Raw genomic sequence first — 144179 nt, forward strand, 5'->3', positions numbered from 1 at the left:
ACGCTGTGTTGGCATCATAGCCCTTATGGAATCACCTTTCTCTACCACACAGAGAAATTACATTTCTCCTGATCTCAAAGGAAATTGCTATCCTTTTCTTGATAATGTAAATAAAAATACTTCTTGAACATTTTCTTTCTACACGTTTTACTCCCCCTATATTTTTTTGAAAGTAGATATTGAAAAGTGATTAGTAAATTGAATGATTAAGGAGCAATAAAAAATCACTCAAAACATTCACATTTTAAATTTCCAGAATTAATAACTAGTTCAAAATGATTTCCCAGGCCTGTAGACTTGTATTTTAACTTCCTCTCAAATGAATGGCTGTCTCAGAACTCTGTTCGGAACTAGGTCTTTCCATTAGGTCAGAGGGCAACACCATGCAGCTCACGGAAAGCCAGTGCTTTGCGAATGATGTCAGAAGCCTTCGGGGGAGCCTGAAGTCTGAGGGGCTTCATTCTTCCCAGTCAAACTCAAGGCTCCCAGACAGTCACCACTCAAGAGAAAAGGGAACAAAACATCTGTCTCTAATTTCAGTGTGCTCCTCGATCCCCAAGAGTAATTGCCTGTAACTCCTCTTGAGGCTTGTCTGCCAGAGTTGGTGAAAATTCACGCTTAAGGTCCAAGCTGCTGGTTTGCTTAGTCTGCTGGAAAAGTATGTTAAACCCAGCTCACCCAGGGAGGTTGGGTGGGGCGCCTTGGCCCCATCATGCTTTCCCTTTGCCTTTGATGTTATTTGCCCTGGAACTCTTCACCTCTGCATTTATGGTTAACGACAGGCTGGATGGACCACTTCTCTTGTAGCTGTGTTATTGGAGTCAGCCAAGGTCAGCAGGACTCTTGCATGCTTTTAACTAAAGGGTTTTTAAATGTTTTCTTCTGCTTTCCTGTATTTCAGTTTTAGTCACTTCTGCTGTACTTTTCTATCTTTCCACTCTGCTTCTCCCGTGTTGTCTAATTTCAGAAGGAATCTGCCTTTCATTAGTGAGCAATGGAATTGAAACAATAGATAACTTCTGGAATTTTTATTTACAAATGTGAATGAAATGGACAAAAATGAATCGATTTCAGTTCCTTGAAATAGAATATATTTGTTGTGCAAGAACAAGCGCAATGTGGGAGGTGAACAAAACACTGGGTGGCTTGACTAACTTTCTATTTTCTAGAGAAATTATTTCTGGGAGTGAAGAACAGTTTTGTCTTTAGGCTTATTTATTTATTTTATTTAACATGTACTTAAATAGAACTTCCTAGTGCCAGGCTTTAAGGACTTATAAGTATGAACTCATTTAATCCTAATAATCCTATGATAGTATAACTATTAATTGTAACCACATTTTATAAGGGATTAAAAAAAAATGAGGCACAGAGAAACTGACTTCCTAACTTTGCACAGCTGGCAAGTGGCAGGACTGAGATTCAACTCCAGGTGGTTCCCTGCTCCAAAGTCCACGCTCTTCCTTTTCTGTAAAATTGAACCCCTACCTTGTTACCTATAGGTACGCTCTGCTTGTAGAAATTAATAGGGAAGGAAGAAAGGAAGGGAGAAGGGGAATGAGAGGGAAAAGGAGGGGAGAGAAAGGGAGGGAGGGAGGGGGGAGACAGAGGAGGGACAGAGGGAGAAAGAGAATCATAAATGACAATGAGCAGTCACTTTCATCATTATCTTCACAAGCTGCGTCTATTTAATTTGATAGCATACATTTAAAGTATGTACCATTTGAAAATGCTTCCAGTGTAATCTTATCTTTGCTGCAAAGTGTATACCTGTACTTGAAAGCAGGAAATACTGCATTAACATCTGAATTTGCTTTAAATCAATCATTTTAATTTGCTGAGTAGACACTGATTGTAGGAGAATAAAGAGGTTATTTCATCATATTTTTCAGGATATTCAGAAACTTCTCAATAACTGGCTAAGGAAAATCAGAAGAAAGTTTTCAGTTTCTACCATGTTCCTAAAAATTGTATTCTGTTTTCAAATGTAGACTCAATAACTGAGTTTTAACTTTTGCAAAAATGGGTTAAATAGATATTAGAGAGATGCTCTACGGGCATGTGTGTTTTCTCGGCAAATCCAGCTATCCCATAACGTAATAAATATGAAATTTATTATGAAATTGGAGATGTGTTTTAACTGTGTGTGTTGTGGAGGCAGCAGTCTGGAGGTGATGTCAGGATGCACATGAAAAAAGGCTGCAGAAGAGAAGCTGGAACGGGGAGACCCAAAGAATGATTGTGTGTGAAGCGACTTGAGTAAATATAAGACAGGAGGAGACGAAAGTATTTATGTAACAAAGCTAATGATTCAAAGTGTCATACCCAAACATTCATTTAGTTGACTGAATTTTCTTCCTAATAAATTAATTTGATAAGTTTAACCAGCGATACTTTGAGGTATCAGGTAACGGAACGCGCTGGCCTTTCAGACCTGCATGAACACGATGCGCTAGCCCTGCTCAGAATGGCACATCGCCATTTGTTTCGTTAGTGCTTGGACACATTATTTCTTTATGGTGGTTTAGACTTTGTTTCTTGGCTCCACTAAGAGTATCCTGATGCAGTTCTCTCTTATATAAATACTCTTCCCCACAATTTCTGCTTTGTTTTAGTTACTGTCCGTGTTCCGATAATTCTTACCACGTGGAGAAAAACATTTCAATACTTTATTTAGATAATGGAGGCCCTTATTTTGTTCTTTCTTTTGATGGAGCTCAAAATAAGAAAGTGATAATATTTCAAAAATGGTTTTATATTAAAGAAAAATGTGTTCCATATCCACCTCAAAAGTGAAAAAAAACTGATCAGGTTTTTGACTACCTATGATTTGATTCTTCCTCTAATGCTTCCTCAGTTACTTAGGTCATTAGACTGCAAACTCCATGAGGCACAGATTTTATTTAATGAGTTTTGTTCAGCGACATATCTCCAGTGTCTAGAAGTATAGGCACACAATATGTTCTCAAAAGTATTGTGAATAAACATATAAAATAACATTCTGAAATACAATCTAAATGAAAAACTAACAAATTTCAAACAAAAAATATTTAAAGGGATTAATCCCAATGAATTAAGAAATTGTTCTTTATTTTTATAGGGCTGCGTAAACATGATTTCTTAGAAAGGTTTTTCTTCACAGAGGTTTTGCTTTTGCTTGTTTAGAAGTTCTCATGAAAATCAGCTGCTCTGATAATTTTTAATCATTGGTAAAAATACAGAAGCTTGCAAATCCTGGTAGCTATTCACAAAAGGCTAAATAAAAAACACAAACTTCTCCATTACAGAATGTACACTGTGAACATTTCTTTCTATTAAATATTTGAGTAGTATTTCTTTTTTTTTTTTTTTTTTGGTGAGGAAGATTAGCCCTGAGCTAACATCTGTGCTCATCTTCCTCTATTTTGTATATGAGACGCCGCCATAGCATGGCTTGATGAGCAGTGTGTAGGTCTACACCCGGGATTCGAACCTGTGAACCTCGGGCCTCAGAAGCGGAGTGTGCCAACTTAACCACTATGTCACAGGGCCAGCCCTTGAGTAGTATTTCTTAATTTTAAACTGTTCTTTTTATAAAAATCACAATTTTCTTAAACTTGCTGATTTTAAAGTTCTAGTGTTCCTCAATCTAAAATTTGTTCTATAGACGGAGACTTCTCTTCTAACCAAAACTGCATAGAAGACTCCTCATGAATCTGACATCATATCTCATATATACCTTTAAATTTTGTTTTAATCTTTAACTTTCCTTTTCAGGCTGGATCTCTAGATAAGCTCTACTCCTACTGTCATCTCTTTGCACCAACTTGTCTTCCCTCTCATCGATATCTATGTTAGTTGGGCAGAGTAGTTTTGGATAATCTAGTGAAGTTTCTGTTTTCTGTTGGAAGATCCCAAAGCTCCTGCTCTCCTGGTTTAGAAGCTCTTTTTTGAAATACCACAAACTAGCCAAGGCAGGGCAGTGACCGTAATGGATGGAGAGTTACCTTGAAATGGGCTCTCCGAAGGAGGCAAGATAATGAGAGTGGAGGTCATGGGACTGATGATGGCAGGACTCTGATTTTCTGCTGTCACCCTGTCCTGTTCATTTTTACACATCTCCCACTCTTCTGACTCATTTGTGGGGTTTGTTCTGTTGCTTTTTCTAGTTCTCTCTTTCTCCATTCTCAACCACCAAAGAAACATACCGAATTCACACTACCTTAGACAACGCTTTTCAGGTAATTTTTTCATGTTAAAGGGATCATTTGCTTCAGTAGGTAATTCAGAGTTGACAATAAATATGCTTTAAGAAATGACTACCAAATGATTTATCTGTTTGCCTATCTTTGCTACCTGAAATAACGTGCATTTTATCACATGGTGTTTGCTCTTGTTCACAGTGAACTAAGAATTAAAATTAATTCTCTTTACTCTATATTACTTATTATTTCCTTGGGAAATATATGGATCCAGGAATTTCTGCAAGACTGAATCAAGACATCACTTTTAAAGAGGAAGGAAGAATGGAGCAGGAGATGGTCTGTTTTGGCTGAACATTGGGCTTCCTCTTTGTGGGAGGCAGGTCAGTGAGCCCACAGGTCAGGTCAAGCCCCTTTCCTGGAATATTTAAGCCTCCTAAATATTCTTTACATGGATAAACCTCTCTCACCAGGGTAGATATTTTTGAAATATTTTCAAATCAAAACATTGGTTATGCTAGTCAAAAAAGCTTTTTAACGGTTTTGGGGATACAGAAATAATATTTTGAGTTCTCTGGTTTATATCCCAAATCATGTATATATATATATTTTTTTTTGTGAGGAAGGTTAGCCCTGAGCTAACATCTGTTGCCAATCCCCCTCTTTTTGCTTTGGAAGACTGGCCCTGGGCTAACATCGTGCCCATCTTCGTCTACTTTATACAGGATGCCGCCACAGCATGGCTTGATAAGTGGTGTGGAGGTCTGCGCCCAGGATCTGAACCTGGGAACCCCAGGCCGCCGAAGCAGAGTGCATGAACTTAACCACTACACCACTGGTCCAGCCCCCCAAATCATATTTTTTGACTCCCTTAGATTTTTTTTCTAGCTTAACAATCCTCCAATATAAGTATCAATAATAAAACATTATTTCTCAGGTTTTTTTAAAAAAAGAAAAGTTTTCTTTTTAAAACTAGGTTTTCGAAATATTTCATCCCACTAACTGGTTAATACTTGTAGTCACAGTCTGAATTATCTAAATGCTTTTACTCTGTCAAGTCACTAGGGATCACGAAATAAACCTACAATTTGAAAAAATGTGACCACGGCAATTTTCTCCACAATTTTTTGCTGCTGTGAATTCTTAGCACTGATTATATACTTGAGAAAGAGAGCTAGGTTACTTATTTTTTTCTAAGTTGTTCCTTACAAAACATCAACTCTCATTTTCTGTTGAAGTTTAAATTTTCAACATGTCTAGTTCTCCTTTTCCTAACCTCTGAAAAAAGGAGAAAAATGGTTTGGTAATTACCATTTCCCCTAAAAGAATAATTGAATTACTCTAAGTGGTGTGTGTGTGTGTCTGTGTAGAAAGAGAGAGAGAGATAATGAGAGAGAAATAAAATTAAAGATGATGACTCATGTTCTTGTATTTCACTCAAACTCGCTTCCCCTCTTTACATCATGTCCCTCATCATGACTGTTTTGACATTCAATTTTTATGTTCTGTGGCATATAACCAATTTCAGGCTATAACCACTCCTCTGGGAACTCGGTAACCACACAAAGTTTTAGAAACTTGTGTCAGAAAGAGCTCCCAACATCTGCAGCAAATTGGTTTTCTGTGGGTTTTTTTGTTTATTTTATTTATATTCAATAAAAATACTACCAATATGGGGGCCGGCCCGGTGGCGCAAGCGGTTAAGTGCGCGCGCTCCGCTGCGGCAGCCCGGGGTTCGCTGGTTCGGATCCCGGGCGCGCACCGACACACTGCTTGGCAAGCCATGCTGTGGCGGCGTCCCATATAAAGTGGAGGAAGATGGGCACAGATGTTAGCCCAGGGCCGTCTTCCTCAGCAAAAAAAAAAAAAAAAGAGGAGGATTGGCGGATGTTAGCACAGGGCTGATCTCCTCACAAAAAAAAAAAAAAAATACTACCAATATGGTCGTTTGTTAAGAGATGTAAAAAATTTTCTAACATATGTAACAGTTTATGGTATTAATAAATATTTAATATTATAAGGAATTTCTTCCTACACAATCGAGAGAAGATCCTGTTTCTTTGTGCTTATATCAATTGGAAAGCAATTTTCTTCCTTAGTTTCCTCCAGATGGGGAGAAGACACCACTGCCCTCATCAAGTTCCTGGATATAACACACCTGCAGCACTCAATAATGGCATTGGTGTTGTTATTGTGATAATGTGTTATCATGATCATTGTTAGTGTTATGGTCTTACTCCTCAGGCTAACAATACCTGGCTCCTTCCATAGCCTTCCCTTCGTAGTTATTCTTTATTCTTTTGGTGTCTCGAGCTGACTGTTGGAATGGGTTTTACCAAATATTAACTTCCATAAACATGTTGGAAGAAGAAAGAGTGGAGAGGAAGAGGGCACTGTGAATACAGTGAGATTCTCCCCAAGCCTAGGGCTCCCCAGAAATTACCCTTCTGGTCCTGCTCCTGTGTTCTCATTATTATTGATGCGTTTACTCCTAAGGCTAATCTGTAATGGCCTGGACTTCTGATAGACTCTGTGGGCAAACTCTGCTGTAAGTAAACGGACAGCAATTATCTGGCCAATGACAGCAGTGACAGCCAGTCTGATCATTGGTTTAAAATTTACAGTCTTTTGTTTAATTACCTAAGTAAGGGAAAAGATGCCTTTTAAGACCAAATTGCATTTATGTAAGGCTAAGTTGATTAATCTTTAAATTTTAAATTAATCTTTAATTTCTTTAACTTCTAATTTGGATCTTTAAATGTGGAAATTTCCGAAGAATTGAGACTACAGCTTAGAATTAGAAATGAGAGGAAGTAAAATCTTGCAGCACAGGAAATACACACATATTTTTCTTCTTTATCCAGGTATTGATTAGAGAGCCTCAAAGCCTCGTTTAATACTCATTTCCCGACCCTGTCTTATATTTGCCAGTTTCCATATGGAAAAATAATTGCTAATTATTCATTTTTCAGTTTTTCATTTAATGGAAACTCTTTTCATTATTTATTAGGCCTAGTAATAATTGTAATGACTTTGATTAAGTTTTTTGGATAATTAAAGTTTTGTATTTATATTTCTAGTCTTTATGTTTTTTCATTATAGTACATATTTCTTTAAATTTTTCCCAAACCACATGTGGAATTTTGGAATCAAGTAGTATTGAATCATCTCATCATTCTTAGGTGGAATGTATTCAATTTTGATTTGATGCTCGTTGCTCATTTTGACTAACCACTTGAACTTTTCTTTAAGTTGATGGCCTTAGAAGTATAAGCACAGAGAAGAAGGATTTAAATGCCAAATCTGTTGCATGACCAGAACGGTAACATGTAGGGAGTGCTAGGCTTGGGGAGAATCGCACTGCATACTCAGGGCCCTCTTCCTCTCTACTCTTTCTCCCAACATGTTTATGGAGGTTAAAACCTGGTAAAACCAATACCAGTGGTGACCATGAGATATCTGAAAGAATCACTGTTAGGAGGAGCGTGTGGAAAGAGCCAGACATTGTTGTCCACTGTGTCAGGCAAGCAACCTTCCTGCTGTATCTATTAAAAAATTGTAACCTTGAACAATTCACTTCTCTCTAAGACTTCCTTTCCTCAGCTGCAAGATGAGACTATGGACTGGAGGGACCCTAGGGCTCCTTCCAAGGCTGACATTCCTAGGACTAACTCAGCTCAGATTATCACCCCTCATGTGTTCTCCCATAATCACTCAGGGCTTCAGTTGCTTCATCCCCATAAAAGTGAAATTTACCGAAATGTGAGGACATGGTTATTTTTCTCATGCTAAAGATCACTCTGATAAAGAGCACAATTTAAGGGCCTGTTGCTTTCATCAATATCCAAAAAAACTCTTGAAACATGGCTTTACAATAATCTAGTCTGAGTACTAGTGTAAAGCAATTTTTTCCCTACCATGTTATTGGTGTACATCATGGTTCCCTGTAAAGGGAAATTCTAACAGATGGTCATTAGTGACAAAAAAGGGTATAATTGTTTTCTTCCACAGACTTTTTTTTTAGATGAAACAGGTCTATTTTAGAGTACAGTTTATAGATAATACCAAAGTGTAGGCTTTGCAGAGAGAAAGCAGTTTGCTTGCTGTTATTTTCATACGGAAGAGCCAAGAGTGATCTGCAATGCTAAATGGCACTCAACTTCAAAGAACTCGGTTAAGCCCATCACAGTTTCCTGATAATAAAGGTAAATGCACTATAGCCTCCCCTTCTTCCTCCACACCAGCATCATCATCAGTATCATCCATGATTAAAATGAGGGAGATAGCATTGTGCTAACTGTGGATCACAGTATCTTGCTCACATGAAAAATATCAACCCTGTTGAAAGTTTCAGAGTGATGACCTGGTGGCTTTAAAAATTATTATAATTTTTTTATGGAAATGAGGTGGTGGGCCGGCCCGGTGGCTTAGTGGTTAAGAGCACGCGCTCCGCTGCTGGCAGCCCGGGTTCGGATCCCACGCGCACACCGACGGCCCGCTTCTCCAGCCATGCTGAGGCAGCGTCCCACATACAGCAACTAGAAGGATGTGCAACTGTGACATACAACTATCTACTGGGGCTTTGGGGGAAACAAAGGAGGAGGACTGGCAATAGATGTTAGCTCAGAGCCGGTCTGCCTCAGCAAAAAGAGGAGGATTAGCACGGATGTTAGCTCAGGGCTGATCTTCCTCACAAAAAAATAAATAAATAAATAAAATTAAAAAAAAGAAAGAAAGAAACCAAAGTTCTATTTTTGGCTTTTCAGCCACTGACTCATAGTATTAATTTGAACCAGTAACCAACTTTCGTCTCTTAACGAAGCCTATCCACACAAGAGGCTCAGTTAGCAGACGAAAGTGAGAAAATGCTTCAGTTTCCCTATTTGAATGTTGGAGAGCTGCTGAGCTCACTTATATAAATGTTTTTCTCTGAGCTCCCTAGAAGACAGGAACTTTACAAATATTTAGTATTATTGTTACACCTTAGGTGCAAAGAGACAGGACAATTATGAGACTCCCACATTTAAGTAAGAAATAACCTATTTCAGAGGACCCTAGTCCATACCAAGCGACTTTGCATTGGCTTGTTACTGTCCCTTGGGCTTTTTTTTAAAGTCCCCCCCCCCTGCTTTCAGTTGATGGATGTGGAAATATAAATAAACCCTCCAGGAGGGCTGAGAGGTGAGGAAGCTCCGCATGGGTGCAGTCACACAGTGTATCAGAAGGGGTGAGGAGGCAAAATAAACATGACGTTTACAATTCCAGATTGAAGTGGTGAGAAAATGATTCATTTTAAGAATGAGTAATTTGGTCGAATGTTCTGAACTTAAATAAGACCTCACTGAATCTCCAGTTTTGTCTGTTCTGTTTCTTCTTTGGATCCATGTGGAGGAAAGAAACCTAAAAAAAATGTGATTGTAACTGGCAGTGTAGAATCTCTCAGTTTATTTCAAGTGGAGTCTTACACCATTAATTCACCTGTTTCTTTGCAAGTTCTCCAACAGGCTCTTTCTCCAAGGTTTGAATGGAACTACGTTCTCGAATGATGTTCTTGGAATGCATACAAGGGTTATTTTTGGATGGTGGAATTTCAGGTGAATTTTTTAGTTTGCTTTCTTATTCATACTTTCCTGCCTTTGCTGATGTTTTTTCTTTAAATAAGGAGCAAGTATCATTTTTACAAAAATAATATTTAAAAAAAATATATGAAACCCCTTACCACTGATTTGATTTTCCTCTCTGCCATATACTCCGAGTTTTTAATAGACCTATGCTTTCTTCCTGCTTTTCTTGAAGATTTAAGACAAGCAGTTGTACAGTAATTAACGTCCAAATTAGGAAACTGAGTCCTCTATGCAGTTGAGTGGGGAGCTGGTGTCGATCTAGAGACCCCAGGCACTTAACGGAGCACACTTAGATAAAATGTTCTCTTTTGTCTTCATTCACTGGGGTAATTCAAGCCAAAGTAGAATGAGTCTCTTGAGTATGAATTATGCTAATAATGTTCATGTTTGTTGACCTAATCTCAAGATGATTATATTAGTTTTAATATTTCTTAAGCACTTACGGTGTTTTAGATTCAATGCCAGTCACAGACAAACAAAAGACAATAACTTCACACTCGACTCATCTTTCTTAATGAAAGAATAAAAACCATTTAAGACCTTCTCTTTTGTGTGTTCATGTGTGGTCTTCTTTTCTATTTTTTTCTCAATTCCAATGCAGAGCAGAACATTCAATCATATCTGGGGGCCAAGCTTTCTGCCCGCAGTCCAAATTTGTTAAGAGAATGCTTCCAGAAAGATCTGGAAATGCATCTCTTCACTGTTCCTACAAGTATTTATTAAGCACCTATTGCCTGCTGGTCCATATTCTAGGCAATGGGGTTAGAATGAGAAGTGGTTGCTGGAGAGAAAACAAGCATTAGACAGACTGATGAGTAGGGGTGCTATCATGAGGTCTGGACAGAACATTCCACTGCACCACCCTGGAGGGGTCAATGCAATCTGGCTGAAGTTCGGGAAAGAGGATCAGAAAATACTTCGAAGAACAGTGGGGAGAAAAGGCAAACGTGGTGGAGTGAGCAATCTGAAAAGGCAGTGATGGGAACCGCAGGGCTCTCTTCTGAGGAATCTAGAAGTCATTTTCATCTGTCTAGAGGGCAGTGGGTGCATGAGATGAGAGTGATGGAAGGTGAAGCTACAATGGGCAACGGGGGTCAGATTCTAGATGTGAATTTGGGATTTCCATGATGAACCCCAGGAAACAGATGCAGCCATGTGTTCCAGGCTGCTCTATGCTAGGAATAAAAGTAGGGTCATGAAACTAGAAGATTACCTTGATCACTCTGGAGTAGTTTAACTGCCCTGCAATCCCTGTGCAATGTGGTGAGTGTGCCTCACATCATGCCAAGACTCACTCCTCTTGGCCTCCATGTCCGCCATGTTGTTCCTCTTTTTGGCTGGAGCCAGCGGCAGAAGCCAAGTCTCTGGTGCTTGTAGAAGCTCAGTGCTAAGGTTGCAATTCTCAGGCTACTGCAGTTGATGCTACTGCCTCGATGGCTGCCCAGGGGGCCCGGTGGCTGCTTGCTGGTAGTTCATACTCTCAATGCCTCAGTCCTTTTAAGGCTAGGCTCCTTTATTTCTTGCCTTGTCCCAAGGATTCAGCCTCACTCTTCTCTGATGCTGGCATCTTGTCGTTGGCTAAACCTGTAGACCTCCATCCCCTCTCTCCTTGGGATAAGGCCTTTCTCAGGGACAACTGCTTGAACTCCCTGGTAAGCAGATCCACTTGAAGGCTGCCTTCCAGACATGGTCAAATATGCCCGAATCCTTTGGAGAACACAGTTTTGATGCATGATGGGACTTTAGAAAAATTATAGGAAGAGAAATGGGAATTAAAAACAGAAGCAAGAAAAAAACAGGCTGAAATATGACTTGAAGAGAGAGAAGTATAGCACGCTTGTGTGGGTCCTCTAAATGCAGAGTAAAGAGCTCATATTTGTAGTATTCTTCTTACCCATATTTTTTCATCTTATATCTTGTTTGTTTTTCTACTTTGTATTGTTTGTATTTTTGTAAGCCATCTTAGAACTTTTTTTGAAACATGGCAGAGTATAAATAAACGAATAAATAAAGCAAGAAGGTAATTTACAGTTGCCACATTGGGGAATTAGCAGGCCCAAGACAGGAGTGATGTGGTCGAAGGTCTAGACAAAAATGCTTTTTAATAAACATGACTATGGCCAGAACTTGAAATAGCAGGAAAAGAGGATTTCAAATTAAAATCTAACTCCCAAATGATCCTTCAACCCTGACCTACTCTGCTGATGGCAAAGTAGTTGGGAAGAATTCGTCCCCTCCAAACCAAACCAAAATCAGGCGGAGGGCAAGCACCGGGCGGGGCGCTGACTCCTGCCGTGGGGAACAAGACTTCCCAGACTGGGGCCCCGTGCCTGGGACATGCGCTGGAGGAGGTGACCCGTGTCCCTCCCTGGTTGAGGGGTATCGCTGGGTGTAGTGCCTCCGGAAAATCAATTGCAACGGATAGAGAGGTGTTAATGTTACCCTGGACGGGACTTTCTCTCGCTTTCCCTCCACCGGACCCGGGATTACGCCTTTTGATCGCTCAACTCCTCCCCTCCCCGGCTAGGCTGAACTTGCCCTCTCTCATCAATTTCTCATTCTTTCCCCAGGGATCCCTCCCAGTTCCCCAACAAGTGCCAAGCACTCCCGGCACTAGCACCTCCCTCCCCCTTTTCTCGGCTTCTTCCTCTCCCTCCCTCTCTCCCCAGGACGCCCCTCGCTGCGCTCTCCACCGATCCCAGACCTGGGGGACCAAGTCGGGGGCGCGGGGCGGCAGGTGGATCGGCGGCCAGGGCGGGAGCCCGGCCAGGGCCTGGCGGGCCGCCCGGAGCGGGGAGGGCGCGCGGCGCGGCCCCTCCCGGCGGGCGGAGGGCGGAGGGCGGGCGGAGGGCCGAGGGGCGGGCCCAGGCCCTCCGCGGCTCCCCGTGCCTCGCGGCGCGGCCAGTCGGCGGGAGCCCAGGTGCGGGGCGGCAGCGCCCGAGGATGCGCGCCTGGCCGCTGCTCCTGCTGTGGGGGCTGCTCGGCGGCGCGGCGGCGGGGGGCGCGGGCCGGCCCTTCGCGCACCGCACCCTGCTGGACCCCGACGGCGAGTACTGGCTGAGCTGGGGCCCGCGGGGCGGCCGGCTCGCCTTCCGCCTCGAGGTGCGCACCGCCGGCTACGTGGGCTTCGGCTTCTCGCCCACCGGGGCCATGGCCGCGGCCGACATCGTCGTGGGCGGGGTGGCCCACGGCCGGCCCTACCTGCAGGTAAGCGCGTGCCCCCCCGAGCCCGTCCCCACCCCGGGAGGCGCGGGTGCAGGGTCCCCGGCGCCCCCGCGCTCTCCGGCCGGGGCTGGACGCTGTCGCCCGGCAGCCCCGGCCCCGCGCGCTCCCCTGCGCCGTCGGCTCCTGCACCGCGGGGCCCACGGCGCCCGCGCCCCGCTCCCCACCTCCGCTACCGGCTCCGAGTTGTCGCCCTGGGCAGCTGAGCACGGGTGACCGACCCCGGGCAGTTTTCGGTCTTTGAACACTTTCCTGTCCCCGGCGCCCCATTCATAGACCCCCACGTACACACCTGTCATGCATCCGCCTGCATCCCTGGATGGGAAAGCAGAGGGACCCCGGCTTTGCAGCCCTAACAGGACGGCTCTCAGGTTTGGAGGGCAAGAGAGCCGTCGCACTTTGCTGGCTTGCTGTCTAGGGTCGAGGATCTCAGAATTTCCCAAATCACAACGATTTTGGAGCCCCCAGGCGCGGGACTGGTGGCAGCTACCTCACCGGAGAAATGAAGGAAGGGTCCCCAAGAATCGGTTAGGAACTCTGCTGTTCCGAGAGCCGCTTAGGAAGCCGCATTTGGAGACCTGCAAAACCTAGTCCCCAGGCAAAATCCCCTAGGAAGGCGCCAAACGTTTCCCTTACTTTAGCAGCCAACAAAGTTAATTTGACAGCTGCCGAGGTGCTTTGAAAGAACCAGAGATGTTGCCTGTCCATAGATGTCTTTATGAACAGGAAAAAAAAGAATTGTGAGATGACCAGAATGATAAGGTATGATAAGGCTTTTTGTACATCTTTGTTTCTTTGATCTTGACCAGCATTTGGACACGTTTCCCCGATGACATAACATCTTGGTAAATACATTCTCTTTGTTACTTATCCAAGTTCATTCAAAATGCTGCCCTTTGCTAAAAGTCTCTTGATGCAGATGAAGTTGTTGTCCTAGTTGCTCTGGCACTGTGTTAAGGCTTTGATGATATTAAAATCAATGTACCCGATGGATTTCAAAGTCCATTTCTTGGTAATTTTATTCCTGACTTCTAAATTTGATTTCCACAACGTTCTGACTGAGACGTTGTCAAATCTGAACGCTAATTCTGCCACAGAGCTATTAACTTTGGCTGGAAACAAAGAAAATAACAGCAATAAAAACTTCAAAACCACCCTGTTGTGTATTTTTTCATAAACTAATCTGTTCCTCCCAAAATAAGTACTCTACAACTCCAATAAAATAAAGTTTTATGAGGATTGCACTCTGTTGAAGTCATTGATGTATAAATTTTCTCCTGCTGCAGCATCTCAGACGTTAAATTTATAAACCAAGACTTGGATCCTAAACACAGGCCTCCCTAACTGAATAATTTAACTCTTTTGTGATATGAAGTAGACAATACCTTATTTAAATACTTATTTGAGCCAAGTCGTTTTGTTTTTTTAGAGTGGGGAGGGTAATATGGCCCCTTAGCTATCTGTATGTTTTGTTGAAGTGAGCATGGGAAATCATACTATGGTAATATCATAAAGCAGGGTATACTTTCAAAGATAACTTGATATTGTTTTTACCAAAGAGTAGCATTTCTAGAAAGCCCACCCAATTTGGAATGAAATGAAAAGCCAAGACTGGAATCCTGTTTCGTCATGCAGTAAGGGGTTCACCGTAAACACAGACTGTTAAACTACAGAGTGTCTTCACACTGCTGGTGGTTCTTCATAAAGACTGCGTAAGAATTAAGTGCTCTTTAGATTGATTTTGAACCATAGAACTTTTCTTAAAGTAATTAGTGAATACATACAGCTGTGAAATAAACCTTAGAAATGGACACTTTCCCAATATATTGAATGAGAAAGAAATAGGATTTTCCCCTCCATTTTTATTCCTCAGGAAATACAATCCTTATTTTCATATATAAAGATATTCATTTTCTTGGTTGGCTGACACCTTTTACTATTCCATTTCTTTATACATCCTACTCATTTTAGGCCATATAAAATACAATAGAATTATGCTACTCAGTTAAGTGGAAAGACAATTTATTAAAAACCTCTTTAGGGGCCGGCCTGGTGGTGTAGTGGTTAAGATCCCATGTTCCGCTTCGGCGGCCCGGGGTTTGCGTGTTCGGATCCTGGGTGTGGACCTATGGACTGCTTATCAAGCCGTGCTGTGGCAGGCGTCCCACATATCAAGTAGAGGAACATGGGCACGGATGTTAGCCCAGGGCCAATCTTCCTCAGCAAAAAGAGGAGGATTGGCAACAGATGTTAGCTTAGGGCTAATCTTCCTCACCCCCCAAAAAAAACAAACCAAAAAACACCTCTTTAATAAAATTAAAGACACCAAAGACTAAAAATACAAAGAAATGTCAGTTCCAGCTGGGTCATCCAGGCTAGGTGATTCCATTTTCCAACACTTGAAATTGAATCTTCTCCCTAGAAACTATTTATTTGAGATTCTTCCTTCAGTAGTGTGATAAGGCTGTTGTCAGCATCTATACCAAAAGGTAAATAGGGTTCTTCATCCTAGCATATGTGATTCCATTAGTAGACTTTGGATTTCGTGTAATTTTACTCCCAGGGAGTACAAACTGTACATGAAACAATGAAACAAAAAGCATTGGCTTCTGGGGCATCAATGTACGTGCAGTGACCACTGGGCCGCAGATAGTGGGAAATGGCATCAAGCTGGATGATATTAACCTACATTGACATCCCAGTCACCTCCCCTTCTGGATTTTTTCCATATATTTCATCTTTTCTTGTTTAATTTTTAAAAACTTGACCTTTAGATATTTTTTATTCTTTCATTATTCTTTTATTTTTCTGATTATCTTAAACTCTTCTTTTCAATAGGATGTGAACTCCCACATAACTATATAAGAATAAAGCCCAACCAACCAGGTGGAGAATTGTTGCTAAATAGATGTCACCAACCCAAATGCCTGTGGAGGTCAGGCCATAAATTTAAGAGTGACAGGGCTTGAGTGGAACAGGCAGGATGTAATGCAGCAGAGAACCGAGGCGGGTGAGGACATCAGAGGTTTTGTGAGCGAACTACTGTTATGAGGGAATGTAAATCAAGTATTGCCAGATCTTCTGTTTGTTTTGTTTTGAGAGAAGACAGAAATTTAGACTTTGTGTGTGTGTAAGTAAAATCTTCTGATTACTAAATAGTGGCCGCAGTTCAAGCTTGTACAAAGCACCACCTACATACGCAAGTTCAATTGAGATATATCCCGTGGATGGCTGAATCTGGGACCAAGAAGAAAAAAGCTAAGGTTAATACAGAATCAACCCAAATTAAAAAAATCTATGAAAGGCAGAGAGGCAGGTCCCATTTATTTTCAGGTCATGTTTATTCTGTGCCAAGAAGATTCCGTCCAGTGTCAGTGGCTTAACACAGTGAGAACACTTAGTTTGCTCACAAATCTGCAATTTGAGCAGGGCTTAGTGGGGACAGATCTTCTCTGCTCCACTTGGTGTCAGCTCCAGGGTGGGTGACTGGAATCGTCTGAAGGCTTGCTTGCTCGCATGTCTGCCTGGTAGTTGATGTTGGCTATTGGCTGGGACTCAGCTGGTACTGTGGTGGGAACGTGGGCCCTCCGTGTAACTGTTCGTCCTCCCTGCAGCAGAGTGGCTGGGTCCCAAGAGTGAACAACCGGAGAGGCCCAGGTGGAAACTGTATAGCTTTTTATAACTTAGCCTTTGAGTCACGTAGTGTGTCTTCTGCCATAGTCACGGTCCCACTGGATTTAAGAGGGAACACAGACTTCACCTCAACATGACATTGTAAGGAGGTGACATGGGAATGGAATATATTAGGGCGGCCATCTTTGGAAAATCCATTCTACCACAGCCATCCTCACTGACTAACCACAGTTGTCCTCCTACCACCACTTTTGAGAACCTGCCTACAAACATCTTGACATCTCTTGACACTGCTGAGACTGGGAGGCAATCTTTACTTATTCATCTTCTTTCCTTTTCCTCACTCGCACTCTCTATCACACACACACACACACACACACACACACACACACACACTCACTCACAAGAAGTTAGTGAACAGTTGATAATTTCTCCACTGTCCCCCATTCCATACTCCCTCCACCTCTCCCTACCCCCCACCATCAGAAAAAGTGTTCTGAACTTCCGCAACCCATATTGGCAGCTGGATGCCATCACGAATTCAGGGTTAGACCCAATGAGACTACCTCCAGAGGGCAGTGTGACATTTGCTTGTAGGCTTGCGGAGGGAAAGATCAGATTTTGGTTTCCTTGTCTCAAGGCAACAGACTTACTGTACCCAGAGAGAGGAGACATTGTGGAAATTTACCCTGCCCATTTTGTAACCCTTGGCCTTGTCTGCAGATAGTTCCTCAAATGGTGTATGACCAGAATAGGAAAGAAAAGAGAGCAACATGGTTGCGAAGTGAAGCCTGTTTCAGTGTAATCTATTAGATTAATTGTTCTGGAGCAGCTTTCACTTGGGGAAATGTTACCCCTGGGGTGTGGCTGGGGTCAGTTTCTACGCTGTCTTTCCCGGAATGGCCAGAGGTGGGGATGGGATGCGGTCTTTCCTTTTGCATTGGCTTTTGAAAACCTCACTATTTTGTCTCAATGAATTAACTCAGCTCCCACTTCCCTGATGGATTCGTGTCCTTTCCTTGTACTTTGCCCCTTTTTGACACTGAGCAATCCCACCCCCACCCGAGCCACTGAGCAACTGTGAGTCCCCATTTGAGACAAGTAATCCCGGTTGATGAATGCCCAGTTTGTGTGGGTTAGAGAAGAGAGCAGCATTGTGGGATGTGCCTGTAGAATTTGCACAAAAATTGAGTCCCTCTTCCTCTGGGGGTATAAATCGCTAGTGAATGGGGGCTGAAACATATGTCATCATTTGTTACAGCCTTGCTTGTTGGCTGTCTCTAAAACTGAAGGCTTTCTGTGATGAGAAGTCTTCAGCAGCAGGGTAATTGCTGCTGGGCGCTCGCTGAGGAAGTGCTTGGAACTCATTTGAAATCACAGAAAACAGCGAGCATTCTTTGTGGTTAACGATGTGCTTCTTTTAAGTGCACCCCAGCCAACGGCAACAAAGAAATGTTTGGAAAGCAAATTGAAAGCTGTAAGGGAAAGATGAAGAGAGTGTGCAACCCTGACACAGTTCAGCTGGGGCTTTGTTAAGAGATATTTATAAGTCTTCGGATTAGCCGCCACCCCGCTCCCCAGCCTGATCTCCAGATGACGAAGGGACCTCTCCAAGCTTCGTGCTTTGTGTATTAGTAATTCCGACACATGCGGCAGTGTAATGTGCAAACACACGATGATGCTCTTCAGCTGTGTGGTTCTCCCTGGCAAAGCAGATGATTTCATAATGCCAGCCCGAGGAAAGGGGCAGACCTGAGAGCCAAGGGAACAATGCACCTGAGCTGACCAACAAAGTTCAAGGCTTCAGGCAACCAATGGCATATTTGTGGATTCTTGGAAGGAGAGGCAAGAGTCCACTTCAAAGAAAGTGAACCGTGATTTATTGATTCATCATTTGTAATAGAGCCTGTGAAAATAAAGTTGCTGGCAAAAGGGGTGAATTCATTATACATCATCATATTTTTGGAAATGTTTGATCCATATTTTTAAAAAACTGTGCATATTGATGCCTCACAATTCTGTTTATTGTAACTTTTAAAAAATAACTAGTACAGAACTTTTAAACAGAAAAATATTTCTCTGGGAAGCTTCTTCCAAATCTGTGTCTTTTTAATTTGTTAAATTCTGGAGTAGACTGAAGGAAAAAAAAGCTGCTCATAAGACCAGCGTACAGCAGATAAACAGAGAATTCTGCAAAAATGATTTTGAATGAGTAATTTTTGTTAACTGTAAAATTGGGATTATATATCTGAGTGCTATACAATAATGTATAGACCAAATTTAATTTGTTATTGAGGTCTTTCTTATTCATATAATGTAGCCCCAAAATTATGAGAAAAATCTTTAAACAACGTTTGCTTCTACAGGTTAAATATTGATTTTTTGGGTATTTATTTGCTGCTCTTAAGAGCTCAGAGTTCGATTGATTCCCCTCAAATTTTCCAACCACCCCCGACCCCCCTGCCCCGAAATTTTACAGGTGAGCAACTGAGCCTTAAGTACCTAGTAAATGGCTTGTTGGAGGCTAGACAGATCAACAGCCTGGATGATTCATTTCCTCTGAGTCCCTCCCTGTTCAGTGTACTTTCTTTCCTGCAAGCAAGCAGTAGCTCACGTAAAAACGTATTCCAATTTTCTTCCTCAATAGTGAAAGAACACGTATAATAAAATACATTTTTAAAGAGATTGATAAAATGATAGTATTTCTTTTACTACTTTTGTTCCACTATAAATATAGATATGCATTTCTGTGGTACGATTTTTCATTGATTGAGTTCTTAATATATGCCATACATCATGATAAGTCCTTAAAGTGTGTTATCTCATGTAATTTTCACCATAGCCCTCTGAGGTCACTATCTTATTTCTCCCACTTTGTAGATGTATAAACTTGAGGCTCGAGGTCACACAGCGTGGGAATCATTTATGACTCTCACATGACTGTTTCAGTAAAGTGCTCACCTATGGGCAGAGAATGTTGGAATGTTCGTTCACTCATTCAGCCAATATTTATTGACAGTTTATTGAGCAGTTCTAGATGCTGGGCACATGGCATTGAGTGAAATGAAATCAGTGATATCATGGAGCTCATATTTTTTGGGGGGGTAAAAAATAGATGAATAAGCAAGAAAAATATCAGAAAGTGATGTGCTCTGCAGAGAATTAAAATAGAGTGAGGTGATGGGGCAGCTGTGTGGCTATTTCAGATTAGGATGCTTATAATCAAAACATGAAGGAAAACAAGTTGTAAAGGTTGTCTTTTGAGATTAACCGTAGTGTTTATAATTCCAAATATTATCTACCATGAAGAAGATTATCTAGCCTGGGCTTCAAAGAACTGTGTAGACCTTGAATATAGGAAACTGCCTACCAGGAGGAAATATAATTAATGTTTTTTCAAATGTGTCTGAACCACATGAGCTCTCCTTTCTATTTCTGTGGCATCGTTACACAGATGTTTAGTAAGCTCGACTAGAGTCTTTCAAACTTTGATCTAGAGACTTGGTGCTTTTATAGAAGTTGCGTTGTTAATACTAGGTGTGAATGTTTTTCTCTTCTTCTCTGTGTTCTTACTCACCTTCAATAACGTTAGAGAGCTAAAAACTTTGAGAAGCGAGGTCAACAAAACCACATGTGTCTGGGGAAGATTTCCATCTTTCTGAGAATTTTCAAACTAAATCTCAGTTTCTTAGACAAAACTAAATTGCTGCCTTTTTTTTCCCCTGCAGAGTTCATGCGCTGAAACTCACTCGTACACAGAAACTCGCACAGAAACTCGCGGTAGATGAAACTGTGTAGAGGTTAGGCCTCCTGCTACTTTGGACATCCAGATCCCTTTGGACAGAGCCAAGATGGGGGATTCATGTTATGGCAGACTGTAGTCCAGTAATGAGCAGGCAGAGCTAACAGAGAACTGAGAACTGGGAAAGGTACTTGCTGTGTCAGAAGTTCCCAAACTTGTCTGCACATTAGAACCACTTGGGGGTCTTTTAAAATTTCCGGTGTCTCTACCTCTTGCATACCAATTAAATCACAACCTTTGAGAGATGGACACAGGCATTAATATATTTTAAATTTTTCCAGGTGATCTAATGTGCAGACAAGTTCAGGAACTACTGACCTTATGTGGTCAGGCTCTTTGATAGGAATCAGGTGACTCCTTTGTGGTCAACTTACAGCTTGGAAGATTCCAGGTATAGGGCATGGGGATGCAAAGCAGGATTCCATACAAAGCAATTCACAGTGACCATTTGATGTTTGAAGCAGGGGCTAGTATGTGCTTGGATATTTAAGATTATTCTGTAAAATTGAAAAATAAAGTGGGTTTGCCTAGAATGGAAACCCTTTTGAGGTGAGTTTAATGAATATATTGTTAATTCTAAGTATTTTTCTCAAATTTATGTGCTGAAAAAGAGCAGCAATGGAAGAACTGTGGGTAGTGGTGTGTTTCAAAATATGCAGAACCAGAAATCTCTCTCCTTCTCGTAGCCCTCTATCATTTCTACACACCTTTTGTCAGTTGGTACTCTCTGCTGTATTTCTAAGCAACAGGAACATCTGCCCACACAGAGTCTAAAATTTATTAGTTGGATATGGTCACAGAGCATCAAAGGAACATTAATAAATGAAAGTCCCAGATAATTCTCAGCCCGTATTTAAGCCAAAGGAAGTGTTCTGCTCTAAAATCTTTTGTTAGAGTTAACGGTAACAAAATAGACTCCCTTTGTATTTAGAAAATTTCTCAAGCGTCTTTCCAGTTATGTAAATAGATGTTCCCTTCCCTCCCCCATTCTCCAAGGTTACTAATAAGCAGTGAAATGCCCTAAAGCTATCGTTGCCCAGGGGAAAAGGAGGAAAAGTAGCAGGAGTGATGGGTAATTACTGTTTTATTAGGGTATGGGTGGGACATTTACAAGTCAATGACTGTGCCACTGCTGCCACATCTTCCGGAGGTACCAGGGACAATTCCATGTGCTTGGCAGGTCCTCGGGAAATACCTGCTGAAGAGCTGCTGAGCAGTTAAAAGCAGGCAGCCCTGGTATGAATCCCAGCACTGCTTGCTCCGTAGTCGTGTTCGTTGTGTGGCCCTTGGCCAACTCCTCTCTAAGTGACAGTTTCCTTATGAAGAAGGGAATCATGAAATCTAATGCAGGGGGTTTTGTGAGGATTAAATGAAATAGGCATGTAACGCTCTTAGCAGAGTATGTGGCACATTGAAAGTTCTCAATAAATACCAGATATTACTATAGCGAATCAAACACTTGGTGGAATGTCAGAATTGTCAGAAGATTACATGGAGACAAATATCCCAGCTTTTCAACTTGGGGAAAAGACGGCTGCTAAATGTATAGGTGGGGGAGATTGATAGCAATTTTTGAGAAAATTCAAGGACAAACATTAAGCAATTGGCTTGGGAACATGTTGCAATCATTAATGCCTGGAGGCCAGCATGGTTTCAATAAACACAGATTATACTGACAAGACTGCGTGTTCTTGTGCATTTGATTTTCTGGACCTGTAGTTGGGATATTAAATAAATGGTCCATCTAAATGATAGTAAGGTAATTAGCAGGTTTCTCATGATCTCTTTGTAGAAGATGAACTAATAAAGTTGATTTAGTTATAATCGTAAATATTTAAACATCCATACTCAAAACATGACTGGCTATATTAGGCTACAGAATGAGGACTCAAAAGATAGTGATATATTAAAATAATGAAAGGAAACTAAAAGTTAAAAATTCACTGAGAATACAAATAAAGTTAAAACACTTGGTTAAAAAATTAGTTGTGTAAAATTGGAGGTAATTGGAATTCATATGAAAAAAGTCTAAGGATTATTTCACTTTAAGCTCAAAAGATGTGCCTGCTGAACACACAGATGCAGTATTAGCCCGTAAACTCGACTGTTTACATTGAGGGAAGTCATACTGACATAGTACTCTGTGCTGGGCCGATCACACCAGACAGTACCTTCTAGAATAAAATTTTTAAAGTATGTGTGGGTGAACTGGAGCATTCTAAAGGAGGATTACAAAGATAGTGGAAATGTCTGGAAATCGGGGTACCTGAGTACTAGGAAACAGCTGACAATATTTTGCCTGGAGAAAGGACGATTAGAAAAGACATGATCATTGTCTTTGAAAAAGTGGACAGTCTTCCTCAGAAAATATGGATTCAATGCTAATTATTAGGCTCCAGAAGGAAGAAAAAAAGACCCAATTCATATACATTAAAGAGCAGAAGATTTTAGCTTAGTATAAGAAATATATTTCTGACAATCAGAGGTATTAAAACGGAATGAGTTGCTTGTGAGGTTGTAAGTTCATGAGCTCTGTCACTGGAGGTATTAAATACTGTGTCATCATCTCTTAAAAAATATTTTTGAGAGAAATCTTTTGATGGAAGCTAGGATTAGGTATCCTTCAGGTTGTCTTCCAGCTTGAGTGTGATGCTGAAAATAGCTTTACTCCACATTTACCTTTTAGATTATTCAAGAAATTAGTAGAAGGGAAGACATTAACAACTATGAAACTGTCTATAGTGTTTTTTAACCTGCTTGAAGAAGTTCTCCTGTCTCTGTGGATAGGTGTGCACTGAACCATTGCAATGGTGATAGGAATATTTCATTTCTTTCCCTATTATATATTTCAGTATATTTGAATTGTGTCTAGTGGATACATATTAATTTTGCAATCTGAAAAAAAGAAAGAAAAAGAATGTTTAGTGATTCGTATATACCCAAGAGAAGAATTTGGAGGGCTTCAAAAGCAAGCTGAGTGTAAAGTTGGTGAGTTTCTGAAACTTGGTTGGTGCATTGTGTTGATCTAAGAACAGTCTACATATTCTCCGACTCCCGACCTTCCCACCTGATGTGTAGATAGGCATCAGACCAACCTGCTGCTTTCCCAGATGCGCAGTCTCAATAAAGGGCACCTCCTGGTAACTCCTCTCAAAAATTAGCAGTCCTCCTTGTTTCCTCTCCTTCTTTCACCCCACATGTAAAACCCTTCTTTAGGTTCTGTGGACCCTGCTTTCAGTCCTCATCTAAGACCTGCTCACTTCCCTTCACTTTTACCACCACCACTCAAGCTCGACCCCTGGGACCACTGCATGACTCCTGTCTTCTGACTTCCACTCATTCTTCTTTCTTCTCTTTGTTCTCTACACGGTAGCCACAATAATATACACACACACGCACACACGTATATATATATTTTTCATGTCAATCAGAATATGTCACCTGCTGCTTAAAGCTCAAATGACTTTTATATAAGCTTAGTATTAAATTCGAACTCCCTACACTGACCTAGAAGGCATCACAATGTCTGGGCCTCATCTGATCCCTCTCGACCCCATTTACCCATCCTGGGCATGATAGTTCAGCCACACTGGCTTTTATTTGCTTTATCAAACTGGATAAATCTGTCCCCCACTTCAGGGTGTTCCCAATAGCTTCTCTCTTCCTGGAATCTACTTCCTCTACACTTTTCGTGGCTGGCTCCTAATTGTAGTTTATCTCTCAGAGTAAGTATCGTTGCCTCAGTGGTAACTTTTCTGATCACTCAGCCTGAAGGCTTTCCAATCCCTCTCTATAATCTCTGTTATTTTATTTTATTTTTTTTGTTTTGCTGAGGAAGATTCGCCCTAAGCTAACATCCATTGCCAATCGTCCTCTTTTTGTACGTGAGCTGCCACCACAGCATGGCCACTGACAGATGAGTGGTGTAGGTCCGTGCCCGGGAACCGAACCCGGGCTGTCGAAGCAGAGGGCACTGAACTTAACCACCAGGCCGCCAGGGCTGGCCCTGTTTTATTTTTCTATAAGCACTTATTATCTAAACATTTTTGGTCATATTATTTAAATTTTTTAAAAAATTGGTCCCCCCCACTAGACCATAAGTTTCATTATAGTAGGGACTTTGTCTACTATCCTGTACAATCACGTGCCCTCAGCCCTACAACAGGGGCTGGGGAATAGTAGTCACTCAATAAAATATGTGTTGGCAGAAAGGAGAGGAAGAAGGGAGGGAGGGAGGGAGGGAGGGAGGAAGGAACCAGCTTTCTCCTCAAAATTCATTCCTTGCATAAACTGTTCATGGACAGTTAAGAGAAGTCATCTAAAAATTAACACGATAGGGTCAGATGAAGGTAAAATAACACCCTATTTCAATGGTAAGATCTGAAATTATTTTTTCCACTGAAGTTTATTGTTAGAGATAAAGACTCAAAATTTTAATTTTATACTGTATCTCTGATAATTCTATAATTATAGGAAAGTATTAAATTACATGAAAACTAAAATGAGATGATTGGCTGTGGGAGAAAATTCAGGATGTGTATTTTCAGAAGGTGGCATTTAAAGAACAGATTGCTCATATGGGCCCCTCATTGGAACACAAGCTAACTGAGCTCATATTTTGGCTTTCTGGTAGCTATCTAACAGATTCCTTATTAGACCAAGAGAGTTTCAGTTTCATCTGAAGTGGTCTCTAAAAGGCAAGCCCCTTCTGTTTTGACATTCTGCTCAAATTTCTAAGATTAGTGAAGAAATAACTTATTAAAATCAGCTTATACTGCAAGCTGAAGATTATGTTTATATAGTTTGTTTATACAGTTTTATGATTTTTTAGGATCAAAGATTCTCTTTAACAGAAAAGTATTTATTATCATATTCAATATTATTAAACCACCATAACACTTATTATAGAAATTGATATCACAAACAGGAATGTTTGAAGTAACGAGGCTTTTGAGATTTTGCAAAGGAAGAAAAACTACAAGCACCTGTTGAGGAAAATCAGGACAGATGGTAACATTTTTCTCAAGCCTCCCTCCGCAGCTGTGCTTACGTTCAGTTCTGCAGGCTGAACTGGGGTTTATTCAAATCTTTTATTACACCCGTAAGAGTTTTCACTCATCCTCTTTAACACAGCACCAGTCAAAGCTCTTTTCTGTTGCAGAAATTTTATTCAAGAGAGAAAAAAAAAGGCTGACAATGAGTAAGAACCAATTTAACATCTGTGTAATCATGTTTTTTAAGAAGAGGTCGTAGCAATCTGGTGTATTATCAAAGCGAGCCTTTTGGGTGTGTTATCTTAGTTTGAAAGTGGCAGTCAGTACCCGCCCTATCATGCTAGATGACAAATGCCAGCTTCTGTTGATGCCGGCCCGCTTAACTGTTGTCGCACAGCATTGGGAAACCTCAAAGATAGACTTCACAATTTTTTTCAAAGCCTGAAGTGTTCCAAAGGAAAGATATCCTGTGAGAACATGTTTCAGGAGTAATATTTTTATGACACAACTGCAGATTAACTTTATTGCTGGAGTCTAATCATCAACTCAGATTGCCAAGGGTAACAGACAATATTTTAACTTTGAAAAATATAAACAAGCTAAATACGTGATTCACGTAATAATCCACAATAAAAACAAAAAATAATACCTCAGTGACAATTCATGTTGAAGCTGATCTTATGCAGATATCTGAGTTAGAATATGATTGAAATCCACATAAAGCCATTTATCTAGGGTGACATTATTTCACTTGTTACTTTACAGAACATTCAAACTGAATAAGCACAGAGGATTTCTGCCTATCAGTTTTTATATTTACATAATTAAAACATCTACATATTTTTATTCTTAAACTCTTACAATATCTCTCGGAATCATGATTCTCTGAATCCTCCTCAACCCTCTTCCCCTCATAAGGTCCATTTTTAATGATACTTTATTGGAGCCTACTTTCATCGGTATTTTAGATTTGTAATATATACAATGTGTTAATACACACATCATGCAATTAGATTTTTTAACGGCTGTGACATCAGACCATGACAGTGAGAGTGTGCTGTGGTCAATGGTATAATATTGACACCATTAAGACTGTGTTCGAGTATAGTCCGTGTATTTTCTTAGTACAGGCTGGAGGAAGACAGAAGGTGCTGCTGGGGAATGTTTTGCTCCCACCAAATTAAACTATTCCTATACCACAGACATGTGAATATCGGATGATGGTTCTTGGGTTCTTTTCTTTTCTTTTCAAAATTACCCCCTTATTTAGATTTAGCAAAAGAATGCTAAATCCTTAGGAGGAGGCTCCTTTTAAAATTACGTATAGTTAATAAGCATCTGCAATATGCAAGTCACTCTGTTAAGGCAGTGAAGATGTAAATTCACATTAGAAAACATTCTGAAACATGCTTTCTCTCTCTCAGATCTGTTTTCTTTCCCCTTATTTCTTTAAAAAAGGTAGGAAATGCCCTCCTAGCGTAAAAAGATTTCAAAGAGCTGTTGCATGCATAAACTCTTTTTTCTAAATGCTGATGTCAGTTTCATAAGATTTATGTCCATTTAGGGGCGAAAGGTCATAGCAATGCTCCCAGATTTCAGTGCCAGATGTGTCTGCATGGCAGATCATGCAGACCCAAACTCATTCTGCTTAAACACATTCCACACCAGATCTTAACCATGTGTAAATACAATTGAGAGCAATTGGGAAAATAATCTGTTGTCTCCTTCTTTTTGTTCTATTTACAATGTAAACAACTATTAAAGGTACAAATTTATAACTGGATTAAGAAGATTAGCTTTCTATTTCTAGGCAATTACCACATGGTTGAGAAGATAATGCTATCTAGAGTATGTTGCATGCTACATGGGATTCAAAGAGGAATGATCACTTCCAGTTGGAATCATCAAAGAGAACTTTATTAGAGAGATAGAAGCATGAGTGTTGAAGAGAAGGAGGTGTTTCAGTGGGTGGAGTTAGTGGAGAGGAGATCTCAGTGGGGTGAAGGGAGCAGGGGAGATGGAAAGGAAGAATGTGAACAAAAGCAAAAAACTCAAAAAAGGCTGAGTATTTGAGAGGAACAATAAATAGGTAATAGAGATCATGTGGTGAGATTAATGATAGACACCCTGGGAAAACCAGGTTAGGCTAAATTTTAGAGAAACTCGAATCTAAATTATAGAACTTTGTACTGTATACTGTTAAATGAAATGTAATGACCCGTTGAGAGTGATTTTTAAGGAAACCTTGACAGAAATCTGCAAGCGATAGAGTCTGAACTGAGATAGGAGAAGTTGTAATGAAGTAGAAGTAAAAGGTGTGTTATTTTTTTTCAAAGGAGGGCCTGATCAGAGCAAGGTTGTCTGTGGAGGTGTGAGGAATAGACGAAGAAGTTGAAGAAGACTGTGGTTTTGAATTAGGGTGGCTGGGAGAATGGGAGTGTAATGAAAAAATCAGGAAAAGTAGTCTTACAGATAAAGGGTGAATACAAGTTTGGATATATTGCATTTGAAATGATAATAAGACTTCCAGGTGAAGTTATCCAATGGATTTCTGGATATATGATACTGAATAAAAGTGATGACTGGAAACTCTTGGAGTAGATGAGATTCCCAAAGGATGAAATATGAGGACAGAGGAGTATAATGTCAAGGACAGAAATTTGATGTCCATAGTTAGGGAATGGGAATAACAGAGAAACTGCCGGAGATGGACTGTCAACAGTGGGGCCTTCTGGAAGGGGGGAGTGTAGACCTCCTCGCCTTGTTCCCAGGACTTACTTGTTCCCAAACTTAGGGAGAAAGAATTCAGTCTTTCATCATTAAGTATGATGTTAGCTGCAGGTTTTTTACAGATGCCCTTTTTAAGGTTGAGGACATACCCTTCTATTGCTAGTTTGCTGAGAGATTTTGCTGTGAATGAATGAATGTTTCAAATGGTTTTTCTGCATTTATTGAGATGATAAAATGATTTTTCTTTTTCAGATTTTTGATGTGATAAATTTCATGGATAGATTTTCTAATGTTGAACCGACTCTGCATGGTCACGATATATTATCTTTTTTGTAATCACTGGGTTCTATTTGCTATTTTTAAGAAAAGTTGCATCTAGGCACATAAAAGGTATTGATCTGTAAGTTTTTTTGGTAATGTTTTTGATTTTGGTATCAGGGTAATGCTGGCATCAAAAAATGAGTTGGGAAGTGCTCCCTGATCTTTTATCTTCTGGAAGAGTTTGTGAAGAATTGATATTACCTCTTCTTTAAATATTTGGTAAAATTCCAAGTGAAAGCACCTTGGCTTAGAATTTTCTTTGTAGGAAGGTTTTTACTCATGGGTAGATTATAGGGCTATTCAGAGTATCTGTTTTCCTGAATAACTTGTGCTGGTTTGGGTTTTTCAAGGACTTTTCTTGTTTCTCAGCTCAATTATCCAAGTTTTTTACATCAAGGTGTGATGATATTGTTAATCTTTCAGTGTCTGTAGGATCTATTATAGTTCTCTTCCACTTCATTTACATCTGTTTGTTTTCTACTTGTCCTATCTGCTCTGTTTTATATTTTTCTTTTTCTCCTTTCTTTTAGCTTGAGTATATTTTATGATTTCATAAAGTAGGTATTATTTAGGATAGAAAGAAGGCAAGATGTGAGCTCTCATGTATCATAACTGAAATTCTCCTAATAAAGTGAGATGTATGACCAGAAGGTGAGGGTGGGGAAATGTTGGCATCTTGTATGGGTAAGGTTTAGAATATTTGTCTTGGGAGGTCACCTGAGAAAACGGCAAGAGATTAACAAGTGGATTTCCAAGCATTAATAAGGGCCCAACTGAAGTAAACATGTAACTAACAATACTATTTGGATAGCTAAGGTATACTATGATCAAATCTGAAGATAATATCTCAAAATACGGCCTAAAATTGGAAAAAGTGAAAAAAATTGTAATGGTATCAAGTGGCAATCAGGATATTTCACATTTCAATTTTAATTTTAATAAAATCCATTCATGTTTTCCCTCAATAAGGTTGAAGATATCAGCTTCTTTTAGATGATCACATTTTTCCAGAACTTGGACATAATTGGCAGCCATCTTTTCTAAATATTGAACACTCAGGTTTTCACAGGACAGATGAGCTTACGGGATTTTCAATAAGACCTGAGTGAAGTTTCTCCCATTTTCTCATAGCTAAGTTATCCGAAACGCTGGAAGAAGGTGGCATAGCTGGAAGGAATTGTATTGGTGAATGAAAATAGAACAAATGGAAAATTGGCAAGCCAGCTGGAGATTTTGTGGGACTAATGGTTTTGGAAACATATTTGTGAGACTAGGATAATTATTCTACTCTTTGAACTGATTACATTTTGTATTGTATTCTTTTTGTTTACAAAAACTGTGATTGCTTGAATCCTATAAGGAAATGTGAGCTCAGTGTAAAAGCATGCTTAGTTTGTCTAAATCCCTCGTTGCCCATAGGCATTGTTATTTCATTAGCATATTGAAAATCTATGTGATCAAAAGAACAAGATCATAGGAATATTTCATTTAAATTGTTTTCACAGTTACAACAGGTTCTCAGAATAAATTTTTTGACAAACCTCAACTTTAGAAGTAGAAAAAGTAACATTTTATGTTAAAAAAACAACAAAAAAACTCTTGATATAGATATTTTCTGTAGGCAGAAAAATATAAATTAATCTATACTTTTCCAGCAGTGACCACTATGGTGTAGAACAGTGAAGAAGGATACAGACTGGAGTCAGATTGTCTGGGTGTGAATACTGGCTTTACTACTTACCAGCTGTGTGATCCTGGGCAAGATGCTTAACTACTCTGTGTGCTTCATTGTCTTCATCTATGATATAGGAAAATAATTTTATCTTATAGATTTGATATGAAGCTTAAATGAGTTACATGTACATGTATTAACACATGTGTAATACATGCTTAAACTGGGCCTGGTGCATAGTAGGTACTCAATAAGTTGCAGTTGCGAGTGAAAAAAAGGATAGTTAGGCTATGTGCATCACCAATAATGTGGAATTTGAACAATATCTAGATCTGGTACCCTGGATGTCAGATTTACACACACTTGATAACTACCTTAAAAAAGTACTAGGAATAAAAATGCCAAATGCCATCCATTTGAGTGTGACATTTACAGACAATTTAAGGTTTTTCCCTATATACTGTATTTTCTTTGCCAAGGATAGCAATCATTTTTTCAAATGTAATTTTAATGTTAGTAAAAAGAATTATGTTTCAGCATGTATATTCTAAACTTTTTGTGATTTTTTTAAAAATAAAATATCATTATGTACTGAAAAACCAGCTTAATTAAGGCAAATTCTGTGTCTTCTATAAGTGATGAAAATTAACACCATGAGTTTTATAACTCTCAACATGGCAAGCTAATGGTAAAAAGCATAGGGAAATAATTTGGTTAAAAACAAACTATATTGCAAAAGAGGGAAAGAAATTAGCATTGAATGGGCACTAACCATAGTAGGTAGTTTTTTCCTCCCAGCTACTGTTTCATATTTATCTTTCAAAATCCATAAAATAGATATATATTATCCCCATTTTACTAATGTTAGAATGAAAGTTCACAGGGTTTGACCTCAATAATTCTTCAAGGCTATTTATGTGTAGGGCTGGGAATCAGGTCCTGGCCATTTGATTTCAAAGCCTATGCCCTTGTCACTGCATCTGTCTGCCTCCCAGAAGTGATCTGTATGCCACTGAACAAGTTTAGTACAGAAATTATAGCTGATCCATAAAAACAAAACTTCCTCAGTTTTTCTTTTTTTTTTTATAATTTTATTTATTTTCCCCCTAAAGCCCCAGTAGATAGTTGTACGTCATAGCTGCACATCCTTCTAATTGCTGTACGTGGGACACAACCTCAGCATGGCCGGAGAAGCGGTGCGTCGGTGCTCGCCCAGGATCCGAACCCGGGCTGCTAGCAGCGGAGCGCGTGCTCTTAACCGCTAAGCCACGGGGCGGCCCCTCCCCAGTTTTTCAATGTCTTCTAATTCAACTAGTTTCCTTACTTTCCATATTTTTCCATTGCATTTCATTTTAATAAGCATATGCCATTAAAGCACATACTAAACCAACCTATAACCTCAGGGTGGGGCTCTCTGCGTTTTGGAGTGAAGGGAAGCTCCTCCTGGTGTAATAGCGGAAAATGTGCCGACCTTGGGGTTGGTTCTGACTTTGTCACAAACCAGTTATTTCACTTTGGGGCAGGCCATTTCAGAGTGTTGCAGTTCCTTTTCTCGTTTGTATAATGAAGGAAAAGTCCTCAGTGATCTCGAATGTTTGTTCATTCTATCTCTTTTGATGCTCTACAGTATTGTAAACTCTCACTACATTTTCCTGAAGGGCCAGAAGTTTAAATATGGACCAGTTTCCTAGAGAACTCATTACTTAGTGGGGATACTCCAGCTCCTTGAAAATTCCCAGGACTTCAAAAATGACTACAGAGACAGGATTTTGTAATAAGCAAACCCAGAATCAATTTTTTAAGGTCCTATAAATGCTCCATCTAAATTCTTTTCACTCTGACTTTAGGATATCTTGATTTTTCTTTTCCATATTTCCCACAGGATTATTTTACAAATGCAAACAGAGAGTTGAAAAAAGACTCTCAGCAAGATTACCACCTAGAATATGCCATGGAAAATAGTACACACACAGTCATTGAATTTACCAGAGAGCTGCACACGTGTGACGAGAACGACAGGACTCTAACGGTAGGGAGCCTGCGAGGGAGTGCGTGCACCAACAAATTATACGTTTATGGTTGTGAGACACTTTCCAGGGTAAAAGGAACAAATATTTAAAAATAACCTTTGACAACAAAGTCACATAGTCTGTTTTGGAATTGTTTTGAATTCTTTTTAGAAGCCACAAGAAAATCTAAGACTATAAATTTCAATAAAGGCAATTTTTGTGTGAATCTAAAGTTTTGAAGAGCTGTTTAAAGTGTGTATGATTTTATCTATAAATCATTTCCAGCTTCTTCTCTATAAAGTTTGAAAATAGACAATAGATAAAGGTTGAAAGAAAGGTATTACACAAGAGGGAATAGCGATACTGAATATTAGGATATAATTCATCTGATTTGGAACTGATTCATTTTTGTAAATTTCTAAAATCAAGATGAATAGTAGACTGATTAAAATTGCCTATTGACATGTTATACAAGATTTCTTATTGTCAGACTTCATGCAAAAATTAATATCTTTATGCATATGCAAATTAAATATTTAGAAGGTATATAATTCACGTGGTACTTTGGAAGTTTGCATGTATTTCTTGGATCAATTTCATTTTGTATAGAACAATAAAATTATCTTTTTTATTTGGTAACTCAAAGCTTTAAAATCGGGAGTGTGAAAATCTGAAGCAGTTTTGATTAACATTCAGCATAAAGAGTAAAAGAGAAAGAAAAAAACACATGCAAAGACATGAATCACTTTTTATGTCATATACGGGGCAAATATACTTTTATGGAATAGTAATTATAGTAATTTGACTTATTAAGAAAGAATATAGCTTTTAAAATAAATAGCTCTGGCTTTATTATTTATTTTCACGGTTCTTGTTACAAAGATCTGGCAAAGACACCTTTATCTGCGGGAGGACTGAACAATTTCTTTATACCCCAGCAAACCACCCCATCCTCCACGCCCCCTTTGGGCAATCTCTTTTGGTTGCTCAATGGAAACCAATTTCACCTGACAGTACTAGGATACCCCAGTTCCTTAGAAATTCCCAGGATTCATAAAATGACTATAGATAGAGTTTAGGATAATAAACAAACCCAGAATCAGAAATTTCTCCTATATTTGCACTTTCTGTGAATTCATACATGTGACTGGGCTCGCACCTGTGAAAAATGTTTTGTGAAAGTAAAAGTCCTGACCTGGAACTTAATTTTAAAATTAGAATTTATTTATTTATTTTCTAAAGATAGAATTATTTATTTATTTTCCCTAAAATGTTCTATGATGTTAAAACAGGTTTTAATTTTCCAGAATCCCTGCTGCTTAACAAGAGTTTGTGCTTGGCAACTTGTAGCTGCTGGTTTGGAGTTTTAGCATGGCAATGATTTACTGCTGCCGTGGGTGTGAAGGCGTAACCACTAAGTCGATTGTCCTTCGCTCTATTTTTGGAACACATGATCTTGAGTGCTGAGAGAGATGATTTCTTCCAAAAAGAAACCCATCTATTTGGATACTTAATGACTTAATCAGATTCACACAATTAATGTTAGAGACCGTATTGAGAACTCCAAATGTCATTCTCCTTTCTTCACTTCTTTATCCTGCTTTAAATAGAGTTCTTTACACTCAGCTCAGTGGTAAGGAAAGCGCTCTCCTGAGACATAATCGTGCCCATGTCTGGTCACCAGGAGAGCACCATGAGGGTGATCTGGGCCTACCACCACGAAGACGTGGGAGAAGCTGGTCCCAAGTACCACGACTCCAACCGTGGCACCAAGAGTCTGCGGTTATTGAATCCTGAGAAACCCGATGTGTTGTCTGCAACCACTCCATACTTTGACCTGGTAAACCAGGACGTGAGTGTTTTCAGGTTTTATTATTGTGGAGGTGGGCTAATTGGAAGTGTGTAAGAGTTTTTCCTTAGATTATTGTATATAATAGCATATCAACAGCATATGACTTTGTGTTCTCCTCCCCTTTTTATTAAGACAGGTCCCCATCCCAAACAAAGGTACGACATATTGGTGCCAAATGTTTAAGATTCCTGTGTTCCAGGAAAAGCATCACGTCGTAAAGGTATGTGTTTCACTCACAAACTAAACTTAGTTTTAACTGAGGAGAAATTGTTGTTCTTAAAATGAAAATGATAAAAAAAAAGCATCAAAATGATTTTAAATTATATAAAAGTTATTTAAAGAACAAAGAACTGGCTTATCTGACTCACTCTGTCTTAAGAGTCACGGAATTTAGAGAGAAACTTTGGATTGGAGCTAGTATTTTGGGTTTTGTCTCCTAATTTTACATGTTAAAGGTAAACATTTGGGGATGCATTTCAACACCCTTAGTTACTTCTTAGGCAACGCTTGTACAATTGAAATTGCTATAATTGCAGTTTAAAATAATATATTTACATGTTGATAAATTATACCCAGGAAGGTTGCATTCCCCACCAATTTTGTTTGAGAATATCTGCTTCATTGAAAATACTGGATATTGTCATAAAAATATTTGTTACAGTATTTTTTTGAAAATAGGAAACCAAGAAAATTAGTGAGGGGCCGTCCCGGTGGCACAGTGGTTAAGTGCGAGCACTCTGCTGTGGTGGCCTCGGGTTCGGATCCCTGGCGAACACCAACCCACCACTAGTCAAGCCATGCTGTGGCAGCGTCCCATATAAAGCGGAGGAAGATGGGCACAGATGTTAGCCCAGGGCCAGTCTTCCTCACCAAAAAGAGGAGGATTGGTGACAAATGTTAGCTCAGGGCTGATCTTCCTCACAAAAAGAAAAAAAAAAGAAAGAAAATTAGTGAATTTCTACAGAAATAAAAAATACGGAATTGGGTAATAAATAAGCCCAATTTGCTTGACATAATTTCCTCCCACTCCCCTGGGGATAGGTCTCTCAAAACTTTTGCATTGAACCAGTATTTAAAAAAACTTACAGGTTCTTGGCTCTGGGCTAGGAATTGTCTGGCACTTCCACAGAGGCCGAAAGGGTGATCAATGCTTGCAAAGAACCTGCAGTGGGATTGTAGGTGACATGACCAAGACACAAGAAAGAGTACGATAGAATTAAATAGTGCGAATGAAATACTGTGAACATCCAGAAGGCCAGAGTTTGCCGACTTTTTGTCAGCCTCCAGACTGTGTAATGAAGCCGTGTGGATATGAGAAATGAGAGAACTTCTAGATTCTGGAATCTAGAGGGAAATATGTGGGTTCGAATCGCAGGTCGACTCTTTAATTAACTCTGCACTCTCAGGTAAGTTGCTCTGGGGTAACGCTGTAAAAGGTGGGCAGTAATAACACTTTCCCTACCGACCTCAAAGCATTTTGGCAGAGATGGAAACACTGAATACATTCTATAAAATGCCTTAAATTTGTTAATTTCTAGTATATTTCTCCAGTAGCACAGATCTGCCTTTTGTTTACAGAATGATTGGTAGCTACTTAGAGGGGCAAGAGGAGCAGGTTGAGTGAATGCTGATTGAGTTCATAAGTAGTCCTAAATATTTGTGGAATATTTTTGCAATCAGAAGACTTACCCACAACATGGTCCGGGGTGACTCACTTACCTCTGTACAATGTTATTTTCTATTTCTTGCATATGAAAGGGGAATGCAAATTCTAGTCTTACATGCTTAATTCAGTGCCTAAGTCCTTCCCTTACACCAATGAAAAGACTTTCTCAGCAAAAAGAATGTTCTATTTATGTATACTGTGTGGCATATATTACTGTGTGTCATTTGCAATAAGTTTAATTGGAACCTAGGTTAAGGGACAAATGTAAAACTATAGGTTCGGAAAGGAAAACAGATGTTTCACAAAATAGTTCCTTGATTTGTTTTTCAGCAATCGTTAATTGCTAGGATGTGAAGTCCTTAACCACTTACATTAATGCATTTTTATTCGTTATTATTAATGCTACTAATTCAGTTGAATGAAATAAAGACAATGGTCAACACTTAAAGGAGGGCAGTTTATGTTCTGACCCTCTGTTTAGGACATTTGCTTGGTACCTCCGCTAAGAATTCTTAGCCAGCTTTCCCATCACAAGCACATCATAGTAATACTCAGGTATGGGAGCATCTATTATCCAAGGGTGTGCTTAGAAGTAAGTACCTTTGGGTTCACATTGCTCACTTCACTAGGTATCAAGAGGGATCTCAATGACTTGAAAGGCTTTGGGACATTTTTTGCAATGATTGGAGGTCTATAGAAGGAGGAAAGTTCTTTACGCTGAGCGAGTGGGGATTCGAGGGAGGGGCTGCAGGTCAGAGAGAGGTGCCTGTACAAGCTTTTCTTGTTGTGGGGGCAGAGCATTGGTGGCTAGAATTTAAAATTCTATTATTGTTTAAGAATGCCACTTATAGGATAGATTCCTGAGCTTGTTGCTAAACCCCAAGATATTTTAAAGTTCATTAAGTATTATGAAACATTTAACTCAAAAGTGAACTCAACTAGGATAATGTAAAATGAAAACAAAAAGAAAACTCTACTGGGAAAATAAATTCAAAATATTTAGGTTGTATACGTTTTGAGACTGTCTTTCAAAAACAGTTTTAATTTGCAGTTTATGCTGGTTTACAATAAAATTTTAATAAATTTCTGAAGTAGAATTCATAGATCTAGAACTTACCTCAAGAAATTGTCTAATTTCCATTCTCTTTTCTAATTTAATTAGATGATTAATTATCTATCTAGATAAAATCATCTAAATTAATTAGATGATTTCTAATAATTTAAGAAAAGTGTATCTTCTTTTCTTAGAATCAAAGACTGTTGAAAAGCCATCAGCTACGTGCTTCTCTTTATTCCTTATTTTATGTCCTACAAATCACTATATCAAAAAGCCTCAGTCCTTCTCTGATACAGACAAAAAGCACTTTCTCAGAAAAAAGAATATAGCTTTTATATTATGTGCTGTGTCATTTGCAGTGAGTTTTAAGAACATATTGATTACAGTAGTTTTGTGAGAAATCAATTTCGTTGTCTGGTCTCTATTTCAAACAAAGAAAAAGGTTGTAATTGTAGTTTAAACATTGATAGTACTGCCCAACATACGTGTAGTAGTTGTTATGTAGTTGTTACTGAGCAGAAAAATAAAATATATCAGTGTGTTGATCATGAATATATTTAATGGGAATGACTGAAATTCAAAATATTAATTACACTTTCAATTTAAATTTTAATCACGTAATAAAAATTATTTATTACTGAAAGTTTGAAATAATAAGGTAAATAATTTCTAAAATTATAAAATGACGAAGATAATTTTGTCTGCAGGAAAGATGGAATTAGTGGTGGTTCCAATTCACTTGTGATTCTATTTTATTGATTTGTATTTTGATTCTTGCAAAATATGCTTAAAATTATGACTTGGAAATGTTTGTGTAGTCAGATGATGGATATGCAGATTGTACAAAAGAAAATTCTTGGTAATTTGTATTAAAACCATACTTCTCGTATGAGATCATCTCTGTCTCTCTCTTGAGACCCACTGTCTAGCCCATCTGTCCATATTTAAGCATGACCCTATTTAAGCTTTGCCAAATATGTGGCTTGACCCTAAGTTGAAAATTTTTTAGAGCAAGTGATTCTCTCTACTCTCTTTAATCAATAGTTAATGTCATTATCACAACATAGAGTAATGATTGGATATACTCTGCTGGAAGCTGGGGTTATCAATTACTTTTATCACACTGCTTTTTTTTGAGGAGCTTTTATTGTCAGAAAATTCTTCTCGTAGATAAACAAAACTCCTAATTCATCTGTTTAAATGTGATGTGTCTTAGTCAATTTAATAAATAGTTGGAGATGGCCTATTATGTTAAGGAGGAAAAAAGAAACACAGGCAGGTTGAATCATCACCCTTGGTCGTCTCCTCTTAAAGGACCAGCTTCCTCACAGGGAGGCAGTGAGCCTTGTGGCCTGGTAGGTGGGTTCTGGGCTCTGATGGGCCAGATTTGAATCCTTTCTTTCCATTATTAGTCCTTTAACCGTGAGAAAGTAATTAGTCACCCACAGCTCAGTTTTATCATTTAAATGGGAATGGTGCCTTCCTTATGGGATTGTTTAGACTGAAGATTAAATAGCACTGTTTTTTTTTTTTTTTCAAATTTCTTTAGCACTTAGCACAGTATCTGACACAGAAAACTCTTAATAAACCCAGCTATTATGATCAGGCCATTTTCTTTCAATGTTGCTCTCTGGATGAATTTTCACTGAAGACTACCATGTGGTGAGGAGGCCCAGGAAGGGATGGCATCATGCTCAAGTTTGACAATTGCTGAGTTTTAAGAGGGGATTACTTTTACTAGTTGTGTGGTTTTGGGAAAATTATTTGCTGTCCTGTACCTCGGTCTCTTCATTTGGAAAATGGGCATGATAGTTCTCACCTAATAGGGTTATTATGACTATTAAGTGAGTCAAAGGAGTTTAATATTTGTAAAGTATTTAGAACAGTGCCTGGCACATGGCGTTGTTAAATAAAGTAACTAAAAATTGTGTAGATCCCTAGCACAATATACAGTTGCTAATCTGTTGATCATCTTGTTAGGTTTCTGGGTTGCTGAGGGATCCCAAACCAGCCAACCCTTTCTAGACAGTGAGAATTTCAAATAAGACCTAGATTGTCACTCGTTTCATTTCGGGAGGCCACCTTGACAACTGTGTGCTGTGGAGAAATGTGCAGTTGAGGTGAACGGAAGAGCGTCATCATTCTCTCTTCATCAGTAGACACAGGAAGGAAAGTGCTGTGCTTTATGTTAACTACTGAAGGGAACATCTTTCTTGGAATGAAATTAGATGCTACTGTTCTTTTTTGTTGGTGGCATTCATAAATCTGAACAATTTAATTTGGGGAATGTTTCCTAGGACAAGAAAATCTAAGTGTAATTGACATTGAATAACTGTGAAATGACCTTGAAGCCAGAAGACTGTAGAGCCATGAAATAGTCATTCAAAAATTGGTTTTCCTCTACCATTCATGTAGCATGAACGTTTGACTTTATATGCTCTGTTAAATGGACAGTGTTGACTAATTTCCTTGTTGTGTTTATTCCTTCTGTTTTTTAAAGAAAAGATACCGTCAAATGGAGAACTTGAGCATTAACGCGTTCTGAAATGTCAAGTGTGATAGAGGGTTTCTATTTCCGAAAATGTGTAAGACTTCAGGGTTAAATTTAGTAAGTTGTGGGAATTCTCAGTGTCAAACTACATGATTTGACAACTATTAGAATTCTCTCTTCTCTGTCAGTATATCTTCTTCCTTTTCTTTTTCCTGAAATGATATTTCAAAATATATTTTAACTGAAGTGAGTTTTTTCCCCTAATGGAAATAGCATTTTGGCTTGTCATCAGGATGCATTTCCACAGACTCTGCGCTTTAGTTTTCATTCTTTTCTGTTTCACCTTATTGTGTGGCAGACTAGGAGGTGTTTGCTACTGACTGTGGACTGAATGCTTGTCTGTATTTTCACCCATCTCCACCCCAAATCTGTAGAACTTTTTTTGGCTGGTCGATGTTTCCCTTTTCTCTTTTACTAATTTAACCATATTTCCTAAAGGCAAATCTTTGGATCTTTAGATAGACCTATTTAGTATGTTGAAAGAAATTAACTTTCAGAGAATGCCTTCTGTGAAAATACTTTCCATTCCTTTTAAATGCTTTGCAACACTACATTTGGTTATTAAATCTATAATTCCAATGCATTACCACTAGCATCTGTGGATTTTGTCACCGACTGACAAAATGGATGATTCTTGATCTTCTAGAAAAAATTATGCTGTCAAATCATAAGAATCCTTTTTTTTTGGGAATTTATCATCTGAAGTTTATAAATACCAAGATAGTTCTACCCTTATATCCAAGTATACCTGAAGTTCCATATGTCTTTTATCTATTAGAGAAGAGATGAAAATAGTTGGGCATTTACTGTGGCTGAAACTATAATTTTGGACAGAAAAAAAGTTGGTAGGAACTCTGCCGTTAACAATAATGAGTTGACTCAAATTAGCACATTTTAAAGATTGCCAACTTAGATTGCTCAGTGTTGCAAAGTTCTTTCTAGATCCTCTTGGGTTACATCTGCTTCACGGAGACATTGGTGATTGTCTAGCTACATGGGTGTTCTCGAGAGCCTCTTGAGAGTGCAAGGTAACTGAATCCACTTTGAAAGCATGTCTTTTCATGGAAGTGATTTATTGCTAACTCTGTCACTAATTAGCTTTCTGACCCTAGAGAAAGTACTTAACCTCACCCTGGTCCTCAAATTCCTTGTCTGTAAGATAAAGGGATTGGACCAGATGATTTCAATTGGCTCTTTTTACTTCTAAATATCTATGACTTGCTAAAAACTAAAAGTGAAGTCTGTGCTGGGGTTTGGATGCCCTGGGGTCTGAGTTCCGAGAAGGCTTGATTCTCACTGCCCCCAGGCGTGCCAGGGTGACAAAGCTCAGGACCCCACTGCCTCCCTTGAAGTTGAAAGGCCCCCTTCTTTAGTTCCTAGGGCACGGGCTCTCTTAGCATATATTCTGAGGCTTAGGTTTTAATCTGTAAATGAGGGTAATAATACTTGTCTCAAATGATCACTGTCATTGTCAAGTGAGAGAACATCTGTAGAGTTCTGGTGTGTTTGGCATATCTTAGCTCAATAAGTACTAGCTATATTCCCAATTTATGTTGGTTTTCAGGTACCTCTAAATCTTGAAAATAATCTAAATGAGATAAATCTAAATAAATAAAGAAAGAAATCTTGGAAATAATGTCATTTTAAAATAAGAATAGAAATTAAGAGTGCCAGGATAAGCACGGCTTGTAGGCTGGTACAGGGCACAGGATGGGCCCTGCAGGAAGGTGGGGTTTGTGTTCTAACTCTGCTTTTCAATAGTTCAGTGACCGTGGGCAAACTATGCTCTCAAAGTTTCCTACTTGTGAAGTAGGAAAAATCATTTCCAGTGGCGATGAAATGAATACCAGTGAAAACACCTGTTGCATAATAGGATCGTAATGGCTTGTTTTCTTCTCTTGGTGGGGGTTATAGAGATGGACGCCTAAAACTTCATCCAGTGTTTTCTCATACTTCAAGTCAGGGCCACACTGAAACCACGGTAGGCAGTAAGTCTATTTTATTTTGAAGAAAAGATTCCCTGGGAATTAGATTTCATAGCTTGCTTCCATTATTCTAAACCAAATGAAATTTAAGCTAATTTCCTCCTGTTCTTGTCTAAGTGAGGATGAAAACCGGCTGGTGACTATCCTCTGGGAAATATTCCTTCACATTCTTAGGTAACCCATTAGTCTTCCATTCTGTGGCCTTAAGTAATGCCATTTTCAACAGACATTAAAAGATATTCATTTTTCTTTGTTATTTTTCTACTGCCTAACTCTCCCCCCGACCTAGTACGTCTTTTTTAAGTAGTTCAAAAAGTTGGATGACAAACTTGAAAAACATTAGCGCATTTTTTTGATAATTATTGGATATAAAATTGGTAAATAATTTAACAGCACTTTTATTAAAAGAGTACTAAGATATTTATGTTGGATTCTAGATGTTGATGGCACAATAGGATTAAGAAGTATGGTAATATTAAGATATGAATGACTTTTACTTACATACAGGGAAGTATGTAGGTAAAATACCTATTTTTTGCTACTTTAAACACATTATTTTGTTAGATTTTCACAGCCTCCCACAAGGTAAGCTAAATTACCACCACTTTCCAGATGAACACACCGAGGCATGGCATGCGTAAGTAACTTGTTTAACATTACACAAATTCTGTGAAGCAGAGTCAAGTTTGAACACAGATCTTCCGAGCAAAACTAGTGGACCTTCCTCTATACAATTCTGCTAGCCCAGGCCTTATGATTTTTCTAGATGATATATGCTACAATGAAAAATAATTTGTGTAAGAGAAGTCTGGTAGCTTATATCTAGCTACTGGCCCTTCAAATAAGCTTCTCAGAACCCAGGCTACTTTTGGGTCCTACAGGATCAGTGCATAGACTGAAGGCTACATGAGCAGATCCCACTAGAACCTTCCAGACATATCAGTTCAAAGACCCTGGGAATTGACTTAGACCTAGTGGGATGGCATTTGAGTACACAAAGGACTGCTGTTTTCACTCTTGGGGGTTGGAAATGCTCATCAACAAGGCATGACACATGGAAAGTTTCATTTGTGATTTAGGAAGTCATTTAAATAAGATGAGAGTTAAGATGATTAGGTGAAAGATTATGCATATGGCTGCAAAACAGCACAGAATGTTAAATCTTAGAGATGATGTTAGGGAGAAAGGAACTGGAAATAATTTCAGTGGAAAGAGGTAGTCCTGCTAATCTTATTGGACACATCTTGTAACAAGGATCCTTGGAAACTAGCCCATAGCCTTCTGTTTAAGCTGAGTTAACAACCCTCTTGGAGTTAAGTGAAAATAATGGTCATAAGCTATTTTATTCCCCTTCACTATAATGGTCTTATAAAAAGGGACTTGTGAGAAGAAATACTAACATTTTCATTGAGAAGTTAAATTTATGGCAAAAGGCCTAGAGAAAAGTACTGTAAAAACAAGAAGAGCTATGTTGTTGGAGAGAGAACTAGAAGTGTTGGCATCTTGGAGTGGCCTGAGAACAGACTGACAGTGGGGGTTCTAATCCTACACTGACCATCAGTCAGCTGAAGATTAGTGTGGCTGCCCCACAGTGCTCTTCAAGAGACTGAGTTCATGTCAGTAATACGGTTCAAAGACTATGAATCTCTGTTACTGAGTGGTTGTTCTATGTGGTCTTTAACCCTTAAAATTCTATGACTTTAGTATTGGAATTGACAAAACTGTAAATTTATAAAATAAATTTATAAATTTGATAAATTTATAACATTTAGAAAAAAGCTGTACTAAAAGTTTATCCTAAAAAATTATGAAAGGAATGAAGATAATTTTTCTTCTGTTCCCATGACATATAACATGCCAATTTTATTTTGATGTGTGTTTTCAATGTAAAAAATTGTATCCTTGGGGGCTGGCCCAGTGGCGCAGGGGTTAAGTGCGTGTGGTCCACTTTGGCGGCCCGGGGTTCGCAGGTTTGGATCCCGGGCGTGCACTGACGCACCACTTGTCAAGCCATGCTGTGATGGCGTCCCATGTAGAGTAGAGGAAGATGGGCACGGATGTTAGCCCAGGGCTAACATTCCAATCTTCCTCAACAAAAAGAGGAGGATTGGCATCGGATATTAGCTCAGGGCTAATCTTTCTCACCAAAAAAAAAAAAAGAAAAAGAAAAATTGTATACTTATCAAAACAGAGTGACATCCACTATTTCCTGTTTGATGCAACAATGAAATTTTTTATGGTTTTTATGAATGGAGCTTTTAGTAATTAGCAGAAAAAATTATATATGTAGTAGAAACTCACCTTAAATAAATGAGATATTTACTATTGAAGTTTATAACACTTACAAATCAAAGGATAGTTTTATACAACCCTCATCAAATTGTGAAAGGCTGCACAGTTGTATTCTTTAAATTATCAAGCCTCTCTTGGTGCATTTAAAATGAATGTATTTCTACATCAAAAATTCAGATATGTAAGAGTTTAATAATATATCTATTTTATGAAGAAAAATATTACACTCACATATCAAAATGTTATGGTTGAGTCTTGCTTCACTGAGTCATTGTATTTTTCTTGATTCACAACCTAGGGTTCACATTAGAATCATCCGAATAGAATCTTTAGGGATGGAGTCCAGACCCTTATGTTGATGGTGGTTACTGCTGTCATTTGAAAAGGTTCCCCAAGTGATCTTGTTACAGACTCCTTGGTTGAGAATGACTGTTTTATATTTATTCCAATTTCCCAGGAGACTGTATTTAAGTTATATTTTATAGCACCTAATAAAATGCCCTTCATATCAAGTAGCATCAATACTTTTTTTATAGTAATACACTGTTTTATTCAACAAATATTATAAAAATTGAACCCACATGGAGCATCTACTATCGAAATACACTGTTGGCTATTTGCACATGAAGAAGATTTAAGCAGTTTATGGTTTTGAGAGAGCTTATTCCTTCATGCATTGCATATTTCTGTGTGGAAATGGAGAGGCAAAAACACCAGCTGTTTCCTGGAACCACAGCTGACTCTCATTATAAAATTTCAACATGGACTAATTCAGATATAAGGGATACTTTCTTCTGGGAAGGGAAAAAGATTTATGTTCTAGTGAAATATATACATTGACGTTAACTCTATACATCAACGTTTGTAATGTAATGGACCCATTCTAGAAATTTTATACTGAAGGCCACCTTGCTGACTTTAAATGCATTCCATTTCCAATAAAGAGAGATTTTTTCATCACTGAAAACTCACTGAATTGCTCTATGTGGAATTTTAGATATTAAGTGAAGGCAAGACCATGTAAATAACTGTTAGTAAGTTTGTAAATGCTGCCCACAGCCTCTCAGCCTTTAGCTTGGCATGAGGAAGTCCTGAGAATATAGGAAGGGCACTTTGTGGTGTGTTTCAGAAATCAGATGTGTACTTAATGCACTGTGTGTCTTAATCAGCTGGAAACATCCCTGCACACTCCCCTCTAAATCCCAGAGGAATCAAGGGGTATCTAGTGACTGCCTGCTTTGGACAGTGCTCAGTGCTCTGTCTTTTGTCAGATACGTATAAGGCAGTGTAAGACACAGCCCTTCACCCCAAAGACCTCCCAGTCTAGATGAGGAGAAGAGATTCGCACAAGAATAATAGAGAAACCCTAAAGCTGGCAAGCAATCATTGGTGTCAAACTGCGTATTTGACAGTGAAGACAACAAGAAAAGAGGAGCAGTGAAGTTTGAGCACAGTCCCGTAGCATATGGAAAGAATAATTTGGGGAAGTTACATCTGGATGCATCCTATGTAGATAGGGACGTGTGGTAAGGACGGCTGGGAGGCAACCTCTGTTTATGTGCTTAAGCACCAAAATGAAATTAGATGATAAGACAACATTTATGGAGAGCACTGTGTATTTTGTGGCTTATCAACCCTCATGAAAAACCCTAGGAAGTAGGTAGTATTACTGTCCTCATTTTACAGATGCGGAAATGGAGGCCGAGAGGTTAAGTAACTTGCCCACTGCTGACAATTTTCCTCTTTGTATACTTTCCCTGAGGGAGATAGTATATTTTAAAACTAAATATGTATGCGAACTTTTGCTGGTTTAGCCTCAAAACATGACTTAGAGGTCTGTGGAAAACAGCATTCGTTGACTAAAAACTAGGACTCTTGCTTCAGTGTTAAAGCTCTGCAGTATTACACATGGGTCTGTGCGGAAGCTCCATCTGGTCCCACATGTGGAAAACAATACTTGATGCTACAAGCAACATCTGCCTGTGCTAGAGCCAGCTAGCAGCTGCTGGCTCCACTTAAATCCATAGTCTAGTTATGTCAGATTAGAATGCAGAATCCCTGCTGTCCCTTGTTGTCAGGGCAACTGCATTTTTTGATAGGAGAATGCCTTCACCGTACCAAAGCCCCTAGTGTGAAATATTGAAAGGGACTGTGGGCTGTGGCCTTTAGTACCTAAATGGGGTCACTGATTTTATCTTGAATGGTACCATTGTGCAGCTTTACCCCAGACATGAACTTACCAGTTTTACTTAATGTTAAAACTCTGGCAAGTTGCGTCATACTCTCCAAAACAGAAATCAAGGCTACCTCCTAATCGTACACACATGCACATAACCATTTAGTTCTTTAGAGAAAAGCTGCAGGCAGTTCCTCGGAAGAGAGTGAGGGCCTTTCAGTTCCTGTGGACGTGAAGGGGACCTCCCTAGAGCTATGGTCCATGGAGAGTGACTTGACGTTTGAGTTGTTGGATGTCCATTCCCATTGTCACCGTCAGTCGTGTTTTCCTGATAGTTTAAATGTATAAAATGCGTGTGGGCTTCTTTAAAGAAGAGGTGTACATCATTTAGCTTTCCATTTTATTGAATCATGGGCCTAATAAAGATCTCAAGAGATAATTTATTTATTGCACAAGATTTAAATAAAAATATTGCTTTAAAACCACCCTTCAAAGATGTATGTTTCTCGTCATTATTAAAATTTTCCATCGGCTTTCTAAAATCATCTTTATGAATGAAATAGGGTATTTTCTCCATAATAGCTGATTTTAACTTTATGACTTCAAGGCAAAATTAGTCCTTTTGGATGGAAGCTCAACACACATTCTTCATGACAGCAATCAACACCATGGCCTGTTGTTGCATACGCCCCTTAGCTTTGCTCTTACCTTTCATTATGTTGGTATCAGTATATACCCATATGTAAAATGGACATAACAATTCCTGTCTTCTCAAGATTACTCTGAAAGTGCTTTAAAAATACTGAATTTTGGAAAACAAATATTTGTCGATTGCTCTTTATGTACCAGGCACTATGCTTTACTTACAACTTATGCCATTTGGCAGATGAGGAAATTGAGGCTCAGAAAAATTAGATGTCTTTTCTAATGGCGCAAAGTATTTAGTATCATGAAACATCACTCACTTAATCTAGCAGTGGGAAGTTGCACAATTTATTTAACTTGTATGAACCTAAGTTTGGAGGGCCCTGTCTTTCCGGTCACTTACAGCTGATTTCAGATCCTGGCTCTCCTCTTTACCACTTACATGACCTCAGGCAACTTATGGGACTTCTCTGAATCTCAGTTTCCTAGTTAGCAAAATGGGGATACCGCGTAGTCACAAGATTACTGTGAAAATTATTTGAAAATGTTTATAAAGCACCTGAGACATGATAGATATGAAACACTGTCCTTCCATAGTAATGTGTTTTTTACTCTGACACTCTAAACTTTCTGTTTGCTTTGGTCAACGTTTTATTTCCTGGTTGCAGAAAATGAAGTCTAGTGAAAAAAACTGTCTTTTCCATCCAGTTAATTAACTGAAACCGGGATTCAAAGTTGGGTCCTAAATCCCAAATTGCTGTTACTTGTCTGTATCTTTCTTTCAATATGTGAAATATAAAACAATTTCAAGGTAAAAAATATACCCAAGATTTATATCCCTTTCTACTCTGTCATCTTTTATAATCTTTAATAATCTATAATGAAAGAGTTTTTGGAGCTTGTGCAAAAGCTAAATTACATAGACATAATTATCCAGTAATTTAGAGCAGTTGCAAAACTCATTTTGCTTTCATTGACTTTTCTGAGACATTAAAAGAGAGACAACATTGAAATATATTTGTGTATATCCAACTGGATTTCATAGGGAATAGTTCCTTTGAAACTTGAAATTCACTATTTCTCCTATCTTTGCTTTTTATTTCTATATTCACCTTTAAGACAAAGTTTAGCTCTTTTAAGAACTAGCCTGCCAGATGCATCTTGTGTTTTTTTTTTTAATTGATGTTTTAATAGTTTTTAACATTGTGAAATTTTGGGTTGTACATTTTTGTTTGTCCATCACCATATATATGACTCCCTTCACCCCTTGTGCCCACCCCCCACCCCCATTGCCCCTGGTAACCGCAATACGGTTTTCTCTGTCCATGTGTTGGTTTATATTCCACATGTGAGTGAGATCATACAGTGTTTGTCTTTCTCTTTCTGGTTTACTTCACTTAACATAATACCCTCGAGGCCCATCCATGTTGTTGCAAATGGGACGATTTTGTCTTTTTTTATGGCAGAGTAGTATTCCATTGTATATATATACCACATTTTCTTGATCCAGTCGTCAATTGAGGGACAGACACTTAGGTTGCTTCCACTTCTTGGCTATGGTGAATAATGCTGCAATGAACATAGGGGTAATGCATCTTGTTTTTTATGTAAGGCAGGCTCTAATTGCAAGAAGTAGTAAGATCCACAATGGAATTAAATTTACAAGGTTAGAGAACTAAGTTCTTTTTTCAATGATAAACAGGAAATGTCATTACTCTGAGTAATATCTTCCACTCATATAGCAAATAAAATTTTCTGGCAGATTGTTGGTTCAGTCACATTATTTCAAAGTATATTTATTCCAAGTGCTAAAAGATGTTTTATGGAATAATTCATTTCTTTAGCTTGAGTTAATAATCATATGAAGTTTAATGTTATATGATGTGCTCTGGACTGGCCTTTCACAGTCTTGAAAAGAGATCATAACTGTTAAATTTTTATTCCTCCTTGTTTGGCAGAGGAAGGAATTTGTTCTGTACACTGTTTCTCAAGAGAACGCTTTAGTTTTTTCTCCTTTTTTGTATGATGCCTGTGTCTACCTGCACTGATTTGACATAATATTTGAAAACTGCATTTAATTAAATGACTTGATGTTCTTATTTTTATTTTAATTTAAACGCTGCGAATTAAAAAAAAAATTCTAATGTGTGTTTATTTCATTTTCAATGTAATATGTACTTGTTACAACAAGAAAAAAAGTGGAAAGTGTATAAAATAAATAATGGTGGTGTTCCCCTTCCTCCAAATTCCGTTTGCCTGAGGTAACCAATGTTAACAGGTCTATTTGTATCCTTCTTAACTTTATGCTCGAGAAAATGTTTATAGAGGCCGGCCCAGTGGCGTAGTGGTTAAGTTCAACGTGCTCTGCTTCGGTGGCCTGGGTTTGCAGGTTCGGATCCCGGGTGCAGACCTACACCACTCACCAGCCATGCTGTGGCAGTGTCCCACGTGCAAAATAGAGGAAGACTGGCACAGATGTTAGCTCAGAGTGAATCTTCCTCACACACAAAAAAAGAAAGAAAACATTTATAAAGTTATATAAGATTTTGAGTTAATCTCTTTTTTTTAAACAAAATTAGAATCAGTATATATATTACATTGAAATTTGCTTTTTCAAATTACGACCCTTGTCATTACAGGTTAAAATATAATAATACATCCATTTTCACATTTACATAATTTAATGCCATATTATGCATTAACCACAATTTTTGCAGCCATCCCCTATTGATGCACATTTGAGGTGATTTAATATTTTTGCTGCTGTAAACAATGCTTCCATAAATGTTCTTGTAAGTATATCCTTATTAATTAGTGTTTTAATTTCTGCAGACTAGATTCCTAAATGCGTTGAGTAAAGGTTACATTCATTCCAAATTTTAATATACTTGTCAGATAGTTTCTAAAATCCACTTACTAGCACATGTGCGTATTTCCTCATTCCCTCTCAAGTACTGGATATTTCAGTCTTTTAGATGTATTGCCTAGCGATGGATGAAAACTTGCTTTGACTTGCTTTTCTCAGACTGCCAATGAGACTAAAGCTCTTTTTATTCACATTTCCTCTTCAGTGAATTTGCTGTTCAAATCTTTACCAATTCCTTTTTTTAAAATCCTTTTATTGAATTACACGCGTAAAAGTGCAGAAGCACTAGTGTACAACTCGTTGGATTTTCGTATGGTGAGCTGACTTATGGAATCAGAGTCAAGATCAAGAAATCAGAACATTGCCAGGCCCCCAGAAGTGGCTCCCGGCACCCCTCCAGGTGCTATCATCTCCAGACATATCCACTATTCTGACTTTGAACACTATGTATTAATTTGCCTGCTTTGGACTTTATGTGGAGAGAATCAGACAGTAGTGCTTTTTTGTGTGGGTTCTTTTGCTCAACACAGTGTCTGAGTAAGCCATGCTATTGCATGTAGAAACCCATATGGACCAAACCACCCCAAATGCAAAGGCTTTAAATAAATACACCTCTCTTGTAGTTTATGGATCAGCCTAGGGCTCTTCTGTTTCTTGTTTTGGTGACTCTTAAGTCTATACCCAGCTTGGGTTGGGTAGGCGGTTCTTTAATGTTGGCTGGGCTCTTTCATGGTTGGAAGTCAGCTCTTTGTAGGCTGGTATAGGAGCCTGGGCTGGTATCTTGTTCTCCAGATGTCTAGACTGAGCTTGTTCAAAAGACGGTGGCAAGGTTCCAAAAGAGAGAGTAGAAACTGTAAGGCCACGTAACTGGTCTTGGGATTGGCACACCATTACTCTTGTCCCCCAAAACAGTTATAGCCTGGATACAGGACAGTTTTGAAAGTGTATAGCAGTTCTAGTTGCTCCATACCCTCATGAATACTTGGTATTATCAATACTTTTCATGTTAGCCATTCTAGAGGGAGTATAGTGGTATTACATGGTGTTATTTTTCGTGGCTTTGTTGAGGTACAACTGATTATAAATTGCACATATTTAAAGTGTATAATTTGATAAGTTCTGATCTATGTGTACACCTGTGAAATCATCATCACAATAAAAATAGTAAGCAGGGCCAACCCCATGGCTTAGCAGTTAAGTGTGCACACTCCGCTACTGGCGGCCTGGGTTCGGATCCCGGGCCCACACCGACGCACCGCTTCTCCAGCCATGCTGAGGCCGCGTCCCACATACAGCAACTAGAAGGATGTGCAACTATGACATACAACTATCTACTGGGGGTCTGGGGGGAAAAAAAAGGAGGAGGATTGACAATAGATGTTAGCTCAGAGCTGGTCTTCCTCAGCAAAACAAAGAGGAGGATTAGCATGGATGTTAGCTCAGGGCTGATCTTCCTCAAAAAAATAAATAAATAAATAAATAAATAAATAAATAAAAAATAAAATAAAAATAGTAAGCATATCCCTCAAATTTCATCATGGTCCTTTGTAAACTCTTTCTTCCACTCCTTCCCTCCCTCTATTCCCAGGCAACCATATATCTGCTTCCTGTCACTATAGATTAGTTTTCTAGAATTTTGTATAATAGAATCCCAGTATATGTATTTTTTTGGTCTGCTTTCTTTTACTCAGTGTAAGTGTTTGAAATTTATCCATGTTGTTGCATGTGTGTGTGTTTTAATAGTTCATTCTTTTTACTGTTGAGTGGCATTCCATTGTGTGGATATAACACAATTTGTTTATCCATTCACTTGATGGATATTTGTGTTGTTTCCATTTTGGGGCTATTATAAATAAAGCTGCTATGAACATTTGTATACAACTCTTTGTATGAAGGTGTTCTTTCTTTTCTCTTGGATGTATGCCTACGAGTGGAATGACTGGGTCACATGGTATGCAGTATGTTTAACATTTTAAAAAACTGCTAAACTGTTTCCAATTAGTTGCATCATTTTATAGTCTCAGCAACAATGTGCGAATTGTTGTGCTCTGTGTCTTCACCAACACTTGGAATAGTCATCTTTTAAAATTCTAGCCGTTCTAATACTTATTTCTCATTGTCATCTCAATTTGTATTTCCCTAATGACCAAGGTTGTTGAACATCTTTTCTTTTCTTTTCTTTTCTTTTTGTTTTGTGAGGAAGATCAGCTCTGAGCTAACATCTGTGCCAATCCTCCTCTTTTTGCTGAGGAAGACCGGCCCTGAGCTAACATCTATTGCCAGTCCTCCTCCTTTTTTTCCCTTTTTCTCCCCAAAGCCCCAGTAGATAGTTGTATGACATAGTTGCACATCCATCTAGTTGCTGTATGTGGGACACTGCCTCAGCATGGCCGGACAAGCGGTGCCTTGGTGCGTGCCCGGGATCCGAACCCCGGGCCGCCAGTAGCTGAGCGCGCGCACTTAACTGCTAAGCCATGGGGCCGGCCCCCTTGAACATCTTTTCACGTGCTTATTTGCTATTGGTATATCTTCTTTGGTGAAGTGCCTCTTCAAATCTTTATCCGTTTTTAAAATTGGATGTTTGTTTTCTTATTATTGAGTCTTGAGTAGTCTTTAATATTCTGAATATAATTTGTTTATCACACATGTGATTTGCAAATATGTTGTCTTAATCTATAGTCTGTCTTTTCACTCACTGAAAATTGTTTTTGAAGAACAGAAGTTCTTAATTTTGCTAAAGTCTATTCTATTTCTTTTTCTTTTATGGATTACACTTTTGGTGTTGTAACTAGGAAATTTTTGCCACACCCAAGGTCATGAATATTTTCTTATTTAACTTCTCTTAGCAATATTTTTGGTTTTTAGTGTAGAAGTCTTGCATAGCTTTTGTCAGATTTATTCCTAAGTATTTAATATTTTTGATGTTATTTTAAATGGCATTTACCTCTAAATTTCATTTTCTGATTATTTATTACCAATATGTAGAAATAATTTTTATATATGGATCTTGTATCCCTCAAATGTGCTAAACTCACCTATTAGTTCTAGCAGCGTTGTAGATTCAACTGGACTTTCTACGTGGATCATCTTGTCATCTGAGAAGAAAGTTTTACTTCTTCCTTTCTGATCTGATGCCTTTCCTTTCTTTCTTTTCAAATTTTTTCCTTATTGTACTGTGTGGAACCCCCAGTCTAATGATGTATAGAGATGATGAGAGGGGACTCCTTGCTTGTTCCCTACCTAAGGGAGACAGTATTCAGTCTTTTATCATCAGGTGTGCTGTGAGTTCTAGGTTTTGCCATCACTCTTCTCTTATGGTGACTCCAATTGTATGTATAGTAGGCTGCTTCTAGTTGTCCCATAGCTCACTGAAACTTCATTTCTTTCAGTCTGTTTTTTAACTTTGAATAGTTTTATTGCTCTGTCTTCAAGCTTGCCAATCTTTTCTTCTTCATTGTCTACTCTGCTCTTAATACTGTACACTGTCCCTCTCATCTTAGACATTATAATTTTAATCTCTAAAAGTTAGATTTGAGTATTTTAAAAATATCTCCATGTCTCTACTTAACATGTTCAATCTTTTTTTTTTTTTTTGAGGAAGATTAGCCCTGAGCTAACATCTGATGCCAATCCTCCTCTTTTTGCTGAGGAAGATTGGCCCTGGGCTAACATCTGTGCCCATCTTCCTCTATTTTATATGGGACGCCGCCACAGCATAGCTTGACAAGCGGTGCATCGGTCCACGCCCAGGATCCAAACCTTTGAACTTCGGGCTGCGGCAGCAGAGCACGAGCACTTCACCACTACGCCACCAGGCCGGCCCCTTACCATGTTCAATCTTTGCTCTATCCTCTGGAACATATAGAATATATGGAATGCCGTTATAATATCTGCTTTAACGTCCTTGTCTATTGCTTCTGTCATTTGCATGATTTCTGGGTTAGATTGATTTGACTTTTGTCATTATGGGTTTTATTTTCCTAATTCTTTGTATAACTAGTAATTTTTGGTTGGATGCCAGATATTTTTAATTTACCTTACCAGATGCTGGATATGTTTGTATTCCCATAAATACTCTTGAGCTTTGTTCTGGGGTGTAGTTAAATTACTTGCAATCAGACCTTTGGGACTTTATTTTTAAGCTTTGTTAGATGCTAATTTTACCCACTGCAAGGCAAAATGCTTCTGAGTGCTTTACCTAATGCTCTGTGAATTATAAGATTTTCCACTCTGTTGGGAAAAGGCCCTATTCTCCGCACTGTGATATTTCTGACATTGTTTCTTCTAATCCTTTAGAGTGGTTTTTACCTGGTTGTGGGTAGGATTTTTTAGGGTGATTTTTACCTGCACGAGAGGATAGTACTCAGTAAGGTGCATGTGGCAGACCTTCTGCGGATGTCCTGAGTTCTCTCTCTGTGCATCTATCTCCTCTCCCTTATTTTTTTCCATGAACTAAAACCTGCTTGGCCTCCCTGGACTCCCAATTCTATCTATTCAACTCAGGGACAATGCCAGGTTCTGCCTGGGTTTCCCCTTCCTCTGAAAAAGCCTGGAAGCTCTCCAGGCAGAAAGCTGAGGAATCATAGGACTCACTTCATTTGTTTCTCGTTTCTCAGAGGTCACTCTCTTTTTCGCCTGGTGTCCAGTGTCTTGAGATGCTGCTCAACACCATTGCTCATTAAGGAAGTGCAAATTAAAACTGCACTGGGATACCACTCCACACCTATATGAATAACTACAATTAAAGGATTGGTGAGATGTGAGGTATCTGGAACTCTAATACACTGCTGATGGAAGTATAAAGTGGTACCACTACTTTGAAAAACTATTTGGTAGTTTCTTAAATACTTAAATATACAATACTACACATTCCAACTATTCCACTGCTAGATATATATCCAAGAGTAATGAAAGCATATGTCCATACAAAGACTTTAAAAGAGTGTTCATAGCAGCTTTATTTGTAATAGCTAAGAAATGGAAACAACCCAAATATCTATTAATAGGTGAATGGACAAACATATTGTGCTAAATACTACTCAGCAAGTAAAAAGAATGAACTAATGATACATAAAAGCAACATGGATTAATCTGAAAATAATTATGCTGAATGAAAGGAGTCAGACAAAACAGTGTACATATAATATGATTCCATTTTTTATAAAATTCTAGAAAATGAAAGTAATCTATAGTGACACGAAGCTCTTCAGTGGTTTCCTGGTGATGAAGTTGGAGCAAGGAGGGAAGACAAGGAGAGATTGCCAAGGGGCATGAGGAAACTTTTGGGGATAATAGGTATATTGATTATCTCAACTGTAGCAGTGGTTTTATGAGTATGTCCATATGTCAAAACTTATCAGATTTTCTACTGAAATATGTGCAATTTAGTGTATTTCAATTATACTTTAATAAAAGTGAAAAACAATGTCACCCTGGAGAAGTCTGAGGTCAGAATATTTTCACATTCAGTAATTCTTCCTTAAATTGTTTTTAATATGTCATTTAACTCATCCGTAGAGTTCCAAATTTCAATTGCTACATCATTTTTTAGTTCTAGAAATTCTATTTTGTTCTTTTTCAAATCTGCAGAGTTAGCCTTGACTCAGTTCTGGCTCATCTTTCCAAGTCCATTTTTTATTGTTTTTAAACATTTAAATGTAATGAATAACATTTTAAGATAAAATATACATGGTTATATTCTATTTTATGTCTGATAATTCCAATCACTCAAGTCTTTGGGAATGTAAATATGTGTGGATAGTCTCTTGTTGCTCCAAGAGTTGCCTCAACTTTGCCAGGTTCACCTAGTCCGTGGGAATCACAGGGCTCTGGACTGAGGATGCTTTCCTCCAGGAAGCGTTGTGTTTGCTTTTGCCAGAAACCAGGGAATACAACCCTTGAAGGGTCTTTTATTTTCTTGGTTTGGAATTTTCCCAACCATACCGGGCTATAAATTCAAATCCTCCTCTCAGGTGTGGGTGGAGCTATGTTTACACATCTCCAGGGGAGAAGATTGTTAGTATTTTTGTCTACCCATGTCTCAGTCAGCTTGGGCTGCCACAACAAAATGACTCGTAAACTGGGACACAGCAGCAATTTGTTCTCACAGTTCTAGAGGCCAGGAAGTCCAAGATCAAGGTACCAGCAAGGTGGTGTCATTCTGAGGCCTCTTCTTTTGGCTTGTAGGTGGCTACCATGTCACTGTGTGCCCATGTGACCTCTTTCTTGTGTGAGCATGGAAAGCGAGAGCAAGCTCTCTGGTGTCTTTCTTATAAAGGTGTTAATTCCATCGTGAAGGCCCCACCCCCATGACCTCATCCAATCCTAATTACCTCCCAAAGGCCCCATCTTCAAGTGCCTAGGTTAGGAATCAACCTAGGAATTTGGGAAAGACATAAACATTTAGTCCATAATAACCCAGAATTTTGGCAGGGACAGACAGGTTTTTTCATTGGCTGCCTTTGCTAGCAGCTAGATTTTTCTAGTCTACCATTTCACTGGAGTTGTATCAACTTGGAGGGTCCAGGTTCCGTGTTCAAATGAATGGTGTGGGGGAAGAGGTGTGTCCAGTTCAGTCTCCCCCATCGTTCAGTTAGCCTTTCCTGTGACCATTATTCCTGGAGACTCTAGGATCATAGGATGGACGTATGTTCTCAGGGGAGCCTTAGTTTCTGTTTTTGTTTATCACTTTGATTTCAATTTTATATATATATATATTACTCTGGGAAATTTCCCCCTAATTTCTTGAGCTTATCAATACGTTTGAAGGCATGTTTATTTTAAGTTTTGAGAATCCAGATGTTTTCCAAGTGAGGGGTATTCAGAACATCTAGCTATCCTACTGAAAGCTCATGTTCTGATGGATGCAACTCAATTTTGCCAGATTCAGGGCTGGGAAGGCTAGAGTGCTGTGACCAAAGGCACAGAGACCAGACATTCCTGGTAATGTTTGGGGGTCTTGTGACAGGATCAGAGAGAGCATGGATAGGAGGCCAAAAAGTGAGTTTCTCTTGAGGCCAAGTGGAACTATTGGGTTTTGGCTGAAGGAATGGCATGATTCGTTGTAGAGACTTTAGGGTACAGTTTAGAGCCAGGAGTTTAGCCTGGACATGTTAGGAGAGTGTATGTGAGAGGAGAAAGCAACCTCAACTGAGAAAGTGGCCTTGGACATAAGAAGAGAATGCACACAAGGATTGTTGTGGAGGGAGAAGTTGAAACACTTGGCAACTCATTTGATGTTCAGGGTTAGGACTTCAGTAAAAATCTGCAAGAAGTGATGGTTCATGGGGGAAAGCAGATAACAAGTTCTCTTTTGGAACCTTATGCTGATTCCATTTATCATATCTTTTTTCGGTTTCTTCTTTCAACTGCCAAGAAAGCAGATTAGCTGCATTTCTGAAACTGCACATTTCTCTTTGAATATGAATACCTGTGCAGCCTGTAAACTACGAATTTAGATTGAGTGTGGTTTTTGTCTGACAGAGAGTAATATGGAATCAATCACTCATGCTTTTTATATGTTTCCTTCATAAGCAGATCCACTTTTAATGTAATTTCTGTGACTACAGGTCTGAGAATATTTGCCCTCTGATAAAAAGTATTGATTGCAAACATTATTTTAGGTTTAATTTAAAGGAGATGGCTGACACATTTAGGAAAAAAGGCAGATCAGGCCTAAGATGAACAACTCTTGAGTTTGTCCTTGCGACTCATCCTGATATACGAGTTTGGCAATCCAGGTCATCGTTGAGTACTTAGTGGGAACATAGAAATGTGCTGGGTTAAGTGGGATTATTCATCAAATATGTAGGGCAAAGCAAAAATGACAAAATGCTAATTAATTCCAGGTGGTTGGTCTGTGAATGATGTTGTATTATTTTCTCTCTATATAAAATGCTCAAATTAAATCAAAAGCAGGCAAACTAACAACCTCGAAGATTGATAAGACATTTGCTTTGCTTTGCAGAAACCTACATCTAGAGATTTATTTATTCAAATAGCTGGAAGGCAGCAGGAGACGTAAGGGCTTTGAGAAGGTGAATTCAGTGTGAACCTGTTTACTAAGCGAAGCAAAGGCTTCGTGGAAGAGAGGTTGTCCACCTAGAGTGGAGATGCGCCCACAGACCAGCGTTCATCTTAGCCAGAGCCCAAGACACAGTTCAGCTTGTTGTTTTCCCTTTCTATTGGGATTGCCCTATAAACAGGGACTTCTTTTCATGGAGGCCTCATGTTTAAACACACAGAGAATAAGAGAAATAGAGAGAGAGGAGCCAGAATTACAAAAGCCATCCACTGGTATTCATTTATTTAACTTTCCTGAAGTGTAAAAGTCTGTATCTCTTAATTGTAATAGTGGTTAATCACAAATTCTGTGACAAGTCAAGCATAGTCTTTTTCATTTTTTTTTATCATCCTTTTTCCAACCAGAGGGCAAAACTCCATCAAATAAATCCAATGGCTCTTTGAAACAGTATATAATAGGAAAGTACAAGATGCTTTTGAGCCGTATTCCTTATTCCATAGATCTCCCTTCACACCCCCACTGTAGCCTGTGCACATAGCTAAGGGGGACAAGCAGTCACCCAGAGAGTGGGACTTGAGCCACTTGGCCCTGGGCGCACTTTCAAGTCTACGTGAGGTTGTTCAGCTTACTTAACTGTACCTCAATTTCCTTGTCTGTAAAACGAAGACGGTGACATCTGTCTCTGGAGTATATGAAGATTAAATGAAATTAAATGTGTAATGTGCTTGGCACATGTAAATACTCACAAATAGTAGCAATTATTGATCCCGTAGCACCTATATGTTTTTTATGGGACTCATCTTTTTACCAGACCATGGAATCTAAGTCCCTGACATTGTGCTGTGCTCATCCTTCGATCTTTAAACCTGGGCACAGTTCCTGACTGTGGTGCTCAAGGAGGGTTTGTTGGATGAATGACTCAAATCTAGACTCAAGTCAGTGATGGTAAGTTGTAAACAATGTTCAGAAAATCTCTTATCCCTGGGACAGATGAATTTTGAATGTGTGGTACTGTGGATTGTGTGTCTAATTTAAGGGCTGAACTGAACAGTTCTGCTGTGCTACTTGTAGACTTCATAGAATGGGCCAAAATTCAATAAAGTAAATTATGATTTGATAATTTACCAGTTCTAAAGCAACATTATTTTTTATCCTAGAGAAAAACACTTAACATCAGTTTTTCTTTTCATTACAGGATAAAACAGAATATACTTTACATTTAAATTTAGTTTAAATTTAAAGAGCAATGAATTCTAGACCTCTGGTTAAAAGCAAACGCAGAACTCTGCATGAGGTGGTGTTATTAATTCGTGTTGCCTACAATTAGATCTAATCTTTAAAGTATGCCTGAAGGAATAAAAAGTGCCATTGAATGATTATTTCCCTACTCCTAGAAGAAAAACAACATGGCCCATTTATTAAATTTCTCCGGGAAATACAATTCTCAAATTATGATGAATAAATGCTAAAGTAATATACTTTATTTAAAACTTCCAAAATCACTATGATAAATTATATATAAACACAAGTAATAGAAGTTTCAGGATGTGAAAACAAGTTTTAAAATCTGCAGAATTAAATTGGTTATTTTTATATGTAAGTTTTATTGGACTAAATGAAAAACTAGGTTTTTTCCTTTCCCCTAATTTGGGGCTGTGGTGTTTTATCATGAGGATCATCTGTTAGTAATTGAGTTCTGTCCTTTCATGGATGGAATTATTGGGCCTTTAAGCCATAAAAAAACCCCACACACAACAACAAAAAAAGCAGACTAGCAACTGTAACTTCAAAGGAGACCAAACAGCAAAAAAAAATCCAGAGAGACACAAACTGATATAGAACCGAGGAAAGGTCTTGGTGCCTTTGCTGGTGCCTCCCAGCAGGAACTGTGCCTGCTCAGGAGTGAAGCTACACGTAGTGACATCTGCCATTGAGCTGTGAAGTCTTGACAGCAGGTTTGGGGAGGAAAACTTTTTTATTCTAAAGGCTTAAAAACTTGGAGGATATCATTGGGTTTTCAGAGGAACAATATGTTGTTCTGGAAACCTAACTCAAATCCATGCTGGCCAATTATTACTCTAAATAACAAATTTTAAATTAAAAAAATTATGGGAGGAAATAGGTAACGTTGCATTGATTCAAGATTAGGGAAATAAACATGTTTGAAGATTTTTGGGGACTCCATATTATATAATTAAGTATAATAGCATAGCGTAAATGTGTATGTAATATTATATATAATATATATGTAACATATGTAATATTATGTATATATATAGTATATCTATCTGTGATCGATTATGGCTGAGAAATATGAGAACTAACGTTTGATGACTGCTTTGTACATAGCATGCACTATGTGGGGGTTTCCAGTATCTCGTGTAATTCTCACCATCACCTTGTAAGGTAGGAATAGAGCCTCATACAGCTAATCAACTTGTCAGGGGTCATTCAGCTAGTAAGTGATGAAACCAGAATTTTAAAAATATATTATAAAATTCATATTTGTTCACTGTAAAAATTCAAATACAGAAAGCCATAAAGTGAAGAGCAAAAAACTCTTAGCTTCTACCACTCAAGTTCCACTTCCCATAAGCCATCATTCATATTTTCTGAAATTTTCTATACATGTGTGGTCATATACCTTTATGTCTTTTTTTTTTTATATTTTCATCTCTCTCTCTTTATGTATCTATAGTTTTTCTTGTTTTTATTTTTAGACTCTAATCAGATTACACTATATATTTTGATACTTGCTTTTTACATTTAGCAGTATGTCTTGGAAAATGTTTCACTTCAGTAGGTATAGATCTATCTTATTCTTTTATGACTGTGTGGTAGTCCGTTGTCTGAATTTAATATAATTTAATAAACAATGTTAAATTATTTCCAGTTTTATGCTATTATGTACTTTCTCTCTGTATTAGTCTGCTTGGGCTGCCGTAACAAAATGCCATAGACTGGGTGGCTTAAACAACAGACATTTATTTCTCACAGTTCTGGAGGTTGGGAAGTCCAAAATCAAGATGCCAGCAAGGTGGGTTTCATTCTGAAGCCCCTTCTTTTGGCTTGTAGATGGCTGTGTTCTCACTGTGTTCTCATTAGAGGTAGAGAGAGAGAGAGATCCAGCACTCGCTTATCTCTTCTGGTAAGGACTCTAACCCTACTGGATCAGGGCCTTACCCTTATGACCTCATTTAACCTTAATTACCTCCATAAGGCCCCATCTCCAAATGTAGTCACTTTGGGGATTAGGGCTTCAACATATGAATTTGGGGGGATACAACATTCAGTCCAGAACACTCTCCAACGTTGCCTAGTAACAAACTTTTAATATGTTACTGGTCTGATAGGTGAGAGAGTTTGTTGTTTTTATTTCCATCCACGTAATTATGAATGACTTTTAACACCTTTTTCTCTGTTTGTAACCACTTTGTCTCTTTGCTATGAACTTTTCATTCATGTATTTTGCCCATTTTCACTATTGGGCTTTTTTGTTTGCTTTAGCAGAGCTTTTTTATAGTAAGGGAATTAGCCCTTTTCGTGACATAAATGTTGCAAAAATTTTCTTCATCATTTTGGTAATTTAATGTTTACTTATCTTTGTTCAGCTGAGTGTTGCTTCCAGTTCTTTCCTCTGTTAATCTTTAGTTCACTTCTCCAGGATAAGAGGATGGGGTATATTAAATAAAGTTGGAGAGTCCATGCATTTTGTTGCACAGTTCTGTCTCCCCTGTCATTCTCTGATGTGGAACTGTGTTCCTATAAGATGTTCCCCATTCCTGCAGTTTTTATCCTCCATAAAACATGTTGGTCCACGTGTGTCTCTTTACCCTGCATGGGAATTGGCAGAAACCCAGATATACTTACACCTTTGACCTATGTATAGTTGCACTGAAGAACATGTGTTAACCAATAAAACTGTTGGAAAAGTTCTCTGAACCATTTTTCTGCAGTATGAAACAGCAAAATCATATCTACTGTATATGAGCTGTATGTACTTTCCATTCCATGAAGCGCCAGCATTTGAAATACAGGTTAACCTAAAAAAATAGTTCAATTTATCATTTAAAAACAGCTCACATTTATAAGGATGTAAGCAATAGCATGTCACAGAATAACTAGCAATATCTAGTCTTGATGTTATATTTTCTTAATTACAACACACACAAATAATAAAGGCTTTGAAGAAGTCTGCTCCATGTAATGAATTGTCAGCAAGTGATGAAACAATGGGTTGCTGCTCCAACTAAGGAGAAAAAAATTCACGTATGAAATAATTGCATTCAATAAAAAATGATATATGTGCTAAGTTGTACAGAACTGACTATAGTTTTCGACTGCTTACTACAAATTATTATCTGCTAGACACATTTTCTCCTTTACTTTTTATAATGGATTAACAGTGGATTTGTAGTTTCATTTTATAAATAAGAAAACTGAGTTTCAGTAGGGTTAAGTCATTTGCCTCAGGTCACAGAGCTAGTAAGTGCCAGACGTTGGATTCCAAACTAAGTCTTTGGCGTCAAGGTACCACATAGTACTGCCTCCTGAAAGAAGTTCAGAGAAACAAGGCAAATGTGAGCCAAAATAATCAGAGAAGACATCCAGGGAAAACAAAACCTGGGCTTTCAAGAATGAGTAGGATTTTAATAAGCAAAGTTGAATACGGGGGACTTATTGGATGGAGAAACTGTGTGAATGAAATCTCAGAAGTAAGAATGAATGTGGTGTCTAAAGCGGAGGGATCCCTGTGACTGGGAATCCACGCATGTGGAACTGTGTAGGTAACATGCAGCAACGACAGAGGCCCTGAATATCAGGGAAAGAAATGAGGATGTGATCAGCTACAGGATGGGTGATGTGGAACCACTGAATATTATCAGTTAGATTAACCAGGTGAAAAGTGTGGATCTGGGAAGATTGTTTGGCTGGGGTATGGAGTCTTGTCCGGAAAGCAGGCCCTTGAACATCCAAGAAGATAAATAGGTGGCTGTTGGTATAACCCAGGTAGGACGGCTAGGAGGTGTGGACTAGGATGATTGCTGTGGCTGGAAAGTAACATGAAGGACATTTGGAAGATGAGAAATATGAAACAGGATGAGTCATGTTGCTTTGGCATGTTCTAAATACTCAGTGTTCTCAGGAAAAAATTCAGTTTTCAAATACGTGATAGAAGCAGAGACTCAGCTATTAGTTATTTTGGGAACTCTTTTTTGTTTTTTTCAGAAGCCTGAATTAACAAAGCTTCTAACTTAATCCAGATTTGGGTAGTCATCTCCGTTTTCTTTGTTTGTCTAAAGAGGGGAAAGAAACAAATAAAGAGTGACTGAGAAAACAATTGTCGTTGACAATTACCATCAGCATCAAAGCCATTTTTATTTCAACTGAGTGTTGCTTGGGTTTATTTCAGGCAGTCCCTTCGTCCAGAGGTTTATGATGTTTGAAGAGCTGCGACTTCATTTTGAGCTTTGCCCTTAATATTGTGTTGTCTTTATCCTTAGGCTGTTTTCCCTTTTGGTAGAAAAATGGCAGCTCAACCTCCTGAAGTAGCACTTTTTCTTTCATGTCTTAGGGAAGGGAGAGGACAGCTCTTCTGTCAACCACCATGTAAAAGTCCCTGTGATTTGACCAGTTGAAGTTCATGTCAAGGGTGGGATCACATAGATGGGTTTAGGCTGCTCCAGGAAGGCAGGAATTATTCTTAGCCAAATGGTGTGGCTAAGCAACTCAAGATCCTGGTAGGAATGTCTTCTGGAGGAATCGATGCTGGAAGGCAACCAAAAATTATCATTCCCTGGCCTTGGCTTCTCTACCATTCAAGAATATGAACTGTATGACCGTCAGATTTATGTTTGATGCATCTTCGTTTTCTCTGTTGGCATCTAACAAAGAGCATAGAGTAGGTAGATATAGGTGGGCTGTATTTCTTTTAGTTGATTAGCTGAGGGCACGCGTGCAGGCATAAATGAATGAATGGAGGACATCTCTTTGAGAGAGAAGATTTTTAGAGAAAAATTGTAAGGAAAATTTATATTCAGAACTATATATAAACACACATAAGATGTGTCCTTAGGGCTAAGTTTCTTTTGGAGAAAGGAGAGAGGTCATATTTCAGAAAAAGACCTCTGTAGAGAAAATACAGCTCCATCTTATACATACTAATTTGAAAATCAAATCCTAAATAAATTGACGTGGCACACATAAATATATATGTCATATGATTACGTATTTTTTAGTAAAACATTTGACCATGGCAATATTTTTTGCCTGAATTTTTGTAACATACAAGTCTTAAAATTAGATTTCGAAATACTGGAATTTGTAAATGGATTACTTGTGTAGATTTGCTTGTTATCTATGTGAGCACAATGTTAAAAATGTATTGAAAAACCCAGAACCCAACTTATAATAATAATACTCACATCATTCTTTGAGTACCTACAAGGTGTCTGTTGCTTTATATGTGATGGCCATTTAATTCTCAAGTAATCTTATAAGTCAACTTCATTATCACTGATTTACTGACAAGGGAACTGAGATTTGGAGAGAAGTTAAGCAACTAGGAAACAGAGAAAATGATGGAGAAGATTCAAACCCAAGACAATGTGATCCAAAAAACGCTCTTCCGTTATGCTACTTGTCTTAGGTTGGGTTCCCAGATGCAGTTCCTTGAGACAAGGATTTGTGTGCAAGTGTTTGGTTAAGGAAGCGTCAGGAGCAAACACCAGGGGGGAAAGTATGGCTAGGGAAGGGGAAGAAGCAAAGCAAGCCCATGATTGCGTTGTAGTTCTCCCTTCAACCTAATCCCATTGTCTTAGTCTGTCAGACTGCAATAACAAAATACCGTAGACTGGCTGGCTTATAAACAGCAGAAATTTATTTCTTGCAGTTCTGGAGTCTGGGAAGTCCAAGATCAAGGCACTAACAGATTTGGTGTCTGCTGAGGATTGCTTTTCTGGTGAGGCTGGTCTTCTCACTGTACCCTCACATGGTGGAAGGGGTGAGGGATCTCTCTGGGGTCTCTTCTATAAGGGCACTAATCCCATTCATCAGGGGTCTTCCCTCTATGGCCCCACCTTCTAATATCATCACCTTGGTGTTTAGGATTTCAATATATGAATTTTGGGGGACACAAATATTCAGTCCATAGCACCCGTGGAGAACATAAAATGTGTTCAGAGTTTGTCCCATCTGACACTAGATGGCTGGACATTCATACTCCCTTACCTTTCCCCTGCCCTAGAGGAATGTACATTTTCTGATGCTTCTTGCTCTCTGCAAAGTGAGCCCAAGATCAGGCCTTTGAGGAAAATCACAGGTGCAAGTGATTAGAAATAAGGCATCCAGAACCTGGGTGATGGGTACATGGAAAAGGTTAAAGGGACTGAAATGACCTTGGTGGAGCACTGACACTGTCCTGTCTCTACCCTGCCAATAAAGAATGACTATATCAGTGGATGTTAGGACCACCGACTCCTGATCCAGGCACCAGAGGTCAAATCTGAGCTCTGACACTTGGGCAGATTTCTTAATTTTACGTGTTTTATTTTCTGCATCTGTAAAATGTGTGATAGTTCTATCACTTAAGCTCATAAGGTTGTTTTGAGAATTAAATGACTATATATATACATGTATATGTTTAGTCTGTATATAGACTAGACTAGAGTGTTAGAGCCTGATGGAAAGGAAGAGCTAGTGTGATGTGACTTGCTCAAGGTCATGTCACACAGCTGGTTAGTGGCATAGCCAAGAAGTAAACTTGGTCTCCTGACCTCCAGGTCTTTCCACTACTGCTTACTGGCCATATAGGTGTTAATTTAAAATTTCTTATGGTAGTTACGGGATCTCTAGTTTGGGTATCTCAGTTAACTGAAAATTAATATATATGTTAATATAGGGCCAGAAGCTACCTTAGAGTTCATGAATAATCCATTAAAAATTCAAAGAACAGTATATTCACTAAGCGTGCTATGTTATAATCTTTCTTAAAGGTAATTTTCTGTTTTGTTTTGTTTGCTTTTGTTTTCTTGAGGTGTTTGGCAAAAGAATCTAATTAATTCACATTCAGAAATAAATGACTGTAAATCATAACATTTTACTCTCTCAAGGGTACTTACATATTCATCAAGTAAAACAGACTTAATACTAAATACCTATGTGGAATTTCAGGAATCAGTAAGCAAGGGAGAGAGACATTTGTGTGTATTACAGGGGGTGATTTTTTTTCCCGTATTGCTTTTCAAGGGCATTTATTGAAGTAATTTTGTTATTAACTTACCCAGATCTCATTAAGAATACTAAATAAAATGAAAGAGTAAAACAAAAGCAAAGTAGTTTTATGTGGCAAGGTTCCTAAGAAAAAAAAAAAGATAATTTCAGATAGCACATACACAAATACACACACATAATCAATATGTGTGTGTTGGGTTGATAATTATAGTATGATGGGTTGATAATTATAGTTACTTCTGTTTGGTTATTAATCAGGACTCTTGGTTGCAAATAACAGAAACCCAACTTGAACTGGCTTAGGAAGTAGAAAGGAACGTATTGACTCATGAAATCAGAGGAAAGCTTGACTAAATAAGCCACAGAATGGCCGAGATGCAGCTGGTTTCAGGGACAGCTTAAGTTAGGTGATCAAATCCTGCCAAGACTGTTTCATCTTGTCCTTGGAACTTTTCTGGGTGTTGACTTCATTGTATCTCACTACACACTGGCTTCTTCCACAGTCCCCAGCTTCCAAAGAACTCCAGATGGGTTCTTTTTCATAGTTTGAAAATCCCAAGAAAAGGTCGATGGGTTGGACACCCATCCCTGAACTGGTCAACTGTGGGTGGCAGGGCATGGTCATGCCTGAAGGTGGTAGTTCCCGTGAGAATTCAGGATTGCAGTAGGGGGAGAATTATTTCCCAGAAGTCTCCTCTCCCTCAGTTCTTCCTTTTTCTTCCTTCCTTTTCTTCATCTCTGTCCCCCTTCACCATCACTTCCTGGCATTTAGCTGCCAAGTCCATTCAGGCTCTGGCTTCTTGACACGCCATCAGCAAGTCCCGCTTTGCTTTGAACCCTGACCTTTTGAAGAATGGATTACCTACGGGACAATGATACCATTCTCTTGCTCAATTAGGTTGCTTCATAAGTCAGATATATTGTTGTGCTAAAAAAGCTTTTCCCATTAGGGAAGAGGATAAAGAGAGGGGGAGAGAGAGAGAGAGAGGCAGATACCCCTGTCCCACCACAGTCACATGGACGTATCCGCATGATCTTATAATCACCTAGCGACACTGCTGGTTCCGGCTGAAACGTTCTCATAGGCGGCATCGCTTTATGAGCCAGCTGCCCTTTGGATAACCTTTGTCAGAGGTGGTTTGCTGGCTTTTGTAGGGACGGCAACCTGTGCCTCGAGTGGGTATGTAAAGCAGGATGCCGGGAACAAGAATGGGCAGGAAGAAAAGTGATGGGAGTTTACACAATTTCCAGCTCATTACAGATTCCGCCCATCACCTTTCTCCTTTTGTTTTAATTGTTAATTTATTGAATTGCAAGTTGTTTTTGGAGAGCTACGTTCCACTCATGTTTCAACAGGCCACATCTTGAATGGGTAGACCTGGAAGAAGAAGTATAGGAAAAGGGCTCATAAGGAGCCCTAATAACCTCCTTTTTTCTTACACTGAGCTCACTGCACTTAGACAAATCAAGAAGAGTGCTTTCTCCCCACTTTTTTCCTACCCCTCCAAATAAAAACTAAAGCAAGATACACATACATTTAGCTATAGATAATGACACTTATTTAACATCAATCGTGTTGGGGGGAAACAATGTATATTTGTGATATATTTGTGATGTCATGAACAAGTGCAGGGACAATCATGACCTGGGTATAAATGTACAAATCTGAAAATTGTTAGTTTGTCATAAAAAAGAATTGAGAGTAGGAGATGTATTAGTTACCAGGGCTGCCATAATAAATGACCACAGCTGGGTAGCTTGAAAGAGCAGAAGTTTGTTTTCTCACAGTTCTGGAAGCCAGAAGTCTAAAATCAAGGCATTGGCAGGGCCATGCTCCCTCCGGAGGCTCTAGGGAAGAATCCTTCCTTGGCTCTTCCAGCTGCTGATGGTTTCTGGCATTGTTGGCTTATGGCAGCTTGACTCCAGTCTCTGCCTCCGTCTTCACATGGTCATCTTCTCTGTGTGTGCGTGTCTGAGTCTGAATCTCCCTCTCCTTTCTCTTTTATAAAGACACTAGTCATTGGATTTAGGACCCACCCTAAGCCAGTGTAACCTCATCTTAACCAATTATACCTGCAGAGATCCTATTTCCAAATAAGGTCACATTCTGATGTTCTACGGGAACATGAATTTTGGAGGGACGCTATTCAACAGTACAGGGGAATTAAGCAAAAAAAAAATATGTTTCTTTCACCAAGTGTTGTCATTTGGGTAATTGATATTTGGAGGTTACAAAAGCATGTGGATTCTTAAGTTTGCCAATGCTCAGTGGCTTTCTGGAGAAGTCCTTTTGGAACTGAATCTATTTCACAGTAGGAACTGGTGAAAGAAGACCAGCAGGTGGGCACAGTTTTGTCAAGGACCCCCTACCTTCACTGTAGAAAGATTACATACATTTCCCCTAAGATTTTCCTACCTGCTGTTCTCATATAGTGCCTTGGTTCTAAGTTCTAAGGAATTCTGAGACACTTAGGAGATTTTTGGCCTATCTTCATCTTATTCCAAGTGAGATTCTTTGGATCATTTCATTACTTTATATAATTTTTATATACTTTTTATTTTTACTGGCTATGTAGAGTGGGTTGCTGATGTTTAAGATTTTTCAATTATGTTGTGTCCTTTGCATAAAATTCCATCCCCAACTCTGCCCTCATGCAGTTATAGAGTGGACAGAAATTCTTTTCTCTCTTACCAAAATAATTGAGTCATTTGCTGAGAGCCGATTGGGTGGTATGCATGGATTCTTGAAAGTTTGCAATGGAAGCAAAGTGCTCTGATTCCCTGGAACTTATACCCTGCACTGAACAGATTATGCCCGTCCATAGCCAGGAAACAGAATGCAGAGCAAAACAAAGAAAGATTAATGCATGGAGGCAAAAGTGTGAATCATGAGTTTTGAGGTCTTTTATGAATGGTTGTGAAATTATCTTCAGTCTCCCAAGTGGAGGATCAACAGGCTTGATCCACAGTATGAGCATCTGGGGAGTAAGTAGTTCAAGTGGCCTCCTGGGAAAAAGTGCTGGTTGAGCGACTAGAAATGTGTGAAAGAACAAAAAGAGCAGGAAAGGGGGACAGAACGAGAGCTTCAGAGGGAGTGCAGTGCAGGGTGGTGATGAGTACAGGGTGGGGCAGTGGGATTGGGTTGCTAAAGTGGAATGCGGGGTAGGTTGCTGGAGTTGAGACAGTCGAGAAATTAGGAGGCAATGAATTTGATGACTCAGCCTCGTTGATGTTGGCTTCATGGAAAGGGTAGCATTCACTTCATTTCCATTTGATAAATAGTTATTAAGCAGTCTGTGTGTTGCAGCGACTATGCTAGATATATTTGACCCGGATGAAGAGGACAAGAGAAGATGATGGGGTCATGAGGAACGGTGTAAATATTTGGGGCTTTTCAGTTTCCAGATTCAGTTTTATGGTCGAGGTTCATCTCCACTTTGGTTTTGCCTGTGCTTAGCAGCTCTTTTCTTTCTTCTTCTCTTTTTACTCCCAACTCCTCTCCAGAGGGCCCCAAAGTTCTAGTTACTTGAACTAACTGAAGGTACTGTTTTATTCTTTAAAATCCTTCAGGTTGAAGTCTTCCCCTCTCTTTTTCGTCTGTGTTTTGGTTCCTGGCTGTTCCTTTAATATGAGGCTAACAGATAGCCCATGGCTGCCAGGCAATGGCATCAATTGCATCTGAAGGTGGGAGTACAGGCCTATCCCCTGTTCTGTGTCTGTAAATCCCGCTGATGTGCAAGAACACAGTGACCAATAACACAGCTTCACATGTCATCAGGCCTCTGTGTCACTGCCACCCACTTCCATATGCACTGCTTTATATTCCTTTTAATTTATTTCTTTGGCCATCAAATAGCCAGCCTAAAATAAAAATTAAATTAAACGTTTATTCCAGTCTCAGAAATACCAATGTATCTATATTTATACTTTATGTTGCCATGCTCTTCTTTGAGAATTTCTATAATTTTCATATTTTTTTGAATAGAGGCAACTCTTGGCATTCCATTTTGATTGTGATAATAACATGACATCTGTGAAGTAACCGAAATAGGAAATCCTTTTTAAGTGCTGCCCCCTATAGCACTAGTTTGTTACAGCCTCATTTGTCTCAGAAATACTTTAAATACAGAAATGTGTAACTCCACCATTGTTTCATACGATGCAGTGATGCAAAAGGAAAAGTCTTTTTCCCGCGGGCAGGTTCCTAGTACGTTAGAAAGAGCAGTGTGTAATGCTTGCTTTCAGCCAACAGCAGGCTGTGTGATGGAGCACTTGAGTGCCTCACTCTCCTTTCTCCGACGTGCTCTCCAGGCTCTGCCTCAGCCTTCCTCAGGCTCAGGAAGAGTATCGCAACAGGGTGCCACACACAGGTGCTGTGACTGCTTCAGCTGTTTGCGGAACAGCTGGAGGAGGCGCAAGATAAGGAGCGGCCGTCATTTGGGGACTGGGAGCCCTGTACGGGCATCACTGGGCTCTGTAAGCGTGGCAGGGAGCTTGTGGGAGATCCTATCCCATGTTGGGCACCACGAGCCAATGGCCCTGACCCACTCTGATCCAAGTGCTCCCATCCCCTGGAACACACACCCTGCACTAAACAGGTTATACCCATCCGTACGACTATTCTTGATGTCTCATTTAATTATTCCCCTGGGTCATCGTAAAATTCCCTCTCCAGAAATTCTCCTATTCTTCAGGTGTTTCATAACCCATATTTTTTCCTCCATATTAGGGGCTCCTTAATTCAGTAGTTATCCTTACATATAATTCTTTCTCTCTTTGTCCCTCTCCTATCTCACATCCTTTCTATTTTGCCAAGGGCTTTGCTTCTTCCGAGCCTTCCTATATTTTCCTATGATCAATACCTAGGTTCGCATGTGGAAAGTTTCTTTGTTGGTTCATGAGTGTGTTTTTCCTAAGAAAATCCTTATTTTTTAGTCTATACCCTCAATTTGTAATCTGGTGATTGGGTTACAGTTTAATTTTCCTTGAAGCCCTCGCTAGGATTCAAGGAGAGACCTTGTTATTTGCCCTCCTTAGGAGAGAGCACATTTAGAGACCACGGGTCTGTGTCCTCTCCCTAGATGCCAAGGGGCACTTGGACTGGGTGGCAAGAGGACAGGAGAGCCCCAGCTTAAGGCTCCCAGTCTGGCACTGCTCCTCCCATGGCAGTGTCATGTGGTGGTTCTTGGTAAAGGCTCCAGAAGCGCCTCCTGGCCTCGGCTCCGCGGTGTTGCCATCCCCATTGCTGACGGCTGTTGGCACCTTGCCCACGTGAAGCCTTCATCCTCCTGCTCACTGGCAGCCACGTCCAGGGGCCTTGGTGCTTCTCCATCATATCTTCCTCCAGTCACATGCTGCCCTTAGAAGAGTTCTGACCTTGGGGTGGTACTAGCCTAGTTTCAAATCCCCGTCTGCTGCTTCCTAACCATGGTACTTTGGGCTGGTTGCCTAATCCTCTGAGCCTCAGTTTCTCATCTGTAAAATGGAGACAGTAACATTTCCCTTATAAATTTGTTGTAAATATTAAATGAAGTATGTCAAATGACTAATATAGTAGCTGGCAGAGAGTAGGTGCCAAATAAAAGACAGATGTTACTACTATTGTTCCCAGAATGCGTTAGTAGCTTGGCAGCTTGGTGTTGGTTTCAGCACTTCCTATATCTGTTAAAAAAACACTTCTTAGGGGCCGGCCCCGTGGCTTAGCGGTCAAGTGCGAGCATTTCACTGCTGGCGGCACAGGTTCGGATCCCAGGCACCCACCGATGCACCGCTTCTCCGGCCGTGCTGAGTCGGCGTCCCACATACAGCAACTAGAAGGATGTGCAACTATGACATACAACTATGTACTGGGGCTTTGGGGGAAAAATGAATAAATAAATAAAATTATTAAAAAAAAAAAAACACTTCTTAAAAGCTTCTCTTAAGTTTATTTGAAGCTCCTTAAAGGCAGGAGCCACCCAGCCTCACATACTCCGTACCCACTCTCTCTTAGTTCCGTCTTGCTAGGCCTCAATGAAGCCACTAGTTTGCAACTGCCTTGGCAAGAGCCAGCTCTCATTTGCCCTAAAGGCTCCTTCCCAGGACCCACCTTGTAGAGCTCAGCACAACCTACAAGTTCTGCCTGCACTTAGAAGGCACTTAGCAAAAGCCTCACACATGCCTGAATATTTGCCTGTGGCCGGATTAGCAGTGCCCTGTCCCCTTGGAATACTGAGTGCCCAAATAAGTCAGGTCTTGCAAGAAAGCTCAAACTAGATGTGAAAACTAAAATCTAATTGAAATTCTGCCCTTCTGTGTAATTGTTGTATATTATGCAACCAAGCTTGAACAATCACTGTCATTTTCAAGCAAAATAGAAAATAGTTTCTGCCTTCAGGGTGCAAGATCTTTTAGAGATGAGAAAAGTGCAAACAAAGCCATGGGCAGTATCATTTCTGTGACTGGGATGTTAAAAATATTCATGTGACTTGGGTGTGGCATGACTCACTGCAACACGAAAGAGAGCTGGATTTAAAAACTCAACCCCTGGCTGCCCATTCAGAGCTCTACCTACTACACATTGTTTCTCTCTTTGGCTGCTTAGATTTTCCTATTAAAAAAAAAAAAAGGAAACCTATGTAGAAAATCAAAATGGAAAGCCTTAGGAGGAAAGAGCTGAAAACACTTCATCTTTATATCTGTGTGAAGCAGAGAGCAAGCAGGGGTTCAAAATGTGCTGCCTGCATTTGAGGAGTTAGGGCTAAAAGCAGAGGTGTTGATGAGCTCAACTCTTGGAAATTTATGGGCACATCAGTGCTTCTTTGACAGATGAACGGAAGATTCAAAGAACCCTGTGACTGATGGCAATGCCTGTAGCCCAGCTAGGCTAAGTATCTGGCTCGTGCGTTTCCTCTGGCTGTAAGCCTCCCTGGGATGTTAGGATGTCTTAGCTCATTCTGAGTTCCTGGCCTGATGGGGGCAGTGTCATGAAGGGAACCTTACAGAAGGGACACTGGAAGGAGCATGCTCACATGGGTGGTGCTTTCAATACTGGGACCGACTCCACGGCTCATTCCATTTTCACTGGTTTCTGGTTTCCCTCTCCTAATTGGAGCAGTGTCACAGGAGCACATCGCTACAATGTTTTTTTTCCTCTCCTATATTCTTTTTTTTTTTTTAAAGATTTTATTTATTTATTTTCCCCCCAAAGCCCCAGTAGATAGTTGTATGTCACAGCTGCACATCCTTCCAGTCGCTGCACGTGGGACGCGGCCTCAGCATGGCCGGAGAAGCGGCGCGTTGGTGCGCGCCCGGATCCGAACCCGGGCCGCCAGCAGCGGAGCGCACGCACCCAACCGCTAAGCCACGGGGCCGGCCCCTCTCCTATATTCTAATAGTAAAATTCTTATTAGAATTTGATTTTAATCAATAAAATAAAAATATCCATTATTGAGCCCTACTTTATGCCCAGCACCGTGCTCAGCACCATATAGACGGAGAGAAGATAGATAGATAGATGATAGATAGGTAGATAGATAGATAGATAGTGATAGATAGATAAATAGATAGATGACAGATAGATGATAGATAGGTAGATAGATAGATAGTGATAGATAGATAGATAGATAGTGATAGATAGATAGATAGTGATAGGTAGATAGATAGATAGATGACAGATAGATGAATGAGACATCGTCTATCACCTGGTGGGTAAAGATAATATTTTGAGGTGGAAGAGAGGGAGATGAGGGAGTTATGCCTATAGCCTTGATTGTTTTTTTCTATGTGAAAACAAGGGAGGAGGGGAAGGGCGGGGCCCAGCCTGGAAGAAAGCACGCACGTCTAGAAACGGCCGCTGTGCCGAATGCTGAGGGAAACAAAAGTGAGTTAAAAAAACAAGCAATGGATTAGTAAAGTCCTGTGGTTCCTGGAATAAATGGTTATCTCGTCTTCACTGCTACCATTGTTGTCGTCGTCGTCATCATCGTCATCTCCAGGACAAATTATCCTTGAACCCCATACCCTTCGAGTAATTGAGAAAACTGTTGCTTTGAAACACTGATCATCGTTTATGCTAGTTTCACGCTTACGGTTGGATGTTGTAGGGTGGTTTACTTATCACACCCTCCCTGTTGTTTGTGCCTGTTTAGGTTGAGCCAGTGATACAGAGAGGCCACGAGAGTCTGGTCCATCACATCCTGCTCTATCAGTGTGGCAGCAGCTTTAACGACAGCGTTCTGGACTACGGCCACGAGTGCTACCACCCTAACATGCCCGATGCGTTCCTCACCTGTGAGACCGTCATTTTCGCCTGGGCCATTGGTGGAGAGGTGGGGCTCACGATGACTGAGATGTGACGCTATTTATTAATTGATCATGTTTTTCCCCTGTGAGTCTAACACTTATAAGTAAAGCTCTATACACTATTTTTGATATGAGGGTGGCTTGTTTTTCTTTCCATTGGAAGTAATTCTTTCCTTAAGCCATTTTATCAACTACAGATTAATGGAGTTCTGGACTGTTGAAATATCTTTCAGAACGGTTGGTTTCTGAGTGGAGTAGAACTTGCGGTGACTTTCATAGGACACTGTCTCAGGGAATTCTCCTCCTTTAGGGTTTTTCCTATCCACCTCATGTTGGATTATCCCTCGGCACTCCGTTAGATCCTCACTATGTGCTCCTGGAAGTCCATTATGACAACCCGACATATAAGGAAGGTGAGTTTATTCTTCATATATTCTACCTATGATTTTTAAAAAGTTTTGCAACTCCTGTCATTGATAGAGTTAAAAGAAAATAGCATCCAATGTTAGAAAAAATTAACTTATATATTTGTCATCCAAGTTAGGATACTTTTTAGAGTGAAAGAGGGTACTGTTAATAATTCCACTGGAACAACAGTCATTAACTAACACTGAACCAATGGACACATGTGGTCACTAATCTGAACAAGCCATTTGTATACTACTTACCAGGAAGTAGAATAATAGACTGTTTCCCTTTGTAATGTAAATTAGTCCCCAATACGTGGTGCTTATGAAACATTTTCTATCTTATTGCACATATGAAAAACTACCATTCATCACCCTAGAAAATATTAAGCATTTTGTTATGTGATAGGCAAACCATAAATATACCCAAGAAATATTTATGCAGTGACACTGTGTAATATGATATTGAAATGAAGAGGGGGTATTTACATTTGACGTCTGAATTTACTTATGTAATATTCCAAAACCAAAAAATTGAAAGATTCACTATGAAATTATCAACCAAAGCAACTAAGAGTTATTTTTTACATTGATTGGTGCAATTATTCAGCAAATACTGAGCACCAGCTGGGTCTGTGCTTAATGATATAATGTGAGTGAAAAACAGACACTGTCCCCACCCCCGTGGAAATTATAGTGTAGCGGGAAAGAGAAACATTAAAATAATCACGCCAATTAATAAGATTACATATATGCTAATCGATCCAAAGGGTCCATTTGGTAGTCACAGGTAGGTAAGTTGCCGCTGCTGAAGGGAGTCAATTCATTTCAAAGTTAGTGGAACAGATTTATGAAGTGTTTGGGACTCATACTCTCCGTCCTTATGTCAACTGTGTCACAGCAACGAATGTGTCTTATTCATCTTTCATCCCTACAATGCCTAATGCAGGGCTGTGCACATAATAGATTCTCAGTAAGTTTTTGTTTATTGAATGTTTGTTGAATCATTAAAAGATAATGACGAACTATAAAGAAAGTTAATCATTAACAGTTTACTCCATCAGCAGATGGTTTCTAGACTAAGAGACTTTCACCGCTATGGAAATGTTATTGAACTTCGCCTCAAAACGATATAAAATAAAACTTTTGTTGAGTTATTCTGTATTCTAATGAATGACGTTAGAATTTTCATCCTGTCTTCCTGTTAGATAATTGTGGAATATTTCAGCTGGACAGCACAGACATTTCTCCCGTGGTTTGCTGTGTGTGTTGAAAATGGTTGCAGACAATGTGGCGACTTGTCTTTTGATTCCTGTTTGTGAAGCTGAGTGTTGTCTTCCATTAATCTTTGCTTGTGTTTCTTTCTCTTGTGAGATTTTAAGGAAAATTAATGAACCCATTTCAACTGAATATGGAGAACATTTTTTTTTTTAAGAACTCAAACTCATTTTAATTATATGTCCTTGTTCCAGGCTTAATCGATAATTCTGGACTGAGGTTATTTCACACGACAGATATAAGGAAGTACGACGCCGGAGTGATTGAGGCTGGCCTCTGGGTGAGCCTCTTCCATACCATCCCTCCAGGGATGCCCGAATTCCGGTCCGAGGGTCACTGCACCCTGGAATGCCTGGACGAGGTATGCTGCATCTGAGTCTATGAGCTGCTGTTTACAGATTCATCAATGCTCTTAGAGAACTAGGTTTGGAAAATTCCATGCTTGTTTAGTTTCATCTTTTTCTTATTGTCGTGCTGTAAAACCATTATTTCTAGTGTTAGCAAGATCTTTGGCTGCTTTATTAAATCTTGAGGGCAACAGGAGTAGAGTTCTGAAGACGAGAGTAACTTCCAGGGTGATTTCCTTCTGGCTTCTCCCTCCTTTGTTTCAGATTGGACACTTTATTTTATCTTTTACAATTTCTACCTTTGTTTGTCTAGTCTTTTTTTCCTTTCTCTACTTAGCTTTTTATCCATATTTTTTCCATTATTCATTTTCAATTTTTTTTCTCTTTTTCTCTGCCTTATAGTTTCCTTCCCTTCTTTAGCCAAAGAGCAAGAATAACTAAGATAAAAATACATATTTGAAGGGCTGGCCTGGTGGCATAGTGGTTAAGTTCACTTACTCCACTTGGGCAGCCTGGGGTTAGCAGGTTTGGATCCCAGGCACGGACCTACACACCACTCATCAAGCCATGCTTTGGTGGCATCCCACATATAGAAAGTAGAGGAATATTGGCACAGATGTTAGCTCAGGGACAATCTTCCTCAAGCAAAAAGAGAGGAAGATTGGAAATGGATATTAGCTCAGGGCCAATCTTCCTCCCCCCCGCAAAAAAAATCATGTTGGATAAGAGAAAACCATATATAAGTATTTAATAATGGCTGCTTCCATTTATAGCTCTTTTTTCTTGAATGAAAGTATTTCAACATGAATCATCTTCTTTATGAATTATAAGATATTTTTAGACAGTATGCCAGACGGGTGACGTGGAAAGATTCTGCTCTTCTGAGTTATTTAGACGTGATTCAAATTGCCCTGACATCATTCACTAGCTGTAGGACCATGGGCAATTCACTTAGTTCCGCTCTCCCCCTGCGGTTTTCTTATCTGGAAAAGTGGAAATAATTTCTCCTTTAAAAACTTTGACTTGCAGGTTACTAACATACTGGAATCTCTTTGTCAGGAGCTTTGACTGCCTCCTTACCTCCTAAAAGAAGGAAATAGATAACATTTAGGAGTGGTCCAGTAGGTCCTCAATAAATCTTAGCTCTCTTTCTTTTCTCCCGGCAAATGTTGCTTCACGAGGATAACACTACAAGGAATAAGTCACGATAAATCCAAATTCAAAATGTTTGGTGGCTCAGGCATTCACTTAAATTGCATTAGCTTTTCTTCTCAGCTGTCCCTCCAAGTCTGTTTTTATGCGAACTGTCTGAACACGTGCTTGTTTGGGTTAATTAGGTCTTTGTCTGTGTCCCCCGAAGGCTCTGGAAGCCGAAAAGCCGAGTGGAATCCATGTGTTTGCTGTCCTTCTGCATGCTCACCTGGCTGGCAGAGGCATCAGGCTGCGTCATTTTCGCAAAGGGGAGGAAATGAGATTACTCGCTTATGATGACGATTTTGACTTCAATTTCCAGGAGTTTCAGTATCTAAAGGAAGAACAAACAATCTTACCAGTATGAATGTTTTGTTCTTTTTCAATGAATATTATGAAAGTGGTGAGACATCTATCTGCTAAAATTAGCAACGTTTCTACTGGCAAAATGAATTGCTTGTCGTATACGTAGTCTTTAAACCACCCACCACAGTGTTGAACAACGCAGGTGGAATGTATTTGATCTGTTTTCCAAAATCAAAGCTCATTTTTCTTATGATTCCCCGGGGGCAATTCAAGTTGTTGACTTAAAAAGAAAATAAAAACTTGGGTTCTGAGCACTAAATATTGCTCTTTTTTTTAATTGACTCCCCAGTTAACAAAACTTTGGATTGCAATTCTAGTAATGGTAAAATCAGAGGTTTCCTCATACCATAGGATATTTTTTGGTAGTTTCATTTCAGTAAAAATGAACATAAAGATAATTCTTTCATTTGACAAAGGTATTCAGACATAGCTAATTATACCATGCTATGTAATCCAGTTTGCAACAATACTTGGTTCATGATGGAGGGACACAGAAGAGAATCTTGTGCCTTATAATAATGAAGGATTTAAAAAAAACTTTATGATGCTTTGTTTTGTCAAATTTTTTATTCCATAGGCATCAAGCTCCATAGTTATACAATTTCCTACCTTTATGCCTTTCTTAAAAGTCAGATTCTTATACTGTTTAAGAAATGAGAGTAATAGCAATATCTTTTCTACGTGAGAAATCCCTTGATACACCCCGAGAGTAGAAAAATGAAGATTGAGAAGTAGTGATCTTGTCAAGATTTGAAGGACTACACTCTCTTTTATTACGTTGTCTTGTCTTGGGGCTTTCCAACCAGTCTTATTGTGTTATCTCGGAGCTCCCCACCTGGTGTGCCATGAGCAGGTATGCGTGTGCTGAGATGCTGAGACAGGGGCTCTCTGAGGAGTGGAGCAGGGAGAGCGAGTCTGGGGGCTAGCACCCAGAGCTAGCTGCCTCTGGTCCATGAATAGCCGCTCATTTACCTGAGTGGGAGCCATAAAAAAATGTTTTCTGCGTGTACTGAATTGTTCAAAAGGTTGGAAAACACTAGAACAATAAATTACTATTACTTTGCCTCACAGTTCTGTTATAAGGAAATAGACATGACTAAAGACCTTTGGGGAAAATAATGTAAATGAAGAGGCGATCACAATAACTAACCTCTACGGCTGACATTTATGAAGTGTTTAATCTGTTCTAAGAACTAAGTGTGTATGTCATTTAATTTCCTCACAACAGCTGTGCAAAATAAGTGCTATTTTTATCATTATTTTTTAGGTGAACAAACTGTGCCCAGATGATTCATTTCCTTACCAAAGGTCATACAGCTAGGGCATGGTGGAGTCTGGCCTGAGAGCCTTAGTTGTTTGTTTGCTTATTATACTAGCAATCCTAGAATTAAACAGATCAAAGATCTTCTCCTGAATCAAATTACTTAATACACCCATTCATATAGCAAATTAACCTGTTGGCCTGCAAATGTGTTAGCTAAATAAAACAGCATAAAACTCCAATCTGAAAGCTTTTACTTTTATGTTTCAGGGAGATAATCTAATTACTGAGTGTCGCTACAACACAAAAGATAGAGGCCGGATGACGTGGGTAAGAAAATTTTTATTATTTTTAAAATTCATTTGTGGAAAGGGAGGAATAAACTTTGATTTTAGAAGAAAAAAAGTAAAAAGCATTCCCATTTGGAAGCAAAACTCCTGAACATCTTGAGCATGAAATATTATAAAACTGAAATCAGAGCTGTTTTAGAATTTTATCAGATTAAGTAATGATACTATGGTAATATTTGCAGTGTAATTTATTGACTCCTTCATGAAAAGCTTTCTTTAGTCTTTTAATTTTTTCTCACCAAATATTATTAATAAAAGACCTGTGGTCACTAATGTCCATCTACATGTGTCCGGACTTAGATGAATCAAGACTTCAAAAGGAAGAATGAATTGCATGACCAGAGGGCTTCTGACCCAAAGAGAAATCTGGTCCCAACAGCTTTTCTGGGGAGTTCTGCCAAACATTCAGGAAATAGATCATTCGTGCCTGACTCTTCTCTTCTACGGAACACAAAAAGAGGGAACGCCTCCCGTCAGCTCAGTTTACGAAGTTAACATAATCTTAATACTAAAACTTGATAAGAGCATGTGAGAGAGGTCAACAGCATGCCCTCGGTGGAACTATCTTTGACAAAGTATTGACAAACCAAAGCTTGCATTAAGTAAACATGTAATGTTAGGACCAATTTGGGTTTAGCCAAGGAATATAAAATTGGTTTAACTTAGAAAATATATTAATGCCATTCTTCAACCAAGAGATTGAAGGAATAAGATATATGATCACCTCAATAGAAGCAGAAAAAGCATTTATAAAATTTAAGTCAGTCATGGGGAAAAAAAGGACATTTAGCAAACCAGGAAGAGGAGAGAATTGCCTTCACTGGGTAAAGATTGGCTATGAAAAATTGATAGCAAATATCTAACTAAATGAAATATTAGAGGTATTTCTTTAAAATCAAGAAGAATAGGATATTTATTATCATTGTTTCTACTCAACATTGTACTGGAAAAGAAAAAAAAGAGATATAAGGATCAGAAAGGAAGAAACAAAGAAGTAAAGCACATTATTCACAGATACTGTAATTTACTACATCAAAAACTTCCTAAAAATTGATAATATCTAAAATTAGTTGTCTTTTAGTATACAAGAAACTATCTCAAGAAAACGAAATTTAAAATTATAAGTTCTACAGAAATAAAATCTAACATTAGATGTGTTTAATCTCAATGGAAAAATTATTAGTCTTTATTGCAAGACATTAAAGAACACCTAAAGAAATTAAGAGATACTATGTTCATGGGTAATAAGGCTCAGTAAAATAATCTTTCAATTTAAATTGGTCTATAAATTTGATATAATTCCAGTAAAAAAAGTCAGAGAGATTTTCAGATTTAGGATTTTAGTATCCTAACTAAGAAATCATGCCTGGCTATAGCCACAGAGATTTTCTCCTATTTTTTAACTGTTCTAAAAATTTTACAGTTTTAGCTTTTATGTGGAGCAAATTGATTCTAAAATCTACATAGAAGAGCAAAGGGTTAATAATAGGCAAAACACTACAAAAAAGAACAAGATGGGAAACAAGCTACTGGATATGAAGTCTTATTTTAAAGCTATGATGGTGAATAGTATGTTTTGGGTCCAGACTTCGAACAGTGGAACAGAATAGTGAGCCAAGAAACAGACCCACAAAACCTCCATTTGTGGAGGACTTGTTTTTAGGGTAGACATGGCATTCAGAGAAGTGGGAAAGGATAGACTTTTCATTAAAGAATACTGGCACAATTGGCTATCTGGATAACAAAAATAAAATGGTGTCTTTATCTCACAATATACAAAGAAAATCAATTCCAGGTAGATTACGTATTTAAATGTGAAGAGCAAAATTTTAAAACCATTAGGAGAAAAATGTATGAATACATCTTTATGACTTTGGGGTAGGTAAGAACTTCTGAAATAATATATAAGAAGTACAAACTATAAATTAAAAGAATGATGAATTTGACTACCTTAAAGATTTTGGTTACCAAAAAACACTATTAAGTAAGTGAAAAAACAAGTTTTAAACTAAAAAAAAAAAAAAATTTGCAATGCATAGATTAGAAAAGCATTAGTATCCAGCATATAAAAGAAATTCCATAAATCAGTAACATAAGATAAACATACAATAGAAAAAGAGCAAAAGAAAAAAACATTTCACAGAAATATAAGCCCAGATAAATAATAAACAGATAAAGGATGCTCTATTTCATTTGAAGCAAACCAAATTAATGCACATGTAAACCAGAATGAGATATTTTATACCCACGAGTTTGGCAATATTTAAAATTGCAATTCCAATGTACTAACACTGGAACCCTCTACACTGCTGAAGGTAAATTTATAAAACCACTTTGGGGAAAAACATGGCATTATCTAGTAAAGTTGGAGATTCATATATGCCCTACCCAGTTCTATTCCTGTGTAGATTTCACCTTGACGTTATTTTTGCAAAGTGTTCCGGGAGAGAAATATATAAAATATTCATAGTAACGTATAACAACACAGGAACAAAAAACTGGTTACAGCTCAACTACTTATCAAAAGGAGAACAAATAAATGCATTATAATATGTCCATATAATATATGAGTGATATATAGTTATGAAAATTAATGAACTAAAGCCACATATATTAACATGAATGTAGCTGAAGAAAATAATGTTGATTGAAAAGAACGAGTTTACATCAGACTAAATGTAGTATGATATCATTTATCTAAGGTTCAAGAACATACAAAATATAGATAAGCAATATATTGTCTAAGGAAACATACATCAATAAACTGAATTTAAAGTGTGATGAAAAGCAATAGAATGAAAATATTAAGACAATTGTCATCTTTGGTTAGGATGGGAAAGAGGAGAATTGAAGACGAGCACAGAGTGTAGTCAATACACTGGTGTTGGCTTTATTTTTCTCATGCCTTATATATAATTTTGTTTGCATGAAATATTTTATTATAGACATAATAAATTATTATTTTAGTGCATATTTTGGTGCTCTGCCTGGATACCCTCCCTCTTCAGGGCCAACACAGCTAAACCCCAGCCACTGAAAATATCGGATGATGAGAACTCACAACTGTGTCCCTCATTGGGCACAGCCCTTGGTATCTGGGAATGCCTCACTTAAAGTTGCACCCTCTCCAGTGGGGTGACCAGCAGCCCATGACTGGTCAATATGAGGATACAAAGGCCCAGCTCCCTTCCTAAAATTTGGTATAACTCTGAAGAGCCATCCAACTCAGGGATAAATTAAATATGATATTTACTGAGGTGACAGTTGTAACCTCATTTGTAGATCAGCCTTTCCCTTGGCCCAATCGTGAAGAGCAAGACATTATGTTTTGCAATTTGTAAAATCATTGCATATTAGCCACTACACTAATTTATAACTATGAACAATACTGCTGTTTTTCACCTTCATTTTTTAAAAATTTATTTTTATTTTTTTATTGAGGTAACTTGGTTTATAACATTATATAAATTTCAGGTGTACATCATTCTATTTCGATTTCTGTGTAGATTACATCATGTTCACTGCCCAAAGACTAATTACCATCCATCACTGTACACATGTGCCCAGTCACCCCTTTCACCCTCCTCCCTCCTCACCTTCATTTTTGAAGGACAGATGATTTGCTGGATACAGAATTCTTAGTTAATTTCTTTTTCCCCACAGCACTTGAATATGTAATTCCAATATCTTTTTGTTACTTCCATCATTTATGATGAGATGTCAGCTGTCAATTGTATTATTGTTCCCCGTATGTGACGTGTCATTTTTCTCTTGCTGCTTTCAAGATTTTCTCTTTCTCTTGGGCTTTCAGCAATATGACTATGATGTGTCTAGGTATGGCTTTCTTCATATTTATCTTTGGCATTTATTGAACTTCTGGGATCTGTCTGTTAATGTTTTTTGCTAAATTTGGGAAGATTTCAGCCATTATTTTTTAAAATTTTTGTCTATTCTTTTCTTTCTTCCCTCTCATTCTGGAACTCCAATTACATGTATGTTGGAACATTAAATATTGTCCTACAGATCTCTGAGATGTTTTCACTTTCTTTAGTCTTTTTTTCTCTCTCTCTCTGTTCTTTGGATTGGAAAATTTCTACTGATCTATCTTCAAATTCACTGATTCTTTCCTTTGCCATCTCAAATCTGCTGTTGAGCTCATCCTGTGAATTTTTTATCCAGTTATGGTACCTTTAAACTCTAAAATTTTGATTTGGTTCTTTTTTTTTTTTTTTGTGAGGAATATCAGCCCTGAACTAACATCCATGCCAATCCTCCTCTTTTTGCTGAGGAAGACTGGCCCTGGGCTAACATCTGTGCTCATCTTCCTCCACTTTATATGGGACGCCACCTCAGCATGGCCTGACAAGCAGTGCATCCGTGCACACCTGGGATCCGAACCCGGGCCGCCAGTAGTGGAGCACGCGTACTTAACCGCTACGCCGCGGGGCCGGCCCCATGGTTCTTTTTTATGTTTTCTTTTCCTCTACTTGTTCACTCATTTTTAGCGTATTTGCTTTTAATTACTTGACCATCTTTCTTTCACTCTTTAAACATATTTATATCTGCTTTTAAATCTTTGCTAAATCCAGCATCTGTATCCTCTCACAATTAGTTTCTACTGACCAACGTCGTTTTCCTGAGTATAGATCATAGTTTCCTGTTTCTTTTCATGTTTAATAACTTTTGGTTGAAAATTGGATATTGTAGATAATATGTTGCAGCAACTCTAGATTCTGTTCTTCTGAGGATCTTTGATCTTTTTTAATTTTAGTAGATAATTTACTATTAAGATTCAAAATGTGAAATCTGTCTCCTCTGTGGCATGCAGCTACTGATCTTTATACACATGACAACAAGATTATAGAAAATTCAGTTCCATCAGGCAAAGATTCCATCAGACTGACTGACTGGTATCATGTTAACCAAACATCCCCGTAATCCCCTGAAATGTTCACTGTGGTGGGAAGTTTGCATCATATAAACAGAACTTTAAGGAGATTATTAGGTTATTTAAGAAAGGCAACTTTTAAAGAGATGGAAATAACTCTTTTAATTGTTAAATGTGTCACTACCTTTTAAAAAACCAAATTATCATTTAGATTATTATTTTCCAGCTGTAATATTTATTGCATTTCAATATTGGAACTGTATGACATTAGTGGCTTGTGTGCTATAAGGGTCAGAATTGGTGGAACCCATGCTTTACTAAATAAAATATCTATTTTTCAGGGAGGACTAAGCACCAGGAATGAAATGTGTCTCTCATACCTTCTCTATTACCCAAGAATTAATCTTACTCGATGTGCAAGTATTCCAGACATTATGGAACAACTTCAGTTCATTGGTGTTAAGGAGATCTACAGGCCAGTCACGTAAGTAGTAAATGGATTTCATAGTAGGGTAATATACTTCAGGGAAGGATGGGCTTTATTTTCATATTGGATTCATCACCATGTTGTAGAATTCCTTTATGTGCTGTTCTCTTTGATTCTTTTCAACTGAGAGACCAGGTGAGCTTCGTGGTTGCTGTGTCCAGGGTCCCCAAGACTACCCCCAGGTTCAGTGATTTTCTAGGAGGACCTAAAGGATTCAGCGTATAGTTGGACTCATGACTAATATTTATTACAGTGAAAGAATATAAAGAAAATGAATAGAAGGAGAAGGCACATGGGACAAGGTCCAGAGGAAACCAGGTGCAAGCTTCCAAGAAACCTCTCCCAGTGGAGTTGCTCAGAATGTGCGTAATTCCACCAGCATCAAATTATGACAACATGTATGAAATGTTGTCAACTGGAGAAGCTCATGAGACACTCAGTGTCGAGAGTTTTTACTGGGGGCTGGTCACATAGGTGCCCTCTGCTTAGTAAGTACCAACATTCCAGACTCCAGGAGGAAGGCAAGTGTTCAACGTAAACGGCATCATTTGTACAAACAGTGTAGACACAGTGAGTCACTCTTATCATTTACTTAAAGTTTTATCTCAGGAAATTGTTGACTATTTTAAGTTTCTTGATGTCAGCCAAAGGTCATCCATCCAAGTAGGCATTTCTAAGGATGGTAGTCTTGGGCTGTTGTCAATAGGGTGGTAGAAGCCTTTCTGGGGGGTGTCTCAGGCTGTCCAGGCTACTATAATATAAACACCATAGACAGTGCAGCTCATACACAACAGAAATGTATTTCTCACAGTTCTGGAGGCTGGGATGTCCAAGATCAAGGTGCTGGCAGATTCTGTGCCTGGTGAGAACCCACTTCCCCATAGACAACTGTCTTCTCACATTAACCTCACATGGCAGAAGGGGCAAGGGAGCTTTCTCAAGCTGCTTTTATAAGAGCACTAATCCCATTCGTGAGGACTCTCCCTCATGACCTAACCACCTCCCAAAGGGCCTACCTCCTAATAGCATCATGTCGGGTGGTAGGATTTTAACATATGAATTTTGGGGGGACACACACATTCCATCCACGGCAGGAGGTAATGTTTGAGCAGAGACCTAAGCGAGGAGGAGCCACCCACAGAAGGATATGCGAGTATACTCCTTGCAGAGAGAAGAACCCGCGTAATGACCTGTGGTGGGCATGAAGCTAGCATGTTCAAACAACAGCAAGAAGGTGAGTTTGGCTGGAACAGAGGGAAATATGGTAGAGAATAAATGAGGAGGTCTGACAGCAAGTGGGACCAGATCATATAGGACTTGATAGGCAACATAAGGACTCGGGGTTTTAAGTGCAAAGAGAAGCCATTTTAGAATATAAAAAATTTGGCTACTGTGTTGAGAAAGGACTCTAGGAGGACAATAATTCCAACCAGGAGAGTATTGTGACTGTCCAGTTGAGAGGCGAGGGGGTGTGGGACGAGGGTGTGGCGCTAGAGTTGATGAGAAATGGTTATGTTCAGGTCACCGTTTGAAGGTAGCACCCACTGGACTTGTTGATTGACTGCGTATCAGGGAGACGGAGGTGGAAAGAGAAGAGGAAGGAAACCTGATGGTGTGCAAATGGTGTAGGGGACATGTGTGAAGGAGAATTGAAGATCTGTTGTGGATATACTAAGGTTGATGTAGGAAAAAGGATTTTATCCATTCTCAGTAACACCACAGAGAAGAATTAAGGTGGCTGGTGGAAATTTTGGAGCATAGATTTTGTTTTACTATAAGGAAGAATTTTCTAATCATTAGGGCTTTTCAAAATGAAAGAGATCGATGTAATTAGGCAAAAGATACACATAGATTTTTGAGGGGGTGTATTTAAGGAGAGAGTATAAAAGACACTTTGTGAAGAGGTGGTAAAAGGCAGATGCTGAAGGAGAATATGATTATGGTCTACTTTTTGTTCTGAAATATTATAGGGATTATAAATTATGAACTGTATGAACTTACTATTTGTAGATATGTTCCACAGAGTTCCTACCCAGACCACCCAATGTCCACCAGAACAGAAATCTGTTATCTACTAAAATACAAAGAAAAAAATGCTTGTGTAAATTAGTTTGTAGTTTATGAAGCATTTTCACACGCATGATTTCATTTAATTTCTTTTCACACCATTCCCATAAGTAGAGCAGGATTTGCAATCTCAGTTTTACGGAGGAGGAAATGGATAGAGAGATTAAGAAACTGTTCAACATCATATAGTATGTCATAAATGGGGGAGCTTGGGTTTGTATTGTGGTATCTTTTTATTCAAAATAAATAATTATATATGCAAACAAATAAAATATTAATAAAAATCAAAACAGCACATAAAATGTCATTCTAAAAACACTAGGCTATGGTCTTGTTTTTAAAATATCAATATTATATTGTTCCTTACTAAGACTTAAGTAGCCTTCTTTTCCTTTAGAATATTTTTTACATATTGACTAGAAACTTTTCCTAATCAAGGGTTAATCTGAGAGAATGTTGAAAACAAATGGACGTTCAAAGCTGTGTGTTTACAAGAGGATGATTCGAAATGCATTCTATGGCCCATTTTCTTTCGTGTTCAGCTTGTGTGAAGCCACTGGAGATGCTCAGCTCCCATGTCCCAAGGGGCTCTGTCAGGGTCCATACCTTTGGTCCCCGCCCCGGAAATATTGAAGTTGGGTTTTTCATCACTTAGAAAGACAGGGAGAATTGCCTCATAGAACAAGGCTGGTTTTGAGATGTCATTGCCCACATAAAACCATTTAACTACACGGCTAGACATATTTATTCTTCAAAAATACCAGTGAAAAAGAGCCTCTGTTATAAAATACATGTTTGTGCTTTAAATCTGACCTTCAAGACTAGTTCATCATCACAGTGACATAAATGTTATTGAAGGGCAAACCAACAAGGTACTGGCTAAAAGATCAGAGAGAGAGAAATGGTTTGGGTGTTTTCCTGTTTTGCTTAAAAGAATATTGCTAATTTGGATTCAGGATACAATACTAAAAAGGGATTTCATATAACATATAACCCCAAATCTCCTATTCTCTGCTTTTAATATAATGACTAGTTAGGTGCCCCATTTTATTTTAAACCTTCTCTAGTGATCCTAGGATTAGAAGATGAGTTGGTAGAAAAATAGAGACAACTGCATCCTGTATCAGGATTTGTTTGTTCTGGGAGATGCAGTTTTTGTCTGCCTCTTACAGGTCTGGCAAGGCTTAAGGAAAAACAAAAAAACTCGCAAAGATCAGATAACAGAATAGATAATGAGTTTAGATAAATTGTGTATCTCTGCTGCACCACACATCAACACTGTCTATGCAGTTCCAGTGAGGTTTATGTGATGGAAAGTTCCTGTGTTATGTGTTCTATTTCTGAAAAAGAAACAAGAGAAGTGTTTCTATTTTTTTTTCAGGAAAAATAACTTTATGTTTATAATGTGTAAAAATCACACACGTTTTTTATAAAGAGTTTAGGTAATGCAGAAAAAGGTTTTAAAAAGAAAACAAAAACAATCACCTCAAATCCTGTTACAAATAAACAATACTAACATTAATTGGATGTTATTACAGACATCTTTCTAGGTAGGCATTGATATAAAGATGAATTGCTTATTGTTGTAAAGATTATAATTTGTGCACTGTTTTAAACAAAAACATTAAATTCTAATTTTGTGGGGGTTTTTTTGTGTGTGAGGAAGATTGGCTGTGAGCTAACATCTGTGCCCATCTTCCTCTATTTTGCATATGGGATGCCGCCACAGCATGGCTTGATGAGTGGTGCATTGGTCTGTGCTCGGGATTCGAACCTGTGAACCCCAGGTTGCCAAAGTGGAGCATGCGAACTTAACCGCTATGCCACTGGGCTGGCCCCTTAATTTTATTTTAATTTATCAGAAGAAAAAGAAACTACACTAAAAGTGAGCAATTGTTGAACTTCAAATAAGCGTGGCTGTTGTTGTTTTTAACCACAAGAGATAAATATTTTATAAAGGGGCTCTCAAATGTTGAGAAAATAGATCATAAAAGGCATTAAGTGTCTCACTCACTTTTTTTCCAACTACATGTTTCCATTTGTGATCATAAAAGATGAGGACATTCATGCTTTCACATTTTCTCCTACCTCCTTTTTCCATACCTCCAAATATTATTTATAATTTTTATATTTTAAAGATTTTTCATTTCCACACTTAATTCTGAACCCTAATTCCCACAATATTTAATGCAATTTTTCTATTTGAATAGATTCAATGACAATCCCTAATCTCTATATGATTTCTGCAGTTCTGAGTTCTTTAATTTGATTCATCAGAATTTTATCTTTAAGTTGTTTAATCAAGAAGGGCTCCCAGGTGCTTTATGCCCTGAGTTCTTTTATGTTTGAGAATTTCTGCATTTATATTTGGACAATATTTGGCTGGATATAATATTTTGGGGTCCTACCTCTTTTTCTCCCCTTCAGAGATCTCTTTGGATGAATGGGAGCATTCTTCCTCTAGCTGTAGAATTCATAAGTTGTGTTGAACATAGTTCAGTGTTGAGCATCTGAATCAAATTTTCCTGAAACACAGTATTCTTTCAGTACATATGTTCACTTCTTTTTTTTTTGCGTTTCAGGGAAATTTTCTTATGTTATATCTACAAGCTTTTCTAATCTATTTGGGATTTTTCTCAAGCGATTTCTCTTATAATTTTTCAGAAGTGCCCTTCTGCTTCTTGCTTTCTCTAATTTATTTGGTACTAAATTTGTTTTGTCAAATTTATTTCCTTTGGTGTGCTGTCTCCCTTTTCATCTCCTTCTGTGGTTTTATCGTCTTGTATTTGAGCTCTTGTTTAATTGAACTCATGTTTTTATTAAATAAGCTTACAGCGTGAAACACTTGTGGGAATTCTCTCTGGTATAATTGGTTTATATTTTCTTCTAGAGTCAGTTTTTTCCATCTCTTTACATGAAATGTCATAGAATTTCCTTTTTGCTCTGTGTTTGCATGGTTGTTATGTCATTTCTTGCTTATGCTGAGCCAGTTCTCTCTCAAACTCCTCTTTGCTCTCATAAAATGTAGGTAAATTCTTGGCGACCTTGTAAGCCAAGCTGAGAGTAGCTTTCTTTCTCTCCACACCACAGTGTGAGGTTTGGGTGATATATTTTATGTACATACTTTTCTATATTTTGAGGGTAAAGGACTGTGAGTGTAGAGGTGGGACTGTTATTCTTTCTTCAGATTTTATTAAAAATCAATTCAAGGAAGTTTTCTAACTGGTAGGGGCTGAATCCCTTTCCATGGAGGAAGGTCCCAGGCCTCATATCAGGCTATCAAATCTTCTGTCAGAGAGACTTACCTTTACTGTGTCCTCCTCAATATTCATTTATGTAGAGAGTGAGTATCAAGAGGATTAGGGGTTGTATCTTGTTAGGTCAGATTTCCTGGTTTCCTTCTTTTTTTATTATTAATTTTTGCTGAGGAAGATTGGCCCTGAGCTAACATCTATTGCTAATCTCCCTCTTTTTGGTGAAGAAGATTGTCCCTGAGCTAACATCCGTGCCCTTCTCCCTCTATTATGTATGTGGGATGCTGCCACAGCATGGCTTGATGAGCAATGTGTAGGTCCACGCCCAGGATCTGAACCTGCAAGCCCTGGGCAACTGAAGCGGAGCGTGCAAACTTAACCACTACGTCATCAGGCCAGCTCCCTGGTTTCCTTCTTTAACAATTAGATTGTAAAGTTTATGGTATTAGATTGTGTCTTTTTTTGTCGGCTTGTTGATATATTTTTATTTCTGTTTTATTATTTTTCAAAGTCAAGTTGCTTGAGGTAGAATTTACATACAATAAAATGCACCTATTGTTTTCTCAGATGTGTACACCTATTTAACCCCATCAAAATCGAGATATAGAACATTTCTATCCCCCCCAAAAGTTCTCTTGTGCCTATCTGGAGACAATCCCACCTCCCACACAAAGGCCCAAGAAACTGTGAAGCTGCTCTATGTCCTTATCTTGGTTTGGTCTTTTCTAGATTTTATAAAAATGGGATCATATAGCATGTACTCTTTTGTGCCTGGCTTCTTTGAGTGAGAATGTTCCTGAGATTCATCTTTGCTGGTGTGTGTAGCAGCAGCCCATTCCTTTTTATTGCTGAGTAGTATTCCCTTGGGTGGATACACCAAAATCGTTCATCGATTCACCAGCTGAAAGACATTTGGATTGTTTCTAGTTCCTGACTATTATGAAGAAAGCTGCTATGAACACTATGGTGTTAGTCTTTGTGTGGACACATGTTTTCAATTTCTAGGTTAATACCTAGATGCAGAATCACTGGATTGTATACTAAGTTGATGTTTACTTCATAAGACTCTCAAAATGTTCTTCCAAACCGTGTACCTTTTCACGTTCTCACCAGTAACATATAAGAGTTCCTATTGCTTAACATTCTTCCCAATGTTTTGATTTTTAATATTTAAATTTTATCTATTTTCATGTGTATGTGGTAGTATCTTATTGTAGCTTTATTTCCCATTTCCCTTATGACTAATGATGTTGAGCCATTTTTCACATACTTATTAGTCATTCATGTATGTTTCTTTTTAATTGCCTGTTCAATTTTTGTCCATTGTTTAATTGGGTTACTTGTTTTCATAATTGAGTTGTAAGAGTTCTTTATAATTTTTGAGAGTTCTTTAAACTTTGGATATAAGTCCTTCGTCAGATATATGTTTGCAAATAATTTTTCCCAATTTTTGGCTTGATTTTCATTTTTTTAACTGTATTTTTTTGAAGTCCATTTTATCATTTTTGGTTTGTTTTGTGCTTTTGAGATCCCATGTAAGAAATCTTTGCCCTCCTACCCAAGGTTGTGAACATTTACTCCTGTATTTTTCCCCCCTAACATTTTTACAGTTTTAACCTTTAGATTTAGATTGATGGTCCATTTTGAATAAATTTTTGTGTGTGGTATGAGGTAAATAGTGAGGTTCATTGTTTTTCATTCGGATATCAAGTTGTTCAAGAACCATTTGATGAAAAAAACTACCCTTTCCTATTGAATTACCCTGGAATGTTTGTTGAAAAATCATTTGACCATATGTTGACTATTCCTGGACTCTGTATTCTGTTTCATTACTGTACATATTTAGCCTTACTATAATACCACACTCAATTATTATAGTTTTATAGTAAGTCTTGAAATAAGAGCATGTAACTCCCCAAACTTTGTCATTTTTTTCTTTTCCCAAAATTGTTTTTGATAGTCTAAGTTTATTCCATTTTTGAGTGTTTTTTTTTTTTTTTTATGAGGAAGATCAGCCCTGAGCTAACATCCATGCTAATCCTCCTCTTTTTGCTGAGGAAGACCGGCTCTGAGCTAACATCTATTGCTAATCCTACTCCTTTTTTTCCGCAAAGCCCCAGTAGATAGTTGTGTGTCATAGTTGCACATCCTTCTAGTTGCTGTATGTGGGACGCGGCCTCAGGATGGCCGGAGTAGCAGTGCGTCGGTGCGTGCCCGGGATCCGAACCCGGGCCGCCAGTAGCGGATCTCGAGCACTTAACCGCTAAGCCCCGGGGCTGGCCCCCTTGAGTGTATTTTTAAATCGACTTGTGAATTAGATTAAACTTACAAAGGAAAATTACTCATCAATATTAAATCATATTAATGTGATTTATTTTGATCGACTACAGTGATGTATAAGTAATACCCTTTTATTTATGTGTATATCTGAGTAGACATTTACACTCTGCCCAGATGTGCAGAAAGGTAACTGTTTTAATTTCTAGAAAATTCCTAATATTCCTAAATCCCAGCCCCTGATAGTAGAAGAACTTGCTACTTCAAGGTTACCTGTTTCTGGTTTAAAGCTTAGTCTTTTAAGGAAAAATACTCAGGATAAATACTAACTTTTTCAGGATTTCTCCTCTTTCTGTCTTTTCCTTCTCTTTTCTCCAGGGGTAATCCCAGTGCAGGATAGGCTAGAAAGGTTAGAGATGACACACAGGAAGTTTGTTGGTGTGATGTTATTACACAGTGGGAGCCTGAACAAAGTTAGTGGGAATGGAAAGGAGACAAAAAATGAGACAGTGATGCACCTCAGAGAGATGGCTGAGCACATCCCCTGTTCACCCAGCCTCCGTCCTGCTGTCTCCAACATGTCAACCTTTGGGTTTGCCCTTTTCTCTATCCTTTTCCCACATATTTATAGTAAGTTAACAAATGTGTTTACACCTCTTCTGTCACTTTATGCTGTGCAATCTCAATAAATACTAGTTTACTGATTTATTCTAGCAGCAAAGCTTTTTAAGATTTCGTCTGTGGGGCCGGCCCCATGGCTTAGCGGTTAAGTGCGTGCGCTCTGCTACTGGCGATCCGGGTTTGGATCCCGGGTTCGGATCCCGGGCGCGCACTGACACACTGCTTCTCTGGCCACGCTGAAGCCTAGTCCCACATACAGCAACTAGGAGGATGGGCAACTATGACATACAACTATCTAGTGGGGCTTTGGGGATATAAAAGGAGGAGGATTTGCAATAGATTTTAGCTCAGGGCCGATCTTCCTCACAAAAAAAAAAAAATTTTCGTCTGTGTACAGTATTACCCTACTCACTCTTACCAGCAAGGCTGCAGAAAATTCAGAGGATTTAAGCCACCTCACAGCCTTAGTAGAGATTCCAGCGCCACCTAGTGGCGTTTTAAATGGTTACAGCCTGATGGTTTCCCCCAGCATTTCCCTGGTTATAAAGTTGATTTTCTTTTTTCAAGACAGACACCTTATCTTTTTGAAAAGTAAATTTTATTTTTAATATTTGATTTAAAAGTATTTTATATTTAATAAAACCTAGCTGTAGCTTTTAGTGTATTTGAAAAGGCATTGTCTGTAAATATAATAGGCTCTTTTCAAGCCAGGTTTTTGTTTTATACTAATTCTGGACTGTCTCTCTACAAGTCTTCACGGCATGCTTAATTTTAAAATGCTGTCGGTTTTAGGTCATTCCTAGATATGTTTAACGGAGTGTGATGCTGATTGCTCTTTCTTTATAAAGGGTACTTAACTTTAAGGTTTCTATAAAAATAATGCGTTTAAAACTCAAAGCAGATGTGACTTTAATTAAAGGAAAAAGGAAGGTAGGAGGAAGAGTAGAAAGATCCTTATATATTACCCATTGTTCTACTCATTGTTTCATTTATTAGAGTATAGAGGAAATAATTTTAATTTAGGTGTTGAAAATTTATCTTCGTAACTCTAAAAATAATTAATAAAGGATGTTTAATTTAGTTAAAAAGATAACATTCTATGTGCCTGAGTAGGTTATGTGTGTAAGAAAGAGAATGAGCAATGACATAAATAAATGATGAAATTGTGAAGATCAAATACTGAAAATGTAGATTCTTTGACTGGAGGTTAATTAGTTGGTAATTATTGAAAATCACTAAAGTCTCTTCTTGAGTTGTCAGGGAGCCAAATACCTACCGCGCACACATAATAATCTCCTGGAAGGTCCAGGAATTAGTTTATGCAAATTTTTGTGATATGACAACTATTATATTTTCCTTTTTTCGGGAATCAATAATATAAAGCATATTTAATGAAAAGCATCACCTGAAGAGTGTCTTTTCCAGCTAGTCGTGCCATTCTTCTGTGATTTCTTCTGTATTTCTTGGACATTTAACATGTGTATTTTTCGAGCCACAAGTGGAAGCAGAATGTATCTCCTACAGAGTGTTTTTTCTCAGTACGATTTTAAAAACAGTGGTTCAATTTCAGGTTTTTTGTATTCATTGTCACTTAGCCAAGGGACGTACAAAACAGGGCAGCCCGCAGGGGGTCAGACTTTTCAACTGCATGGAATTGAAGTTTCCATTTCTGCGCAGGACCTTGTAAGAACATACACGTTGCTTTATTACTTTGCTAGCATTATGCCCTTCAGAACCACGTGCTTACCAGTGACGTTGTAACTGGAGCCAAAACATACAAGTGAGGAACTGTGAGGCTCTGGGGAAGCTTTCTGAGCCAAAATTATTTGTCTGAAAGTGATACCCGTCTGCTACTAAAACAAGGAATTTCTTTTCTTTTCTTTTCTTTTTTTGTGAGGAAGATCAGCCCTGAGCTAACATCCGATGCCAATCCTCCTCTTTTTTGTTGAGGAAGATGGCCCTGGGCTAACATCTGTGCCCATCTTCCTCTGCTTTATATGGGACGCCGCCACAGCATGGCTTGACAAGCGGTGCATCCAGCCGTGCATGGGATCCAAACCGGCGAACCCCGGGCCACCGCAGCGGAGCGCACGCACTTAACCGCTTGCGCCACCGGGCCGGCCCCAGGAATTTCATTTTTTTACAAAGACTCCTTATTTGGCATATATTTCTTTTAGTAACTGCTGATGAGTTCATCAATGCTTTGCATTAGGTTATCTATGTGTGTAAAAATGGACAAGTATGAGGTCTATTTTAGGAGGTTGAAAAGTAATGGAAACATGATGCTTTTGTTCTGAATATGACTAATTGTGGTTTTTTATTTTAAATTCAGGACCTGGCCTTTCATTATCAAAAGCCCTAAGCAGTATAAAAATCTTTCTTTCATGGATGCAATGAATAAGTTTAAATGGACTAAGGAGGAAGGTCTCTCCTTCAATAAGCTTGTCCTTAGCCTGCCCGTGAATGTGAGATGCTCCAAGACAGACAACGCAGAGTGGTCGGTAAGCCCTACTTTGTTTTAATCTTCTGGGAAACCAGATGTCACCTTTCACCTGCACCCACAACAGGTGAACTCTAAGGAACAGACCAGTATCCATGCATCTAACAGCCCGCTTGTCTTTTGATGTGTCTGATGATTTATTTGCTCAGCGATTCCCTGGGTTGACTGAGAACTCCTGATTCCACTCAAATTTATTCTAAAACTACAGTTGGGATGAAGCAGGAATAGGAGGAGATGAGAGCTCCAGAAAACACCAGAGCCTGCCTCTATCTCCTCTTTCCCAAAGACATGTCTGGCCGTCTTCTCCACCCCCCTGGGAATCCCTGAGGTTCTGAGTCCTGAGCTTTGACCTCAGCAGCCCCCCGCCCCCCTTTGATCCCTGCAGCAGTGCAGGGCTGAGCAGGCTTGGCCGCAGTCCTGCTCTGAAGCACACGCTCATTGGCCTTGTCTGCTCTTCTATTTTCAGATTCAAGGGATGACAGCGTTACCTCCAGACATAGCAAGACCCTATAAAGCCGAGCCTCTGGTGTGTGGCACCTCTCCCTCCTCTTCGCTGCACAGAGATGTCCCTCTCAAGCTCCTTGTGGCCTTGATGGTGCTCGGCAGCACACCAGGCAGCTGGCACCTGTGGTCGTAATTCTGTTGTGCTGGTGACGACGTTTCTGTGATCCGAACCTGTCACTTAACGCGCAGGTGGAAGACACTTGGGTCACAATGAGAGAGTGTGAAGAGCTTGCTTCCTTTCGCACATTCCAGTCCTCCCCGCCTCCTCCTCCCCAGGCTCCCTGAGGGATGTCCATCGGCTTCTCCTTTTCCTCAGGAATGTCTGATACGATGTGTCGATGGCCAGTAAAGCAAACTGGCCTGACGTCGTATAACCTTTTTAAAAATTGGACGAAGTGGAAGTAAAAGAATTCTTTATTTCCTTCCATATTCCATTTTATTTAAATACTCATTGTTGCTATTTTACTTTCTAATTTTTGATTTGGCTTCTATATTCCTTTTTAAAAATGCTTTCGTCTTAAAAATATAAGCAAGGAGGCGTTCTCCATTCCGGTTTTCTTCCTGTCGTTGTCCCGTGGGTGCGACTTCCTTCGTGTCACATGGTCCTTCCCATCTCTCTGTTATCTGTTCCATCCTTCCTGTGAGTTACCATGGGCCCCTTTTGGATGATGCCCATTCGAGTCTCCTCGTTTATCGGAGTCTACTGGTACCCCCAAACTACCCCAAACCCATCTCAAAATACTCTTTTCCTTCCCTGCTCAGCACTGGCCAGTTGAGTTTTTCTTGAGCTCTGTCACTGTCTGAAAAGAAAGAAGCCACGGGAAACATAGAAATGGCATCTAACTCATTGTGGGCTTAGGAGAAAATGTAGCTGGCTGCGTACTCCGGGCAGTGAGGGGTCCTTTATGAGGTTCCAGGTCAGAGGGCAGACAGTGTGAGCTGGCCGAGGAGGGCGTGAGGTCCGTGCGGTGAGTACCTCACTGACACACGCTGCGTACTGGCTCGATCTGAGTCACAGTTGCTACTGTAGATTTATTTTTGTATTAGTTAATAAACTAACTGTCCATAATAAAATTGTCACCAATTGAGAATCTCGTCACTTTTTTGGTTCTTTTTGTATAGTTCAGCCAAATCTTTTGTGTTCTTTCTTCATTTCTTAGGCTAAATCTGTTTGGATCCTATTAATAAACTAAATAAAGTTAAATTTTTGTGTGGTATCTTGTACAGTCTGCGAGGGAAGCAAGTGATTCAGGACTGATGTTTCCAGCCAAATCAATTGAGAATGTTGCATTTTTCTATCCCATTTTTAAGCCCTTTCTCCCCAGCAAACAATGTCTTCACCACAAATGACATTGTCCTTTAAATAAATATTGTGTTTTGGAGTGTTTCATTCTTGATTCTCAGGATCTGTCCATTTAATGAAATGTTTCTAATATTTATGAGGCATATTTTATAGTTAATTTTACTGCTTTTCATTTCGTAAGTGCTATATCAGATTCTGTGATTTTCCGTCCAAATATTTGTATAAGAAAGATGATAATCCCAACACTCCCTATTTGAAAGTTCTTGTTTATTTTTACTTCAGAATTTCTGAATCTGAGATGTCAAAGTAGAATGATTTTCGGGGGGGGATTATGTAATATTATATTTATTTTCATCGTTCTTGGTAAGGAAGAAACCTTACCAGCGTAGCAGCTAGAAAAGGATGCGCAGCCTTTGGAAGCTTGCATTTTTGTAGCCAGGGGCATCTATTTTTCCAGTTGATGTTACGAAGAGGAAAGCTGACACTCTTCTTCTCCTAGGAATTCTCATGAATATGTAATTTTGAGAAATTGACTCTTTATTTGAAATTAGGATAGGTTATCTGTTCAAGTTTGGCAGGTTTCTGATTATCTTCTCAGTTTGCCCTTCCACTGAGCAGACCTTCCGGAACAGCCTAGGCTTTTCATTGCTGCCCTGGATCAGGTTGCATCCCTGTTTCCTAGGCTGTCAGGAAGGAGCTCCTGAGACCCGAGGGAGAATGGAGTCTCCGCGTACAGTGGTCCCTGGTTTGATCGTTAATGCAGGCGGGTGGGAGAGACGTGTGCTTGAACCAATATTCATCAAGGCCGTGTGAGGTTGGGGGTATCTCTGGTGATCCTCTTCTCTGAAGAGGTCTCGGGTGGGATGAAGGCAGTCCTGGCCTTGCAGTGCAGTCTGTGCAGTGCAGTCAGTGGAGGCAGACGTATTAAGAGCTTTGAACCTTCTCCCAATGGCTATGGAGGCCAATGACGAGTGGCCAACAGGAGGGCAGATGGAAGCAGTATGCAACTGCACTGTACAATTTGCTCAATTGAACTCTTATTGTTGGACATACAGGCCATTTCCAGTTTTTCAATATGATAAACATGGCTGTGATTAACAGTTATGGTTAAAACTTTCTCACCTTTATAAGTATTGCCTTATAAGTTACTATAAGTGGAATTATAGAATTAATAATTGTATATTTTTGAGAATTCTGAATTAACATTTATAAATTTTTGAGAATTTTGATGAATATTACCAGATGTCTTCAATTTATTCAAATTATTCTCAAACCGTTCAGAAGAGAATTCTGTTTATTTATCCTCTATCTGTCTGCAGAGACAGAATGATAATTCAAGTATGGTAAAATGATAACAATGGAGGACTTTGGGTGAAGGGTATAGGAGCTTTTTTTAATACTATTCTTGCAACTTTTTAAGTTTGAAATTATTTCAGAATAAAAAGTTACAACTGCAAATGAAATAACGAAGGATCCACTTACAGTAAAGTGATCCAGGCAGGCTTTCTTCCCCAGACAATAGTCCACCGTTTTGGGGTGGCAGAGAAGCTGGCTTGTGATTACTCCTCAGATGCCCATGGGAGAGGGGAGGGGTGACTGGCAGTTTGCCAGTTCTGACTAAAGATGGGGTACATTCCCAGTTTGGAGGTCCAGAACAAACAACGGGCTCGAAGAGTCCAAGGAGTGAGGAAGGATCCCCAAATCAAAACAGGAAGAGATCTTGGAACTGAGAATCATTAAAATATATATATATATATAAAATTTATTTTGTGTTTTTCCTTCTGATTATAAACCTAATGTATAGTAATGCCTATTCACTGAAGAAAATTTAGAAAATATGGTAACTTTGAAAAAAATAAATAAAATCTGTTAATCCTACTACCTAGAGAATACCACTTTTAACCTTTTGGTGCATATGCTTCTGGTATATGTCTGTGAAAGTATATATTTGTGTGAATCCATATATAGGTGTTAGATATCACTAGTTTCTGAAACAAATTCGAAAATACCAGTGGTTTAACACAATAAAGTTTATTTCATGCTCACTTAATAGTTTCCTGTGTGTGGTTCATTTGGTAATGGGCTTTCCTTCTCAAGGTGATTCAGAGACCCGAAATCTTGTGGCTCCATCATCCCTAGAACCTGGGGGTCCTCTGCATGCAGCCTGCTCCTGGAGAAAGACCTGGCCTAGAAGGAGAGAAATCACTCCCCCTTTCCCACTGTTGATTAAAATTAGTGTCATGGCTTCACTGAAATGCAAAAGGGACTGGGAATATAATGTCCCCAATGACAACACTACACAGGAGAAACTACTTCTGTTGCAATGCATATTTTTAGCAAAACTGAATTTCATCTGGTCCAGTGATTCCAATATTTTTGAGTTTTAGAAATGACTATCATGGATAAGAAGATGTAGTATATATACACAATGGAATACTACTCAGCCATAAAAAGGATGGAATCTTGCCATTTGTGACAACATGGATGGACCTTGAGGGTGTTATGCTGAGTGAAATAACTCAGACAGAGAAAGTCAAATACTGTATGATTTCACTCATAAGTGGAAGATTAAAAACAACAACAACACACACACACATAGATATAGAGAACAAATTGGTAGTTACCAGAGGAGGAGGAGAGAGGGGAGAGGGTGAAAGGGATAAAAGGGCACATGTGTACAGTGATGGATGGTAATTAGTTTTTGGGTGGTGAACATGATGTAGTCTACACAGAAATCAAAATATAATGATGGTCACCTGAAATTTACATAATGTTATAAACCAATGTTACCTCAGTAAAAAAAACAAATCAGATCAATATAGGGCTGTCAACTACACATTTTGTCAAGTAGAGCACAAAGCAGAATAATTCCTATTTATTTAACAAATTTTATTAAAAGCCTGCTTGAAGCCAGGCTCTGCACTAGAGTGTTGGGCTTACAATTGTGAGCAGACACACGTATTGTCTCTGCCATGATAGAGATTATAGTCTCTCGATGAAGCTGATAGCTGAGTTAACTAAAATCTTCTATCACCAACATTTCATTTAAAACAATGGAAGGATTCAGAATAAATGTAAGTCCTTCAAATTGAATACATTTATGAAAAGCCTATTCGTCCTCATGGACCATCACTTCTCCATAGACTATTTGGACCACTAACCTGGTTTATATCTTTTTGATCATCATAGCCTTAAAAGACCTTGACTGACAGTTATATCCAAAGTCAGCATAGTCAAACTAGTACTTTATCAGCAGAAAATGGTCAATTGAAAAGATTCATGGCAGCATTTCTTATTACCCTGGCCAGAGCTATGTTCCACGGAAAATATAAAGAATCATGGAAAATTGTTACAAAGTTAAACAGACTTAACTGCAGAACTTCTCAGAGTCTTTAACATATGAATGTGGATTTGAAAGTCCAAGAGAAGTTGTGTAGTATGAAACATTTCCCAACATTTCATTGACCACTGTACCATGTTGTGGGGGAGCACCGTTCCCCAAGGAACAAACTTTGAGGCACACAACTTTCCCAGCAGAGCATGTCTAGGTTTCTGCAACAACTTTTCTGAAGATTCCAAGCTGTTCATGGGTAGCTGCAAAACATAGCCCAACAGACGTAGGTCTTCCAGTTGGGTTCACTGGTCTATTCCTTATTTGCTGTTTTGTTTTGCCAACAAACAAACAACATTATTATTATTATTATTTTTACTAAAATAGAGTACAATTTACAGAGAGCAAGAAAAAGGAATTTACCTTTTTTTTAAAATAAAGAATATACTAAAATGAATTACATGGCATGAATAAGGTAACTGAAAAATGTTGACAAGTAAGGCTATGTATCTTTGGAAAGTTTCATACCTATAAACACAGACTAATGGTGTGGAATTGATGTAATACTAAAAAAAAAAAGAAATTGAGGGGAATAATCTATAAATTAGGACACGAGCCTGAATTGAACCAATTTCCCCCTTAATATTTTTAAATAACCCCATTAAATATTGACAACGAAAATACATTTACATAATCCTTTGGAATTTGCAAGGTGCTTTCACAGTATTTCTCATTTAATGTTTAAAACTGCTTTACAAGTGAATATTGTATTCAGAAAAGCTAAGTAGACAGCAGTTGTATTGCAATAATCATGGGAGACCTAGCTTTCAATCACTTTACAAACTACGTGTGCGTAAACTAGACCCAAACTACTTGGAGTTACTCAACTTCTGTTTTCCTATCAGTAAAGTAGGGATAATAGTTTCCAATCTTATAAAGTGGATTGTGGATTAACTGTGATAATGAAGACACAGTGCCCAGCACAGTGAGCTCGATCAAGGTTAGTTTTCCTCCTCCCTTTGCAAGATCTCACTTTGAAGGTGCACGATGCCTGGCAACCAATGTGGATTTTCTCTCCTACCTTTCAGACATAGTCTGCTGAAATTTGACTTTAACAGAACCAGTTCTGCTAAGTGCACGATGCTTAATCAAATGAATATTAGGTCTGAGTGAATGTGGCAGTCGCTCACACACACAAATCTTTAATGACTGGCTACTTGTTACATGTTATGTTTCTGAGGAGGAAAAACACTGTACTTTGCTCTTGTGTATCCTCTTGGAAATAATCTGTTCTCATTGAAACTGAGGATATTTCAGAGTTCAAATGAATCAGTTCACCTTTCTTGTCTTTTATATGACTAGTTTTTTACGTGAACAGTTTTCAAATTCTGCTCTATTTTTTATCGCTTCAGGAGACTTTTTCTTTCACATTTGATTATGGTATGTTCACCTCACCTTGAGAAATTATTGCATAAATTATCTTCTCTTATGAGGCCATGTCTGTAAAAACAGGCTCTTCCAAATAATCCTACTACATACAATAATATTCTGTTCACCAAAAATAAGGAAATAAGGGAAATAAAAGAGTGGGGTGGGAGAGGCATCTGTATTCAGGAGGAAAGTGTTTCTCTCTATTGTCCACTAGAGGGCGTCCGTGTATCTGGTTGTGAATCCTGCCCACGTGGGCGCGGGCGTGGAAATGCTGACAGCCTCTAACAACCTCCCTGACCCTTCCCGTCTCCGACTCCACCTACTTCCTTCCACACTACCTTTATTTTTGCTAATTCTAAATGCAATTACTTAAATTTAAACTTTCTTTTTGTTTAGCTCTAAGGTCAAGGTTAAGTCTCTTAACCTTTTGCTGTGATGATTCTAAGCCTCTTTTTAAAATTTCCAAATTGTTATTTTACTGTAGCTTGTGTTTTATACCTTCTATTTTGGGATTATTTAGATCTTTAACTTTCTGTTCTCTTATCTCTCACCTTTCTGTTTTTGTTTTTTAATTTAATTTTCAGTTTTAATTCTGATCTAACTATCTTAATCATTGCTTCCCCATCTCTTTATTATTTATCATTAGTTCTCTGTTTAAAAAAATATACTTCTTTATTCTAACAACAGCTTGCAGCACTTAAATGGGATTGTGAGCAGTGTAAGAACACACTTTATAAACAAGGAAAAGTGGAGGAATTTTTTCCCCCTGGAACTCTCTGCGTCTACGTCACTGGCTCCCTGTAAAGGATTTCCCAGGACAGATGAGGATAAGTCCCCAGTGCTTGAAGTCATTTGCTAATCTTGCTGGAGTCATATACCCCATCACTCGGATGGCATACTGGATTTGCAAGAATGGTGTTGCTTTCCACAGACCATTTAGTCCACAGATAAAGTACTCTGTTCTTTAAAACTCCATCATCTCCAAGTTATGAAACCTCAGGATTTGGAGTAAGCTATGACAAGTTCATTTCCCTAGCCAGGAGCCATATATGGGCAGTGATCTTGGAGAACTGAGCAAATATGGTATACGAAGCCTACTTCTGAGGTTTTCAGTTTTCTTGTCACTTCTGTGATTGCTAATTGGCTGCAGAAATTTTCTCTCTCTTTGTTTTAAAATATTCCATTTTTATGGTTAACAGAAATCTCCTGCAGTCTGTCCTTTGTTTATTGAATGTGGTTGTACACGTGGGCTCTGCAGAAAGTCCATATGTAGCCCTTAAACATTTTAACTATCCATTACTCATTCACCCTTGAACCAGACACTGTGCTAGGGACTTGAAATACATGGGTGAACAAGAAAGTGAAGCTCACATCTAGGGAGAAAAACAGATTGTAGGTATGACTTTGAAAAATCTCTTATTGTTGAGTCCTCTTTGCATAGCTAATATAGCATCAATTCTGATGGCCATAGGACGTGGTTGTTTTCACCTATAGTACACATCTCTACTGTCATAATATGTGACTTGTATGTTGTGTACAGTTAAGCGTTGATTTGACCTCATTGTTAGTGATATCTTTAGAACCATTAACTTATTTTCTGTATTATCTACAGATGAATTTATTTAAATTCGACAGTTTAAAAGGTCTGTCTTAAAGTAAGGTAGGCCTGCATCTCCAATAACAATATTGTTTTTTATGTGATTTGGATCCATTCAACTCTGATTTATAAATTACACTTTTGAGCACTCTGCCTATGACAGTGAAGGGAGACTAAGACGTGGGATGAGCCAGCAGAGAGCCAGAGGAGGAGAAGTTTGGTCGTGTCCTGTGACTAATACTGCATATCTACAGAAAAACACTTTTACTTGGAATTGTTACACAATGCTTAGTCTCCAGGTCAGAGTAGCTTTTAGTACCTATTCTAATGTGAAGAATTGACATTAAATCTTTGCTTTACTTCATTACAATGAACATAAGATTGATTTAAAGTTCACCCAAGTACAACGAAGAAGCTAGAACAAAATATTAAATTTTTTAAAATCCTCTTAAAATAACCGCTAAAAATCCACGCCCATTAGACTGATGTGATTTCTTTCTTTCTTTCTTTTTTTTTTTTCTGTGAGGATGATCAGCCCTGTGCTAACATCTGCTGCCAATCTTCCTCTTTTTTTGCTGAGGAAGACTGGCCCTGGGCTAACATCTGTGCCCATCTTCCTCCACTTTATATGGGACGTCGCCACAGCATGGCTTATGAAGCATCGGTGTGCTCCCGGGATCCGAACCGGCGAACACTGGGCCGCCGCAGCAGAGCGCGTGCACTTAACCACTTGTGCCACCGGGCCGGCCCCTCTTTTTCTTTTTTTATTGCAAAAACATTGGTTTATAACATTATATAAATTTCAGATGAACATCATTATTATATTTTGATTTCCGTGTAGCTTACATCATGTTTGCCACCTGAAGACTAATTACCATCCACCACCATACACATGTACCCTGTCACCCCTTTTGCCCGCCTCCCTCACTCTTCCCCTCTGGTAATGACCAATTTAATCCCTGTATCTAAGTGTTTGTTTGTTGTTGTTTTTATCTTCTATTTATAAGGTCATATGGTACTTGACTTTCTCTCTCTGACATTTCACTTAGCATAATACCCTCAAGGTCCATCCATGTTGTCGCAAATGGCAAGATTTCATCTTTTTTTTTATGGCTGAGTAGTGTCTAATGTGATTTAACTGAAAAGTTTTCATTATTTCCCTTTGTAACCCCTATAGAGTTTAGAACAGTGAAATGCCTATAATAATTTCATTACAAGAATTAGTTGAACAATTCTGAAATACGTAGTTTTAGATTATCTCTGATTAACCTTTAAAAATGTTGTCAAAGTGGGTTGCCAGATCCCAATAGGCTAAATATGTTTAGTATTTAAAACTCTAAAAATTCAAATTTAGAGTGTTTTGTACCAAATGTGATATAAAGCAAGTAACGTCAGACTAAATAAATCAAGCTTTTTAATACAAACTTCTTTCTTGGGATGTCTTATTGTTGGTAGAAAAATACAGTGAACAGAATTCTAAGACTAGTTGAAGGCCATGTCTTGTAGGCAGAGCTCACTTTGTACTTACGCAAAATGGATAACCGGTCACATGATCCAGCTTCATGAATTCAGAAGCTTATAGGATGGATGGAAAAACTACCTAGCTGGCTGATGCCTAAAATTCCAAAAATAGAGCATTATTATTTGGTAATGGGAATGATAATACATTAAATATTAATTCTTCCTAAAAGATAAAGGAATTTAGTGGAATGTGGTGGGGATAAGAGGGTTGGAGGAGATGAACTGGGTGGAGTATTCATGTGACAGAGTGAACAAGAGTACCTGCCAAAGGTAATGGACACTGAAAAAGAGTCTAAGACAACCTCCTCTCCAGTTTCCTTAGTTGGCACTACAGGTGTGCATAAGCCACACACCTGAGATTTGTCAGGATAATTTGCATTTAATGCATTCTCTCCTGTCATCCACAAAAGTAGCATAATATTTATTCCAGTGCGAGATAGGAGTCTGCGGTTTAACAAGAGGAAAAGTCTAACGCAAAGTTTAAAATGAGCCCCCATGTACAACAGCTACGTTTTCTTTCAGCCTTCTGCAGGTAGAAACGGACTTGACCAATCAAGAACAAGGTTGTGGGGTGAGAGGTCAAGGGATCAGAGGTGTTCCTTCTTCCCTTTCAGTGGTGGGGTGACCTCACCAAAGAGTAGAGGGGGTGACACAGCATTGAAGTCCTCATTTGGTTTTAAAGGACCTGGGTGCCACTGTGGGGCAGAGGCCAGCCAGCTGCAGAAATATGCTCATCACTGCAGGGTCCAGCGGTCCGCTCTTGCAGACAGAATGACTGCCTGGAGTTTGAGCCAACACTGTGGCCCCACAGATTCCTCATCCTTCTTCTGCCTTTATTCTTTGTTCCCTCCCTATTTTCCCTTCTACCCCTCGCATCTCACTTCCTGTCTTTGTTCTCTCTTGCATATTCTGAGCTAGACAGTGCACACTTATTGAGCATCAAACGTTGCCAGGCCATAAATAAGACAAATTTCCTGACTTTCTAGAGTTGACAGCCTAGAGGGAGAGCAATACAATGAACAATAACCACACAAATACCACTCTACATATAGTGGAACAGCTAAAATTAAAAATACTGAAAAAAAATGCCAGTGAGGATGTGAGGCAAAAGTATATTAATTTCTTACATATTTCTGATGGGAATGTAAAATGGTACAGCCACTTTGAGAAAAGTTTGCAGCTTCTTATAAAGTGAAACATTTATTTAGCATACAACGCAGTCGTCACAGGAATTTACGCTAGAGAAAGGAAACCTCATGTTCACACAAAAACCTACATGAATGTTCACAGCGACTTTATTTATAATAACTAAAAACTGGAAACAACCCAAATGTTCTTACATGGATGAATGGAAAAACAAACCTGGGTTGATGCAACCAATGAAACACCAGTAAAATCAGCAGTAAAAGGATGAACTATTGATACAAGAGCTTAGATAGTTCTCAAGGTCATTATGCTGAGTGTAAAAGGCAATCTCCAAAGGTTATATAATATATGATCCCATTTATATAATATTATCAAAATGCACAGTTATGGTGATGGAGGACAGATCTGTGGTTGCCAGGAATTAGGGTTGGGTGTAGGATTTGACTGTAAACGAGTAAAATCAGGACCTTTCTTTGTGGTGATAGAATAGTTCTGTTTCCTGATGGTGATAGTTACACAAATACATACATGTGATAAGATTTCATAGAACTATGTACCTCTCTCCAAAAAAAAAAGAGAGTACACACGAATACTGGTGAAATACAAATGTTGTCTGTAGTTTAGTTCATTGTGTTGCACCCGTGTCGATTTACTGCTCTTGACAATGTACTGTGATTATATAAGATGCTATCATTGGGGGAAGCTGAGTGAATGGTACACAGATTATTTGAACTAATTTTTCAACTTCTGTGAGTCTTAAACTATTTAATAATAAAAAGTATACATGAAAAATTTAAAAATAATAAAATAATTCACTATGTATTTGTTGGAAAAATAACACAAATAAATAATGTATTAGAACTGTGATCTGTGCAGGGTGTTGGGAGAATGTTTAACTTCAGGAAGGGAGTTAGGGAACATAATCTGGAGCATGTGCTTTCTTCCAGCTTGGGGCCACCAGTCACGCTGAGGACAGGACTTGCAGGTGCCGGTCATTCAGCTGAAGTGCTGCCTCTGTCACCTGGTGACTCACCTCAGCTGGAGCTGTGAGAGCCCCTCAGCGTCCCGAGGCTACTCCATCATCTCAGCTTCACTGCCAGGGGAGATGTGACTTCTAGTGCAAACTTTTCCAAAGAAAGCCAGACTCTCAGCTTTGTAGATATAGTCTTTCTTATTCAAAGACCACGGCCAACTTCATCATTATTTCTAAGATTCTGTCAATGTGTACTGGGGCAAAATAACAATGTTTTCTCTTAAACATGCCTGGATCTCAACAATGCATATACTGCTGCTGAGGTCCACTCTCCCATTTAACAGCTTGATTTCCTTGAGTAGATGCTATAAAATGTGACTATACCCAACAAAATGAAGTTTTCGTCTCTCCTATGGTTATGAAACATATGAAACATCACTTGGATGATGTTTAAGGGACAAACACTTAACAGGGTGCCTAACAGAAGATACCTAAACAATTTTGTAGATATTTTTGTCTTTTAACAGACTATTTTTTAGAGCAGTTTTAGGTTTACAACAAGATTGAAAGGAAGGTACAGAGATTTCTCATATACTCCCCTGCCCCCAGATACTGTTTTTCACGCAAATAAATTTAGCCAGGAAGCTGACACCTGTTCATAGCAAAGTAATTTTCAGGTATTTAGTTGATATTTGTTAGTGTTAGTGTAGTATGTATTTTTCTCTCCCTTTTACTTTTAATTGATTTATATCTTTATATTTAAAGTGAGTTTCTTTGGGGCAGCATATAGTTGGCTCTTGCTGTTTTATCCAATCAGATCATTTCTGTTTTAATTGAGGTATTTAGACCGTTTACATTTAATATGCTTATTGATAAGCTGGTTCAAATCTGCTGTCTTGTTGTTTTCTACTTGTTCCATCCGTTCTTTGTTCACTCTTCTCACTTTTTCTACCTTTATTAATTATAGCTCCATTTTGTTGGCTAGCTACACCTCCCAGTTGTGTTATCTCAGTGCTCGCTGCAGGGTTTGGCAGATACATCTTTAATTTATCACAACCTGCCTTTAAGTGATATCTTACGACTTTGTGTTTAGTATAAGAACCTTACACAGCCCTATTCCTGTTCCTCCTCTTTAGGCCTTTTTGCTACTGTTGGCATATATGTTACTTCTACGTATATTATAAACCGCATGATACATGATATTATTTTTGCTTTAAACAGGGTATAATTTAAATGAAAGCAATTTAAGTAATAAGAAAAAGTCTTTATTTTGCCCATGCAATTAACATTCCAGTGATCTTCGTTTCCTAGTGTATATCCAGGATTCCCTCTGGTATCATTTGCCTTCAAATGTCAGACTTCCTCTAACATCTCTTGTAGTGCAGGTCTGCTAGTAATAAATTCTTTCAGCTTTTGTATTATTTCATCTTCTTTTTGAAAGATATTTTTGCTGGGTAAAGAATTCTAGGCTGGCAATTTTTCTTTTAGGGCTTTAAAGATGTTGCTCTTTTGCATCATTTCTGATAAAAATACGCTGTCAGCATTATCTTTATTCTTCTGTACATGTGAGTCATTTTCTCTGACCGCTTTCTATTTATCCTTAGTTTAAAGCAATTTGATTATGATATGCCTTGATGTAATTGTCTTCATATTTCTTGTGCTTGGGGTTTGTTGCGGTTCTTGGATCTGAGGTTTAAAGTTTTTGTCATATTTGGAAAGATTTTGGCTATTATTTCTTCAAATATTTTTTCTGTCTGGGACCATCCTCCTTCCGGAATTCCAATTATTTGCATATTTGGCCTTTTGAAGTTATCCCACAGTTATTGGTGCTTTATGTATTTATTTTTTCAGAGCAGTGTTTTTTCTTATACTGTGTTAAATTTTGGATAGTTTTTATTGGTATGTCTTTTCAGCAATGTTTTATACACTGTTATTACCACCCGGTGTATTTTCATCAATGATATTGTAGTTTTCTTCTCTAGAAATTTGGACCAAATCTTTTTTATCTATGTCTCTACGCATGCTCAATGTTTCCTCTAGTTTCTTGAACATATGAAATACGGTTGCAAGAACTATTGTAATGTCCTCATCTACTAATCCCATCACCTTCACATCTCTACAGAAGTTTCAACTGATTAACTTTTTCCCCCTCGTTATGGACTGTATTTTCTTGCTTCTTTGCAGTGATTTTTGATTGAATGCCAGGTACTTTGAAATTTACCTTGTTGGTTGCTGGTGTCGGGGGAAGAGGGAGAATCTCCCTCTGCCCTTTCCCTTAAGGTTCTTATGGCTGGCCAAGTAATCAACAAGACAAGTTAGCAGGAGAAAATAATACCAAGTTTAATAACATGTATACATGGGAGAAACTCAGAAATGAGCAACTCGTCCCTCTGTCTAAGCTGCTTGCTTAAGTATTGCAGCTAAAGGCGAGGAGCGTGTTGGGGGTGGGTAGTGGCCTGGGACTTCAGAGGGCAGGAGGACAATTCTTTTTGGGGTCATCTATAGATAATGTGGTCAGGGAGAGACAGAGTTTTTTGATAAAAGAGGCTTGGTGCCTTTGCTATTGTAACCTCTATCCTACATTATCTTTACAGCCATTATGATAGAAGATCTGTTCCAGGAAGGAGCCACCATATCAAATTCTTTAGGCAGTTAGTGGGGGAGGTCAAATGTCCTTCAGAGAAAACAATCAAGGTAAAGAGATATATTTCAGGGTGGCCAAATTTTGATCTCCCACACTGGATATTTTAGTATTACTATAAATACTCTTGAACTTGTTATGGAACACTCTTAAGTTACTTGGAAACAAGGTAATCCCCACATGTTGCTTTTACACTTTGTTGGTGGAAAGAGAGCAGCATTTAGTCTAGGGTTAATTTTTTCCCACTACTAAAGCACGATCTTTCTTAGCATTTTAACCAATCTCCCATAAATTATGAGTTTTCCACTCTGGCTGTTGGGAATAGACACTAGCATTATTCCTAGCCTTGTATGGTCTCCAGGCACTATTCCCTCTTATTATATTATATAATTATATGATATATATATATATATATATATATACACACACACACATATATATTCATTTCAAATTTACTACATCCCAAATAGAAGTCGTCTTACTCCAAAAAGACTGTATTCTTATCTGTTTCCTTTTTTGTGAACTGGCACCACAGTCTTCTCATTCATCTAAACTGAAATTTGAACTCATCAGAGATTTCACCCATTTCTTTAATCCCCACAATCTCTCTGTCCTTATGTCTTGTATACCCTTAAATGCTTTCTGCCATCCTCACTGTTACGAGTTTGACTCAAGTTCTTATTATCTCTTATCTGATCTTTTGCCATAGTTTCCTTGTCAGTGATTCCAAAACGTGGATGTGAGTCAGAATCACCTGGGGCATTTTGTAAAACTAAAGATCCTCAGTCTCAGTCCCCACGTCACACCTGCTGAATCACAGTCTCAGGGGATGAACACTCACAATTGCTTAATTAAGGCAAAGTGGTACTTCTTAAAAATACTCATCAATATTCCTATTGTTACATGATATCAGTCTATATTTCTTATATAAACCCATTCACACGCACCCTGCTCTCTTCTTTCCTCTTCCTAAAGGGGAGAGTACATCACCCTAACGTGGCAAAGAGAAACCGTAGTTCAAGGTGCTGCAATACAGCACAGAAACGCCTCAAGCTTGAGAACTGGAATAATGGACAGTGCAAATCAAAAGGCAAATGAGCAGGAGTTTTCTACGAGTTAGAAAATTATCCAGCTAAACTCAGAATTGAAAACCTGGTTGCAACCCTAAATAATGAGATCATATTCCTCAAAATAAAATTTATCTTTTTCATGGTTTTCATGGATAAATTGTTATTGATTGTTTAAAATAAGGATTTCTATCAGTTTTGTTGAGAGAGTTTTAACCCAGTCCTGGAAACAAGAGACGTGCAACTCGGCATTACTTGTATTAAACGAGCCTCTGATCAGGTTCTTGTGGGAATCCCTCACACACAGTGAAAACAGCTCTCCATTTCGTTGTTCTAATATTTGATCATCTTTAACAGAAATACATTCCCTAAAAATAGCAAATTTTCCTAAGTACATGAAAAAGACTTAAAAAGTTTCTTAATAAAGTTCTACTCTTTTTTCAAAAACAATTATGAACCCAAAGTGGGTTTTTTTGGTATGTTTATTTTATATTTATTTTTTTATTGCGGTAACATTGGTTTATAACATTGTATAAATTTCAGGTGTACATCATTATACTTCTATTTCTGCAAACCTAAAGTTTTTAAAAGAGAAATTGACAGCTGGCTCAGTGCTGGCAGCACAGCTGGGATTGAGGAAGAGGTGCCATCTTGTGGCATGAACGAAAAATGACGTGCTGACAAACTAGTAGTTCTCATTACGTTTGTTTTCTTGCCTTTGGAACAACTGAGCTCCTAATGGCTTCTCTGTTTCATCTCCCTCCAAATACGACAGATACGTGCATTCTTTTTGCAACATCTGGAACCTTCTGGGGTAAGCCAGGACAGAGAACTCTTTCTAATTTTAGCTTCTTTTTGAGTGAATTGGGAGCACAGTGCCCTCTTGTGGTAGATCTGTCACTTTGCAAAGAGAGTGGTAAATTTCTCTGGAGGGAATCCAAAGTAAGACTTTAAGAAGAATTTGAATATTGTCAAAAGGTTGGCTGGGCATTAGAGGATCTGCATAAAATTCTTGAAGGCAATCCTAATAGAATTTCATATTTTCTATTAGTGTATATATAAGTGAATATAAACATATGTAGTGTGTACCTTAGTAATACATATATTCACTTGTATTACTTAAGAAGGAAAAGAAAGTTCATCTTAATATAACTTTCTGAAAGGCATTTATTATAAAGTATTGGTTTTGAACCCAGACATGGTTTCCTTCACAGTCTCTTGTCTTGTGTGCATTAGTGGAATCTATTGGAAATAACGACATGTCAAATGTTTCTAGCCACTTCAAACTGAAACAATTAAACAAACAATAAAACATCCCCCAATTTATTATCAATGTCTATTTGTGACAAATGCAGCTAAATTTAAATTTTCTATCTCAAGAACCTGAATGTCTAGCGGGTGTCTGGCATAATAAAGGCATACTGGTTTTGTTTAATTTTGTTTAATGAATAGAAAGCCCCATATAATATTATTTGTCTGCAAGAATTCAGATATGTGAGATAGATGGATTAAGTAATGAAAGCTGTGTAAATTCATTTGTGTGTTTTAAATGCACTTGAAGAGAGCTTATTATATTAGAAATGTATGTAGTGCCTGCTACGTGTCAGGTACTGCACTGCACACAAGATGTATAGAGAGAAAGGATAAAGTCCTCACTTTCGTTAGTACATTGACTAATGCAGCACGTTACCTACTGTGTTTTACTTCTTAAAAAATGATTTTTTAAAGTGTAGACTTATTTAAAAATAAACTATAGATTAATTTAGTTCTTCCCAAAAGGAAGTACACTTTTATGGCTAATTTTCCTATATTTTCAACTTTCTAAAATAGAGTGTCAATAAAATTTTAACTTAATTTAAAACTGTGTGCAATATGGCCATCCTAGGAGGTCTGTATTAGGGTTCTCCAGAGCAACAGAACCGGTAGAATACACAGAGATATTTATGGGAGGAAGCTCATTAAAGGAATTGGCTCCCAGGGTGGCAGGGTGGAGAAGACTGTCTGTAGGCTGGAGAAGCAGGAAAGTTGGTGGTGTAATTCAGTCTGAGTCAGAAGGCCTGAGATTCAGGGGCTGATGGTGTAAGTCCCTATCTGAATCCAAGGCCTAAGAACTAGGAACATCGATGACCCGAGGGCAGGAGAAGATGGACGTCCCAGCTCAAGCAGAGAGAGAGTGAATTCACCCTTCCTCTGCCTTTTTGTTCTATTCAGGCCCTCCGTGGATTAGATGATGCTCACCCACCACACTGGTGAGGACAATTTGCTTTACTCAGTTTACCAATTCAAATGCTACTCTCTTCCCTAGACACCCTCACAGACACTTCCAGAAATAATGTTCCTACCAGCTAGCTGGGCATCCTTTAGCCCAGTCAAGTTAACACATAAAATGAACAAGGTCCATTCCTGCCTTCTGAATAATTATGGAAGATAGAAATGTGAGATCCCAAGGCATTCAGAGACAAGACTTTTCCTTTTTCATATAATTATCTCAGCACAAAATCTTTTGAACAAAGTAGGGGCTGTGGTTAACCATTCCACAGCTTTCAGGAAGCAACTGAGGGCCTGCAAATTAGCCGACTAAATCTGGAAAGACAAGAGGATTCTGCAGGATAAAGTACCCATACGGATTTTGCTTCCTCAATCTGGGGACACTGCAATTGAATTTAAGGCATATCTAATGTAACAGTACTCCAATTCAGGAAGAATAAAGCATGCCAAGGGTCATGATTGCTTTTTTCCCTAAGAGACGTGGTGCCTGTTCACACTGGAACACAGAACCAGAGAGGGTAATTCTCTTGGGTTTTGATGTGCAGGGCTCTAGAAAGATGATAGGTTGAAAATGTCTCCCACACTGGTCTTATTCCACACATTCCGTTATTCCTTTTGCACAGTGAATCAAATACCCTCCTATATGCTTAGCACGTTCTAGATACCTAGAAAAGAGTAGAGTGAGGGGAGAGAATTTGTAATGTGCTTTTCAAGATTTACAGTCTGGTCCAAAAAATAAGTCTTAGTATGAGAAACAGCTATCCTACTACTGGGTATTTATCCAAAGAACATGAAATCAACAATACAAAGAGATTTATGCACCCCTATGTTCACTGCAGTATTCTTCACAATAGCCAAGATGTGGAAGCAACCCAGGTGCCCATCAACTGATGAAGGGATAAAAAAATGTGGTATATATAAACAATGTTATGCCACTCAGCCACAAAAAAGACAAAATCGCCCCATTTGCAGCAACATGGATGGATCCTGAAGCTATTACATTAAGTGAAATAAGACAGACAAAGAAAGGCAAACACTATATGATTTCACTCATATATGGAAGATAAAAAAATACATGGATAAAGAGAACAGATTAGTGGTTGCCAGAGGGGAAGGGGCGGGGGTGGGCGAAAGGGATAAAGGGGCACATATGTATGGTGATGGACAAAAACTAGATGATTGGTCATGAGAATGATGCAGTCTATACAGAAACTGATATATAATAATGTACACCTGAAATTACACAATGTTATAAACCAATGTGACCTCAATAAAATAATTTAAAAAAAAAGAAACAATGAACACCAGTAGAAAATGGAACACAATCCATGTCATAAAGGATACGGCCGGGGATGGATGGAGGTGGAGTGAGCACTTCCCCAGTGCCACCCTCCTCATGTGCATTGTCTCAGTTAACCCTCAAAAGCCTGGGAGGAATTTCCAGACATAAAAGTATATTGTGCTAAAGGTGATACACTACCTAGGCAGAGAATCTGGGATCCAAATAACAAAGATAATAATACAATTATAATAACTAGGAGATGTAATTTCTTGAAGTTTAATGTACATCATTTACTGCACTAGGTAAGAAGCCTATGAAGTAGGCACATGCATTCTTATTCTGTAGATGAGAAACTGGAGTTTAGGGAGATCAAGTAATTCCCCGTCATCTCCCAGAGAAGAACAGAAAGTGCTCAGCAAGGATTTAGACTCAGTTCCATCCGAGTCTTAGGCCCATGCACTTGGCACTCTGCTAGGATGCTCTTGTGTTTGGACCCTGAAGCACACAATTTTGCCACCACTGCGCCCTCTTCCATATCTGTTCTCCCACAGCATGAACAAGGAGAGTTCAGTGAATATTGCTATAGCCTGAGAAGACACGACATCTCCAGGAGCTTCTTCTTAAAAACCACACATCTCTAAAGGGTTCAATTCTTTAGGGTTTTCTACTGGTCACCAGAAAGGAGACATGGTCAATAAGTTTGGGAAACAGTTGGTTCGGCAACATTAAAAAGTTTTTTTTTTAATTGCAGGAATTCTCTGTATCATTAGATAGTGGTAGTAATAGCAATGTAATACTTCTTGTTAACATGTATTGAGCAGGTATACGCCAGGTATCTTGCTAAAAGTTTAATATATGGCCTCTGATTTGGTGCTCACAGAATAATAGGAGAAAGAAACTATCATTGGCCCATTTTATGGATGAGAAAGCAGAAGCCGAGCAGGTGAGTAACTTGTCCAGGCTCCTATGTGGAAGGACTGCCTCTGAACATTATAAATCTCCATGTGACACTGGGTAAGCTTCAGTTCACAGCATGTCCTGGGTGTATTTGAACTTGGAAAGTTTCTTTGTACAGCAAATCATGAGATTTGTTTCTTCAGGAGACACGCTGGTAAATGCCACTGTAATAATAAAAACTGAGACTGAGAAGCACTGGGTCCTAGCCCAGTTCCCCAAGAAGGCTCTGCATAGAATATTTAATTAGTCCTTGGGTATAGTACTGTCTCCTTTTTAGGATGCAAAAACCAAGCCTCAGAGCGGGTCAGAGGCTTGCCTAAGGTTAGGGAGCAGTGAGTACTGGCAGTCCCCAGCATTGTTCTCCTCTCCAGCTACATCTCACCACGGGCAGCCATTCTTCTGTGCTCTGGCCCAATTCTGCTTCCGGGGAAGCAGAACCTTATTTGAAGGGAGGCCTAGAGAGAAAGGACCCCGGAGCACGGGTGCATTTGGTCAGCAGGAAGGCAGGACTGCAGGTCTGTGCAGGACACAGGAGAGAGGCTGGGAACGGTGAGGTGAGGGCACAAGGGCCAACCTGAGGGAGGGTGGAAAGTCACCCCAGGCCACAGGGAGAGCCAGAGCGGGTGGGGGTGAGGTGAGTAGATCCAGAGGCGAATGTTTGTGTCAGGGCTTGGAAGCAGCCTTGGGGAGGTAGAGGAATGCCCCAGCAGTCCCACACGTCCTGATGACCTCAGTGATGGGGCAAAGTGAGCTTCAGAGAGCTCTGGGGCTGGCAGAACCACCACTCTCTCCCGGGGAGCTGGCTTCCCCTGCCGAGCTGCGAGGCTGTGTGTGCGCTGCCTCTGAGCTGGTCTCTGAGAACCAGGATCCTCCCCCTACCACCGGAGGGTTTATAGAGAAGGCTGGCACCTTTGTCCAAACGAGGCAAATGAATGAAATAGGAGGCCCAAGAGACACCAGACAGGAGGTTCATTTCGTTAGGTTTCCTCGGACTCAGGCTGCCAGCGCCAGACGGGGCCTGCAGAAGAAAGCTCCATAAAAGAATCTTTCTGTTTGTAGCTCATGCCCGGAATGAGTACAGTAAAAGGCTCTGTTCACCGAACTTTCCACTATTTGGTCATTACTAGAGAGTTACACGTTTAAGACACCACAATTATAAATCCTCCCAAATGCCAAAGATCACTCGCTCCAGAGATAGCAAAGAAAGCATGTGCTGAGGGAGGAAGACGTGCTGTGCTGACTGGGCGATGTGTTCCCGGGGAGCACAGGAGGACCTTCTGGCTAATTTTAGCGCGCTTCCCAGGAGGAAGCACCGTGGTCCCAGCGCCGCTCCAGTCCAGCTGGAATGCGGCTCCTGCCATGAGGGGAGCCCTGCTCTTATTTAGTCTGGCTGGCTGATCAAGAGAAGGAACAGAATGTGCTTCTTCCACAGCTGCAGAACCCTCCTGCCGTGGCACTGGCTGTACCAGGAGCAGGGGCTTGTCCCGGACTATTAATATTCTGGAAAGTTCTCTGTCTCATAAAACGGGAGAGGTCAAAAACTTTTTTTCCCTCTGTTACAGAACCCTCTGTTACGTAGGAAAGAGTGGCTAATCATGTCATGAGGGTGTTTCTCAAATTGGCCATGATGAACGCCCAGGGTGATCATGAGGAGAGACCACAATTATGACACTGTGAGGAACTTCAGAGAACTGAACTGACTTCATCCAGCTCTGTAACCCGTCCAAGAGATAGGTTGCCCCAGCAGTCTAGAGCTCCGTGTGTGGCCGGGTTGAGTCTAATCTATACTCCACAGGAGAAAGTCGCTTCCTTAGTGATGTCTACTGTGAGTGTTGGAGCCAGCGGGGTGATGTCACCTGTGCTGTGTGGCAGACCTAATTTTACACCAACCTGTTGAAAAGAAGTCTTCTCACTGCTTGGGTAGACACTGAGGTCAGTGTCTACTAGAACTCAGATGACTCTATGGCCCGGAAGACACCTTCACAGCAGATTCCTAAGAAGAAATATGAACAGGAGAGAACAAAGATGAAGAAATTTTGAAATTTATTCCCGTATGATATATGAAAAAGAAAAGATTGTGCTAATCAAGTTTTTAGAAGGAAATGTAGTATGAATTTTATGCAAAAGCATTTATATCCACACTTTTTTCACAGTTGGATATGTCATGACTATTACATGTATTATCGTTCACAAATTTGTTCAAAACTGAAAAATATTTTTATCGGTAGTATTTCAGCTACAAAGTTAGATTCGCTTCTGAACATTATGTCAACTTTTTCAGTGAGGTGGTTACTTATCATCAGCTGGTGACAAAATGTGACACCAAAGGTGGATTATTCTAATATAACGTTGCTTTAGAGAGCAGCTTGACTTTGTTTCTGATTGACCTCCTTTACTTGTACTAGAAGTTATCTTTTAGGAAAAAATGACCTATATCTGAAGTTCTGATACAGCATGTTTTTTTGTTTTGTTTTTTTTTGGTGAGGAAGATTAGCCCTGAGCTAACATCCATTGCCAATCTCCCCTTTTTTGCTGAGGAAGATTGGCCCTGGGCTAACATCCGTGCCCATCTTCCTCCACTTTATCTGGGACGCCGCCACAGCATGGCTTGACAAGCAGTGCTTGGGTCCGCACCTGGGATCTGAACCTGCGAACCCCGGGCTGCCGAAGCAGAGTATGTGCACTTAACCACTGTGCCACCAGGCCTGCCCCGATATAGTATGATTTTTGAAAGCTAATACACCAGATTTTTTTTTAATCTTAAAAGAACGTATACTAAAAAACAAAGCAACCTCCTTTCCTCACCTCCTCCATTCCAAAAACAAAGAGAAACAAAGAAAGAAAGAAAACATATTTCCTGTGTGCACATGTCTTCATTAGAAGAATAACAGGAACTCTCAATTTCCATTAACTATTCAGTAGTAAACAATGTATCAGCTTGTGAGCAGGAACTTTGAGAAATGCCAAAGGAGTAACATTATTCTAGAAACTATATTTTTAATCTGTTTTTAAATATCTGGACAGGTATTGCATTTTCTGCCTGACACTGCACTCTAGATGGTGTTCTAAAAAGAGCCTCAGGTAGGCAGCCCCAGGTAGGCAGCCTCAGGTAAGCAGCTTCAGGTGGGCAGCCTCAGGTAAGCAGCTTCAGGTGGGCAGCCTCAGGTAAGCAGCTTCAGGTGGGCAGCCTCAGGGGGGCAGCTGGACTCCACGCTTGGAAAGGGAAGGAAAAAAGCTGAGTAAAGAAGGAAGCCTGGTGGCTGCTGATCGGTTGCGTTATCCACACTGAGCTAACAAACACGACCCAGGCCATTCCTCCTGACTTTGGGGAGTTGCCAGGTGCACGTGGATAAAGGAAAACTGAGGGACACAGGAAGAAGAAAGGCCAATATTTGCTCTTTGTATCTGGCTGTTAAAACAATTTACGCAGATCACACTGGGTGAATGAGGTGAGGCCAATGGGCTGTGCGGCGGCATAGGAGGGGAATTGTCCCAGGACATGGAGGGAGTTTTCACATCCTGTTAAACTTGAAGCTAGTGTTATGTTTTGCAGTAAAGCTATGGAAAATACTGGAAGGTTTGGGCAGGCAGTTTGAAAACAAAAATTGTACTCCTTGTAATTGCATGCCTGCCTCTTCGCCAGCCAGCGTATGCAGAAGAGGAACAGCCCAGCTAAAGATCATTTTCTCTTGCTCCGATGCCCATATGCAATGATTGATTCTTAAAGGTCACTGGATGGCGTGCCAGCACATTTTTGCACGAGGAGTCCAGCTTTCTGTTTTGACGTTAGTCAGATATGCATGTGGCACCTAAGCAACAAGGAGGAGGGAGGGAAGACTAGATCTCCTTTTGGCTCAATCACTGTCGACTTGGAAACTCTTATAGTCTGAGTGCCTCATTTGGCCTAGACACCCCCAACCCCATAAAAAAATCTTCTACCGTCTTAAATGTTTACCCTTTGTCTTTTTTTCCACTCTTCAACTTTTCCCTTTGCCCCTTCCTTCCTCACACTTTTTCTAGACCCTTACTCTCTGTGTCAGGTACTGCGCAGCTGCTGGGGATGGGTACAGGAATACAAAACTGTCTTGGCATCAGAGTGTTTACAGCCTAGCGGGAGACCTGGAAACAATTAGTAGTAATACATCCATCTGAATGCCATAAGGGACACGTGGACAAAATGCTGTGTGTCCTGGACGATGACCTGCAAACCGTTGCGAGTCCACACTAATTGCTACTATAATACAGCTAATTCTGCTATCTATCTGATCAATAAGTAGTTGTTGAAGCTTGTGATTCTTTTCTTTCTGTTTAAACAGTTTACTTGTGCTTAGAAGGCTGCCTTGACGGATTCATTTCAACCAAGATTTGTTGAATGCTTATTAGGGGTCATCCAGGCATAGTACTAGGATTTGGGGGTGACAAAGATGCATAGAAAAGGCCCTGACTTAAAATAGCTCATGGTCTTACGGGTGAGACAGATTTTCAAAGCAATTCTATCTAATTCAGGTAGGTAAGTTCTAGAAGTTACATGTGAAGCGCTGTGAGAACAGAGCAAGAAGAGGTTAGTTTTTTCTGATAGACCTTCTGGGAGATAGGTAGGTCAGGTGAAGTTACAAACAGGGGGTGACATTTGAGCTAATGCTTGAAAATGATTAAGAGTTCACCAGACTGACGGGTGGCTCTGTGCCTATTTCAGATTTTACCCAAGTGTAGGGGCAATGCAGTGAATTTTTACAGCTATAGAATGCAAATATCTCAAAATGAATGGTTGCCCAGCCTTGTTCTTAAGTCTTTTGGCTACCTTCACTGCTCTGGTCATGTTGCTCAGCCCTGTCCCTTTCTCGAGGCCTCTCCTACTTCACTCTGCTCCTCCATTTTTCTGGCCCATCACCTGATGGTGTATTGCAAGTTAAGTCTGCTCACCTCTGAGCCTACTTTTCATCACCCAAGGACTCATGAATATGCACCACTTAACAAAGAACCACCTACTCTGGGTCTCATCATACAGCAGAGGCTGTGAAATTTCAGCCTTTCCCCCTCTCCAACAGCTTCTGTAAGTGGGGGGGAATGGAACAGAGATTTATTTTTCCACTGTTAATTATTCAAACACCTACTCAACCCCCCAGAAAGTAGAAATCACCACAGTCAGTTTTCATTTTTGATAATATTCATCCCTGTGAATTACACTTGACTCCTGACTTCATGCTTTTCTAGGTATTTTATACTAGTATCACTTGTTCCTATTTATTTGTAACTCATTACATCACACATCACATTATATCACATCCCATCAATACATCATTAATCACATCACTATAATAAAACATAAATGCAATTACTGCCTACCCTGCCTGATCGTGGCATGCTGATCAGATATGAGTCTACTGCCAAGCTCCCAATTTTCCTTTCTCTTTTTTTCATTTTAATAACATATTTTATTTAACTCAGTATGTCAAAAATATGATCATTTCTAATATAATGAAAAGAGCAATGAAGTCTTTAGGGCTAATGTTTTCTAGACTATCAAGTCTTGACCATAAGAATCAGTGACAATAAAGGGGCCAACTACAAAATACGATGAGTTAATTAACAGCAGGGACCTAAGTGGTTTGAGGGGGTGAGGTCTAGGTTTGATAGTTGACCATTGGTCAAGTTATATGGTCGCCACAATGAATTCTGCTGTTGCCTGTCTGCTTTACAGTGACGGAACTACAGAAGCCCAGCTGTTTTTATCTTCTGAGAAGGAGCAGGCCAAGTACATTTTTAGGGAGTCTGATTTTCCGAACTTTTCCTAAATTTTCTTTTTGGAAGTGGAGAAAATATTACTTTCTGAGGAAAGGTGTGTTCTTGGAACAATTGCATAAAGCTAAAAATAGTGGGAATTGAACATAAGAGTGCCTGGAGGGAAGAGAGCCAAACTGTAGATTTTGATTACTATATTTGACTTAAAACACCTCCAAAGAGGGAAGAAAACAAAATTATAAGAAGTTATATTAAAAATCCAATTGAAGTTATTTGAAAAGTAGCTGTCTTTTATGGTATAAGATTTACTTCTCTTAAAATAACATTTCATTTATTTTTCTGAGGACTTGGTATCAATTCAATTGGCTTAGGATACTAGACATTATTGGTCAGATAACTAAATTTAGTTTTGTAATCACAAAATAAAAATCAGAACATTCTACCACAAAGTATAGATTAACTTTCTTCACAATTTTTAAGAATACCAGGTTTCCTTTCGGTTCATAAATGTCATTCTCTTCATAAAGCAATTAAAGTTTCAAATGAAAAAGTGAGACCTGCGAACTGAAAATGGCTAATGATCCATGTAAATCCAGTGCTGTGCCCCTCGGAACTTAGTGTTTGGACATTAAAGAGAGAATAACAACATTGTTATATGTCTACTGGGAAACATCACCTGTTGTTTCTAGTGATGAACCTGGAGAGATTTTTTTTTTTTATCTTTCATCAAAACCTACGTTCTTTAGTTTTGACAGTAAGCAACACCGTGACAACACTCTAGCTCCAAATGTCCAAATTTATTTTCCGGCTAATCCGCTGGATGCCGTTTATCTTTGTGCAGTAGCAATAGGTGGGCAATTCTCCTGACTTTCTTTGTTCATAGCTTCTGAGCTCAAAAATGCACTTTCTTTGCAATGAAATGAATACGTTCTGAGGATCCAAGGAAACAAAGCATGATTTTTGTCCCAGAAGTTCAGCATTTATTGTGTGTTGTTTTGTTGATGGACATTTATCTATATCGTTGACTGAAGCACTTTTAAGTAACTCAGCAAAGTCATCATTTATGCTCTTAATCCTTCCCCACGCAACATCCGCTCTCTAATTTGGGGCCATCTTATTTTTTGAAAACATATAACATTTAAACTTTGTATGAGGCTTCAAAGTTGGTGCTAAATATAATATCAGGCAAGACTGTTACCCTGGTAAAGAGCCAGGTGGGAAACTCTTGGGCTGTCAGGGATTGGTAACTTACTTAGGAACCTGAGCATCAGGTTGAATAAAAAGCCCATCTGTCAGGTATCCAATGGGATAGCTCAGGGGGCTGTGGACGTTTGAAGTATGGCTTCATACACAGAATAAATGCTTTTGGGCAATCTCTAAAGGATGTGGATACAAATGTTGTCAAAGGCCTGATTTATTTCCTTGAGCAATCTCAGTTTCAACGGTGGAAACTGTTTCTTTATGTATTGTGAGTGCTGCTGCTTCTAGAACACACCTATTCCTCAAGTATTAAAATGCACCCTCTCTTGCGGTCATAAAACAGGTGCAGTGACTGTTATCTGAGGAGATGAAAGTATCTAATTTCCATCACATTCCTGTGAAAGAGGCAGATGACATACACCATTACCCTAATTTAAACTGAAAGATTAATATAATCATTAATTCATTGAAAACACATTAATTGAAGGACTAATATGTGTCAGAGAAATTCCAGATGTTGGAGACATGTAGACAAAACTCTTGCTTTGAGAAGAGCTAAAAATTTGTGTAGAGTCTAGTGGGGATTATAATTTGGTAACCCAGGTAATTAGGCATAGTCCGCAGAAAAGTTTGTTTTGATCTGCATAGTTTTTAAAATATATATTGATAGAGTTGAAATAAAGATACTTTTCAAATCTGGACTTTTAGGCTTCCCTTGAAAATCTAACATTGGGCTACTGCCTAGGTGGGTCATGCATGCTTTAGTCCCTCCCACTTCCTGACAAATACACCAACCCACCTCATTCGTTTGTACATAACAGTAACACAAAGCAGTGAAGGTGGGAATCTGTAAGACTCGATAATTCAATGGATGTGAGAGACAACAGAGAGCTCGGTAGGTAGAATTTTAAGATGACCCCATGACTTTCACCTCCTGGCATTATTTCTGTGATTGTGTTATGTTATATGACAAAGTGGAGATTATCCCGGAGATCCTAATCTAATCACAGGAACCCTTTAAAAGCAGAGGGATTTCTCTGGCTGGGAGCAGAAGAGGGAGTTAGAGAGACCTGAAGCAGGAGAAGTACTCAACACGCCCGTGAGAAAGACTCGCCACTGCCGGTTGAAGATGGAGAGAGTAGAGCTGAGGACCGCTCCGAGAAGCTGGAAGTGGCTCTCAGCTATCAGCCAGCAAGAAGACGGTGACCTGGGTCCTACAACTGTAAGAAACTGAATTCAGCCAACAACTTGAACGAGGTTGGGTGGAGATTCTTCCCCTAGAGCCTTCAAATAAAAGCTAGGCCAGCTAGTACTTTGATTTCATGCTGGAGAGACTCTGAGCAGAGGACCCAGTTGCGCTCACTGGGACGCTGGACCCACAGAACGAGGAGATAGTAGATGGGTGTTGTAAGTTGATAAGTTGGTAGCAGTAATTTGTTAGGATAGTAATAGAAAAACCAGTCCAGCAGGGAAATAACTAAAGTCCATCTGGGCGACTAGAAACTTGCAAGTCTCTTTAAGTAAGGTAGTGAACATTAAGAGTGGGAATCAGATAGAAAAAGAAATATAATTCAATTTAGTTTTGGAATCAGATCCTTGAGTGGGCCATGCAGTTTTATTCATTCATTCTTATTCATTCAGAAGCATTTATAGAGCATACACTGCATACTAGCCATTGGGCTTAGTTTTGAAGATACTGATAAAATTGACCCATATCCAATTTCCGGCACATAATAACCACTCAATGTTATGTTGAATTGAGCTGATTTGTATTAAATGCCTTTGAGAAGCCTGAGTTTAGCGCCTTAAAACTCTTAAGCAATATGGTTATTAAATGCCTGTATCTTCAGAGCCCCCTCTGAATAAGAAAGTGAGATAATCACTTATTCTTATTATCCTTGTTGTATATTTTTAACATACATGTACTAGTTTAATTTTTTGCTATACAATTTAGGTATGATATTGTGTGTGTGTTTGAAAATACCATTCTATGTTCACTGCCAAATTGATGGACTGGACAAACTGGATTCCCTTGTCTGCAGGTTGTTCCTCCTCCTGAAATCCACAGTAGATAGCAGGCCGTGGATTCCAGTCTCCTGACTTGCCATCACGGTGCATCCACAGGGAACACTGCTGGTCAGGAGAGGATCCTGATGTCCTGCTAAAGTTTGTTTTATTCTGTACAGTTTCATTGCAACAAACTTTGACAACTATAAAGTTATAAGGTTCTTTGCAAGACTTTCCTTGGGCTTCTATTTCAGATTTGCTATACATCTCATCTTGTTAGGGTGAGAGATTCCAGGTCTCCTGAGCTGTGCTTTGCTTGAGTCATGAATTTGCTCTATGCATTAATTGTGGAAAAATCAATAACTAGTATCCAATTAAAATTCTGGAAAAAGGGCATATTCATTTGCTCCTGCCCTCTTGTCATATTCCAGCTTGTCTTAAACCATTTGGTACCAATATTTTCATTGTACTGTTTTGATACAAATGGAATTTCTTGAAAGGATGAAATAAAAACTTTAGCTCCTAAAATTTAACTTAGTCCAGTTAAAGCATCAGATAGAAAGAGAAAAAAGAGATTTTAACATATTGGCATAAACAATCTCACTGTAAAATATAAGTAGCTTTAAAAGTACTGAGAATTAGTAACAAGTTTTAAAAATTAATATAGAATGCTTATAAGTAAAAATATAAAAAAGTATGAGGATCTTATGAATTAATAGACTACTTATAATTAATAATATTTAAAAAATATATAGATAGATATATAAACATAGATATCTTAAAACCAATTACAAACAAAGATTTATAGAAAGAAAAAGTAAGGCTCTCTGTCAACATCTTCACAACTGCCTTCTCCCGATTTACCTTTTCAGAAAAGCCTCATAAATTAGCCCTGCAAAAGCATTCACCTCTTTTTTGTCCTTTATTCTAGTCTGTATCATATTATTCCATTTTATCATCTCCATAAATTATCAATAACTGAAAAGATCACATTTATTCTTCTATTGTAGCGCTTCTTGTCTGTGCTCTCCAATCCCCAAACAGAATATCAGCTCCTTAAGGAAGTTCTTTCTTTCTTACATCTATATCATTGATGACTAATACCCGATAGGTGTCAATAATTATTTGCACACAGAGTAGCTTGCTATTCAAATATGGTAAATAATTTTGCCATAAACATACATAAAGGTGTAAAAACCAGGAATAGATACAAGCACTAAGATATAGTTCTTTAATCTCTTTTTTTTGGTGTAGTAGAAAAAGTAGTAAACTTAGAATATGTATCATTGGTTCACTAATTAGTTACTTCATCCATCCATCCATCCATCCATCCATCCATCCATCCATCCATTCATTCAATGGTATTGAGAACCAGTCGTGTGCAGACACTCTTTTCTCTCTTTTATTCCTAATTGTATGACCTTAGACAAGTCACAATCTGTCTGAACATTTTTCCTTTTCTACAAAACAATGATAATGATCCCCCTCTACTTCGCCCATGAAGTCTATGTAACATATTTTATGTGAAAGTGCTTTGAAAATTGTGAGGCACTCTACAATAGTAATATGTTATCATTGTGACTAACATACTGTCAATAGGAATGAACTTATTCATATAAATGAGGGCCAGAAAATTAAGAATATTCATTGACTTTTATTCAGATCTCCCTTCAATTCTCATATGTACTCAGGCAAATGGAGGCTAAAGATAAATTTGTATGCAATCTTTGCACGGGGTTTGAAATAACAAATCATATACTATGTAATGAATAACAACGCACTATTCATTCATTTTTAAATTCATTTATTTTACAAACATTTATTGTACCCAAACTACATGCAAAGCACTATGCTAGCATCCCCATGTTTAGAGAAGGCAATTTAAGGATAAATCTGTGTTATTCCAAATCTTTAAAAAACCAGTTGATCAAATGATTTCAAATATTTTAATATTCCTAATCATTTAAACAAAGTCTAGATTGTTGTCTTGTTCCTACTTTTAATCCAGGGTATTGGCATCATGTAATCCTGATTGTAGATAACATTTTCAGAACACTCAATCTGTGCCAGTAATAAGCAGTACTCTACTTGCATTATGCAATTTAATACTTGCAACAAATCTAAAGGATAGATATTCTTGTTTTACACATTGGAAAACCAGGGTGACATGACTCTGAGGCCATACTCTTAGCCACTGTTTTGTACTAACTCAGCTTTGTTGTCTGAATGCTTAGCCACTCCATATTATATAAAGATTAGTAGCTCAGTAATGTAATATGTTAGTGGTAATTGCTGTCCTAATTGAGCCCAGGCCCTAACTTTTATGTGTAGATCACAGAAACGTACAGGAACTAGAATCCTGTAGATATAGGCAACTTTCCATGTTATCTTTCCCATATACCAAATTTTGGTGGCATAAAAAAATGGATTTATTATATGTGGAAAATGTAATAATACCTCCAAAAAGCTGGGAAATGTTTCAAAGCTTGTCAAGCCAAAGCCTGCAACAAACCCTTCTTTGACATCACACAACTACAGATGTCCCAACATGTCTGCCTCTGATGCGCTCAACAAGAGTGATGTGCATTACGGCATACCATATGCTGGGAAGCATGCCGGACTCCAAATGACATTGAAGCTTCCTCGTCACTTACTCCTCAAATGCAGATGCAACAGTCCTTTAAAAAATAGTAAGAGTGTCTTAGCTCTAATAAGACAACCATCACAAGAGAGAAATTCTCCTTAGCTCAATATGATAGAAATCAGATGTGATGTTTTTCTATTTATGTAAGTAGAAGTTTTATTGAAATCCATGACTGAAAGAGATTACAACAGATGACAGTTATGTGGAAGTTTGGCTTTGCTGGAGCTGAGATATGCCAAGAGGGATGTTACCCATCAAGCGCCTCATTCCAAGCCTGCTCCAGAGGTTCCTTATGCAAACTGGAGGACCGTGTCTGCATATGCTACAAGCCCAAGAGTGAAACAGGTTCAGAGCTCACCTAATTAGCATTTAGTCTAACAATCTGCTGAAATTTGCTCATGTGATTGGTAAGGAACCCCCAAGTCGCCCCTGTTTCTTTATTCATGGAGTCATCTAGAAATGTGGACAAGGTGGTTTGGTGTACCTACCATTATGATCAGATCTTCCCCTTCTTCTACATAGAACTCTAGGTGTTACATACAGCCTAGAACAATGTATCCAGGTAAGTCTAGATTTAGAAGGAGAGCATTACCACCACTGTCCTGTTTAGCTTCATTGTCATTATTTCAACATTCCTGAATCTCTTCCTCTGCTGTAGGAAGGTCGAAGGAGCTGGAGATCAGAGATTCTTGGCTCTTGTCCCACACTGCTAACAATAAGCTCTGTGTGACATTGATTATATCTCTTCATTTCCTCAGCTAATGAATGAGAGTTTGGAAGTTTCTTTCTAGATCTAGAGGTCTCTCTTTGTTATTTTCTTTGAGGTTGACTTTTCTTTTCATGAACGGACACGTCCATGCCTTTAGCTCTTTGTTCACATCCTTTCTATCTTGAACAACCCAAAGACTGTGATAAGTTGTCTTCAAATTTAACCATTCTCTTGTATGGAGACTTTATTCTTCAACTAGAATACACCACGTTTTCCAAGTTACTGAATCTTTGGGAGCAAAGGAGAAGCTGAGAGATATCAATAATTTGTAGAGTTTTTATTGGAAGGGAGGGAAATAATAGGCCTATAATTGTTGTAAGGTATTGGAGGAGGTCTTTGCTTAGGAAAGCAGAAGGGCAGCCAGTTTTCTTGTGCTTCCTTGTGACGTTTGAGAATGAAGTTTTGAAACCCTAAGCAGAGCTCGGCAAGCCCAGAATATGATTGTCTCCACATCCTTTCTGACATTAAAATTTTATGTTACTTTTATTTCATATTACTATTGCTTCATTGGTTCAATGGCAGTTCTGCTTTTTTTCAACTGAAAAAGAAGTTTATATTATAAAAGCTCATTGTTAATCAGTGGCACAAAACTAAGAATACACAAATACAAATGGTGATAAAGCATCATGAACAACAACATATGCTACTGAAATACAAAATAGTATATGTTATACTACTTAATAGTATGAAACAAATTTTTAGTTATCTTAAATGATTAAAAAATAAAAAGCTTTTTTAGTTAGAAAAGGAGGACCTACATGAAAGGCTGTGGAAATACTTCTCAGTAAAAGGAACAAAAATCACCCTTTTGAAAGGTTTTTAGACATTGCCACAAGGTGGTGTGAAGAGTCTGACCTAGCTTGGTTGTCTTGTAGCAAGGAGAGGCTAAGGGAGGGCAGAAGGGAAAGGGCCCCTCAGAGGAGGGAAAGCAGAGAAGTGGATTGGTGGGGTGGGGGTAGGGCATGTTTGCAAATCAGGAAACTTCAGACAAGCCTGTAGTGCTTTAGCCGGAGGCTGGGTCCCTCCCTCTCTTCAAGACAGCAATGCTTCTCACAGCTCCTCCTCCTTAACTAACGAATCCCTCTTTCTTTCTAAACAACCCTCAAAGATGATTTTTGTCTTTAGAAGTAACCACACAATATATATACCCTACAAGTGCAACTTTCCTTGTTTAGCCATAATGCATTTTTGAATTGAGTCCATGACTATTTTCATAGAATGTGAACTGCGCAAGTACCACAACCTATAACCAATGACCACAACAGACTGGTTATCCCTGATAAAGGGTGACGCATCTTGTCCACATCCTTCCCTTCCCAACTGGAGAGAATTGGAAGAGTATGAAAAAGGGTCTTTATATCAAAGACACATCCCACAGGCTTGACGTGCTTGGAAGAGCACCCTTCCGAGTATTGCAACATTTTCCATCTGGGCTGTCGACGTGTGTTGCCAGAGCAGGGCAACGCTGGAAGAAATCAGCCTGGAAAATCCCCTGCAGGGTATTGATTTTCCTTTTCCCAGAGAAAGGGCTGAGCATGAGAGGCAAGTCCTGCTGTTATGACTGAGTCACCTTCGTTGGAGTGGTTGGTTTTTCTATTGATTTGTAGAGCTGAGATTTAGCAGCCCAAAAATCACTTCGAGAACTTTATTTTCCTGGTAAACGTTACTCACTCCCAGGGCAAGTGTTCCTGTAAGATTATCTTTAATCAGGGATGTTTCCCAAGAAGTAATTTATAGATATCTTTTGAGCGAAAGAGCTGCCTAATGCATACATATCTGTCTACTCTCCATTTAGAACTAGTGTTTGGTCTCAAGTGCTGGTGCTTTAGGTCAAGGTGATCAATACTGAATTTCTTGCCTTATGCGGAGCTTGTTTCCATGACTGCAATTGTAGGTACAAGACGAGCACGAAATAAAAGCAGATCAAAGTTCCCCTGGTATTTTAAAGAGAGGGTTGATTACGTTTGGAAAAAGTCTTTGCAGGAAGCAGAATTACAGATGGACCACGGGTATTGAACACTTGAAGGGATTCAATTTAACACCGAGGATTCGCAATTCTAGGTTTGCAATAGCAACGTTAATAAAAGCTAACATTCATTGAGTGCTTAGTATGTGCTAGGCAGGGTGCTATGGACTCTCCATATTTCATCTTTACAATAGCCCCTGAGTTAGGTATTCTTATTATCTTTATTTTATAGGTAAGATAACCATGGCACAGAAAGGGTAAACAACTTGCCTAAGGTCACACAGCTGCTAAGTGGTTGAGAAAGGGTTTGCAGGCAGCCAGGCCGGGTTACAGAGCCCTGTCTCTTTACCACCACACGATGCAAGCTCTGATTGGAATGCTGCAGGTGAACACAACCATACAGTACAAAATAAATGAGCTCAATACTTCAGCATCTGCCTGCTAAGGAACTTATCTATTTGGCGAACTTATATATTTGGAATACAATTGCAAACCAGGAGTAAAAAACATAAAGTAGCAGTGAGCCACTAAAAAGCACGTACACACCAAACCGAGACCCCAAGGCGTGGTTACAGTGTTCTTGGGGGGGCACAGCTGGCCCTCACTTTGGCGGTATTCACCGTTGCTGTGCACGCATCACAGATATTACTGTATCGCACAACTTATCTGTTGTCGCTGTAGACAGAAATGGTTTCCAAAGTCAAAGCAATTCAGATCTGCAGTCACTACCTCTACATTCACAGTCGTACCAAGGAGTAGTAGTACTTTGTAGTAGTAGTGAGCACCTAGGAAAAGATGGGAAAACACTAAAGGAAAAAAAAACCCCACATTTTAAAAGTTTACATAAGGCCATTAGGTGGAAATCTTTATCAATTTTAATAAACCCCAGAACCATCATAACCTTGCAACAGAGCTCATTAAGAAAGGATGCTAAATGCTAAATGATGAAAAACTCTCAAATGACACTTGATTATTGGTTCAAGAAGAAGTAAACGTAAAATACTGTTAGGAAAGATTTCTGTTCAAATTAATTAATTACTTTTGAAACCGACAAATAATACTTTAGGGAGTAAATACCGTACTAGAACCAAAACTCATCTCCCTATAGTAACAATCCCCAAAGAGTCCAAATGGTTGAGGTTGATGGTATTTTCACTGGAAGGTCTGAGCACCACGGCCTTGCATAGGTACAGTGGATGCCTATCGGGCTCACAGTGCCGTCTCCCAGGGTGGGGCTGCCAGCAGGAAGGGACCTTTCAGTCCCTTTACAAGACCCAGTTGGGAGTTGGGGCTGATGGGAATTGATGCTTCTGTCTACAGAACTTCCAAGTAGCCGATTTTACCATAATAGTTGTAAAACAAATGATGTGGTTCATGTATTAGCAAAAAAATGAGCACCCATTGTTTTTTTGGTTACAGGTTCAGGGTCCAGATTGGTCTTACCAATACCTGATGATGTTTTAATTAAAATGCTGACTGTTTTAATAATGGACTAGAGGTCCCTGCCTGAGAAGCAAAAATATGTAAGCACCTGTCCCTTCATTACTTTGGAAACAGCCCTCCTAGTGTAGCACAAATGATTTTAGTAGTGTATCTACTGTTGCGTAGGAAGCGAAAATGTAAAAAACATCCCCTTAGCATTTTGCTTTATTTCACATACTTACTCTGAACCTCAAGTTTTGGAAAGTGAGCACTTCTTTACTAATAGCATCAATTGCCTCAAAATTTGTTTCTCCTGCTATTTTTTCCATCATAACTATCTAGCTTTGAAAAAACAACAGTTAAATGCTATCAACCTGAAAGCTTCAGTGGTAAAACTAGAATTAGAAGGAAACTTCTTAATATATTTGTTTTTATGCAGCAACCAGAAAACGTTGCTGTTAAGCTGAATATGAAGCCTAGACTACATAGAAGGCCTTCCTTCTCTGAAGAAGAGAAACACGTCAACCAGCACTAAGGACCTACTATATGTCCTATAGATCCACCCCTGTCCTGTGCACAGAGGGTATACTGTTCAGAAAGAGAGACGAGGTGCAGGCTCTCAAGGAACTCAGAGTCTAGTGGGGAGACAGATGTATATCCAACTGCCTGGCAAACAACACTGGAAGTACACTACAATACACCAGTGCCAGGAAGGAAGGCAGCAGGTCCACTGAGGGGAAGCAAGATGCTCTCTTTTATGGTGAGACCGCGTCTCAGCCTCTCCTGCCTTCCTCCTTGTGGCCCTTTTCTCTTGTGCTTATGTGAAGAAGCTGCTTAGCTAGTTCTCAGAGGGAATTGTTCCGTATGTAGATTCAATGTGTCTGTGGAAGGAGGTGAGTTCAGGGTCTTCCGACGTCATCGTCTTGGACCACCTCACCACAAGTTGCTCTCTGGCCATGGAGTGGGGAGAGTAGAACAGAAGTTAGGACCTCCAGCTCTGGAATCAGTCAGCAGACCTGGGTTGCAAGCCTCGCCGTACTGTTTCATAGTTAGTGAACCTTGGGCAAATTATTTCTCTTCTCTGTGCCTTTTCTGTTAAGTGGGCATAACAGGACCTTCCTGCTTGGGTTGTTTTGAGGATTAAATGATACCACGCATGGCAAATGTTAGCTCAGCACCAGTGTACGATTGCCCTCAATAAATGTTAGTCAAAAATAAGGAAAAAAGAGGGCTATATTCCTGTAGAGGAAGAGACACTTGAGTTCGGTGAAGGATGGTTAGGTGGACAAGGGTGAAGACATTTCTGGCAGAAGGAACATGACATGGAAAAGTACATGGGGTGGAATTGTTCAGAAGGAAGCAAAGTGTACACAGCAGCTGGAGTACAGAGTGCACAGGGTGAGGAGTCAGAGGGGGAATGAATACTGCAAGTAGACGTTTAGTGCATTGCCACCCCCACTCACAATTAAGAGGGGGAAAATAGGAGGAAAATAACAAATCGAAGAGAATAACTTATGTATTTGATTGTGTGCCTGAGCGCTTAGCACTGTTGGAGTGTAAAAGAGATGCTTATATGAAATATGAATTGGCTTTATTTAAATATAGCAGCTATAAATCTCAGGCTACCACTCATGCTGCATCTCATCTGAACTACCACCTGCATTTGACATGAGTGATCATCCTTTTACACTTTCTTCACTTGGATACACTTCCAGGATCTTGCATTTTCTTGTGTTTTTTTCCTACTGCACTGTTAGCTGTGTCTGATTCCCTTTATATTGAACAAGCTAGTGGCAAAGCATCATTGGCACTACCCCTTTAAGAAGAATCTACCATACAAATCACCATGGAATTTGGACACTTTCTCCTCTTCTCTTCAGAACCTCTCTAATAAACTGCCTAAACACAGCTTTCTCCTGTCCCGTTGCCTACTCTACCATCCCTACCACCACACTGACTGTCTGACTTTCTCGCTTCTTGTCCGCTATAGCCTGGAACATCCTATGTCGTCTTTCAACTTTACTCTCAGTCTTCTGTAATGCCAGAGCAAGCCACATAAGATGCATTTAATAAAAGCAAAAGGATTGGAGGATGAAGATGACCCATGGAGTGTAGACGCAGAACCATTTCCCATGATGTAGGCTCCTCACGCTGGATCAATGTGCCTGGGAAACCAGCAGGGGACTGTAGCTGGACCCTAATCTCAGCAATCTGCCACAAGTCTGGCTGGTCTTTCTCTCCCATAGAGAAGTCACTTCCTGGGATATCAGAAGATTTATAAATTTCTGTTTAATTCACCCAGTCTGTGTACTCTGTGATAGTAGCCTGGACTTCCATCTTCCAAGCACATCACTCCAACCTCTGCTTCTGCCTCTCTTATCTCTCTCTGACTTTGACCCTCTTGCTCCCTCTTATAAGGATTCTTGTGATTACATTGGGTCCGCCAAGATAATCTCCCCATCTCAAGATCCTTAGCCTAATCATATCTGCAAAGTCCTTTTTTGCCATATAAAGTAACATATTCACAAGTTCTGGAGATTGGGACATGGACATCTTTGGGGAGGTCATTATTCTATCTCCCATAGTGTCTTATAATGAAACACTGAAGTTTAATATGCAGTAGATCAATACTATCTAATAGAAACCATGAGGAAGCTTCAGCTTTCCATGGTTAAGCTAGCATCACTGAGCAGCAACCATGTGCCAAGCTCCACATGACCTGTTGGGAATGTAAAACAACAGCAACAACAAAATGATAATAATCATAAATACCACAGCTACCCACGTATGAAGTACTTTAATATGCCAAGCAGCCGAGATAAATTATCTCTAGATTTCACAAGAATCCTGAAAGATTACAACTCCTTTTTACAATCGCAGAAACCAAGGCTCAAAATGGGTCAAACAGCAAGGATTGGAATTTGAACATGGGTCTTTTCATTCCAAAATGTAAGCCTTTGAACTAAAATACACTGCTTCTCCCCCCATCTTTTTCCCTCAGGATACCTGAGGGCTTTTCCCATGTCAATGTCAATGTCAATAAGGAACTACTTTTATTCATTTGTTCATCAACTCACTGTATGGAGTGGTGGGTCAGCAGGTCTGACTGCTGCCCTCATGGGAATTATGGTCTAGTCTAGCCTGGATGTGAATTTTATTATATCAACATAATTCTCTTGTCTTCTTCCCTTTCTTTAATTTCTAGAAGACTAAAGTACAAGTATTTCTTTTCACTTTCTTGAAAAATTTGAGTATTAAAATCTTTTTGTCCTAAAGGAAAGAAGAACAAAGTTTCTAATTGCTAATGAGTCAGGTTCTGAGTACACTGTGACATAAAATTTATTGTTCAAATAAGATTTGAGATCAGAGGGACTGGTTTGGAGAAGAATGAGATAAGGAGAAATTTCCTTTTGAACTAGAAAGAGCTGTCTCTGAACAGATGAGATGGAGATTGTTCAGCAAGATGTGTCTGTGCTACAACATTAGACTCCTGCTGAGATGGAATTTCCTTCTGACCCAATGGATGGAGACTCTGTAAGGGAATTAGTTTGATTTGTAGACAATAAAGAAATAAATTATTTCTTGAGCCTGCGATTTATAACTGTTATATTTAAAGAAAGTTAACTGATATTTATTAAGGATCTGGTGTGTGCTCAGAATAGTCCTAGGCACTCTGACATAATTAAGCACATAATTCAGTATCTTTTACTTGATGTTTGAAATTCTAGATGTAAGTTGGGAGTGGTAATGCACCAAACTATGATTTTACTTCAATTGGAATTTGACTTCTTGTTTATGATGAAAAAAAAATATGCCTGAAGATTTGAAATATAAAAATTGAGATATAAATTATTTTCTAATCAACCAAGTTAACTGGAGTGTTGTTTCTCATTGGCTAGTGTGAGTCATTGAAAGAAATTGTAGGTTCTGGAGAAGAGAGCCAAATGCATTAAAAGAGGATTGACTGTTGAAATGGGGATTTGGGTATTAACAGCTGTTATGGGTTGAATTATGTCTCCCCAAAATTCATGTGTTGAAGTTTTAACCCCTAGTACCTTAGAATGTGACCTTATTTGGAGATAGGGTCTTTATGAAGTCAGGTACCTGAGGGTTACTGTAGATATTCAATAAAAATATGATGGCCTTTTGCCCTTGTTCCCAACACAGATGTAGATGCCAGAATTTACCTTATTGTTTAAGAGGCCAACTTTTGAAAGGAGGTAGGAGTCATAATTTTTCAGAGGCATATGCCAAATATAATTTAGTTTACTTAAATTTTAGCATTTTTAAATGATGGGTCTTGTCAATTTGCTGGTTTCTTGTTTAACCTGAGAGGTGACTCAGGGGTTTTGAAGATTTGTGAGCTGGTTTTGCAGAAGAAAGAGAACGCCTTTGGGGAGGTTGCGATTGTGGATGACCAGCCCCCAGCTGCCTTTGACAGAAGTCAGATTGTGCAGGGGCTTATTGTGAGTGACCCCTTTGTTTCTCCAAAGCCAAGCCTCCTGCCAAGCCCCTTAGCTCTATGAAACCCCCTGTTTTCTGCTCTTGTATTTGAGGCATATTTGAGAGAACCTATGCTCCCACCTTCTCATTTTGACCAATTCGAATAAACTTTTCTCCATCTCCAATCAGTCTCAGTGATTGGTTTACTGCACATCGGGGACATGAGCTTGAGATTAAGAGGTTTGGTATCATTTAGAGTGTTAATCAATTTAAAATGAGGTCATTAGGGTGGGTCCTAATCCAATATGACTGTTGTCCCTATAAGAAGAGGAAATTTGGAGAAAGACACATGCACAGGAGGAATCTTGTGTGAATATCAAGGTAGAGATTTGAGTGATGAGTCTACAAGACAAGGAATGCCAAACATTTCCAGCAATCAAGAAAGCAGGGAGGCATGGAACAGATTCTTCCTCACAGCCCTCAGAAGGAACCAGCTCAGATGACACCTTGATCTTGGACTTCTAGCCTCTTGAACTGTGAGACAGTACATTTCTGTTGTTTAAGCCATTCAGTTTGTGGTACTTTGTTACAGCAGCCCTTGGAAACCAATACAATAGCTGAACCTTTTAGGGAAGAAGTATTTGATTTAATAAAATCCTGGTAAGTTTCCATAACTATGCTGCAAATTATCCTAATCAAGTATCTAAAAACTCTCCCTCTTTACTGTCCAATTTTCTTTATCATTACCATCCCACCCTCTGGCAAAACTCTAGACCTTGGATTTTCAGATGTAAGTCAATGCTGGTATACAAAGCCACTGATTGTTCTCTGTGTAATACCAAAATTACTTTACAATACTCTAATGGTTTTAGTGACATAAACCTTGGGTCCTAAGCAAACTATAGCAACTGCAGAACATTAACACATGAAAGTAGATTGTATTTTTAAAAATGCTAACAACAAGACAAATGCTAATTGGACTGTTAAAATTCAGAGCAACTAAAATTTTGTACTTAATCTGTAGCTTAATATAGTGATGTCACTGTTTTCTTTACAAAGCAACTTATTGTTCCATCAAAGTAGCCAAAACTGTTAATGACCTTAAGAAGGAAAATATGGATTAGAGTCGTTTATTTTTTTTGGCATGGGGGGATTATGTTTATATAAGAATAAAACATTAATGACACATAAATGAGATTTTATAAATCTTGCTTGTAGAAACTGCTTGAGACATTCTACTTAATTTCTGATGATAATTTGAATTATTGGATAGTATCCAAGACATAGTATGGAGGACAAAAGAGCTTTTAAAATGTAAAAGTTAAACCCACTTCTCATTTCTGATTTATATAACATTCAGACTGAAGATAAGGTGTGGGAAAAATATCTGATGAATGATGAAGGATGAATATGAAAAATGATGAATAAGACACTCCCTAGTTTCAAGAAACTTATGGTTTATTGGAAGAGATGAACAATTCTAATAAAAGAATTGCAGTGCAAAGAAGTCAGTGCTACAGTGGGGCTGGGAATAGGTGTGTGAGGGTCCCCCAAACCACAGGTCAGTCCACAACAAACTCAGTGGTCTTTCTTTTAGCTTGGAGGGTGCCATGGGATTATAACAGTGTTTAGACTCCAGTTCCTATCCTTCGTCTGGGAAAATTTGAGAAGTATCTGCATTTCTCATACAGTGTGTCAAAGACTGAATTATACATTTCCTGCTAATTCTCCTCTTGCAGTGGTTTCTCCTAATCTCACTGATTCTTCTTAGAAGGCCAGAAAGACAGATATCATATCAAGATGGACATTGTTTCAAACTTGGCAACAGTTCTGAATTTCTTCCAGAAAGGACTATACTGGTTAAGGAGTCTCATCACTAAAGTATTGAGAAGAGAACACTAAGCTCTGTATGAACTTAAATGTTAATCACTGTCATATATGATTTGATATTTCTGCCTTGTGACACCGAAGATCCATTTGTGTCATGTTCTTTGCCATTTCAGCTTTGATGCATACGTGAAACCAAACCCTCTCCTCCTGTGCCTACTGCAGTTCCTCCGCCTAATTGCTCATGCCACAGGACTGGAAGTCATTCCAGTTTCTTCTTTTCCTTGGGTGCTTCCCATTGTGAGACAGTTCTCCGTGGGTGTCTCACATTTCTGCAAGTCTTACAAGCAAGGCACTGAGTGCTCATTGTTCCAGATTGTCTTTACAGGGATGTTTAGAGAGTGAAGAGCCTTGAAAGGTAGAAGTAGTGCCTCTCTCTGCAGCAAAGTTCAGATCTCCTTACAGTCTTGGAAGATAGAGATAGTGTCTCCCTCCAGAGAAAGGGGCAGGTGTTCTTAATGCTCATGATTTGGTTTCGGTTTCCTAAACTCAGGATTCTTTTCCTGTAATGCAACCTACTGTGTGTGCAGGGGTCTTTTGGCCCTCCTTTGTGTCACCCTGTGGACATGGAGGCTCAGGGGACTGGCACAAAAATGCAGATACTCTGGCTACTGCTATGGCTATGAGTAATAATCTCTCCTTTGTCTCTGACCTGGGAGACTTGCATCTGCTATCAGCATCCATGAAACTATGGCAGGCTAAATTGTTAGCTCGCAAGTAGGGCAAAATCTCAGACCTTTTACAATTCTTGACATTTCTCTTACTTATGTACCCACCCCTTCCCCAAATTGGGCACAGAGCATTATAGAGTGTTTCCCCTTCAGAGCTCTAGAATTCTTTCTCTTGAAATCAATTGTTGTAGCTACTTCATAGCCTCCCTGAGTCTAGTCTTGTCCCTCTCTTCTTAATCAGTCCTTAATGTTACTGCTAGAATGATCTTTCTAAAATAAAATCTGTAGATTATTCTGAGAAAATCTTGGCTTGGCTTCCCCAGGAAAGTGATGATGTCAGGGTCATTGCAAATTCCATGGAGTGGCATCAAAGTTTTCATGAACCACTCCCCTACTAATTCTTCCACCTTAACTCTTGGTGTCCCCAGAGTGCATACTACACTCGAATCTTAGCAAACTATAGATTCTTCAAATTCCTAATAGTCTTCCCTATTCATGGCTTTGCACATACTGGAACAACCCACCACTCTCCCTACCCCATCCAGGCCTGGTAAATCTTATCTGTCAACCAGGAGTCAACTAAAGTGCTCTTCTATGAATTTTTCCTGGCCCCCACTTCCTAACATGACTTAGATATATACCTGTTACTTCTATAGCACCTTAAACACATCTCTAAAATTATATTTATAGCATTGTATCATAATTATTCATTTGCTCATCTGTATTATCTGCTAAAGAAGAAAGCCATATCTTTCTGACTTGTATCCCCTGTGTATCACACAGTTCCCAGAAAATGTTGGTGCTCATTAATCTTTTCTTAGATGCATGATTGAGTATACAATTGATGATTAAAGCAGAATGTAGACTTGTTCTGGAAAGACACATATATCTAAGTTATTAATATGAGAGTTATTGATGAAGTTGTCTTTGGTATATGTGGAATGTAGATCAACATTTCACTATTTGTTTATGATAATTACTGACACGTTACCTATACAAGAGTTATAAATATCATCAATGAATTGGCCATTCAATGATTTCTTGGCCTCTGTTGACACAGCTGGCCTTGGTCAATGTTATTAACTTTATGCCAGTCAGTTTGAAAATACTTAAAACAGTGATTGCAACTCTATGTGAATGAATCCAAGTTTAATAGTAAAAACAAGATCTTCCTGAGTTGCATTGCCAGAAACCTGAGAACTGCATCTGGGAAATGTACGATAAAAACACCCAAATTCTGCTCATATTTCACTTCAGAGGAATGCCACTTGTCGGAAAGAAGGAGCACTCTGTGGCTGATTCCTAGTGGATTTAAATACATCTGTTTGCTTCCTCCCCAAAGTTGACCCTACATTCCCAATAAAGGCAAATTAAAGGAAGCAGGGGGATATTTTATTTGGGGCGGGACCACGAAGTTGGAAAGGCAAGAACAAGAAACCAGGGAAAGTTATGACTTTGGATCCCGGCAGAACAACCCGTGCCCTTCCTTCACCTCTCTCTCCTGTATATGTTTTCACAGCCTCTCAGTTTCAGTTCACTGGCAGCCCCAGGAATGAATGCAAAGTAGGAAGATGTGACTAGATGAAGGACTCTGAAAAGTGAAATGCCCTGGGTCCACTGTTTTAACCCAGGAAGCAACCTCATTCACTTCCAAAGGCCGGATCATCTCAGATAACAGCCCACAGGCACGCACTGCATGTACCCTCCAAGCTGGCACACCAGGAGGACCTGTGATAAGCCAGTGTCCTCTCATCAAAGTGCAAAGGAAAGGGGCTGGTAGTAGTTACTCAAAGGAGGGAGATGCAACCAAGATTCCTACTTGAAACTAAAAACCTGTTCTCTGGAGCAGGGGTGGACATGGGGACAGATACTTCCTCTAGGAGACAGCTTTGAAGTCATCCCTTAGTAAACATGTCTCCTGGCCAAGCTGTGCACACACACTGAGCTACCACCCACAATTCTACCTCTACCACCCAGGAGAAACTCCTGGGGGAATGACTTTCCCTCACACTGAGGACGAAGAGGACAGCGGCGAGGCCCATGACCTCCTGGTGTGGAGAACTGGGGCCTGTGGTGCTGGCTTCCCACTGCAATGGATCGCTGGTGTTGGAAGGGTCTGCACTGAATTTGAACTGGCATATTTCTAAAGTCTTTTTTTTAATGAAATATTTACGACAGGAAATCAGGTTAGACATTCTTGAAGCTAGCAAGAGCTTATGAACACACTGTCCTATCCTCCCCAGACGTGGAAATGCAGTTAATTTTTTTAAAGGAAGACCCAAATATCTCATTCCTTTACATTTAACTTGAGAGATTGGAGGAATGCTAACACGGATTTGGAGCCAGGCCTCTGGTAAGGGATTATCATATGCGGGCCACAAAAGGAAATGCCTCCTTGCTGCCAGAATTCATACTGCAGAATGAGCTATGAATAGAAAGTTTGTGCATGGTTATGAATATGGATAAAATGCATCACTCGTGGCCAGGGAATGGCAAGCAAAAGTGAAAACACATATTTTGGATCACATAATATTTTCAAAAATATATTTAAAAGAAAATAAACACAGATTGTGTGTGTTCATTTACTCCTTGAAGTACCTTTGGGGAAAAGAGACATCAACAACCTTTCTTTCCAAACCATTTGCTTTTCCTTGTGCTCTTTAGCCCAGAGCTGGACCTTCTGGGAAGAAGGAATAGGGGTCTCGTAAAGTGCATGGTGAGTAGTTTTACCGGCAGGCATTATATTCCCTTTCTGTAGAAGACAAGGAGTTGAGTCTTTGAATATGTCCAGAAAGGACGATATGGCTTGGGAAGATGTGTTCAACTCATTCCTATTAGTATTTGTTTACCGCCCCTTCAGTCTTGGAAGGATTCTGTTGGCTTCTGCATTTCACGCCTTCATCTTTTTCCTTGTTAAATTATTCATGAACATCAAGACTGTATCTATGTTGCTAAGCATCCAGATAAAAATTGAAAATTTGTCATTTCATGTCATGCACACGTCTTGCCTCCAGCAAAGTTAAGAAAGAGGAAAAAGTAGTTTTTACATCCACCCCACTTTAACTACTCTCTATGATAGCAAACCTCTCCTCTTCCCATAAGGGACCCCGTCTCCTTACGTTATCTTCACATGCTCAAAGAATCACTCATTTACGTAGCACACAAACACGCCCTCTCTGATTGGATGGCTCATTCAATTTTCTCCTTCTCCCTTTTATTCTCCTTCCCTCCAGCTAATTTTTCCTGCTCTCTTTCCCATCGCCCTGAGATCCTGAGATCCACTGTCGGATAGCTAATTAATCTGATAATCCAATGGATTATTTTGTGGTTGAGTCCAGGTGACATATTTCCATTTAATACAGTTACTCACATTTATCGATTCCTCTCCTACTCACTACCTCATCCTGAGAAACTCCCTCACTCAGAACATTTAGTTGCAGCAACGTGACCCACAGGACACACTGCTACAGGTGATAGGATCGTGCACTGAGGTGTGACCTAAAAAAGAGTAATCCATTGTCTGACCAGGACCCTATGACATCATCTGATACAAAAGACTCTGCCCAAGTAGAGACGCCTTGAGTCGATTTCATTATTTCTCAGGGATTTTAAAAAAGTCCACCCGTCATTATCATCTGAATTTTCAAGGTCACAATGCGGAACATGGATTAATGGCCAGGGGTAGGAAGGTTTAGGGTTTCCAGTACCCAGGTTCAGTTCACAGGAGACCCAGCTATATTCTGGTTTCTGTTTTTGATTTTCGTGATACCCTGTCCCCATAATGGAGCTTTTGTTGTAAGAAAGACATCAATGAGAACAATAAGGATCTCCTGGGGATGGGCCTTAATCCTAGGAGGGAGTCGGCCTTGTTCATGCCAACCTCTGGCTCTGCAGCAACAGAACGTGTCAAAGGACTACCTGGAATAATTGAGTGAGGGGAATAATCGAGTAAAGGGAAAATATTGTGGCAACTCCCTGAGTTGAATGCAAGTCTGTTCCTTTGTTGGTGAAAACTCAAAGAAGTCAGTTTATGACCAATGGAATGAGACAGGTAACCTATGTATCACTTCCTATTCCTTCTATAATTGTAACCCCACATTCTGTAATACCAATTGTTGATTACATGTTAACTTTGCATGACTATTAGACGTTTCTTTGCTGACTTATGGAAATGTCCTCTGCATCAAATACCTCCAGAGTGCAGAGACAGTATCTTTTAACTTGCTTTGTGTAATATGTGGTCTAGTGGTTATTGCCATGTGTGTTGGATAAAAGCCATTCTAAGGTGGTGGTGCCAATGCTAATGTTGATGTATGTAACAGCGATGTTGATAAGATTTAAACTTAAGATAAGCGACCTATAATTGTAGCATATCACTAACTGATATTCTATTCTATTTATTTCCTGTCTGCCCTGCTGGACTGTAAGATCCACAAAGACAGAGACTTGTTTGTTCCTGCTACATCCCAAATGCCCAGAACAGTGTGTTTTTAAAAAAATTTTTAACAACTTTTTTGAGGTAAAATTGATATACAAAGAATTGCATGTATTTAATGTGTACAATTTGATGAGTTTGGCCATATGCAGACACCTGAGACACCATCACCACAATCAAGGGAACAGACCTCTCCACCACCTCCCAGAATTTCCTGGTGACCCTTTATTTTTGTGTGTTTTTTGTTTTTGTGATAATAACACTTAACATGAGATCTCCCCTCAACGAACTGTGAAGTGCACACTACCATAGTGTTAACTATAGGCACTATGTTGTACAGTGGATCTCTAGAACTTATTCGTCTAGCATAACTGAAACTTTACACCCATTGAACAACTTTCCATTCTCCCTCCCCCCAGCCCAGTGTCTTTAATGTATTAGATACTTAATAAATATTTGTTGAATGAATGAATGCTTAAAGATTAAAAAAAAAACTTGGAGAAGAAGCAATTTCCTCTTCCATATCCAAACTTTAGTGTTTGGTTTACTGCGGACAACGTGCTTTCTCTGCTGAGCCAGATCTACTTTTTCTTGACATTGGTCTGTGACAGCTGTTACCCAAGACTTTAATGAATGGTTGACCTACTTGGTGTAATATTATTTTCTTTGATAATGTGGTATTTTTGGAAGGTACATACCTGATAATATTTCTTATCCTCGACACTGATGTGGTAACTAAAAAAGTACACCCCAAATATATGCTCTTGTTGCTAAGTAATTTGCCAATGTTTGAATAGGCAGCAAAGGAGGATGTTTTGATAGTATTTAGGAGTAGAGACAGCAAAATAAACTGTCCATTTTCCTCTCTCAGATCTGCCTTGTTCTTTTATAAATAAATATTGCGTATATATATATATATATACACTCACACATACATACACATATAGTGTATATAAATAGATAATTAGAAAAGACTGTGGTATGTATCTTAGTTTAAGAAGGTTAACATTTCCACAAAACTCTCAGGAAAATTAATTGAGGGAGAAATATCTTCCAAATTGCTTCAAGGTTACTTGGAAAGTTATCTCTATATGAAAAATGGCTTAAATCCTGAATTCAGGTCAATTTTCTATGAGTTTTGTTTTTACAGGAGAGAAAAACCAGGCAAGTAGTGATTTATACGAAGATTTTCATTCTCTGTTTCACTGTTGTTTTTACCTGAGGGAACATTTCTTGAGAACCACTCAAATTTCCACAACTTAGTAGATATCACTTATTTTCTGGCAATCCCAGAAAAGACATAAAGAGTGGTTACATTTAGGACTGCTACAACACATCAGTCTTATTAAATATTACTGTTTCCCTCCATTGTTTGGAAGTAAGAGAGGCAGTATTGCTTGTGGGTGGGAAAAGAAGATTCATAAGCAAGTGAAAATCATTTAAACTATTTTATGTGTTTGTACAACTGATGCACACACGTTACACATCTCCTGCAAATATTAAAATCCTATAGCATGGGTTTTATCATCTTTGTGGCTGTGAATATCTACAGTCATCTTATGACCAGCTCTCTGTTGTCTTTTGGCATCAAAAGACATCAATACTTCACCAACTGTGACAAATTCTTATTAAATGTTATGTTTACTCTATGTGGGTAAGAAATAAGATTGTCTCAAAAATAAAAGAAGCCAAAACATCCAATTTGAAATGTACAAGAAACACAAGACACGTGACTCTGCCATTGGGCTGCTCTCTTTTCATGCTGCGATTTTTAGCATATGGGAGAATTTGCTGCCTAACAGATTTCCTGTAATCACCTAGGCCTATTTATTAATAAGTTCGTAGTGTTATTTTTCATGTTA

General features: G+C 39.0%; 1 protein-coding gene across 2 annotated transcripts; it reads left to right on the forward strand.

Moving 5' to 3' along the window:
* The first annotated feature begins 12734 nt into the window (after nucleotides 1-12734).
* MOXD1 (monooxygenase DBH like 1) lies at nucleotides 12735-97004 on the forward strand. 2 transcript variants are annotated; one of them, XM_058566256.1, is made up of 12 exons: nucleotides 12735-13012; nucleotides 32062-32208; nucleotides 33873-34040; nucleotides 34177-34260; nucleotides 73663-73842; nucleotides 74127-74229; nucleotides 75696-75862; nucleotides 77209-77400; nucleotides 78937-78996; nucleotides 84246-84388; nucleotides 94943-95111; nucleotides 95577-97004. In XM_058566256.1, the coding sequence occupies exons 1-12, from the start codon at nucleotides 12749-12751 to the stop codon at nucleotides 95745-95747; spliced, it is 1848 nt and encodes a 615-aa protein (XP_058422239.1). In that variant the 5' UTR covers nucleotides 12735-12748; the 3' UTR covers nucleotides 95748-97004. The 2 variants fall into 2 exon arrangements, with proteins under 2 accessions (XP_058422239.1, XP_058422241.1); XM_058566258.1 differs by lacking the exon at nucleotides 77209-77400.
* The last annotated feature ends 47175 nt before the right edge of the window (nucleotides 97005-144179 follow it).

Source organism: Diceros bicornis, chromosome 23 (assembly GCF_020826845.1).
Source record: "Diceros bicornis minor isolate mBicDic1 chromosome 23, mDicBic1.mat.cur, whole genome shotgun sequence".
NCBI classification, from domain to species: domain Eukaryota; kingdom Metazoa; phylum Chordata; class Mammalia; order Perissodactyla; family Rhinocerotidae; genus Diceros; species Diceros bicornis.

What these genes read in the sequence shown, in the direction of transcription:
- MOXD1 (XM_058566256.1), top strand. Translation starts at nt 12,749, where the DNA reads ATGCGCGCCTGGCCGCTGCTCCTGCTGTGGGGGCTGCTCGGCGGCGCG. An exon ending in CCTGGGCCATTGGTGGAGAG is followed by an intron (nt 73,843 to 74,126) that starts GTGGGGCTCACG and finishes CTCCTCCTTTAG; the next exon opens with GGTTTTTCCTATCCACCTCA. An exon ending in ATAGAGGCCGGATGACGTGG is followed by an intron (nt 78,997 to 84,245) that starts GTAAGAAAATTT and finishes TCTATTTTTCAG; the next exon opens with GGAGGACTAAGCACCAGGAA.